We start from the raw sequence: 144,179 nt of genomic DNA, 5'->3' as shown, positions 1-144,179 counted from the left end.
AATAACATTTCCAGTACCGATAGAGGAGCGGAATCACAAAACATTAACACTCAGGTTTAATGTTTATGGCCCGAGTCAGAATATTTCTTCTCAGTAGACAAATATGGGTTTGTTTTTCTATACTGGCAAGGCTCAGATCTCTTAATACCACTGTCACTGTTATTCCCCTTTCCTTGACACATGTAGTGCCAACAGCTGGATGCACACAATTGCAAATTCTTTGTGGTTGTCAAAAATGATTCTGGGAAATGTATGAAATCACTAACTGAATGTGAAACAGTCTGAGAGAGAGAAGAATAAGCATGACGGTTAAAAAAAAAAATCACTTAAATGAAATATTTCTAGAAATGTATTGAAGGAAATAAAAGTGGGACATCTGGGGGGAAACTTCAGGTGGAAATGATATATCTTGACACGGTATACTTTGTATCCGCATCAGAGTCAAATCCAAACTGAGAACAGACAAGAAAAAAAGGACCCGAGTCATACTGATTTCAAGTACAAAGGTGACCTCCAAATCGTTGATTAAAATAAGGAAAGGAAGCAGCGGCTTTTCGGCCTCTCCAGGTCGAAGTTCGCTCCGGGTTTTTGATGTTGTGACTTCCTCGGATCTGCCCTTCGCCTCAGTCCTCCCCTCAATTAGACTTCTGAGAGGATTTCCCCAGCAGATGTGCCCTATATAGATTTCTTGTCACAAAGAGTGCACATATCCAGCTGCGTCTCTTCACATTTATTCAAGCAGAGAAATAAATCCTGTGATCAAAATCAGGGAACAGGCTTGAAAGCCATGACAAATCCTGATATAAATGTAAAACTCAAGAGTGGAAAGTGTCAAAGTGTCAGGTTCAGCTTGACTGTCAGAGATTACAAATCTTTTTTTTTCTTCTTTTTTTTGTTGCATGGAATCCATCTAAACTGTACTGATCAACCTTTGCCAGGTACAAAAGCAATAAAGATGATTTTCGAAGGACTTAAGCAAAGAGTTTCAAAGTTACAAATTCAAACAATAAAGAAAATTAATATTTGATAGGAAAGATATAGTATGTTATTAAAATTTGAGTGCAGTTTGCTTTCTTAATGTTGTGCAAAACACAATGAATTGGTTTTAAAATACTAACTAGCATATATTTCTTCAAGTAGATTAGACTACAGTTACTACAATTATGCATATTCTTGCAAAGAATTAGATGCAAAGGTGCTAAAGCTGGTGCTGGACCCAGCATGTAGTCTCCTTAGCAAATCTGTCTTAGGCTGAAGACTGAAAACATGTGGGAAACAGTCAAGCTACCTTAACAAAGTCTGTTGTTTTTATCTTGTATTTATTCTGTAGAAAAAACTCAATATGCTGGAGGCTTTCTTGGCCAGGACAAGTTAGTTGGTAAGCGGTAAATGGACTGATACTGCTATAGCTCCCACTCTAACTCACACTAAAAGCACTTTCTCACAATCAGTGTTGGGATAGTAACTTTTAAAATGTATTCCACTACAGATTACAGAATGCACCAAAATGTAGTTTGTAAAGTATTCAGTTAAGTTACTCAATGTGAGTAATGTATTCTGAATACTTTGGATTACTTCATGTATTAAGATTTAAAAATCTAGTTGGTATTGCTTTCAGAACTGCACATCATTATTTACAGCTAGCAGGTTGTCAATGCTATCCATCAAGTCTAACAGTCTGCAGTCTATGAACTAACCTCAACTAACGCCAGCTAAAAATGTTAGCTTGGTGGCGAGTAGCCTTCAGTAATAGTAATAAATCACACAGCAATAGTACATCGAAGATACTGAAGTGACACATAACCCAGGTAGCTACCACAACTAAAACAAGGTAGTTGCAGTAGACTAACTTTAGTTTTTAAAAAAGAACTTGCTTCCAGATGTTTCTTTAGGTTGGAGTCCCTTGACCCTGAGAGCAGCTTGGCTGCTGGCAAACACAGTCTGCATTGAATGGTCAGATTTCACCCATACTTTTCTTCTTTAAATGTGAAGTAGTGTTGGAATTTCCAAGTAAGAAATGCATTCCTGCTGGCTCTGTTGTGCTAGCTTCGGGTCCACTGTGTAACTGACGCCACCAACATTAACAGGAGGCTTACATTAGAGCCTCTTATTGTGTGTTTTGTTTGGGTTTCCGGCAATGTGTGGAATTACCAAAATTAGAGAGGGGATAGCCTAACATATGAAACAGGAAAAGACCGCCGTGTAATCCATTTATTTCAACAAAGTAACTGTATTCTAATTATTACTTTTTTAAACGGTAACTGTAACGGAATACAGTTACTCATATTTTGTATTTTAAATACGTAACAGCGGTACATGTATTCCGTTACTCCCCAACACTGCTCACAACAAGCCTCATTCGCATATTCACACACACACATTAATATAAGTATTTTCTTTCTATACCTAAGCACCTTGTCTAACATTTGCATATACACTTTGGTTTTTATGCATTGAGAGTAACTCAGAGTCCAGTATCCTACACAAAGATACTTTGACATGCAGAGAGATCGGACTGCCGACATTCCAACTGGTAGACAACCCACTCCACCTTCACTCATGATGAATGAGCAAGAAGGAACACACTAAAGAAATAAGCCCCCTTAAAATGGCAAGATCTCCTCTTTTTCTTCATTTCTTCAGTTTTTCCTGTGTTTTTTTAAATACAGATAAAAAGGAAAACATATATCAACTGGTGACGTTCACCGCGGCGCTCCCAGCAGCAGAACCAGATTGGATCCGTTATTAAAGTGCAATTGCACACATTTGTAAGAGGTTGCTGAGTATGGTGTAATTAGTATGGAGGCCTCGAATAATTAATATGGATGTAGCTTTGTGGCTTTCAACAGCAACTTTTGAGTCTGTTGGGCAAGAATTCACAGGGGGCTCTTCAACCAATTTATCAAAACTACGTTTTAAATGACCTTACACTACATGGACAGAGTGCTCTGCTAACTGAGTTAACTACTGAATATTACACAAAAAAAACAAAAACAAATGCTGTGTTGCCAGTGGAAGTTATTCAAGTACCTCTCCCTCATAGTTAAGGCTAGCAGACTAGCAGCATTTAGTTGTTCAGCACCATGTTCAATATTTGTAATCTGTTCCACTAATCGCTATCTCGTTTTTGTTTGTTTTTTTTAAACAGAAACATGCACATCACTTACAATACGAGTGAGTCAGCTGGGCCCCCCTTAGAGAGGTCAGGTCTCTCCTGCTGTCATTGGAAACTTTGCACATTACCAGTGCTGTAGTTTAAAGTTTGTCAGCCCTCAGGGGTGCCCTCCACTGGCCTGGGGGCCCAAGCAGTTGCCAGCCTTGCCTGGTGGCAAGCATTGCCTGTGAGCTTTATTGTCCTTCAGTGTTGTTGTATTACATTTTGTAGATAGCTAGGTGAGAAAATAATATTTTCTTTTAAAAAAGTGATATCACCTGGCCTGGTGGAGACTTATTTGATGTGCGAGGCTTTGTCTCAGTGATGCCAATTCCAGACATTTCCTATATTTGGAGCTGCTGGCTGCAAATATGAGATCCATCAGTCATCTCATCTGAGTCTCAACAACAAAGTGGATGAGAGAGATGAGAGACACCTCACATGGTGACTGCTGTAAGGTAAACACATATTTCAAAGAATCATTGTGTTACAACTGTAATTGCGCTTCTTCATAAATAAGAAAAAACTGTCTTCTATCAGGGTGACATCAGGATCCTTGCTGTTAGTAGTTAATTTATATGTCCTTTGAGATTTTAGTTTGATTTAATATGAATATAATTTTGCTCCTAAATCCAACTACTGCAGAGTAATGAGAGGAAAATGTCATTAGTTACCCTTCTTGCTAACCTAAAAGTTCTCATATCAATATGCTTGTATTAACAACACAAAATGCACTGAAACAGCACACCCACACGTCTATTTTATCAAACACACAAACCCGCACACACACACACACACACACACACACACACACACACACACACACACACACACACACACACACACACACACACACACACACACACACACACACACACAGCTTTATTAGCAGTAGACGACAAAGACGTCGGAAGAGAAAGTCATTAGAAGGAGAAGATGCTTCAAAGCAGTTTGTCTTACATTTAGGATGCCAGCCAAGGATCCTCACTTTACACCGCAAACATGCTTTGTCGTCATCTTTATCTTTCAAAGTGGGTCATCGTGATCAACGCAGTGAGCAGAATATAAAGCTTTATTAACGCTGTGTTTTGTATCTTAAAATAAGTATATTTTCAGTCAATCTGAGGTATTAAGAAAACACGTGTTATTTTAGAAGAAGTTAATTGCTCATTTTAGCCACAAGTTGTATTCAGAATTGTCCATAAGAACATAAAAGTTTGTGTATAAGTGGCTGTTAATTATTAAAAACTGTTCAGCCACACAACCAGATGTGATGTGCTGAGTGACTATGATTAATTATGGTAATATTTACACTGGATCTGGTGTTAGAGAGAGGCATGATTAAATAGCTCTCTTGTCAACTGTCAGCCAACTTTTTCCTTTTTTTTCCTTCTTCTTTTTTATTTTTAAAAAAATCCAGCCTGATCTGCCTAAGCGCGGCGTTAGCCGACTGGAAAGTCTTTGGAAAGATTTTCGCTTGTGCTTCGGAGATCAAGCTGCATCTCAGATTACTGTGCTATAAATTCTAAGCTTTGAAAACACAGACTAGACAAAGTATGTTATTGTTTATAAGCCTATTATTATTCAGACCTTTATCAGTGAGATATAGCAAACTTGACCTCACGATTTTGTTTACTGTAAATGAATGCACAGGAGACATGGACACAAACTTCACTGTTAAAAAACCCCCTAAAAAACAAAAAAACCTAAATGGATGCCTACGTTGAAAAGGACAGATCACAGCAAGCTGTTTTTTAATGGGCATAGGAGAAGAAAAAGTGGAGGGGGAGGAGGTGGGGAGGCAGCTGTGTTGTCTCAAGCTGAGACTGGACGAGTAAGCTCCCAGTATCTGTCACTGTTGTCTAAACAAAGACTGCTGAGTTGATCGATAGACTGCAGACCACTGAGCCTCTGGAAAAATGACTGCTTCAGTAAAACATCTGAGTATAAATGAAAGGGCAAAAGAAAACTATAGATTCAAATGAACGCCTCTGTTTTTTTTTGCACTTAAGCTTCAGTGTTAAACTGTGAAGGCAGACGGTCAGAAAGTACAAGACAGATTTGATCTGGTGTGAAATCAATGCTCACTAACTACTTACACTGTGCTGGATAAGCTCAGCAGAATGGGTTTTGCTCTTACTGTACTTCTCACTTTGAGTCTGATTTGTACCCAGAGGAGAGGAATGGATGACTCCTTGGCCAAATGATTAAGGCCGTGTGGAGGCGAGGTTTAGGCAGAAAAAACCCACCAACCAGACACAGTCGTATTCAAGGGCTGACACACCCCAGTGCACTTCAATCAGTCCAGTTGTTGCGGTAGCACACACACGCTGTGCAGTTGCTGAATGTACATTCACTCATTTCTGCTGTTTATAGCACATCTCTGGCACATCCAAGGGGCATCTTATGTTTGTATATCTATATCTATATCTATCTATCTATCTATCTATCTATCTATATATATATATGGTGTTCTCACTACACATAAAAATGCCCTTTTTAGAGAGTTTGCTTTATGAAGCAACACAGATTTCAAACACTCAAAAGATGAGAGTGTACATTTCTTAGTTTGCAGTGGGTGATGCTTTGGAGACTTCGCTACCATGCTGCAATCAACTGTATTTGAGCTTTAACTCAATACTCACATGTGAATAATTACATAATTGGACTATATTTCCATGAGCATCATCACATCATATTATTTATTTTGGGTTTTCTGCACTGGGTTTCCTATGTCACGAAGAGAGAGTCCATAATATCTTTTTCAAAATAAACATTAAAAATACTGACCTTTGATTCATCAAAAGCAGAAAGTGCGTATATATTTATATATAAAGCAAAGCCAATTAAATAGACGAGTTACAGCATTAATAATCATCATCATGACTCTGTTCGCTCGAGTACTGTTTGCTAATTGAGTGGACACCTCACCCTGTGTTTGCAGCAGCAGCAGTCCACTCCAGTTTGGCACAGAGTCATATTTTAATGGGGTCACAGAGGCTGTTTGCTCGTTGGATGCATGCACCTTCAGCTGAAAAACATTCCCATTGATTTGTTCAGCATTAAAACAATACTGCGAGGAGAAAAGCGGGATTCTGAGGCAGACGAGACAAGTATGCAGATGACTGCCAAAGAACAGAGACGACATCTTCATAAGAGCTGCCAGGGTAGATTTTTAGGTCCAAACTCAAATCTCTTTCAGAGCGGAGGCACGCTGCCACCTGCTGGTGGTTACTGAGAGGCTTAATTCACTTAGGATTTAATGTGTTTTGTGCATGAAAAACAGAACATGAAAAAAATTCTAAAATTCATGCATGATAAATAGACATGCATACAATATCAATAGTGCGATCTAGTGGTGCTTAGAATACAAAAATACATATAACTGAAACTCTACAAAGCCTCCAAAAATAAAAAGTCATTGGAGTGTCAAGCATGGCTTTGCTGTTAGATTTGGTTGCATGACATTGTAAAAAGCTCCAGTTCACATATATTACATGCACAATGGCCTATGAGGATATTTTAACGTTTCATCCTACCAATGTTTGCAAGCTGCTGACCTCTAGCTGATACAGAAGGTAACAGCAGATTGTCTTGACAAAATCATCTTCCTGTAATTGACACCAGCAGTTAGCAGGACCCTCCAAATGTGCAAGTAAAATCATCTGTTTACCTTAGTGGCAAGACTTGGTTACACTCATTTTTATTTAGTTCAAACGCACATGTTTGACTCAAAAAGCATACAAAAATTCATTCGCACCCCATGTTTTGTTTTGTTTTTAAATGGTATCATAAAACCATGACCGCATTTGGAAGAAAAAAAAAACAAGGGAAAAAATCGTTAGAGAGAAAAGTCTGACTTTGTGTCTGATCTGTATTCAGGCCTTTGCAATGGTGTCCACTCCACTTGGTGGCACGTTGACAGACTCCATTGATATTCACCAGGGTGAGCGTTTGATTTAAACAGGTGGTGCTCTCCTCAGAACCAAATCTCATTTATGATTCTGTGTTCCCTGTAATATTAAAGTTAAGGGAGGCACTTTAGAAATGACACAACACAAATCTACCATGACAGCTGAGGGTTTGTCATCTCAGACCATGCTCGGAGAAAGAAACATGAAAAGGATTTAACTGAGGTTAGGTCTCTTAACGGCACTTTAAAAAAAAATCACTAAGTGGGCTGAAATTGCCCATCTTTCCAGGCAATCATGTAAAAACCCCACATTTAAGCACATCCTGTAGATAATCAGGCACTTTAAAAAATTACAAACCGGCATAATGCAACCAGCTTTAGAAGACTTAAATAAACTCAGGACTGAAAAACTTGACTTATAGAGGAATACTATCAATTACATCTTTCTTTTGTAGGCTAACATTGTAAAAAAGCAGATTCTTATCTACATGCAAGCGTAAATTTAAGCACAATCAGACATCGTTCTCAAGCAAGATTACGTGAAGTTGAATGAGAATAAGGAATAATGTAAGTTAATACTGCACCACTTCATGCTTCTCAAAGTGCAAATGAAAATAAAGACATCAAACATTCAAGAGAAGCAGCATTATAAAGATTTAAACATTAATGTAGATAATAAATATGCCATCAACACCAGCTGAGCAATTTATTAATGAGGCTACAAATGGGCATGACCTTGCAATCATCCCACTTCCTCTTTAAATGTCTGGTAAAATACGAGTCTTACACGAGGTGCGACCTCTGGAGTTTGTCATTTCCAAACGCGTGTTCATTTCACTTCCCTGACAAAATTAGAGGTGACAATCTTTCCATTAGCTTGGGCCGAGGATGTGTCACCTTCTGGGGATTAATTGCTAACGCATTGCATCTTCATGTATACATGAATAATTCATAATCATTAATTGCACCGTTTGCGTGGCTTCATCCCGCCTTATAAATGAAACCACATTATGTAAACACTTGAAACATTAAGAGGGTCAGAAAATGTTTTACCTTCATAAGAGCTGTCTGAAGCTTAAAACATTTAGCGTGTTAGGAGTTAGTAGTTTTTGGAGACTTAAGCCCTCCTCTGTTGTGCACTTGAAGATCTACTTCTCAGTTAACCACTTGGGTGACATTTTTATGTGACATACTTGGTTTTCTGTGCTGTGGGTGTGTCTGTTCAGTGATACTGGTGATTGCTTCTGAGAATAGCTATGCAGGTTTTTTATTTATTGCAAACAAACTGTTTTTGTGGCATGACACATTTCATTTTAATGGCACTGTATGTACAATTTAGTGGCATCTATCTGATGAGACTGAAAACCTCCTTGCCTCCTTGTCTTCTTGGTGTGTAGGAAAAGACCGGTAGCTACAAAATATACTCGCCAAGATGCTCAAAACACATTCTTATGCCGGTTCTTTGTTTGTATGCAAAGAACCAATTTTAGATTTAGCTCTTTAATACTAACACCCCGTTTCAAAAACTCAACATTTATTTCCATTTCTTTCTTTGAATCTATGAAAAATGCCAAATATAACACAGCTTGACAGGCATAAAATACTTTTTTGGCACCAACAAGGTGATTCCCAAAGAGCTATTAGCTGAAAACTTGGCATATCTCAGCATGATACGCAGTATGTCCTTGAAAGATTTGAGAAAATTGGACAAATGGAGGACAGAAAAAGAAGTGACAGGTTTAGAAATGATCTACAGCAGATGAACAGTATCTGTCATATCATTAAAAATCCATCAAAGACCTCATACAGGATCTGAAAGATGCATCTGATCCTTCACTTTACCCATTTACTCTTTACCAAAGCTTCATCAGAAATGGTTTCAGTGGAATGGAAGCCATTCTTCAGGAAAGGAAAAAGGCCAAATTACCCAAGAATTGGACTGAAAAGCAGTAGCAATAGAGCTTATAGAGTGAAGATCTTATAAATCCAAATGTGAAATGTTTTGGTTTAAATCACCGTCAGTATGTTCAGATGACATCAGGAGAGAGGTACAGCAGTAAGTATTGTACAGCCATCTCTAAAACACGGTGGAGGCTTTGTCATGGTTAGGACTTTATTTCAGTGAGTGGTGCTGGAGATGTTTTAAAATTGATGGAACTACAGAACACAGCTTTTGATCCACTATGCAACAACATCTGGAAAACATCTGATAGGCAGCAGCTTTATCTTTCTATGGGATAAAGATCAGTCATGGATTGGCCTCCCAAGAATCTGGACCCAAGCGTTGTTGAAGCATGTGGGATCATCTTGACGGAGAAGGAATTAAAAGGAAGCCAACATCCAAAGAAGAGCTTCAAATGTTGTTCAAGAAGCCTGGAGAAATATTCCTGGAGACTGCATAGAGAAATTACAAAAGAGCACACCCAAGAAAGTTCAGGCTGTGTTGAAGAATAGCAGAGTTCATGCCAAATATCGACTTCCAAGCCACTAAAACTGTGCAGACTGTTGTTACTGAATCCTTATAGACTGTAAATAAATTTCAAAATAAGAAAAATACAAATAAACAGACAACTCTGTATTTTCTGTTACCACCACATGAATATAAAATGTAATAAATTAATATTTATAGTATTGTGGCAAAAATCTAAAAGTAAATCTAAAAAATCAATCATCTTTATTTCCTTTCAAGAGAAAATGCTGATTATTTGTTGTGAGTGTGTTTGACATGCATATATCTTGAATAAACATCTACTTAATTTGTTAATATCTGTTATATACTTATAAGTATTTATATGTTAAACGGTAGAGACATAGCCATAATCTTCCCAACATCTAAATACAGCTAATATATCAGAAATAGTGAGCCATGACTTCAGGGCTCAGTTAGTTGACATTGTTTATCCTTCGGTGTAGTCAACGCTGCAAGTCTTCACGACTGAAGGGAATGACAGGAAAGGAATCGTGGTTATGTCTGTGTGTGTGCGCATGCGTGTGAACAGACAGGGTTGGTGACCTTTTCAAAGAGCTATCGTTTAATCAACACTGACAGCCTTTTAGAGACCACTTACCATTCATCTGGTCTACAAGATTAGACCCTCCAGTGAAACTACATAGTGATCGAATCATGGCCCCCAGACAGCATAGTGACAGCAAGAAAACACAAAATCAATATTTTAGTGGCAACACTTCATATTTTAGGGGTTCAGACAGCAACAGGCAATAGTCTTCCAACCATTCTTCTTTTTCACCTGATTACTATAAGCGTTGGGAGAGGCAGAAGATAAAGCAGGTCACCAGCCCACAACACACACAACCAACTTTTTTTATGGTTCAATACTACTGGAAAACTGGGACATGTTTCCTAGTTTTCCTTCCTTAAGTGGTTCAACAAACAAACAAACAAAAAATCCTCTGAAAGTAGTCACATACAAGGACTGGACTGCAAATAAGGGAAAATGCAGGGGCGATCGTGGCTCAAGAGTTGGGAGTTCGCCTTGTAATCGGAAGGTTACCGGATCGAGCCCCGGCTCGGACAGTCTCGGTCGTTGTGTCCTTGGGCAAGACACTTCACCCGTTGCCTACTGGTGGTGGTCAGAGGGCCCGGTGGCGCCAGTGTCCGGCAGCCTCGCCTCTGTCAGTGTGCCCCAGGGTGGCTGTGGCTACAACGTAGCTTACCATCACCAGTGTGTGAATGTGTGTGTGAATGGGTGGATGACTGGATATGTAAAGCGCTTTGGGGTCCTTAGGGACCAGAAAGGCGCTATATAAATACAGGCCATTTACCAAATGCAGACAATGTCCAAAGAGAAAACATTTAAGGACCTTCAGAAAGACTCAGCACTACTGCTCAAGACCACAAGATCATGTTACAAAGTTACAAGAAAGTCATTGGAAGCAAAATATAAAGAAATGAGGGGTAGTTTAAGACTTTATCAAAGTACTGTGAGTGATAATCAGGATCATTCAACTCAGGAGACATTCAGAACTTTCTGGAAACTTTTAATGGAGCATCATAATAGGATGTTGTAATGCAGTATCCTAAAAGCCCTAAGGGCAACAATTTTTTATGACCTACAGAAAAGCATATGAGAAGATTTTCTTTGTGCCCCAAATTTCCTGTTTGTGGTTTGCCAGGAGTCCTGAATGAGGCGTCCTTGTGACTAACAGAAACCATAGGAGAAGGTGATGTAATTCTGAGAGCATTGGCAAAAACAAAAGAGAGGTTTTAGGAACATCCCCAATTTTCTGTAATGTTTCTGGAAATTCATCAACTTTGAAGAACATTACCCAAGTTTTTCAGCAGGTCCTCTTCTACTTGTGACGCCAGTGTCAAAGCAAACAGTGTCCTGGGTGCTTGGATTATACAGTCAGTATGTCTATTCCTCTTTAACGTTGACCACTCTTTTCTATCTGTTCTTTCACTCCTCACACAAACGCCCCAACTGACAGGAGGAAGATTGAACTGGGGACATTATGAGTCTAAAATGACACCCAGGCCTCAGCCCTCAGCCCTCAGGACAATGAACTGAGAAAAAAATATTTCAAGGTTTAATATTTCAAAAACCGTCAAGTTCAGTGTACAAAACTAACCCACTAAGAGTAAACACACACATACCACTTGCACACACAACCCTGAAGACTGGTTCGCTGTGAGTGCTTGGCACGTTTCACGCACCACTGCTGCAAACATGAGAAGTGCATACCGGAAACAGGCCGACAAGAATAAAAGCAAGAACACCAGCATGGGGCACGCAACTACTTTTTTTTTTGTCTGCGGCAGCCTCTCACCTACCTAGCTTCATGTTTTTCATATTAAATATGAAGCATTTACACATCCACGCTGCTTCTAAGTCTTGCATTTTAAATAAAAAAGACCCATTCCCCTGTTCTGTGAAAAACTTCAAAAGCTCATGGACGAATCAGGCATCCCTGCTCCACACTTCTCTCCAGGCAGACTTGTGCAGTGCATTGATAGTACACTGAGGAATAAATTGATCGAGTTACATTTGGATGAATAAATTAGTTGGCCAACTTGTACTAGAATACATTTACATCCAGATGAGATTAAAGTCCTGACACTCCAGCTCATTACTGGCCTCTAAAGCTTCTTCCAGACGTCATCACCCAATTGCATCCCAACTCATTCAGTCGGATTGCTGCTGTGACTGTGGGAATAATATGTACAGTAACTGGCTGATTGAAGTGATAAATTGCAGGCAGGGAACACAGAGAAGCTACCAGCCAAGCATAATGAAAGCTAGATTTTACTTACAGAGCTAAAGAGACTCCAAGGTACAGTAAAAATAAATGTTTTAAAAAGTGGGGGTTAAGAACATTCTCAGTTAAAGGCTAAACAGCACAGCTTCTGTCAACAATCTTCGATGATAATCCCTCTGCAGTTTGCAGTGACCCCCCTTTGTTAAAGAAAAAGCCCATTATCTCCAAGAAAAAATTCCAACTGTTTATCCAATTATAAAGAAATATGAAACTGGGTTTCTTTTATGTTTCTTTGTGTAAATAGAGGGCTGAATAATCTAAACATATAGATACATGTATGCACTACTTGTTGTGTACTCAATACAATATACTTATACATTTTTTACTCATGTTATTTCAATTAAATCCATTTTGAAGATTAAGAGTCTACATTGAAATTATAAGATGGCAAGTAAGAATAAATACGCAACAGCGTCTAATGTTAATAAATGTTAATAAAGTTATTAGATCATGTCAGCGAGCTACAACTCTCTGACATATATTTAAATAACAATGTATAAAATATGTATGTGACATTACTAAAGGGGTTATATATAGCAATGCACCTGCAGAAATGTGTAGAGCTTTTGTGTTTCACCTGTTTTATTGATTATTTGTGAGAACAGAAACCTTACTGGTTTGTCTTGGTTTTACATGGAGTCGTTTTAGGGCACAGCAGGCAGCTGTGCTTGGCAAAACAGCTCTGACATCCACTGTACACTAATTGCTCGACAGCAAAAGGCAGGTGAACACAGAAAGCTGGTGAAAATTGTTGTATTTATACAAGTCAAAGAGAAACTGTTGGAGTTATAGTAATAAAATGAACAAGAACATGTTTAACTGCTTAAATCAGTATCCTCCATTTTCTTCCACTTATCCATTTCAGGGTCACAGGGGGGCTTCCACTTATCCTATCCCAGCTGTCTTAGAGCAAAAGGTGGAGTACACTCTGGACAGGCTGCTGGTTTAACAGAGGGCTAACACAGGGACAGTCAAACCATTCACACACATTCACGCTTAGGTCCAATTTAGAATTACCAGTTAACCCACCCCCTGCATGTCTTTGGACTGTGGGAGGAAGTCGGAGTACCCCTTAGAGAACCCACGCACACAGGAGGAGAACATGCAAAGTCCAAATAGAAAGGCCCCAGCCAGCCACTGACCTGGACTCAAACCAACAAACTTCTTCCCGTGAGGCGGCACGATCATGCTGCCAAGTAACACAGTTATACAGTACAATAACTTACAATTAACAACACATTATTACCATGCTTACATCTGGTTTCCACTGGCAAAAAAGTTACCAGCAGTGTGAAAATATTTTGCACAAATACAACAGCTGAAGTAAGTTGGTTAACTTTAATGACCACGTAGCCAAGCTGGTGATCCTTAAATCTAATGGCACAGTATTACAGAAAGAAATGTAAGTGAAAAATATAACAATTTACAACATCATAACTCTACTAAATATATCTCTATAAAGCAACATTAATGAGAAAAAATACAGCATCATGTATACAAAGTCCAGCAGAGTATCTTTATCAGTGTGTAATTATATGTGTGAATGTTTTGTGTTGCACCTCATGAGCAAAGTGCTTAACTAATTAATATTCCTGCTGGATACCTAACTATGCAGAATGACTGTTAATTCAAAGGGCGTGCTTGCAGAATAAAATGATCAAATTAAATTACTAAGTTCAATTCATTCAGTTTTATTTTCCTATACTGTCACAGTTCTACAGGAAAAACAAAACACACACAGCCAGTTTGCTGGTGCACAGGATCAAAATGACAGAGCTAAAATAGCCTGCAGCTTAAAGTGAAAAGACCGGACAGAAATGGAAGAGGAAAACAACACCATGTGTAGAAAGGTAAAGGCTTTCCCACAGGGAAATCTGTTGAAGGGAGGAGGAAGACAGGACACCATGATCAGTGGCTTAAGTGCTCAAACAATCACGCACACTGAGCATGCACACAGACCTCTGAAGCATGCCCGAAGAAGCACTAAGCAAATATATTTACTCAGTTGTTATTTTTCATCTTTCATGATGTAAAGTGCAGTTTATTAAATGATTTTTAATGACTATTATAAACTGAATCATGGTACGTTAGTCTTGATTAAAATAGAAGAGCTACAGCTTCTATACCATTTGAAGGACATTGCCTAAAGAGTGGTCATATCAGCACCTGTCACTTCTTGCCTTCAGATGCCTTGTGACACTCTGCACTATCCATGTATAACACAGCACAAATCCATAACCTTCTTCCCTGTGCGCCATCACATATTCAGGCAGCAATCTGGCTATGAGATGCTGGGAGGAAGAGGAGGAGCAGCTGTGCAGAATGAGAAGTGAAAGGTGAAGCCGAGGACTGCAGTCATTGCAGGGCAGGTTATTGTGGACGCGCTTTGGCAGGTATATGTTATAGCTCTGAGAAATTGCTGCTGTTTATTGTTTACAGCTGGCAATAAGGACAAGGCAGTGGTGTCGATGACCTCACGGGTTGATGGGCTGCATTTTGTATTAGATCACAAAAGAAAACTGACCCATGTGGGATAAACGACACAAACACAACAAATAATTTCTTTCTATTGAAGAAACAACTCAAAGGTATTAGTTTAATAAATATTTTGTAGCTAAATGTTTAATAAGTAACTGAGAAAAGTTTGATTTGCAGTGTAATCTCTATAAGTGTTCACATTAATCTAAATAGTTAAATTCTAAGCTCTGTGTTTTGACATTTATTTGTAGCTTCTAAATAAAGCTTGCCTCTTAGAAAATAACCTTGAACAGGTTACACTGGATTTATTCCTGAACGTGCACAAGGTAATAAAAGAAACTAATACTTAAATGGACTCTAATCAAAAAACAGCAGATGATATTTAATGTGGCAGGTTTGATCAGAGAGCTGAACCACACATTGTCCTTGAATGTAAGTCTAGATCAGTACGACCTTTGACCTGGCTGTGATGAGGAAAAAGGCCTCTACAGGTCACAAGTGTGACCTATAATGCTGTTAATAATAGTGGGACACAATTATTTCTCTCTCTCTCTCTCTCTCTCACACACACACACACACACACACACACACACACACACACACACACACACACACACACACACACACAAGCTCATAATATAAAATTTGATTACTATACTAGTTGAAAGCAGGTTAGTGGCCTGTCAGCAACACTCAACACAACACTGATGTGTACCGACAGCTCGGTTATAGGAAAAATTGCTGAAAAATATATGACAGATCTAGAGCTGCATCAATGTAAACATTTAAGCCACCACTAACTCACTGAATATGAATGTTGACTGGAACTGATCTGTCGATGTAATGCTGTTTTGTAGCTTTTGCTGTATTGAAGAATATTAGGGGCACCTTTTGTTTACACGGATGTCAGAGACTCAATCCGAAATTCCCTAACTGTCCCGATCAGCTTGCTGATTGGGTAAGGAGGGTAGGTGTCCAGGATCTTTTGGAGATTGCATGGTCACACGTCATCTGATTTTCCAGATATGGGGACTAGATGACCACCGGCATGTTGTGTGTGTTTGGGTGCAAGTAGGGAACTGTCTTAGGGCCAGAGTGTTATTGATTTAACCCTTCCAAGTTCAGTATTGTACATACAGTTTTTTTCTTTGTGCACATGTCAAACAAATCTTGTAGTACACAAATTTGCAGCCCTGACTGATTAAACTGCAGTGTCAGAGACATGTTAGCATCATAGATAGTAGATGCTACAGACAGTATAGGTTTATTTATGTTGCCTGAACTGGTGACATAATGAGTTCACGGAGTGTGACATTGTCTATGAGGCCACAAATGAAGTGTGACATCACCTGTAAAGCAGAGCTTACTTTATTTATTAGTGAGACATCATCATGCTCACACACATTAGGTGGTGTGGGCCAGACAAGCTCTGCTTTCTTTATCTATGCGGGAAAAGAAATGTTGTTTTTTTATGATTAGTATTATTTCTTTAAACAGAACCTGACACAACTGTGACAAAAACAATGTTGAAAGGACTACTGACTACGACAGCTGTATATAAGAGATAGTACAAGAATTATAGCGGTAGAAAGAGATGAACAGACAACATTTGGATGGTTTGTCATAAAATGCTTTTGTGCTCTTGGCATTCATCTGCAGAACACTACTTATCCATCTCTCTTGCTTTTATTCGTCTGGCTCCTGCCTTCAGGCTGGCAAACGTTATATACACTTACCTTTTGGAAGAGAGGTCACCATTCAAACATATGGGAATTAGACAAATGAGATGCAGCAGAGCAAAAATCAAATGTTGCTTCAAATATTATTCATGCTAAAATATATTTTTAAAATTTATCATGTAGTTTTATAGATTGCTGCAGGGATGACTTTTTTTTTTTTTTTTTTTTAGTAGGCCAACCTGCAATTTACCATCACCCTTATTGCTCAACAAAACGGCTGTCGAGGTACAGATGGAGTCAGACATGAAAACAAAAGGCAAGTTTTTATTGGACTGATGCAGTCCAAATAATAAGCAAATCCAGCAGAATAACAGCAAAGTCCACACTGAAACATGGAGGAAAACAAATGTACAAACACAAGAAGAAGCACAGCACTATATATACAGATACATAGCACTAAAACAGGACAGGAGGAAACAATTAAAAGAGGTGAAAACAATCAGTAAAGCCACAAAAATAAATATAATTGAATAAATAGGATTAAATCAGGAACCAAATTACAAACAAACTAAGAATAAACATATATATACTGTATATATTAAGGATCCAAAACTCACAAACATAACCACAGCTTGGGACCAGGACAGCAGTGGTGGGATTTTCCAACTGCTTTTTGAATTACTAATGAAAATAATACTTGTGGGTTATACATGTTTAAGATACTTGCATGAATAGCACAATTACCATTACAATTGTAAAGGTAAACCTACCTTATCTGGACATTTCAGAGTAAAGAAGCTAAAACTGTGAGAGACTATGATGATATGCAGTAATGATCCCAGGTCAGATTCACAACAAGGCTTTCCAGTAACATGACATACAACTGGGTCAGCTGAGTCTCCAAGGTGTTTCTATCTTTTTATGTTGAGCGCGCACACAGACATACTACATCCGCGGAGTGAGAAAAATACCACAAAGGTCATCACAGTTTGCCACACATTTGCTGCTAAAAGTCAATCATGTGCATATTTCTACACATTGGCAAGTGGCCCAATGGCAGACTGCCATGCCATTCAGCCATGAGAGACAGACTGAGCAATGTGCGTGCCTGTGGATTGAACCAAACCTGTTGTAAAACCCTGCTTTTTAAGCTTTTCTTCTTTTGGTCCAGTTGACTGTATCACCACAAAGGACAAGACAATCACTGCCAGGAAGTGCACAAAAAGACATTTGAAAGTCAATTTTATTTATAATGGGTGAGTCCAGCCTCAGGCTAAGATGAATGTCCCAGACAGACATCCACAAAATTAATCAGGTGATCATAGAAGTAGATTTTGGAGTATCAGCTCATTTCCATTAATTTAGGATGGGTGAGAGCACATGGTAGATGTGGGGAGAGAGGGTGGCCAAAAAATAAAATAAATGAGTTTTGCTATGTCACATGGTTACCTCAGGGTGAAGATGTCATGAAGCGCACATTAAATGAAAGTAGATATATTTGAGACTGTGTTAAATATTACTTCAGGGGAAAAAGGGCGCACATTTCTAAAATTGTACTAACAAAAATTATGTATGAAGAGAAAACATGATGGCTGGGTGTGACAGTTTGTGCAGTGCCTTTTGTGTGATATGCCCTTGATAATAAATAATGAACATAACCCAAATATTCATGGTAAATTACACTTTATTGATCCCCCGGAGGATTTTATTAAGAATTCATGAGGAGCAGATTCCTTCAGTATAACATGTTGGGAAACAAACCCAATGTTAAATCTGTAGATATGTGATTTGATAAATGTTTCACTCATTAAAAACAAATATAAACAAATAAAAAATATACAATTTGAGTGAAAGGTTGAAAGGTGGATGAATGAAGCTCAAGGATGGGGTGAAACACAGTTGAGTGTTCAGTGGGGGAACAATGGCATTTCTACTGTGGAAGTTTAATAGTGATTAACCCAGGGAACGAATACATTTCTCCTCTTCACTTGTGGTTAATGTAGTGAGAGACAGGAAGCAGAAAAAGGAGTTTGTATGGACAAGGTTTTATATGTGGACTTTAGATTACAGTTAGATCTGGATTTTTAAATTACAACCAAATCATTAAACTCTCGATCCAAAAACCAGTTACACATAAGCACTTGATCAAATAGTACCACACAAAGCATGAAATGTTTGCAGGAGACAAAATGGTTTTTCCTGTAAGTTTATCTCGATAAATTTTCCAAAATCTTACTGTTATTTTAAATACACAAAACAGAACTAAAATTATAAAAACATAGTGTAAATTAACATGTCTAATAATGTTAAAATGATGGAAAATCAGGCTCAAATGTCCCTCAAATACAGCAAGTTGCTGTCTGTCGTATCTCCCTCCAGATTAATTTGCCAAGTGATGACAAATAAGAATATATACTACTGAAACAAATATTAGTTACACTGTTCATAAATATGACAACAGGAAAAAAGAATGGAGAAAAGAAACGGGAAATAAAATGGGCTGATTTTAGAGCGTTTGGGAAATAAATAAATAAGATGAAAAGCTTTTACTCGTAGACTTCCAGACGCATGTACTTGACAATGTTCTTTTATGGAATTTTTTTCTTTGTTCTTATGTCCTTACTTGCCCAAACCCTTTCATATCAAATACCTACTTCAGTAACATAATGTCACATGAAGATGTTGGCTGTATCGTTCTCTTAGCTGTTTGCTTTAAACTGACAGATTTAATAGGAAAAAAATAACACTCTTCTTTAAAGGTGATATTATAAACAATTTTTCCTGTAGATTAAACTGAAAAATGGCTACAAAAATAAGAGTTTGGTATTTTTATTGGGTATTTGTGTATGTGTGTGTGTGTGTGTGTGTGTGTGTGTGTGTGTGTGTGTGTGTGTGTGTGTGTGTGTGTGTCTGCATATGCACACAAATGTGGAGTCCCACTTTAGCTGTCAAAGACCACAGTTATACAAGTGAGATCTTGTTGATGCAGAAAAAAAGGGATGTTACTGGTTGGACTGGTGCAATGACAGCTGAAGGATAAAGGGTCAGGGGTCAAACTCCTGCTTCATCTAAAGTGATTGCTCTCTCTCTCTCTCTCTCTCTCTCGCTCTCACACACACACACACACACACACTGGCAATGACTGAAGATATGAACTTACTAGCCACTTTATTAAGTTAAAATGCAAAAATTTAATTAGGCAATCACAAGGCAGCAACTCACGGCTTACAGGAGCAGACAACTACAGTGGGTGCCACTCCTGTCAGCTAAGAACAGGAAACTGGATACAGTTCATAGTTTCACCAAAACTGAACAATAAAAGACTGTAAAAATGCTGCCTGGTCTGATGAGCCCCAATCTCTGCTACGCCATTCAGATCACAGGGTCTGAATTTGGTGTGAACAATGCAGAGGCATAGATCCATCCTGCTTTGTAGCAACGGCTCAAGCTGCTGCTGGTGTAATGGTGTGGGGGATATTTTCTTGGCATCAGGTCTGAATCCAATAGAGAACCTTCGGGATATGGTTGAATGGGAGGTTAACATCATGGATGTACAACTGACAAATCTACAGCAACTGTGTGATGCTTTATCAGTATGGAGCCAAATCTCTGAGGAATGTTTCATCACCTCATTGAATCTGTGCCATGAAGAATGAAGAAGGAAATTCTGCAGGCAAAACGGATATAGCCTAAGTAGCTGCAACTTAGTACCTAATAAAGTGGTCATTGTTTATACACTGACTTAAGATTAAGAGCTTAAGAGGGGGTAGTAATTGATATTTTATTGAAAAATGAGAATAAAATTGTCATTTTAGAAAGAAATTTGCTGACATTTTGATCAGACATGGGTCACTCTGATCACAAGCTAAAGTTTTTCCGGTGCCTTGTGAAAAGGAGAGGAAAACTAAAGGAGAAACTCATCAGTTTTCATTATATTGAGATTGGCAGCTGGGGCTTTTGATGTGACTGGTAATCTTCCCAGTGCTCGACAAGTTGCCTTGTGGCATTAAAGTACAACAAAGCAGCTGGGGCACACAAAGCACTTAGCTCATTGTGTTACGGAGATTTATTTTCTTTGTGCCCTTTTGACAGGAAGGCATTTGAAAATGTCACAAATTGTTCCTGCATTATTAGGATTCTACATACAATCTGACGATACTTGCACGTACATTTAGCCGGACTAAGTCAAATGCTATAGCATCCTAGCTGTTTGTCTGCTTTTTTGGAAAAAAGTACATTGGCTATTTAACAATAAATGGGGGTAAACTGAGGAAAAAGCTCCAAAGCAACAAATCAAAAAAGCAGCTCGTTCATGCACAAGAATTCAGACTAACAGAAGAAAATACACAGTGAGCAGTGAAAGGTGTGGCTGTGGACTGTGCATTTCTATTCAGAACAATACCTCCTGCTGTGAGTCTGATGCCAATGTGCTTTATCAAATCTGGCTGGACAATAACACCCACTGTCAGAGAAACAAAGCCAGAGAGGTTATTGCAGTTCTGGACTGTGATAGAGTTGAAATGCATTAATTTAGCCAGGACAGATGTAGTGTGCAGATGCACCCTGGCTTATAACAGCAGCTTCTCTCTCTGTAGTGTTGGTTGATAAAAAGCAAACCGAGTGGAAACTTTTTAAAAAAAAGAACTCTAGTGGTACAGCAAGGAAAGTAACCAACTTAGAAGCTATCGGTTTCAAAAGGCTGCCTGAAATGCGACCGAATATCTCAGAAATGAACTTTTATGTGGCTCACATAAAAACTGTGAGAAGCAGGTGCTGTTTGTAAAGCAAAGTCAAGACTACATCCCTGCGGATTTCCCATGGTCAAACACACATGAAGAACTCCAGTATATACAGCTGAGTATTAATAATGAATCAGCTGCCTCGTTGGCTCTGCATCAGTTGTGAAGAGGCAAACCAAGACGTACTGTACTGCTTGAAGGTGAGAAAAAACCTTATCCAGCACATGAAAAATCTGTGCGCCTGCATGTTGCATGGATAATGTGTTTGTGCACACAAGTGTGGGAGGAGGAGCATAAATTTACTCCTTTGATAAATAATAAACCAGCATGTGTGGGAGGACTGTGTGGATGGTTCTCATTACATATCGTTTCTCTGGTGGTTCGGGCTCAGATATTCCCATGTTTGACTTTTGATGCCTTGCTCTTTTTTGGTTGATTATTCATAGATTTTCAGTGGGAGTAATGATATTCATAGGTTCTGACACGCAGCTGTCAAAACCCAAATTATAACAACAACAAGCTCTCTCCCCAAGATTAAGGGTGACTGATCATTCAAGTGTCCACCCATACATGCACACGCTGTGTACATAAATACATGAAGTCACACTAGTGCAAACATGTGCTCTGCGAGAAACGAAGGCCTGGCCGACAGACCACATCAGTCACATCACAGGCTTTAATAAATGTTGAGCAGGCCAGCCAAGTGCTGTAGGTGGCATGACATTATTCCAACCTATAACTATCAACCAGGACTATTGTTACATGACAAGACCCAAACTGATGCTCATTAATAATCTATTTTTACCAAGTTGTGAATCAAGGCCAGTGATGCCCACTAGCATGTCCACATTAACATGAAAGAGAACAGCATAGGACAGAGAAGCACACGTCAAAGTCAACTGATATTATCAAACCTTACAATGTGATCATTTTTAAAGCTGTTAAAAACAATCGATGTATTTTCATGTAAGTGCTGAGACAAATATGCTTCTTTTAATGCTTTGATTGTTATTATTAGAAAAGGAATATTAAGTGTATATATCAAAAATGGGGATGGAAAAAGTTTATTGTGTTCATGGAAAAGGCCAAGATTCTTTCAAAAAATTATGTTCAGGTAATGGTTTCATACATCGCCATAAAACAGTAATTCATTACAGCAGCATGGCATCATTAACCAGTCTTCAGCAGCTAGATCTGCCAGTACGCTTGTGTCTTTAGGAATAAAACACAGCGTCAGTATGGAAATGGATATGTGCTGCTTTTCTAACCGGATCAGTGAGCCACTTGAGGCAGAGTGTTCCACTGTCTGGTTTTAAGAAATATTACAGTCTTCAAAGCCACAATCGTACTAAAGAATTCAACATTTGTTAGTGGAAACCTTGATTTCACATCAAAGCATAAATTCACAGTTTCTTTTCATTATGGGGGTTACTGAAATATTCATTTCCATTTATTTTGAATGCGTATGGTACAGCCATAAGTTTATTTTGAGAAATTCACTCCACTGAAGCTTCTTTGCCAACGTCAAATCGGATAGAAAACAGGGCAACTTTGATGTCACTGGGAAAAACATTTAAAGCAGAATTATTACAGATCTTCAGTGATTTCCTTGTGAAATTATTTAATATGAGTGGGAAACTGTATTTTAACTAATGTATTATTATGACTTCCGGTTTTAGTAGTTCTTTATTTTCCCGGTGAGGCAACAGACATTAAAAAATAAGGCCTGGATTAGTCTGAAAAGTATAAGTGAAGCTGGAAACTGAGGGTGGGGGAGTCAAATCTTCTACACTGGAGGATTTGGATGTTCTGTATGCGTGCTCAGCAAAAACAAACAGGAGGAAGGAGAGTGAACTGCTGATCTAGGAGATCTGCTTCATCCCCTCCATGGCAGAGGTTATGGTAAACTAGAAAAATCACAACATGGGATCAAGCTACTGTAATCGTGCTAGCACAAGCCAAGCGCCATCAATATTTTCCACTAACCTAAGAGACTATCATCAGTCCATTCGTGTCCATTGCTGTATTTCTCTTAGAAAGGGCACGTCTCTGTCCTTGGATGATTAATTATCAATGTCAGAAAAACAACAGATAAAGTCTGGGTTGTCAAAATACTGTTAGATGCACTTGCACTTTAGTGTTAATCAAACACAGAAAGAGTCTTAGTATGCACACTGAAGAGCGGGGTCACCATTAAATTAATCAGTCCCAATACCCAAAGTAGAGCGTGCTAATTGGATCTTTGACGAGCCTCTCCAATGAATAATAGCAGCATCCTTTATTCTGCAGGCCTAGTTAATTCAGCAGCATGTCATTAGTTTTTAGGTTGGAATTTTTCACCACAGCCTTGGAGGGGAGCTCTGGAGAGAGGTGACACAGTCGCACATATTTGCAGCATCTCTACCTGTTCGTCCACAGATTCAGCACCACAGCTACACACCTGTTGTTGCTCCTGACTGACCAGGGCTGCAACATTTATACCATATAGCTTAAGTGTGTAATGCACTTTGCTATCATCACATGCATGTTGTATCTAATTTAAAATCATGGAGTTAAAACTTTCTGCTACAAAAGTTCAGGCTCTTATCAGGAAGGCTTTCTGTTAGTTTAGTTATGTTACTTTTGTTGCTCTTGTTCAAAAACTGCATTTTTCTCCCCATAAGGTCACACACAAAATTGGACAAACAGCCAGTTCAATCTTATAAAAACTTGCCCACATTTAGACGAACTCCGAGTGTTATGCAGTGTTATTAGCAGAAGGCAGGAAGGAAATTATGATGGGCAAAATCCGTGAGCTGCATCTGAATTTCTCAGAGCTGCTCCTGAAGCCACTGATATCACTCTGGGCCCAGAAATGTTGTGGTGATGTGCCAGTATCAGCGGTTTGTCAGTGGCACCAGTCTTGGTTGGTGGAAATTCTCAGAACAGACTCTAGATCGAAGTGTCAAACATAAGGCCAGGGGTCCAGAATCGGCCAAGCAAAGACTCCAGTCTGGCCCACAATCTGGAAATTGTGAAGAACTGCATAGATTTTTAACTTCTAAGAGTATTTTGCCATTTATACAACGCCAAAGTAAAGCAATAGCTAAACAGTTAAATTAAGGACAAATTCCTGTTTTTAACTATCTACTATAGAAATATCTACTTGTCTGTAATTTTACACAGTTATCATGTAGAAAAACCGAGATGCACTGTAGAAATTGCACTTGTTTTCCTCAAATTAAGACTTTTCAGTCAAATATAGAAAAGGCAGTTTCACCGGTTTGGCCCAATTTAGAATGAGTTTCACATCCCTGCTCTAGATTTTGTTTGCAAACACAGAGATGGTAAAGAGGTATTAAAAGGCCCAGCTCTGGGAAAGGTGCTATTGTTATGTTGAAATCCAGATTTCTCTGAATTGAAGAGTGAATATGTTTTATACATGCATTGCATCATTAAAGAACTCTTCAGTTCTTAAAAAAACAGTGCAAATAAACCAAAAGAATAAATAGCTATAGTTTCCTGGTTTTAGATTCAGTGACTGAAAAAACAAGAAAACATTTTCAATTGTTCTCCACAATCAAAGACTGGAACAATCTCCATGAAAAATGATAGCACTGAATGCAATCTTTGTTAGGAAATACAGTCTCATTGTGGGAAACGATTAAAATACTTTCCTCACTTCCATTCATTTTTGGATTTATAAAATAAAACAGAAGAAAATGAGTAAAAAAAAATGATTAAAAGGTAAAATATGAGAAAATGACGTACAACGCAGCTTGAAGAGACAAAGAAACAGCAGGGAGGCACAAAGAGAAAGAAGCATGACACACACACACACGAAGGGAGAGCGACAGAGCGACAGAGACAGAGGATAGCGAGGGAGGACTTGCACCGCCTCCGTTTTATGTGGCAGTCCGGCTCCCCTGCCTCCTCCACGCTCTCCCTCTCACTCGCGCTGTCTCTCTCGCAGCCACATCTCTTCATTACCCCGTCTGCTTCGCCCCCTCCCCTTTTCCTCCTTCCTCGTTATCCCCCTTCATTTCTCCTCCTCATATTCTTTTTCACTCTTCATATTCGACATGCGCTTCACGTGAAGTCCACCTACCAACTTGCGGAGTCCGTGGATGTCGAGTAAACAAAAGCAGGCAAATGCTCTGACGGGGAATTAAAGAAAAGAAAACACGCAGGCTTACATCTTTCGTTGAGTGCCTTGGCTTGAACGGAGCAACAGTATGGATCTCTCATTCATGGCTGCACAGGTGAGACGCTTCGTCTCCAAACTGCTCAAATATATTTAGCTTGTCTGAACTTTTTATAAATTATTATCAATGTATTTTGCCCGTAGATTTCAAGGGCGTGGCCGAGGAAGTTCATATCACGCTTTGACAGTTTCCAATAATTGCAGTGTTTAAACATGGTTCAGTATAGATACCATCGGGTCTTTATGCGCGCATACCCCGTTAACATTGTGTGAGGGCCAGTGGGACGTCTTTGCACTCCAGCATCACTCTAACAGTCTTCAAGTAAATAGTTTAGTTTCCTTCCTTATCCTTTCAAAGTTTATAGCTCGCAGGTTTTCTTTGCTTCATGTGTCACCATTAGGCGTTGAATGTCGTTGAGTTGCTGCACTTCTGTATGCTTTTGCGTCAGAGAATTCAAAATAATGAGAGCTCCAAATGTATATTTTAAGCTTTAACCACATCGTGGATGTGATACTCTTCTTCATTTCGTTTTATGTTTGGCATTTGAATTGCACCAGCTTCACTGGCCCAAATCATTTTTGTAATTCATGCAAATATGGTATTGCACTGCTTTGCATAATACGTGCTGAAGTGATTTTGGCTCCATGGAGGACATGTGCTATTGTGCATCTGTTTAGAACATGGGGTTTGTTTTGATATTCTCCCTGCCCTCCTCCTCCTCCTTGTCGTCTCTCTCTCAGTGTCTGGCAGCTTCTGGTTTATCTGGTGCCATCTACTTTGCCATTCATCGCACAACTACTATTAAAGGGTTCATTGCATTATTTTTTTCTGCCAAGGGCTGTTCTTTGAGGCAAGATGAAGCCAAATGCTCCCAAATCTTTTTAAATCAAGGACCTCTAAATGGAAATGCATTGGAGCATGGACCCATCTGAGAATACGTTGTTGTTCACTATTACCTGATTTAAAGAGAAGCAAAGTAATACATTATGGAGAGCATGGAAACCTCACATGTCACAAAAGTGCAGATGCTGGAATTAGTTTTGTATTGTTTCATGCCAGGAAGAAAAACAGTGTGTCACAAATGAAATTCTTGGGCGAAGGTCCCCAAAATGGGTAATAGATACAAGTAATGTTTAGAGATGGATCAACTGATTAATTTATGAGATGAATACTAGACAACTAGCATTAGACAGCAACCTTTTCAGTACATAATATAGCTGTCTAGAAGGAAAAAAGAGTGAAAAATATGTGAATATTTGAGAAATATACAGTCACAGGACACTTAATTACAAACACCATTCTAGTACCTGGTTGGACCTTCGGTTGTTTTCAGAACTGCTTCAATCCTGCTCGGTATAGATTCAACAAGGTGCTTGAAACATTCCTGAGAGATTTTCATCAATATTGACATGATGGCTTCACACAGTTGCTGCAGATTTGCTGGCTGAACACCCATAGTGTGGATCTGCCGTTCTACCCCATCCCACAGGTGTTTTATTGGATTGAGACCTGATCACTGTGGAAGCCATTTGAGAAAAGTAATCTCTATGTCATGTGCAAGAAACCAGTTCAAGATGATCTCAGCTTTGTGTTTATCCTTCTGGAAACAGCCACGAGAGGATGGGGACACCGTAGTTATAAATGGATGGACATGGTCAGCAAAAATACTCAGCTAGGCTGTGGCATTTAAAAATGTTTTGTTGGAAGGAAGCCAAAATTAACCAGGAAAAGATCCCCCACGCCATCAGAGCACCACCACCAGCCTGAACTCTTCATACAAAGCAGGATGGATTCATGTTGTTTAAGCCAAATTCTGAGACGACAACATGAATCTTCTGTTGTTTAATTTTGATGAGCCCATGTAAACTACAGACTCTGCTGCTGTTCCATCTTCTTTAAGATTCAGTATTTTATGCATTCAGAGATGCTCTTCCTACTTTGGCTGTAATGGGGGGTTATTTGAGTTATTGTTGCCTTCCTATCAGCTTGAAGCAGTCTGGCCATTCTCCTCTGACCTCTGGAATCAACAAGGCACAGAGAACTGCTGCTCACAGGATATTTTCTCTTTTTCAGACCATTTTCTGTAACTCCTAGAGATGACTGAGTGTGAAGTTCCCAGTAGATCAGCATTTCTGAAATACTCATACTACCAGTGTCTGGCACCAACAACCACACCAAGTTAAATCAGCCTCCTTCCCCATCCCGTTCTTGGTTTGAACTTCCACACGTCATTTAACCATGGCTACACACACTGAGCTGCTGCCATATGATTGGCTGATTAGATACTTGCTTTAATGAGCAGTTGAACGGGTTTATCTAAGTAAGTGAGCAGTGAGTGTATATTGTCCTTTGTCCTATTGTCTGTTAGTAATCTGTTATGGACAAAGGAAACATGCTTTTTTAAAGAGTAAAGGACAAAAGTGTGAAATACTTACACTGTAGGCAAAGCAATTAATCCAACAAAAGACTAACAGAACGTTAATATGTTTTATTATATGTATTTATCCTAGCGACCTAAACTCAGTTAGCAAAACAGCTTTTACAGTGCACCAGTAGACAATGCTCCAAAGATGTCTGGTAAGTAGATAAAACTTGTTTTTCAACATTTGCTTGATCGCACATCTGGCACGTGTGTCTGTAACACCTTCAGTTAAATTAAGATGTGAGAACCAGCCTCAAATGGCCGATAAAGGAACTGCAGTTTTCGGCACTTCTGTGTTTATTTCATTTTGAATGAATGAATTGAATGAAATGACATGGTGAGAAATCTTGTGTTTTATAGTTGATGCTTAGTAGTTAAGACAGCTGTGTATTACTAGCCCCACACCAGACTATTCCCCTTTAACTAATTTCAGCCCTAAAACAACCGTAAACAGATGACAAATGCTTTAAAGGGAATTTTGTATTTGGTACTAGAAAGGTGGCTTACCACTCCCTCTTGACTCTTTACCTCACACTTGCCATTTTTGAAGTTCACCTTTTTCAACATTCACGTACCTTCCCCCCAAAGAATGCAGCTCTCTCAGATCGGTAATGGCTAATTTAACTGAAGTGAAATTCATTCCTGTGCCCTGAGTCACTCTGTAATGGTGACTGTGAATGAAGTCAGGCAAATGTCCCTGGAGTTTTGAAGACTGACTTCACAATGGATGATTTTTTGCCCATCCATCTCAGTGTAGCTCTGCTGCCTGCAAATCACTGGACCTTCACCACCACTTTGTCTCTAAAAGATGACGATGCTGCTAAAGCTGTTCTGGCCTAAAGATTGGAAAGTTTTTAAAGAACTTTAACTCAGATGAGCAGGTTTCTGATTTTCTCTATGTAGAAAATGGGTGGGCTTGAGGATGCATTGCTCATTATTGTTGTAGTATTTGAAAAGGGGAAATTGACCATAGAAACTGAGTAGCTTGCTTGTCATTCAGAAGAACCAATAACATGCATGGCGTGTACCATTACACACAAACTGGTAGCATTACTGGCTATTGTTTTTCAGCATTTCTCACTCCTGTTTTTGTTAAAATGGTTTTGTATGTTATCCGAGAAACATTGCTAAATAGCTCTTGACAGAACAATGTGTGCACTCTTGCGTTTGGTGAATGATTTGCATTTGGCAGCAATGCTTCGCTGGTTTGAAATGAAAAAAGGGTATACAGCATTAGCTTTAAAGTGGTGGCATCCTCGAGCATTGTGAAACATGGATTAATAGGCGACAATCACAGCAAAGCTTTTGAATGCTAAGCTGAGTGCGATTCGGCAGTCTGCGTTTTATCTATTCAATTAGACTGAACTGGGAAATGTTTCACACAGCTTCCCTTAGATCCCTGTGGATATCAAGATTAATTTTTGACATCCACATACTTATGAATTTCTTTTTTTCCCCTATCCTGCTACTTTGATGTTAATTATATTGTGTATGTCTTAGCATCTTGTTGAGGCTGTCACTGTTAGGTTATTTAACTGGCAGATGTTAAGGCTTAAGAAAATGAATCATTGTGTTAGTAACTGATGTTGAGGTCAGCCAAGACAAGCTTCGCAGACATCCTGGGCATTCTGCCAGTCTCAAACGTGCTTCAGCTGACAGATCTGCCACACAGGGCAGCAAAACCCTTAAGGCTCTGCCTATCCACTGGAGGGTGTCCCAGTGGCCTTGGCCTTTTATTCATTTTTTGGCTCGTCACACGTGCACTATAACCATCTCTGTCATATAGGGTTATATTTAATCCCCTGTCATGTCTATTTCTTTTGCTTTAAAATATTTTCATTACCTGGCCAAATTCATATTTAAGGATGAGTACTGGTTTGTTTCCACATTCTCTCTGGGGCTGATTTGTCTCTTCATGGCAAGCCATCATGATTTCTCGTTACTCATTCACTTATGCAGTGAAATTATGGCCCCAAGTCATTCTACCTGACAGGCTTTGTACATCTCTTCTCATGTTAAAGAGTACAGATGAGAGTGACAGGATGATGAAGTAAAGCGTTGTTGACAGCAGCAACAAGCAGACCTATGTATATAGACACAAAACCACTTTAGTTTACTTGCTAGATGACATAAAAAGCAAGTGTTTTAAAATGAGCACAGGCTGATAATTTAGAATTAGAAAGACATGCTGGAGATATAGCAAGACATGTTTGCGCACCACCACCCCTGGATATTGAGCCAGATATAGAAATTCAAGTTGACTAATTCACAAACTAGATTATTTTTCACTAAACACAATTTTGGAGATAGACACAAAGTGTAAATCTAGGCCATTTTTTCTCTTTTCTTTTAAAACCCAACTTCATAAAAAAAATCTAGTTACATAATGATATTATCTCACTGTGAATTCTCCACGAACTGACTGCCCCTATTAAAAATCTCCTGCTTTCTATAGTCGTGGCTAATTTGAAGAGTGTAATAATGTCACGGCAGCCTTTTCATCTTGAGGAATTTATTTCCCCTCCGGTCTTCTTTTGTCTGCTTTTTCAGCAATTGCTTTTACATGAAAGCTGTAGTCCTGAGATAGTGAAAACTTGCAGCAGACCCAGATTTTCATGTGTCTTCATATTTAGAGGCACACAGGTTGAATGCAAACAGTCAGCTTAAAGAAATTACATGGAGCTGTTTGCCGGGGGGGGAACAATCAGTGCTTTAAATAGATGAAAAGCAGGTAATGGTGCTTTGATAGGTCTGTTTTCTATTCTGGTAGCTTATCAAGAAAAGCAATTTGAAGGCAGGTCAGTGATTTATTTTCCTTTATTGTCTTTTATGTCTGTACATGCAGTCATTTCTCATGTCTCTGAGTATACAAATTTGATAAATTCAAGGACAAAGAGAGAGTGAGAAGGCAGTAAAAAACATTAAAAAGTTGCTAATGACGAACTCTTAAACAAACTCTTAAGAGATGTTGCCCTGCTTGACACGTCTCCATTAACAGATGGGTTGAAGGAGAGGTCATGCTCTTCAATGCAGGGCCACTTCATAGTTTACTCCCACTTGATGGATGCATGTAATACAGAATAGCGGGGAGAGACGAGCATTCAGTAGTACTGTGGGTTGGTTTTGTTGACTGCTTTTTATGCAGTCTTTCCTAGAATCAGACCATAGATACATTAATTATCTCATATTTAAGACAGAAAATGCTGAAAAGTCAGTAGTTTAAGGAGCTTGGAAAGAAAAGCGTCTGGACTTCTTTGAGTTGCTTGAAGACGTTTCACCTCTCATCCGAGAAGCTTCTTCAGTTCTAAGGGTCAATGGAAAAGTCAGTAATGCTGCAGCAGGTGGTTAAATGACCAGCTTGTGATTTGGGCATAACCCACACTAGCAAAAATGCCACGAGTTTCCCAGCTGGCTGGCACTTTGTTGTATGTTCATTCCCCTGCTCTCTCTCTTTATCTCCACCATCTTTATCAAATATCAAATAAAGCCATAAAAAGTGCCAAAATAATATTAAAAGAAAGCATGTAAATGGGACCATCAAGTTCCTGACTAACAGGAAATTGCAAATCTCTGTTTTTGGCTCTCATTATTCTTGGAATGAAGCATGAAACTGCCTTCTAGCTAGAATTCTTTAAGCTAGGCAACAGTAAAGCACCTCCACCCAGTGGTACGACTAGTACATCTGTAATCATGTATTTGTGCAATAAAAAAAAAAAAAAATCTGCTTATTAGTCACTAAGTCTGTCTTGTATCCTGATTAGTAGGGGCTCACTGCAGGGAAGTTATCCACAGGTGTAGTATTTCTCTCTTGGATGAAAGCTGACCATGGATGTTATGAAACTTTAGACTTTTGTTAGTGACTTTAGCCTTTGGGACTCTAAACCAGGAGTATGTAGCATTTGTTAAGCGAGCAGTGCCTGCAGAAATCTCTCTGGCTACACATGGTTAATTCGAGGATGCTAGCTCCAATCCCCCTGTGAGCCTAAATTGGAAGGAGTGGATGAAAATGGATGAATAGTGCCTTAAATTCTGCTGAGCTCTAAATTTAACAAGAAAGGATGCTAGAACACAGCCTATCTACTGCAGATGCAGTAACTAACATTTCAAGCATTTTAGAACAGCAACATTTCAAAACAAACCAGCATTTTTACTGCTTACTGGAGTCCAGTTCCTCTTGTTTTTCCCTGATCATGAATCTCTGCCCTTTTAGGAAAGAAGCCTTAAGGTAAAATACGGTCAGGAGAAAGAGCAATGGTTCTTCATCCCCTTTTGTGTGCTCAATCTTCACTGGAGCAGGTGTGATTTATTGACCACTGAGGAAAAGTCGGGAAGAGAAGGAGATGGAATAGCAATACCTGCCAGCACATTGTGGTTAGTCCATATGCTCAAAGCTTTTTTTATTGTGTGACACTCAAACGATAATAATAATCTGACATACAACTTAGAGCTGTTTTGGTGTCACAGGTGGGATCAAAAATTATTTAGCTAGTGGATTTAATATTGTAATACATTAAGAGGCAACACGTTCTCACTCCCAAAGCGTAACATTTTAAACTAGGTGACAAATTGTCGGTATGTTACGCCTTTGGCCCCCCAGCAAGTCCCTATATTACGAGTTCGGAAAAATGAGGAAACATGAGAACCGTTTGGAATGAATCTACACCTGTACATTTATTTTACTTAGATTGCTTTGGAAAACACTATCTAACCCGATTAAGGTGGTGGTTAACGTTAGGGATAAGGTTATGGTTAGGGTTTGGGCTGGAATACAGGGCTGGAATGTGTGTTACCACGGGAGCGTCATTCTATTCGATTTCAAGCACAATGCGGCGCATGGCATAGGAAGGCAGACGGTCACCTTTCGCGTTCCCATGGAATGCTTCGGGACGTGACAAATCGTCAGTATATTACGCGTCGGGAGTGAGAACGGGCTGTAAGAGGGAAAGATCATGTTCAACTGATCTTAAATTGAACTTGAGTTGCTGAGGATTAGGGTCGTATCATATCCCATAGTCCCAGAAAGTTGGCTTTGTTCATCTGGACTTTTCAGATGAAGTCAAAATCAAAATAAGAAACAAATGCACATTAGTGTATTTTTTCACATAAAGTTTTCTTTATCTAGACTTGACTTTCTGAATGATCTTAGTGCCAACTCATACATGTTTGACCCTGCAAAAGTTAACTTTAGAAGCCTGAAATCACTTTGAAAACCAGGGTGTGGGTCTTTCTATTTCAAGTAATGCCATTTGTTTTTAAGTTATAAATTTGGCTTAGCTATAGCCAAAAGCATATGAGTCAGCAGTAAAATGCATCCAGTGGTTGAAATTCTCTCGTAAAAGATCTCTTTCAGTAAATGGAAATTACAGTCAAATTAGAGATTTTTAATGGGATCTTCCAAATTCTTGTCACCAGAGGGACAAACATGTATTTGGCTACAGCTTACGGAAGGCTTACCATCTTGAAAATTCCTCAGATTTTGATTAATAAGTCTCTCAATGTTATTACACAAAATTTAGCCAAGTGAGACCAGATAATTGATGGATGTAGCAACAGTAACCAAGGGAGCCAGGGCTAAATGAACTGTCAATAACTGTCGTATTACAACACATAATTTCTCAATTTCACCTTGCCATCTTATTTTACAGCGTGTTTGCACTGCAATAGCAAATGTCTCCCAGCTGTTTTGCACCTAAAATGAGTGGCTGCATATTGAAAGAAGTCCTGGGGTGAATGAAAGGGAGACTTGATGGACTGTGACAGCCAAGTATGAAGTAATAACATCTTTCCCTGATAGACCTATACCAATGTCTGCATGATGTTTCCTATAGTGTGGTGCTTTTGATATTCTGCAAGCATCAATTATACATTTTGGCATAAATAATCTATTCTCCCTAGATAATTGCAAAGTAGCTTCATCAGCCTGTATTGATGTGTTTTTAAATAAAATTGAGCTACAATTTAGGGTAAAACTTTGAAGAGTAATGCCTTGGCCTGCTGTTTGAAAATGAGCTCCAAGCTGATGCTCCAGCCATTAAAGCGCACATAAAGTGCACATCTGAATTCAGCTCATGAGCAGTTTTTTTTTGATGAAAAGGAAACACGATTGGAAATTGTGGAGAGTTAAACAGTGAGTGGTTGTTCTGCTTTGGTGAATGGTGAATGGCAGAAGCTGATTACACACTATTAGTGAGGAAGCAGTGATGAATTATGATTGTAGTTAAACATCGCCACGGCTGCTGTAATATATCAGTATCATTATGCATTTTTGGAATCATTAGTATGCTAAAGGCGGTATAAGCGTATCGTGAGTCTCCAACATGGCGTCTGTAGTTTTCCAGGAGAAGCCAGTAAAATTGTTTACATCTCCACAGTTTAAGTTAATTACCCGCTTGCAGCTTTTCCACAACTGATGTCAGCTGTTACTCTTTCCAAACTTTAAAACCTTACTGGCTTCAAACAATGCCTCCATAATAATACCAACAGCAAAAACCTGCTTCTTGATTTGATCTCTTTCACTGGGCCTTACTCTTTGAGTGTGACCTTGGGTTTGTTCAAAGAAAGCAGCCCTGAGGCGAGTGACAAAGTGTACAAAGAGGCCTTCCCCTCCCTCCATTTCCCTCTCATTCAACTCCTCTTCAATCTGCAAAGGAGTTTAGGTTGTATAGCACACAATATTACTTCGCTGCTCACGAATACTGCTGCCTTAGGAGAAAAGTCTTCCTTTAGATTGGCTTCTAAGGCAACAGCTGACAGTCTCTGTTGTAGCTCTAGCCACAACTCAAGAACAGGCTGCTGACTGTTTTTCATATGAAAATATATGATACCTCTCCCATTACAACCCTGGTTGTATTTTAGTACTAGCAGGGCCTCCACTGTCCTTGTGATGTTTTATATAAAGTAAATCTGGCTGCGACCTTCCCTTTCTGGGCACATGCAACTTTAATGCCCAGGTAATGAATCAGGCACTTACAGTATGTAAGCTGTATTACATATGGAAGTCATTTGGCATCTCTGCTGGTATGCTTGATTTGTGGAGATGTACACTAAGTTTGCATTTTTTTCCCTTTTAATATTGAATTTTTTATGACGCCTTCAAGGAGTTGTGAATCAGTTTGTGGCAAGTGCTTCAACCTTCACTTAGCAGGTGTTTTGATGCATTTGAACTTCATACCTCTGTGTTGGAATCACCAGTTTCAGACCTAAGCTTACACCAAACTAAGAAGTATCACAATATTTTACTCAGGGTGTTTTACTCTAGCCAAAATAGGTAAATGGATAGTGAGGATATTCATACTGGAACATGTAGTGCATACGCCATATCAGGTTAGGCTTACGGCTATGCTTTAAGCATAGCATAGCCCCTGCAGGGTCAAAGCTGTGCAGGCTTAGTCTTTACTGTCACTCATACTTGTCATTAAAAAGCGATGATATTGTTTGTTGCTGCAGTTACTGATTTCACACCTGGGTCCTGTTCACTTGCAGCTTGTACACATTGTGTATCTCACCGCCCACACTCTATTGCTCCCGGTCATTTGTATACATCTCAGAGTGCGAAAGTCAAAAATTATTTATTTATAATGATGACTGATGGGTAGAAGGTCCAGAGACATAAATGCAAGGCTTTCGTGTGCACACGTGGGCTTTCGTGTATATCTTTCGTGCTCATTTTTTCCCTTCTTTTGCCATGCAATAATTAATGTAGGCTTGTCCAGATTTGTTCTGTCAAATTATTCAGAAACTAATGTGTTTTCATGATGCATTGTTCGTGCAAACATTTAAATAAACTCATACTGCGAGAATTTTAATAAGAACAAACGGAGAGGCACCACTGTAATGTAACTAGGCCAACATGGCACACACATGACAAATCTATGACATCCACCCACAGGGAAAATAACCATTCATAAATGCTGATGCCAACCTAGAGCAGTCTATAGGTTATACACTGTACTATACCAGTGTAGGCACAAGTGTTCTCACTGGATTTATCCACTGTGTTGCCGACAACATACACACTGAAGAAACATTGTCCTCGTAGCTTAAAACAGGCTTTGTGTTTTTTCAAATTTGCATGGATAATGAAATAATGCTTGCTTTTTGTTGTTTACTACAATATACAGCAAACTAAAAAGGGAGAGGCGTCAAATAAATATGACTGACCACTTTTTGCTCTACCAACACCAAGCCCCAAGGACAAAATAATGATAATAAAAAATACATTTTCACTTTGTACTTCAGATCCACTTAAGTAAAGGTCAACCAAAACTCATTCACTTTGCAGATCATTATGCGCCATGAGGCCACACTGACATAAACAGGGAAATCTAATTTTGGAGACTTTACAGCAAGTCCTGCAGCACTTTGTGGAGCCTTCTGTGTTTATTCTTGTGTTTGTTCACAGAACCCCTGTGGCCACTCTTTTTTACACCCACATAATCTATTTTGATTAAATATATAAAAATATCAATATCAGCTGGCAGGTTTATGGTTTGTTTTTTTTTGTTTTGTTTCTTTTTAGAAAAAAGCATAATACTGAGACTGTCATTGCAAAGAAAAGCATAAAATGTCTTTTGGCTTCAGTAGCCACCCATGGATACATTTAAATGGACTGGATATTATTAAGATGCTTTTCTTGTTTTTAATGTGTAGGGTTAATGTTGTAAATAGGCATGTTTGAATCCTTTTTACACCTTAAGAAGTATTGATGCCTTAACCTCACCAAAGAGCTCCTGATCACCAAAGCAAACAGCATTTATAAATGACAGTTAACACCACAAAAGCACATCCCTGTTAATACGAGCAGCATAACCAGATTAGTTGTGTTCAGAGCAGCACTTGCATTATGAATGGGCCTCTGTATCCTGTAATTGCATCCCCCGAGGCTGAATTCTATGAATACAATTTGACTATAAGTTACACTAATTCATACAATATTGGTAATGAAAAACGTAAACACCCATGTTGCTAGTTTTAAAGCACGACCCTAGTTGAAAATTGCAAAACAAATGGAAATGTGTTGAGCGCTCACAGTCAGCTATCCTAATGTGCTTCTTTCCTGCTTTGCCTTGAAGACAGGTAGTTTTGCAGTTTTGTAACTACAATTTTCTATCAGTGTGCTACATGTGTATGGTTGTAATTACTGGAAAAGAATTGACAAGTAAATGAATAATTGTAAAATAGGCAAGTGCCCCCTGTCAAAGTTGGTTCCCCGTCCACTTCATATGGTCTGCTGCCAACCCTGATTCAGAGGTTAGGGATATTTTGCTGGAAAGCATCCATTACTTTAGCAATACAATACAAAAATGCCTTCCCAGCAGGAAAAAGGAAACTAAACCATCCATCCATCTTCTTCTTCTACAGCATCATTTCCCTCCACCCGCTACACGGTCACAGGGGGAGGCTGTAGTCTATCCCAGCCATAACAGGGCAAAAGGCAGAGAAGCTGGAGTACCCGGAGAGAACTCTTACAGGCAGAAGAAAAACACACAAACTCTACACAGGAAGGCTCTAGCCTGGCTTTGAACCTAGCGCCTTCTTCCTAGGTGGCAGCAATGCTAACCACTAAAGTCAAATCAATTTGATCAAAAAACAAGTGTTTATTGCTCTTGACTTGTGTACTATGTTTGCAGTTAATTGGTTTGCAGTTGTTGGTTTAGGGTCCGGATGGCTTGAGGATAGAAGCTCTTCTTGAGTCTCTCTGTCCTTGCCCGGATGATGCGGAACCTTCTACCAGATTGTAGAAGTTGGAACAGTTTGTTGCAACTTTTAGTCACATATCCCAGTAGCTTTACCTTACAGTAAGAATAAACAAATCAAGTTGCTGTTGTCATAAATATATATAATTTTACATTTTAAAAAATATATATCATGGTGTAGGATGAAAATAGATCAACTTAGCTGTGAATTACAGAAATTAATAAGACAGGTCATTAAGTAGAGCGGTGCACAGTGCATACAAATTATCCAGAGATGTTTCAAAATGCATCCATTTCTCTTAGGGACATACAGCAATACACGTAGCACACAGACACAAATTGCATGAATACCATATGAGGCTGCAGAATTCAAATGTGACTACTGACAAATAAAGTATAGACAAACATACAAGCCAATAGCCATGCTTCTATTCAGGCACTGGTGAACTCACCAAAACAGAAATAATTTTGTTTGGGGAAGCCAAATTTGTACAACAGTGCCATTTGTCTTTTAGCTTCTTACCGTCACCTCGTGTTTTCTGACTGTGCATTAAAATGTGAAAAGCAGATTACGAAAGAAGACGGGCTTCTTTCAACAAAGTCTTCTCAGTAAGGTGAAGGAGTACCTCCCGCCACATGACTTCCAGAGACTCACACTTTTATTACCTCTTCGTTAGACTATAGTAATTCTTTATGTTGGCTCTGATCAGTTGTTACTTTGTCACCTGCAGGCTGTAGAAAATGCAGCAGCTCACCTTTTGACAGAAAAGGAACTGCGGGATCACATTACACCTACATTCCAGCTCATTTCAGGGTCCAGTTTAAAATTTTATTACTTGTTTTTAAGAGTCTCAGTGGTTTTGGCCCAACCTTATTTAATTGAACTTTAGCAACCTTACACTCTTACAGAGCACTGAGGTCTGCAAGCCAACTGCTTTTGTACATTGCTAGGCTCAAAAGCAATGAAGAGAAAGCCTTTACAGTAGCAGCTCCTCTGGAACAATTCACAGAAGAGATACCCAACCTTTCAACCATTGTAAAGCACTATTAAAAACCTACTTATTCTCACTTGCTTTCAGTTCTAGCTGAGCAAGGTAGCCTGGCTTTTATTATGCACAATCTTATTTACTTTGTTTAATTTGATGATTTTTTGTGTAAATTTGTTGTATATTTAGTTACTCTGATGTTCAATATAGTGTTGTTTTAAATGTGCTATAGAACTAAACACAAATATATTTAAGAAATCTTTTAAAAAATTGGTTAAAACTACAAATTACTGAATGAATTCATGTTTCATTTTTATACCACAAGTTGAAGCTGGCATAATATTTAACCACCAAAACAATTTTTTCTGTTAAGGAATAAATATCTGTAATTTGCCAGCTTAAACAAAAAAAAATAATGAGGTTTGCCGATTTACAAAAAAGCAGGAAAGTCAATGATTATGGAGGGGCTCGCATCCACTGGTGGATTAGCCTCAACAGAAACATTTAAAAAGTGATTTTGGTAATTACCAGCACTGCTAATTTAGTGCAGCTGTGGCTCAAATCTTTCATTGGGTGGTGATCTAATAAATTAAACACTATATGTACATAAAGATTTGTAAATACAGTGAGATGATAGTGTAGAGTGCGAGTCAGTAGAATCCTTGAGCAGATAACTTTTCCGCCTGTATAAGATGAGTGACTCCCATTCCCATGTCACTGAACCCTCTGGGATTCAGGAGGAAGAAGATATGAGACCAGCAATGACAAGGTCAGAGCAGTCAGTGACTGAGGGGGGGAAAAAGATGTCAGGAAGAGCTCTGGCATCCAGACCTCATTGAACCATGACCTGGAGGCGTTGAGTGTGCAGGTGTGCACAGATTCTCAGCTTTTTAGGATTTTGAAGTGAGAAAAGTGACATGAGGTGAAATTGAAGATGAATTATTCATGAATCCTCACAAACTCTTGCTGTAATTCTGGTAATATTGTTGACGCTGTACACTGTCGCAAGTAAAATTTAGTTGTAATGAGAATCTTTTACAAGCTCAAGCAGAGGAAGTGAGATTCTCAAATTAGCCTGCAGGGAAAATGACAATATTGTCATTGTAACCACTGCTGGATAAGTTCACCTCATTGTTTGTGTAACATCAGACATTAGATTAGTCTCCTTAAACAGGAAACCTCTCTTTGGTAAGACTTGCATTTGTAGTACAATGCATGTGTGTGTAGGTAACACAGACAGGATACAGTAGTGTACATGATAGGAAATACAAGATTTTTTTTTGAATACTGCAATTTGCGCATCATTATTGATAATTACAATGATATCTACCTTGATATAATTTACAAATGCAGTAGTCTTAAGATATGTAGGCATGTGGAGGAGAATGTGGTCCCTTGAATCACTGACCCTGAGATGGCCTAAAGGAGAGCTACTCATCATTTCAATAGCTGAAAAGATGATTCTTCATCTTATTGCCAACTGCTTTGTACTTCAGATAATGAAGTAGATGTGGGTCTTTCTGCTTGGCCTGTATATTAAGAGTAAGAGCAAAGAAGAGCCTGCCCTGCAGCACATCACCTCAAGCCTTAGTCTTACATGAGCGGACACTCAATTCAGCACTTTCGTCTCTGTGCTTGGTTTCTCTGTAGTGAATGAGCAGCTACAGTGAATGAGCAGACATGGATGGAGATGTAGCTGTGGCTGACAGCAGCAACATATACAGCAAGTGCATGGTCTTTTCTAATCTCACACAAGTGTTCCTTATATGCACATTCAACCTGTTTGCCCTGATACTAACCAGTGAAGTTTGAGAATGACAATCAGATCACTCTATGTACTGAACTTTATAGATTTTACTGAGAGTGGGAAATAGAATAAACTCTGTCCTTAAAATCTCAAATGCAAATTCAGTTGAACTCTTCTAGTAGTGTATTTCTAGATTAAAAGATTGTTTAATCCTGTAAATGAGCCCAGATGTTTTTTTTTAACACATACACTTTTTTTTAGTCCGCAAAAAGAAGAAACTTCACCATGTAGTTATTTATACAAAATATTGCTGCAGAATTATGAGGGTGCAGGTCTCTACTCTTTGTTTGCTAAAGCGTGTCTCTGAGATGGGCTTATGGTTTGCATCTTTTTTTAGAAGACTGAAAATATGACTGAAATGACTTAAGGCACAAATAAAAACCCTGTAAAAAGTCATGAAAGTAGATTTGCTTTGAGATTTGAGTTATCAGTTCACTTTTATGATGCTACTGCCTTCATTTGCCTCATATGGGTTTGTAGAAAAGGGTAGCAAGTTAATCAGCATTTATTGTGTCCATATATTGTGACAACCTTGCTTGAGGTAGAACAAAGACAAGTGCCTGCCTAATGCAGATGCAACGGCTCCACATGATTCATAATCTGAATTATACAAAGAAATATAATAACGTTCCAGATATTTGTCAGCTTACGCAGCTCATACAAACATAACAAAGCTAACAAATTTTAATGAGTGAGTATTTTATTTGTGTGTTACTAATTAGCAAGTATCTGCCCGCATTCAGTGCACAATGGACATTGTGCACATAGTGGGTGTGTCAGTAATTAGTATACCACATCTGCAGAATTGGATTACTTGTACCTCCAAAACAAAGGCAGTAGTGGCTAAATTTTTTACACAGACACATGGATATTGATTAATTTATTTAAGAAAATAAATCTAAAAAGCAAAACACTTTTGAAAGACTTGTCCGCTTTGTTTGTAAAATGAAGTTAATGATCCAGCTCACAATTCTTTGTGTAAAGGCAGGAACACAGCATCTCAGGCAGTTTTAGACTTTGAGGAATAATGGGATGATTTGAAAAGTCTGAATGCTTGCATCAATAACAATTAAGTGTATCACGAATAGAGCCTAAAGAGGTAGTCAGCACATTAATCATCTAAATAATAGAGCAGAAAAAAAATAGATTTTCTAGACTGCCAGTCTCTGATCTGATCTCTTCAGTTCGTTAAGACTTGTTTTGGAGAGATAGAAGTGAAATCCTGAGTCATCTTTTAACTTTTCAGCTCCGTTTTCCCTTATTCCTGGTGTTTTTTAGGTGCTGCTGACTGATGCCATTTTTAGCTTTAGGATTTCTCCTTTTTTGTACCTGTGTGAACCTTGTGAGTAATGGATGAAGGTATAACAGACCTAGATAGGCACTAAACATACCTCGACTTTAAGACACCCCTTGATATTTGATGTATAATCAGCCAATTCATCTCAGTGTCTCTGAATAATTGTCTGTCTTTCACTATTTCTTGTTGCTATAAAATCCTTTTCTGTCTGCTCTTTGGTGTGATCTAGTTGGAATAAGAAATCAGTCTTTGTTTTGGTGCAATTTAATGTTTTATAAGCTGATGGATTTAGTTTAATCTCACATTATAAGTTTTCACACTACTGCTAATTACAAATGTGCGAGTAAGAGACACTGAGTAATTGCCCCCAGATGTGAACATGCATTATTACAGATATTGTGCTTCAAATAAATGTGGCCTTTTTCTTTAGCCGTCCTACTTTTAATGCATTGTGAATAGCAATAATGGGGGAAAAGAATATTCTATTAGGTATAAAGTCGAGGTCAGAGACAAAACCATGAACGCTGATCATTTATAATATCTAAGAAGTATATTAAACTTTCTTCAGTCCTGCTGAATTTCCACTGACCTGACAGATTGATCGAGGCGTCAAGTGAGGATCACTTGGGCTACACTTGTTCTACTGAGTTATAAGATTTATTAAAAAATGCTGCTGGGCTGCTGAGACAGGGAAAATCAATGAAAGCAGAGGTGTAAATCTGACCAGTAGGAACCAAAGGGGTTTAACACTACCGTGCTGGTGAAGAAACCTTTTAAAAACCCTTAAGATTTATGGTATGACTACCTCAACATGCTATAGTTTACTAAGTAATATGCTAAATCCCAAGTTTTTTCTTGGTGCCTACAGCCCTATAGAGAAGAGTGGTCAAAGTAGTATATTTATTTACTTCCCTGATTAGTAATGTTTTTCAGTTGCACCTGTAGAGGGCTAATGTTACCAAAGCCCAAAGTCAATATAGTTCTGCAAAGCACGCCTCCACAATCTGCAACTTTTTGTTGTCAGATAAGAAAACAAAAAATATGCTGAAATTAAAATGTAACGTAATACTCTTTCAATGTATTCAATGTAATACATTTTAATAGTGCCCAAAGCTTTCTTTCTATGAGATCTGTGCTGGCTCTTTGCAGGCTATTTGTCTGCAATCTGGTGCTTTCACGAACTCACGAATCTCTTGATTGCAGACTTTAACAGTGATACATCTGCCTGCTTTTGAGAGTGTTCTAACCAGGTCAGTGTAGATGTTGCTAAGTTGTTTGTAACATAGAAATAATTCTGTCATCCTACACTCTATATGTCTACTGTGGTCTTTCAGGCGTTTGGAAGTGGCTGAGCTATCAGTGCTTTCCTTCTGCTAAAGAAAGTAAAAGATTGTTCATTTGGTAACTTCAAAAGTTTTCTTCAGATGTTATATCTGCTTCATTTGTCGTGAAACAACATGGAAAAAAGCCTCAACTGGCCACGAAATGACTCATTAGTCAGTTGCCCAATTAAATTTAGGCCTCTGAAAATGGGGTAATATGCATAAAATAGCTTTAATTACTACAGTTAATATTTATTATTTGATTTCAAACCCACAGAGGTGGTGTACAGAGACAAAATGACAAAAATTTGGTCTGTTTCCAACAAAGTATGGACCAACATAAAAAGAACTTCTTCATTTTTAGGAGTTCAGCAGATTTATGCTATAAATCTGAAATACATCAACAAGAATGAGTCCACAGCTGTGTTATGAGCTCTGAGAAAGAGTATTTAGGCACAGCGGTGTTTCAGATAAACGCTAACATCAGCATGCCAATATGCTAACAATTACATTGCTAACAAGCTGATTTTTAGTAGGGCTGTGTCCAGAATCACTGTCTGCTGTGTCTATCCAACAAATGATGTACCTAACTATAGATACATTTTGATGTTGTGCAGATATTGTAGCCTGCCATCATCACTGGTACTGTGGCATTCTGAGTGTAAAATTCGTTCTCTCAGTAGACTCTTTACTGCTGCTCATATTCATTGCTAATGAAACCAGCAGGGTGGTGATTTGAGAAACCCGCCAGCCTTTTAGAGCAAGTCACATCTGTGAGCAGTTACATTTAGTATCTGTTGCTGGATGATCTCATTGTTCCACCTGTTTCACTTCTCTGAGAAGAGCACTGATTAGACAGGATTAGATTTAAGTGTAGTAATACATGTATAGTGGATCAGTTTTAAGTCATCTCACCACAAAGGTGGTTTCACTGTTTCTTCCTGATTAGACATGCTTTCAGCAACTATTTTGGGGTGTGGTTGATTGACATCCTAATGTCTTTGCACATGGGTGAACCAATAATAAATAATTCTGAAGAAATAAATGTCACTTTCAATAAAAATCATAGTTTAGTAACTAAAATAACTGTTTGAAATCACACCAGCTCAATGTCGAGCATCATGCTGACATTCTGATCCATAAATATTTAGTTATGCTCCTTCAAATAAACAGTTTATTAAAAATTTATTACAGGAGCTCTGGGTTTTGGACATCAATTTTGGACATTGTAAAAAATAAATAAATAAAAACACCCTTCAGGAGAAAAAACCCATCTTTCTGCAGGTTTTGTTTGGTGTGTGATATTCTCCATAGACATGTTTAACTAAATCATGATTTCAAAGCAGAAGAGCGTTCTGTCTTCAAGCAACAAAATAACTTAATTGTGAAAATGTTGAAACCAAAGCCAAGACGGCTGTGACGGCTGAGAAAATCAACAACTTTGTGTTTTCATTGATTGTGCTTGCAAAGTCAAGCACAAAGTCAATTCTGAACACAGCAGGGATCCACTTCTGTGCCTGTTTGTTCTCTAAAGTACTTGGTTTTTTGCTTTTTGTTTTTCTTCAAGAGTACAAGTATTGAGTGTGATTTCAGTCTAGCGTCACTACACCGGTCAACAGTTTTTCAGAAAATGTCTGCTTCTGAGATAAAATGTGCTGCTTCTTATGGACTTTTATGTGATGAAAAAGAACTGGATACTTTTTAAAAGATGTATGTAGTTTTTATGTACTTTTATTTTTTTTTATTTTTAACTTATTTACTTTATGGACCCATGTCCACTTTTTTAGACGCATTTTATTCATCATAAACCGTCCCATCTGTCCATATATATGGTAATTTTTCATCTTTTTTCATTAAATAAGAATAAAAATAAAATAAAACAAAGATGATAAATAGAAGACTGAATATAAAACATATTAGAAAGTGTGGCAGGACTCTGTTCACAGCCCTGTACTGAATTTACTTAGAGCCCCAGCCTGGTGGGCCAGGTCAAAATGTTCTGTGTAGGTGTGATTTCATCATTTACTCACAGTATTATGACATTTTTTTGGATGTCTCCAGAACCAAACTTTTTTATTATTTAACAATGTAGGACACCAATACAAGAAATAAAGGATTATATTTCACCTGTGCAAGTTCTATATGCCTTTTCAGCATTACATTGTGAAGAAAATAATATTGTGGCGAGCTCAGACACGGAGGAGACAGAGGTTTGTTGGGACAGAGGTTTCTTGGGAGCACAGCCGTTTATTTCTCTCTGCGCCAGAACACTGCCGCTACCTCACTGCTCAACGCGGCAACCCCAGAACAACAACAAAAAGGGCGCTCTCTCACCGGAAACACACAGTCGCAGAGAGAGCATCACCTGTAACCATGGCAACATGACAACAGAACATAAATGTCAATAACAAATCCCCGAACAGCCCTGGCCCGCTACATAGCCCCCACCTAAGGGGTCAGTCGTCCCCGACAACCCCATTACCCAACACAAAGTCCTGCAAATGTCCATGTGTCTTCCTTCGGCGCGCAGGCCGATCTCGACCAGCAGGGGAAGAGTCACTTGGATGAGAACCTGGGGTGCCACCAGCATCCCCTGCCCCGGCGGCTGCTGGAGCGGGCGGGCGGTACGGTGAGAGCCTGTCCTGGTGCAACACCGCCACGCGCCCTGGGCCCGGCATGCGGATCCGGTACACCACTTCTGTTAGCCGCCCCACGACTTCCGCCGGCCCTCGCCAGTGACCGCACAGCCTGGGGGACACCCCTCTGTTGAGAACCGGGCAGTAGACCCAAACCTTGTCGCCAGGCACGAAAGCTCCCCCTCGGCACCTGGTGTCGCAGGCTCTCTTCTGTCGTACTCCGGCACTGATCTGGGCCTGGCGGGTGTAGTCATGAACCACTCGTGGCCGCTCCCTCAGCCTCCTGTAGCAGTCCCTGGCCACCGACACGCGCCGGTTCCCTGCCTCGGGGACAGGGAAAGGCCCTAGAACGTCTCCTCCCAATCTCTCCATCGGGGCCCCCACCCAATGCTGCTGCAGGGGGGCAGTGGGGCATTGAGTGGGGCCCTTCCGTGCCGTACAGGTGTCACAGCAGTGCACATGAAGTTCCACATCCCGTCGACAACCAGGCCAGTAGAACTCTCCCCTGAGACGGCGGAGAGTTTTAGCATTCCCATAGTGGCTGGCCCCCACCGAGCCGTGGACAAGCTCGAGCACCTGCGACCGCAGCGAACGAGGCACCAACAGCTGCGGGAGATCCTTGCCCTGTTCAGGGGCCCACCATCTCCGGTACAGGAGGCCGTCGTGGGTCTCCAGATTGTTGTACTGGGAGTAGTAGGCCTTCACTTCGGGCCCCTGTCCCGACATCCCTGTCCAGCCTGGGCGTCGTGCTTCCTCCAGCCAGGCCCCCACCTGAACCAACGTCGCATCAGCCTCCTGCTCCTGCTTCAGCTGCTGCATGGTCAACGAGAGCCATCCCCCTCCGCCGGCTGTGGCCCGAGCAGTAGCCACGCCCCGTGCCTCCTGGGCCCGCTCTCCCTGCCGTTTGGCGAGGGGCAGCTGGCGTGGGTGCAGACAGATGGGTTGAGCAGAGCCGGTGTCGATGGTGTGCTGAACCAGCCGCGTCTGCCTGCAGTCTCTGGTTCCCTGCTTTTGACCGCACTGGAGGGCCAGAGTCTCTGTACCAAGAGTGATAGCCAGCTTCGCGGTGTCAACGCAGGCGTCTCAGCGGGTCAACAGATCAAGGCGGATGATGCACTGATCTTGGATGTCAGCAAGCCAGAAGTCGTGCACCAGCTCCAAATCCTTCACTCGGATCCGCAACGGTTTCTTCCCCCGCATGTCAGTTCTCTCCCCCGTCACTGTCATCAGCTGGGTGTCGGTGGGCGACCAACCCATCACAAGCGGCCCGGATGTTCCAGGAAACACACCAGGTCGTATTAGGGAAATGGTGGACCCCGTGTCCACCAGGGCCTGGCAGGGTTGGTCCTCAACACAGCAGCTCAGGTAGAGTCCCTTGAGGTGCCCGACTAGGCCCGCCACCGTGCATCATTCTTGGAGGGGGGCAGGAAGCTGGAGCGGTGGTCCCCTCGCTGTACCGCTCCCCCTCTCACCCCCTGAGGCCACATAGTTCTGGCCTTCGGGGCGGGCGCCAGGCATCGCTCTCCTCGATGGCTTGCTCCAGCCTCTGAGTGTCTCTCTCCATTCCGGCGAGGGTGAGCTATCCCACTTCTGACACCAATGTGGCGAGCTCAGACACGGAGGAGACAGAGGTTTCTTGGGAGCACAGCCGTTTATTTCTCTCTGCGCCAGAACACTGCCGCTACCTCACTGCTCAGCGCGGCAACCCCAGTACAACAACAAAAAGGGCGCTCTCTCACCGGAAACACACAGTCACAGAGAGAGCGTCACCTGTAACCATGGCAACATGACAACAGAACATAAATGTCAATAACAAATCCCCAAACAGCCCTGGCCCGCTACAATATTATTTGTGGGATATTTCAGTCTAACTTTACTTTGCACAGGCTATGTGCACACCTACACGGGGATTTTTGAAATGCGGCTTTTTCTATGCGTTTGGGCCTTTCGTCCACACTTAAACAGCGTTTTCGATCACTGAAAACAAAAATGTTTAAGAACTCCTGCCAGGCTGGAGATTTTCGGACACTCAGTTTTTGCGTTTACATGTGGACGAGGAAAACGGAGATTTAGTCACGCAGTGTCAAAGGTGTGCTCCTTTTTTGACATCACGCTGTGTGCCATGTTATTGTTTACGTGAGATGAATTTCTACAATGGCGGATAGAGTTTTTACACGCTTACATATACACACGCAGTTACTGTTCCTCCATTTTTGAAAGACTTGGTTTATGCTTTCCCTCCCAGGCTTCTAGACTTCTGATTGGCCAGCATTTCTAGATGGTTATATCGCCAGCTGTTGCTTTGGCATGCTCTTGACAGCGTTTGACTTCGTTTTTTGTTTTTAGAAATATTTTTTCAAAACTGCATGTGTGGATCGGATTCTTTTTTTTTTCAAAATGGAAACCCTACAATCTCTGTTTACAAAAATACCCGTGTATGTGTGGATGTAGCCACAGATTTACGGCAAATTGTAAGGTCAAATTCAAGGTCATAGGGGAGGTCAAAAGGTCAAATAGAAAAATTGTGTAACTGGATTTCATAGTCTATGCAATTCCAAATCATAAAAGCCCAATTTCAACAAAATTATATTAATTTGTTAAAACTTTTTACCAACATTTCAGCTATTTAGGCTAAAATTTAGGTATTAAATAATGTTTTAGTCATTTGTGGCTTGACTTGAGAACTTCTGTTCTTAGAACTATATTTTTACTGCAATGTAAAGCATCGTGTTCAATTCAAGTGACTCAAAATTTGGGAAAATAATAAACAACAGTACAGAAGGGGCACTGTTGCTTCATTGCAAGAAGGTCCTGGGTACCCCAGCCTCCCCCACAATTCAAAGACATGTTTCTTAATTAGTGCTTCTGAATTGTCTGTTAGCGTGATTGTTTGCACTAATATTAGATTGGCAAGCTCTCCAGGGTATATACTGCCCCCTGCCTTGTGAGAGCTGGGATAGGCTTCAGCCCCCCACATTCCTGTATTGGATAAGTGGAAGTAAATGGTTGGGTGAATGCTAAAGTTTGACTACATTTATTTCAGAAGTATTTTGGGTGTAGACCAGTGGATTAGTGCCGAAAACCACCTAGTTCTGTCTGATTTTGTTTTAATGGTCATGCGTGAGTGCTTTTGTGGTTAGGTATATGTGTTGGTTTCTCCACTCTTCAAAGACATTTATTTGGGCTTTTCTCGTCTGGAATAAAAACCATTTCAGTTCAACACTTACTGGTGGTATATCTCCCAGGAGGCAATTACAGACCATTCTATTTCACAATTACTGTGATCATCCATGTAGGAGGGCACAGCTCTAGGAACAGCTGGGACGAATAAATCAAAGCTGTGAGAGCTGAGCAGGTGGAATTGTACATTTTCACTGTATCATCTGCTGTAGATTGTAGTTTTGCTGCATGGTGTGTTGCACAGGTGTAGCCATCACTCAAAGCCAAGAAGGTGTGAAATATGCAAGTCGGGCAATTTCTCCGCTGTTATTGGAGTGAAGTTGTGTCCCAACTTTTTACTGTTTTAGTTTGTGTGTGTGTGTGTTGATTTCATTTAATATAAAAAACACAGATTCAGTTGATTAAAGATGAACATTAAGTTGCGTTTTTACAGTTTTCTTTCTCAAATTCATTTTTTATATATGCTTGCTCATAGTTTTTGGTTTGTTATCCGCACTCTTGTACTGATATATGTATATACGTGCAAATATGTGAGTATTTTTTTCCTGAGGTGCCTGCAACAAACCCATTTGAGTGGCGTAAACTAACTCCCTGCCACTCCAAGGATGGAAAGTTACACTTGAAAAATTTAGTGACTGCATGTCTTTTCCAAAACAAGGTCGTGTTGGCTTTGAATAATCCAGACCCCACTCTCAATAGCTTTAATTTTAACCACTTCATTTTCTCTCTTCTTCTATTCCATAGCTTTTGAATCTTTGCCCTTTGTGTTCAAATAGAGGATAAACATCTGCACAACATTACACAAAATACTACACTATCATATGTATTATCTGCACAGCTGGTCCTTTGAATTGAAGGAAAAGAAGCTATTTGCACTTTTCGATAGCTACTGGAAATTGGGAAAGCGTGTAAATGTATCCAGGAGGCACAGATGTCAGGCAAATGTATTTGTTTAGCTGACTCAAGGAAGTGAATCATCGAAAAGTCAAGTTAACTACTCCATGAATTTGATACATGCATGTATGAAAATGTAGCCATATGACATTATATTTTGTGTTTCTCTCATTTTCATACCTCGTATTTGGCATTTTTGAAAACAGACATTATTAGAGGGGGAAACAGAGAGTATGATTCTGGTAGGATAGCCATAAAGTATGCCGTAAGCCATAACCTTAATAGGAATCTGTTTGCTGAGGTCATAAATCAAGTGAGAAGTCAATTTCTAATAGACTTCTGTAAAATCAGGCTTCTTGTTTTGCATCATTTTCGCAAAAAGTAATGCAGTGTCTTACTTGTTTATTCCCAGGAGAAAGTAATTTGTTACACTACTTGTTATATTACTTTTGCATTACTGTACAACATCAGCCTGGGGTGCAATGTCACATAACTACCAATTAAAACCTAAACCTCAGGCTATAGTCTTGCACACCAACATAAATCTCAATCCAAATGAGGACACAGAGTATCTTTATTTTACTGTTCGATAGTGGGAAACCAGGGCAAAGAGTGCTTCATTGATTAGACTTTAAGGTAGAATGAAAATGAAAATAATATTCATAAGTGTGCATGGTAAAAAATACAAGTTAGATTGTATCCAACCATCATACAGATAACTGCCAAACTTTTGAAATGCAAGTAATGATAGATTTAAAAAAAAGTATCTGTAAAGTGATTATTGAATTTAGTAATGTTTTATAGCACTGCATTACAAAAAAATGCTATGTGATATCAGCTGTGGTAGAAAATAATATTACAAATTACAAGTTTAAGGCATTTCCACATCAACTTCATTTCTTAGACTGCTTTTTTTTTAAAGCAACCATAGCAATAGGTTGGAAAATCTTAACAGACAAATCTGATTACTTGCAAATAACAAACAGACAATCTCTCCTAATGATTGCATTTTACTCCAACAATGCTGAGTGAGGCCTTTAGTGGAATAAGTTAGCTTTCCTAGTCCACTGCTTTTGTCAGCTACAAAAAAGCACTGCGCACAAAACAATTGATTTAATAAATATATGACCATTTACGATGGGATGATATCAACCACAATGCTATGAACATACCCATCCTGTGGCTGATTTTATACAGTCATAATTGTATCAAGACAAAGTCTTGTACCACAAGGTCTTCAAGAGTATAGAAAAAATATTACAGTAATTATACAAGTAATAGCTTTTTTGAAAATCATCCTTTGTTTTTACTCTGTTTACTTTGTAGTTGAAACACAAATATCCACAAGTTACAAAACAACCAGAGAAATTAGACTCTTTTCACCTTTCCCAGTGGGATACTCTTGAGTGCTGAGGTCATTTATAAGGTTTCAATTTGGTACCAAGCTGGTCTGAAAGTGGCTGAATGTGGTTATTGAAGCCATTTAGCCACTTGTTCATTGTTATGTTGAGGAGATGAATGTTTACACTTGTCAGGAAACTTTGGTCAGTACTATAGCTTTATCCTAGCAGTAATTCTTAGGGGACGGCCTCCATTTCCTGCCTAAATGTTCAAATGCTGTGGGATGCATGTGACCTTGAAGGTTCTAATTTCTAGTGATCCATTAGTTTTTAACCGCTTGATGCTCTACTCTCATGAATGAGCCACAGAGTAATTGTGGACTTAAAGTAGTTATAGAAGCAGTCCCATTTATCATCTGAATAATGGGGCCAAACCTAGGGGATCAAATATTTATATTAAGACGTATTACTGAACTAGTATTTCACACACTTCCATTATCCACTTCATTTTATTTAGTGTGAATACCCACTGATGCAGACAGCTTGCTACTGTGGACAATGAGTTACCAATAAATAAAACATAAATGTAAAGAATGCAGACAGGGTGGCACGCTTCAGTTATTGTCTGATTGAACGTTAAATTAGGGAAGATGGAGATGGAGCTCTGAATGCAGGATAAGGTTACAATTAAGGTAGTGTCTAGAGGTTAGAGTGAAATAATCAAATCAGTCACTTTTTGAGGAGAAAGGTTGGAGGTGGCTTGTAAAGGTACAAGGTAAACATCAAATAAACCTTTTGGACAGTATTTAAAAGACAAATCACACAGATCACTGTGCATGCAAATGTTACTACTGTCAGTTGTGTTACAATTGTAGGTTCGTTTTAGAGACATGCTTAGATATATAGTATGTCAATTTTAGGTGCAGCCTTGTGTAGTGTGGCTCCCACTCATTCTGATTTGCATTTACATGTTGTTCGTGCAAACTTTTAATATAAAAAGAAACGTTAAAATGGAAAAGGTTGATTTGAGATGCCACAGTGGGACGAGTCAGCACTTACAGTGACAGAATGGGGGGCGGAAAACACAGGTTGCTGGACCTCATGCATGCCTGTCTACCCCCATCATGCTCATGTGAACAGCAGGCGCTTTACAGGATGTGTCATGTCATTATTCACCACCAGGGGCCAATGAATGGAGAGCGGCAGAATGCTTTCTAAACAGTGTTTTCCCTTGTCCGAGGGAAAGACCAGAAGTGTGCGTGTGTGTGCGTGTGTGTGCGTGTGTGTGCGTGTGTGTGTGTGTGTGTGTGTGTGTTAACGTCTTTGTGCATTAGCCCGTGTTCGGGAGAGAGAGAGAGAGGGAATGTAAGAGAGAGTGAAGGTAAGCAAATGAGCAAGAGAGAATGTCTGTGTATGCGAGCACTCAACATGCCTCCGAGGTATTTTTAGAATTGTTTTTTTGCTTTGTTTTTTCCTCTTTTCCCCCCCAACATCCTCTGCAGAGTTAGTTTTCCAGTCAGACAATGTAATGGTCTGTCATGCATTTCTCAATCATGCACGTTGCTATAGCCAGAGCGTCAACATTTATAGGACTCGGACTCCTAAGCAATGAGTCATTTTCAGTTGTCACGTTTGAAATATAATTTTCATATTTATCAAGCATACACACATGCTGTGTTTTAAAAACGTATCCAGTAGTATCTAAAACTGAAAGGACACTCCATGCCTGTTTAGGAAACTTTTAACCAATCACCTTACAATCTGGCATGCTGGGTTTGGAGGCAAAGGGCATATTCGTCTTGGAGGTTTGATGTGCTGCACTCATAGTAAAGTGGGGATTTGTGTTTTGTCTATGTCAGATTATATTCTCTCATCAAAAGACAAAGTCACTTTAAAACATTAATATTCACTTGAATTAGATGAGAGACTACAGGCAATGCTGGGAGCTCGGTAATAAATTAAATAAAATTTTAACTTTCTGAAAAAGGTCTGAAGCGATAATGTCAGTGCAGTTAATATGAACTCTTTGGAAGAGGAGACTCTAACGTGACATTTGTCTAACATCATTTTTCAGACAGATTTTGTGCAACTGCTAAAGGGAGACAGAGATAATTCAGGGTCAGTTCTGATTGGCTAATTTTCTTGACCTTCTAAGACATGTTTTCTTTTAGTCATGTCGAAAGTTGTGAGGTTAGTGTGTTAGTGAATTTTTAATGACAGATTTTCAGGAACATTAGCAATAAAAATAATGATTGTTATGAAATCAAGTAATTTTCACACTGATGCCTGTTGGTGAATTTATACAAATAAATTGTGTTTTACAGTAGAAACACAGGCAAAATATTACAGTACAGACACTTAAAATTACTTTACTATTCAAAGACAGTAATTGCACCTTTACATCAACATTTTTAGTTTTATTCCAGTTTATATTTACATTTTGACAAAAGATTTTGTCCATACCTTGATATACAAAAAGCAACAGTTTATTCCTAAAAGCAAAAAAAGATGATTGTTTATGTTGTCAGATAAACAACCAAAGTCCCTCTGAAAAACTTCTTTTTAAATGATTTATGAATTTGTGACCTTTTTTATTCAGTGTCTATATGGGAGTTTAGATTTAGATAGTAATTACCTATTTACCTACTTCATTTCTGCATGAAATGTAAGAATATACCTACAATTTTGTCATGTGAAAATAATTTTCTCTGCATCTTCCTTGAGAGCAAAACTTATTTTGTACTTCCTCCTCACTTTCCCCTCTCCCTTCCTAGATCCCTGTAATGACAGGAGCCTTCATGGACTCCTCGCCCAATGACGACTACAGCGGCGAGCACTCGCTCTTTAACTCCTCGGCCAGCGTCCATGCCGCTGCCTCGGCCGCCTCGGTACACGGCCAGCAGGATGAGCCGCAGTCCATGTCCAGCGATGCCATCTGGCTCTGGATTGCCATCATCGCCACTATTGGAAACATTGTGGTGGTGGGCGTTGTCTATGCCTGCACTTTCTGATGAACACATGCTGACAAAGACAACCCGCACACTCACACATCCTGCTTTTTCTCAGTCTCTGGACCCCCGAAGGAGGCTTTGTAGACAATCTCTTGCTCTCTTTGTGTCTCTCGCTGTCTTTCTTTTTATCCCTCTCACTTTTTGGCAGGGAAGGGGAGGGACGGACCTGAGGGTGTAAAAGTAGTGATACTTGACAGTGACATATACACTGCTATACTTCTTCGTTGAGGGGAAAGACTGAAATTTGGCAGCATTTATCAGCAACAAGCACTTTTGAATGCTACAGTTTGAGAACTTGAGAATAAGGTTATGTGCACAGCAACTCTTTAGTTAAAAACAGAAAGAAATCTTTGCTCTCAACCATTAATCAAAAGGATTTTTTTTTAGCTTAAGTTTGTTTTCGTGTTTCTGCTCATACGACACTCACTTATTATGTAGGAGGGAGGAGGGAGATTAAATGGGGCTTAAGATTCAGGTTGAACTGGGCCATCTGACAACAACCACCAGATAGTTGCTAAGCAATTTAGGACAAAGCAGCTTAATTATGCCACTGAACAGAGATGGTGCTTGTTAAAATATTTAGAAAGTGTTAAAATATCTGCAAGATAAGCAGCACTGAGATTCTCCTATATGCTGATGAAACGGAACATATGGTTATAATGATCATTAGTGTATTTAGTGTCTTTCTAAGGTGAAAGAGAACAGGAAACTGCATTCATTAAAGATACTTAAATTGACTGTTACAGCAGTGGCATGTCCATTACACAAAAGTCATTTTTCTAGACATTACCCCATGGAAGTGCATGTGCAAATGTCCAGCAGAGTCAGATCAAAACCAGCCAGCTCCCCAGTACATATAGCACCACTGAGAATAGAGGAGCTAACTGACCTGTGAATTCACAGCGAGTGAGTGGGCATGATTTGTCTGCTTTTTGCATGCTCTATCCTGATTACTCTCCTTACCCAAAACAAACTGGGTATTTCCAGTTGTGAGAATGCATCTGAACTTGACCATCTCATATTATGCTTTATGTGTGAGAAAGGCATCTGGTTAGCTGACCAGATTCTCATAATAGTGAGTTAGGAGTAATGACTTGTTGTCGTCATGCCCTTAATGTCAAATTCCTTCAGTAAGAGTGGCTATTACAAAATCTAATCATATTGTCATAGTCTGCTTAGATAGGACTAGATAGATGTGAACAAAATGTAATTAGAAGCACAAATCAAATTAAACAGACACAGCTTTTTTTTCCCTGCTCAACTTTTTCCATAGTTGTTTTTTCACCTATAACTGATGTATTTCATCACCCAGCAGCAGAAGGTGGAAGTTTCTGATATTACAGTTATACTGGCAGACATGGTGAAAACAGTAAATGTATGTATCCCAAAATGATGTAACACTAAGCAGAACTGTGGTAAACCTTGTTATAAATATGTTCAACTATGTATGAAATCTCATATATAGTTGTCTTTAAAAATTTTCACTACTGGAGGTCATTTGTTCTGTGTTAGTGTGGATGGTAGTGCCAGCTTTTCAGTGGCAAGTAGTTCTTGTCCTAAAGGGGTTACAGTAACTTTACCTTAAGACCCAAAGATATGAATTGGTTTTCACACGAAACATACCATACGATGCACTGCACTTACACTGAAAATGTAGCTAGTAGGCTTTGATCTGCTAATTGATGTTTGTGCTTTGGTTAAATGTCCCTTATAAGCTGCAATGGAAAATTATACAAATATGGGCCAACTAAAGTCGGCAAGTTGTTCTATCTGTCAACTGTTCTATTTTTTTAGTGTGATAAACTGACTGTTTTCCATAAGCCTTGATTATACTCCTTTGTGGATATGTACACAGACAGCTGGAGACAGTACAGCTGAATAGTCATTCTTGTTATACTTATCTGAAGATTGCCGCCTGGGGCGCGTGCAAAGTTGGTGTATTGTAATGTAAAGTCTCCAAATTAGTCTGTGCGGGTCGCAAAACCTGGCAGGCATGTGGATAGCCACATGAATCCTCAAGCTCACTGTCTGCTGACAAATTTGACATCATTTGGACTCAAGTGGACCCACGTCAAAAGTATAATCAAGGCCTTAGAAGGTTGATAGCTCTTTGCTCAGACAAGTAAATCAGGTTTTCCTGGGAATTAGACATTACCAGTATATAATCCAGTCTTGTAAACACCATAACTGTTCAAATGTTCATACACTAGAAAGAAAAAAACTGGCTTACTGTATGTATTGTACTATGTAAAGTAAAATTTAGACACTCAATTACTATAAGAGGACTTTTCAAGCCTGTTATTTTTAATAAAGTGTTGATGTAGAAATATTTAGAAATGTTGTAAACCACATACACAATGCTCCTTTTGTAAAGACATATGCTACTATTAAAATTTATGTACTAATGCAAAATTGGTTTTCTGTGTTGACTCAAGAAGCACAGACTTACATTTACTGAAATGTCACAAAGATGGATTAAAATGCAAAATTTGTGGCTTTGTATGCCGACTGCAGAAACAAGAATTTGTTTCAGTTTCATCTTCAGCTGAATCACCTGGTTTTGTTCTCAGTGAAGCCAGTTCTCTGGCAGACATCAGTGCTGTTTGCTGCTTAGCCATCAGGTGAGATTGATTCTAAGCTCAAATCATGCCATCTGTCATTTTGAGACAAGCACCACTTGTTTAAAAATTACCTGGATTTTGTTCTCTGCAGCACTTAGCTACTCTGACTCTCTGATCTCATACTTGTTTTGCTGAACAAACAGGAAGACTGCAAAAAGCAAGCCCTTTAAAAAACATGAATGGGTGTACATAGAAAGTGCATCTGTATACTGCAAAATAAGTAACAGGGAAATTGGTGTATTTTCAGCAAATCAATGCAACAACAGATAGATGAGAAACCTTTGACCTAGATGTATTTTGAGATGTATAGACATGGTCGCTATCATGAATAGACATCAAACACATAGACAAAACTAAAACAATGTGAAATGTTTTTGGATATTTATAGACATGAGTCACTTTAGCTGGATTAATAGTTAAGTGACTTAATGTAACTAATGTACAGTCATGTGGAAAAAGTACCTTTTTAGTCTAAAGGTTTTATGTATCAGGAATAAAATAAAAATAAAATAATCTGGTCATATCACCCTTCTGAAATTAGTAAAAATTTAACCTCAGATGACGAAAAATTAACAAACTAAGCCTAAACGCAGCAGCAGTGTGAGGGGAAAAGTAAGCACATCCCATGACCCAGCTTGTAGAATCACCTTTAGCAGCAATAACTTGAAGTAATTGTTTTCTGATTTTATCAGTGTCTCTATTTGATGTGGAGGAATTGTCTTTGTAACGTTGCTTTAGTTCAGTCAGGTTAACGGCTGGACATTGACTGGGCCATTGCAACACTTTGATTGTTTTCTTTCTCAGCCATTCTGTTGCAGATCTGCTCTTTTGCTTTTTACCATTGTCCTGTAGTATGATGGCTGATGGATATAGCTGATACGTATCCTCATCTCATAAGGAAGCAGTAAGGTTGTACTTTTTTCTGCTCATTGGTTCAGTTTTAGTTAAATATTTGATAACATTGTGTAATAAGTTGTTTATCTGAGGTGCATTTTCCTAATTTTAAAGTAGAAATAAGAACTTCTACAATTATGTTTGATATACAAAACTTTAGAACTGAAAGGTGTTTTTTTAGAACATTTAATCCCAGAATAATTTAGAATAATTGAGATTAAAGCAAACAAACAGCCATCCTGATGTCAAAAGCAATGAGGGATCACATTCATAATTCCATGTAAATGCAGTGATCAAACTTTACCTCACCCTAAAAACTTAGTAAGTCCTTTCCCAATTGAAATGCCAGCCAGACTTGGTAATATGTGGATCAGCTCCTTTCAGATTTGCCTTGAGCATTTCTGATCCCCCACCAGCAGATGAGATACAGATGGAAGCAAAACTGAATGCACATGATCTTCGAACAACCTTCACATTGCTTCCGCAGCGTTGCGCCTTCTATCCTCCAAATCCGATCAAACGACTCAGTTGGGAGAAAAAAAATCCCTAGGGTCTCACAACAGCCGCTGACTCTTAGAGGGAAGTAAGGCCAGTTTTATTTATAAAGCCCCAAATCACAAATCACAAACATGCCTCAGAAGGCTTTTCACAGCAGCCGGCGTCCTCTATTCTTAACTCCATCAAAGAAAATAAATAACTATTGACCTTGCCTGGGATCATTTATGCTAATGTGGGGTAATCATTACACTTTTAGGTGATGGCTTTGTGAAATGCACATTAGTTGAGGCTTCAGCTCTCATACGGAGAAAGTGAAATGACACTGACTTTGCCTGTGAATAATAAATGTTTGTTTCAACCTAGCTGGAAAAAAAAAATGTTGTGAAGTAGTATGTGGGGAGAGGTTGTCTCACTCCTCCACTGTTGGCCCAGAATCTCACAGGATGTAACGCTTCAGCTTGAATCGCATCCAGTTGAGAGTGAAAGGTTGGTGACGAGTTGCTGGATATGCTAATGTATGCCAAGCTAATTAGACACATCTTATCAAACTGTCACTTTAGAGACACATGGGGACACACAGTACACTGTAATAAGAAATAAATAATTAAATACCAAATATAAACAAAGACAATGTCTGCAGCTTTCTGCCACCATATAACTTTTTTTCTTCTTAAAGAAAAGTTAATTGGCATTTCCATAAATCATATTTAATGCATAGTTAGAGATATGTAAAAATATCTGCAAATTTGGAAATTTCCTTCATTTTAAAATGATACATTGTATCACAACATTTTACCTGTCTCAACAAAGAGGAAACATTATCATCTATGGTCTTATAAAAACCTCATAACAGCAAATTGTTATGTGTGAGAAAGCATTGCAACTCCAAGAGCAGAGGCAAGGCAAGATACCTGCCAGAGCTTGCTAGTGTTTGTATATATGTGGGCGTTTGAAGGAGATCAGGTTTGTTACAGGCAATCAAATACATCTGTGTTTTGCATAACAGTAATAAGGATACTATGTAACCAGATTAAGGTTTGACCATAATTATATTCATCTAGGTGAGATTGATCCAGAACCACCAAATAATTATTGTCTATTTATATACTGTGTAAAAAATACAAAAAAACGCTATAATTATATGTATTGATCGACTGGTTTGATTTATTCCAGGTCTGCACTGGTATATGCTGCCACTCGCTCTACTTCGTTGTAAAAATGTTGGCAGTGCTACTGACTGACTGAATCTTGTTTTTCCTTCAGGGCTTATGTAGTTAAGTGCGCTCACTGCTGAGTCCTGCGAGCAACATTTAGCACTACAAACCTGAATACTCCACTCACTGCCCCCAGTGTTCTCATACATGCATAACTGTAGCTCATACACCGAAGAATCCTGAAAAACTCTGGAGCCCCAAGGCTCGAAACATTTATTCATATACATTCTCAAATATTAAGTAGATCATGCTTGTTAGTTGGTTAGCATCATGCATCCTAATACTTTCCACTGTTGCTCATGTTTGGCAAGAAAACTGTGTGTGCATTACGTATTTTGTTTTGATTAGATTTGATTTATTTTCAGGGTATTATTTTTTGCTACTGCTATGATATAGTATACAGTAGAAATTTCTGTTCCACTCCATCACCTGTCCACAGGCTTGATCATTTGGAAACATAAAGATGTTTTACTCCCCAGATTGAAAAAAAAGTGTCTGTTGGTTACAGTGATGTTGTCAGCACCATGTCTTGAGTCATGGGCTTGGCTGTGCAGCAGGGAGTTCAAATGAATGAATTTGTTGCGGCACACCACAATAGAAGGAGCCTAATGGAGATGCATTGGTTTGCTGCAGGTTCATTTTAATGGGTTTTCTGACTTGAGATTAGGTTGTTACCGGAATCGATACTGGGATTTTGCTCACAGGTTTCAACTTGCAGTCACTTTCAAAACACGAAAAAAATTGCTTCTTTCTATCAGATCACCATCCTGCTTTCGCTCCATATCACACTGTATTTGTTTGGCTCTGATGAAAAGAGACACTAATATGGTGCAAGTATCAGAGCATGACATGAGTTATGTTGTTTTTGCATCATCTGTAATTGACTCTAGCATGAGAATGATTTATGTCTTGAGTAGGACATTTAAGATAATATTTTATGCCCTATCCAATGACTATGCAAGTAAATGAATGAGAGCCGTCATCATTTTGAGATATTACAGAGATCTAATTTACTGGCATTGTGTGATTCCATATTTCATATATTTCATAGCTTCCAAATAACAAGCTCAGTTCCATACGTGATCTACTCTGTGGAAGTATTGTTCAACTTATGCAACACCAACACTAAACTACTGTATATGCTACACACGAAGCTCTGAGAATTATAAATGGAATGGATTACTATAAATCAACAAAGTGAATATTCAATAAACTACACATCTTAAAATGTTACAATTTAGTTGAGCGTCTTTGTTTTGGTGACATCTAGTCAGAAAAATCTTTGCTTTTTAAAATATGCAGTGTCATAAGCTTCAGCCTACAGTTTTTCAGTCAATAATTTATGTTCTTCCCATTGAATTTAATTCTTTATTTATTTAACTTCCTTTTTGTTATTTTGAGAAAGAAAATGCAAATATTGCCCAAAGTAAATATCATTTCAAATTTGATTGGTAACACGCAGACTGAATGGGCTATGGGCTTGTGCAGACAGATACTTCCTTATTGGTCCTTAACAAGTTTCAGACAGAAAAGTCAAGTGTAAGGCACGGCAACAAACAAGCCCAGAGAAGTAACAAACAAACAAATAAGGTAATCTAAAACAACCCATGTGGCAGCATCAAACTGGCTGAACAAACTGGAAAACAGAACTATTGTCATGGTCCTGAGTTTTGACCAAATGTTTTGAGTAGGAATAATGACTGACTTTGGGTTTATGAAGTTATTATGTTTCAGTTTTTTAGGGTTTCATCCTTGTATTCACTCTGCTGTTTGTATCCCCAGGTCTTAGTTTGATATCTAGCCTTCAGGGTTCTGTTATCATTCCTTCCTCTGTGTTCCCCATCCTCTTGTGTCTAGTTTCCTGTGTTAGTTATTTGTGTCCCCCTGTGAAGTCAGTCTTGTCTCCATGTTTGTTTTCCCCCATTGTGCCTATGTGGTCTCTCTGTGCCCCTCGCCCTCTCTGTCTGTATTTAGTCAGAGTTACAGTGTGTTTCACGTACTTTCTGTTTTATTTGGATAGTCACTTCTTCTGTGTGCATCATGTTCAGTTTTGGTTCCCTTCTCTAGTCAGTTAGATTATGTCCAGCTGTGTTCCCAAGGTGTTTCCTCTCTGCCCTGATTCCCTCTTGTGTATGTATTGTCTGAGTCTCTTTCTGTCAGTAGAGGACAGTAGCGATCTCCCTCATCCCTTGTGTGCCTGCTTCATATTTCCCCAATTTAGATTCCTAGTGCCTTACTAGTTTAGTTATGTTAAATTAAAGTTATGTTTAAATTCTGCAATAAAGCTGTCTTTGGGTTTAGTCCTGCTTGAGAGCCCTGCATTTTGGGCCCTAAACCTTTCTGCATCACACAGCCACATGACAACTATGGAAACACTAATTACAGAACAGGACACAGGTGAGGGCAGAGCACAGCAGGAAACAATTAAGAGCAAATAAAAACAATCAGAGGAAAACCAATAAAGTAAACGCACAAGAGGCACACTAAGATAGGTATTTACCAAGATAAAGCAGGGAGATGAAAGCAAAAACATTTAGACAAAAAACAAGACAAATGAAACGCAAAAGAAAAAACTGGGACAACAAAAATATTAAAATCAAAATGGGAACCAAAACTAAAAACCAACCAATCTTTGAGACCGTCAAATCGCCAAGTAATAGAACTACTTCTGTTGTAAAATTTGGTCTTAAACATGGAAACTGTGGGATTTGCCTTTGGAGCCATCATTAAGTGGCTTTTTGAGGAACTGCAGTTTTTAGGACTTGGCTTTATTTTTTCAGTTCTGAAGGTTGCCACTTGTTTCTCACACACAAACACCCCACAAACATGCACTCTAATGATGCTGTTCATTACAGATGGTTATCAATCCAGCTAATATCCTCTGATGAGGAGCGCACAGTGCAGCTTGATTAAACAAGATGATAAGCCCTGTAAGCAGAATCGCTCTTAATGGAATAGTGTTAACAACCCCGCAAAAATTGACACATTGTAGATAACTGATGATGTGCACCGTCAATAAAATTCCTTTTGGTAATTTAACATCAAGTCATAGTCATAATTGAAAGCTTTCTCACTGAGTCATTTAGTGTTCCTGCTGTTTGTTAGGACACAGAAGTAGAAAAAAATAATAATCCACTTCTGCATTAAGCTTTCCTTTTCCACCTCCAGTCACTTGGGATGGTAAATAGTGTTCCAAGTGTGACAGGGAACAGAGAGTCTTAATGCAATCCTGGGGGCTCCACCACCCCCTGACGCTGCCACAGCCTCAGTGAAAATGCTTCATTACTGCTACTCCATGATGGGAGCTCGGCATCACCAGTCACCCAAAAGGCAGAAGCCCTTTTCTTTTGATTTAACATTGCTGTTGAGTGGATAGCTGGGTCTCTGCCTCTCTCACCCACTGTTCTATGACACAGGAGGACAGATAGAAAGAGAAATATCTGTCTCTGCCTGACATTGGTCTCACAGAAAACATCATTTGAAAGAGAAGAGGATTTATGAGGGAGTTGCCCTTTGAACAGGATTAATGCGGGCCTGCCCACCTGTGCCCTGAGTCAAATCTCTTTGACATATTAAGCTTATTACTGTTATTATGTTTTAGCACCACTTTCATTTTTATGAGGAAAGTTGACAGAGAACAGACACATGCAGTCTTAACTTCCAGTTTTCAAGCCCTCTGGTAGCAATAAGACTATCCCTGTCATCACATACACTGAGAAAAATAAAGTCGTCAGGGCTGCGATTGAAACGATCAGCCTCAACCCTGTAAAGCTTGGGGCCTGACGGGCTGATCCACTGGGAAATATACGTCAGCTCCGAGAAGCCCACATGGTCCAAGTCCGCACACACTACAGTGCGAAAGACGAGACCAAGACACAGGATAAAATACAGGCTTTGTTTGGGGTGATTTTATGATGACATGGAGCTTAAAGGTTGCTCAGTGTTCTGTGTGATGTTACAGAGTTAAAGGTGGAGGTGACGACTGCTGCTTCCACTTCCTGTCCTCAGAAACATGTAGAAGCAGAAACAGCAGCAGAGCTCAGGTAAGTCAGTGAGTCGTTCTCAGCAGCTGATGTTCCTGAAGACATGACTCAGTTGATCCATCCATCCAGTTACGAATCACAGTGCGGCTGGACTCTATTCCAGCTGTCACCTCTGAGAGTGAGGCTGAGGTTTCCAGTCTGCAGAGCATCGGCTCTCATTGATGTTCAGTTAGCGTAATAAATGTTCTGATCTTCAAATCTGTCACTGCTCCGTAGATGCGCGGGTACTGTTTGGATGCTGAGGTTATTGTGGTCCCACATTGCTGCTGTGGTTTCACAGGGAATACTGAGCACCTCACAGGGCAGCAGGACAGACTCTGCCCCCACATACATCTCCATCCCTGAGGCATGCTGGGAACCTGAGGACATTTTGTGATTTTTGTACCAGGTGCTGAGACAAAATGAGAAAGAGACCAGGTGAAAGTTTAGAGTCGACCTGCTGATGCATCTTTTTACACCTGCAGTTTATTTACTCTGGACTGAATCAGCTAATGAGTTCATAAACTTGGAGCTTTTTCAATGTTTTGGTTTGTTTCGACACAGAGACACATTCAGTCCTATTATTGGTCACATGTGTTTGTGGCAGCAGCAACATTAGTACAGTGCCATATTCAGGATCAGTGGATAACATGGAGGATTTACTGGTACATTCAATGGTTGTGACTACAAAACAAACTGCTCTGGAGTTCATTTGGAGCTTGACAAAAACCACCTTCTCCAAAGAGTCTCACTGCAGTTACTGCAGGTCTGTAAATGAACTGTCGAAAATGAATTGGAGTTTGATTTAAACAGATTAAACAGCACAGGTGTGAAAAACACCCTGAACACATAAACCCAAGAGGAGGCGACTAAGACAAAGACCAGGAACTGAGGAAAAACGTCTGTTATGGGACTGTTTTTAGTAAATGTTAAATACAGAAAATATTTATCTGCCCATGGCAGAGGAATAAGACATTTTAAAGTCACACGCTCACCTGCATTCACACTAATAACAGAACATGTTCTAATGTTCTTCCATTTGTGAAAAGCACGGGAAGTGTGTGTGCCTCCCTCTCACACCTGAGCCCTGTCTGATAATTCACAGTATAACAAATCAAATAAAAATACTTTGATTGCAGAGGAGTGTTTTTGTGTCGTGATGAGCAATAATAAACTGACAGTACTGCCTTAAAACTCAGTTTAGAGGCGCAGGAGGATTTGGACCGCAGTCTGCAAACATCAGCTTAACAGGTTAGCAGCTCATGACATCACCACCAATACAGATGTGACCACCCACATAGCAAGCAGGTCTGGCCCCGATCTGGTATCAAGCCGGCACTGCTGCCTGAGTTCTGGCATGATAAGACGTATGCCATCCAGACATGGACCAGGCCTGGCATAGATGGCACTGTTTATGTGATGGCGTACCATATCTAGCTCGATTGTGGTTTGGTTTATGTGGCCCAGGCTCATAGAAAACAGGTCTGGCCTGGATCCGGCATCAAGCTGGCACTTCTGACTGACTGGTGTCATGGCAGAGTGTATGTCAACCAGATGTGGGCCAGGTCTGGTAATGATGGCACTGTTTATGTTCCTATTTTCCTATTTTAGTTAGAAGACCCAAATGCCATGTTGCAATACTATACTGCTATAGAGGGTTTTCACCTACGTCATGTTCTGGGCAGTAACCTGGATGAGCGGCCATATTGGAGGCACTCGAAGGTAAACACTGCAATGGATCAATGTCTGAAACCACAGAAAAGCTCCTCAAAATGCGTTATAGATGCAAAGACATACAGGGAAGGACTTGGTCCACAGGAAAGGCCACGATATTTGGAAAAGTTAAGGTTTATTGGTGGTGCAGATCCATACGAGTTGGCTCCTTCGTCTTGGATCAATGACAACCCGGAGAGTCTTGTGTCTATTGCACATCCTGATATCGTCAACTACCTGGTTTTCTCGCCAAGCCCATACACAGCGGAGGACCTTAAATCTTTTAAAAGTTTGGAGGCCTATAACCAGATGGTGTGTGGATGGGTGAGAGAGATGCAGTATCAAGTCATCAGCGACAGATGTGTTGTGAATGCCAAAGTAAGTAATGCAATAACATCTTTAATCAACCAAACCTTAACTGTATGATATCATCCCTTACCAAAAAGTAGCATACTTCAAGTATATTTTATTAAGTACGCTTAATTATAGAAAAGTATATTTCCCCAAGTATACTTCTATTCTCCAAGTACACTGATAGAAATATACTAGCAGTTTACTAGTATACTACTTTGCCACGTGGTGTCCTTTTAGGGGCGCCACGTGCCAGAATACTCCACTATGGCAAACCAATAGTCGCACGGGCCCTTCCAATAAGTGTGATAGGGGTAGCCAAGCGTCTGATTATTACCCTCTATATCTATCATTGGATTGTAACCTACCCAGACATCATATCCCCGCCATGAACTGTTTAAGCCCTTACATTTAATGACAGCACGAAAATCAAATGTATACGAGACTGTAGACCCTTTAACGTGGTCCAACTCTATACCGCCATAATAATCAAAACACTCATCTGATTTACCTGTTTCACTACGTTTGGTTAAACCGCCGTGGCCTGTGATGGTGGAGTCGCGGAGTGGATTCGGGTCTGTCTATGGGCAACTCACTTAGAAGAAAAATCACAGTTACAATAGCAACAGTTATCACACCTAACACTACCGTTTCTCTCCAATTCCCCCTCAACCAGCCTAGAGAAGTTGACCTGATGTAAATGTAGATGAAAGGCTTGTCTGTTTACATCTTCTCCCACCCAGAAAGCTTCTCTGCAGTGCATCAAATCATTTGTGCTGTTCACAGAATCACAATTCCATCGCTGGACTTCCTCTGCGCTGTCACTTTTGGAGCTTGGCACGCTCTCTCCATCCCTCGATTCTCACGTTCCAACGCTGCTGAAGATTTTAAGGCAGAGGACGTCGTACACCTTAGTTGTCTTCCTCAACGTCAACGTCGACACTCTTTTATTTTATTTAAGATTTTGCTGTGCAGAGTCTCCTCATGACGATCTCCTGCGCGATGTCCGCTCCTGAAGACTCTCTCCTGGCCTCAGCTCCCATCTTGTGGACGATCCTCTCAGTCACTGCTTCTCGTCATGGCACCTCACGACATCTACAGATTAAAAAATAACAGTCCTCTTGTGCCACATGGCTTTCACCATGTGTCAACTCCCCAATGAGACATGTACAAGAATGTTGCACCGTCCCTCTAAAACAATCTCCAGGGTTTCCCAGTTGGAGCAGCCATACTCCAGCCTGTAACCCTGTGTAAAAACATTAGTCGGCAGTTACATGTTTAGCTTATTTAACTCCCAGCTCCACCTGGAGCCTGTATCCTGGAAGACAACGTCTGTTAAATCAAACTTCACATTTTCAACCAACTATAGATCATAAGAGTAATAAAGTATTCAGCATAAGAGACAAGCATCATGTGCAGGTTTTCTCAAATCATCAAATCACTATTATTACCATAATTTGTAATAATAGTGAATAACACACCCCTGATAGATTCATAAACACAGAAAGTGGCATTTCAAAGGTTAAATCGTCACGCAACCTATGCTGCTGTCATCTCCCTGCTCCTGTAAAAAGAAACACACATAAATTCATCCACCCTTTTGTCCTGTCTAGGTGGAGGTTAACCTTGAGTAGTGGTCAAGTCTTGTCAGCTTTTGTCAGCTTTTACCAGTCAGTCAGTTTTTTCTCTTTCACTCATTCATTCATTCATCCATTCTTTCTTTGCTGGTAGTGGAAACTATCGTCGCATTTTCATTTCCACCCACAGCAAAATGACGTCATTTCAAAAAAAAGAAAAGAAGAACTTTAGATCGGATTATCTCGCTGAATCCTTTTTGGGTAGGGACTCTCATTTTCTAATTGTCCCAAATAAGCAGCTTTCTCCTGAGCCCATTGTAATTTTTGGAGAAACTCACTTGCAACGGTTTTCTCGACATGTTGTATAGTGCTTTTAATTCCCCTCGTGCAGATCTGCTTAAAGAAAAGAAATTCACAAACACAAGTCAGTACACTTGTTCAAAAACAAAAAATAAAATAAAATAAAAATAACAGATAAAACTGAAAAACAAAAGTAAAAACAAAAGTAAATAAAAATACAGAAGCCCGGTCCTAGGACTTGTCCCAGAATATTCTTTTTCTAATAGGTGAAAACACATTGTGTGTGTGTGTGTGTGTGTGTGTGTGTGTGTGTGTGTGTTAGTCGGGTTAATACATTTACTATTTCTGTGCGTTCTTTTATGTACCTTCCCCCTTTTTTCTGAAACAAAACTCCGTTCACTCCAAGTTTTGTTTCAGAAACATCTAAATGAAAATCTCTGTCATAGTCAGACACAGCTAAACCCCAAGTGCTTGCAGGTTACCATTGGCAACCACGCTGTGTGTTATTAACCCCTTCTACAAATATCCTCTTTTGATCTGTAACACTTTATGTATGATTTTGTATTCTCTGTAGTGCATATCATGTGCATGTGTGGTGTTGTCTTTCTATTTTCTCTAACAGTACTCTTGCATACCTCAGTGCTTGTCTTCCTTCCCCTTTTGTGGTGGTCTGGACACTTTGTCAATCCTCCACTTCAAGGCAGTCGTTTGTCTCCTCAGATTCCTTAACCCAATTTGATTCCCCACACTAAAACAGCAGCATTCCTCTTCTTTCACTTTGGTCTCTTCTTCCACTTTGCAGTCCAATGGCAGTCAGTTCCCATCAGCTTTGTCCGGTGTATGCTCCCACTGTCTCTTTCATTGCCATCTTGCTCCAAACACGGCAAGTGTCAAACTCCAACAATCCTCTCAAAAGTCCTTCACACACAGTGAACTCGCAGCTTGCTGGAAACGCATCTCCATTCATCCAATCAAGATGATGGATCTTCTCTTTCTGATGCCGTTTGCCCATAGTGCTGCTGGACCTCACTGCTCAGGTCTCTGGTATTGTCTCTTGGACTGCTGTCCACTGTTGATGTTCATGCTTGTGCTTCTGGAACTGCACTCTGTGTCTTCAGGGAGAGATAAGCTTCCTTGGAGCTTGCTTTTTCAGGATGAGGACGGGAAGCTGCAAAACAATTCAGCCAAAAATTCTGGCTGGGTGTTTCTATTTTTTGTTTCTAATGATCTTAACCTATAATTTTCTTCCGACTGCTGCCCGTAGAGAATTGATCCAGGTCCGTTCCCCACCTGTAATCGACAGACTGAGAGACTTTCATTATTCACTGTGACTGCATATGTTTTCATCACTCCTAAAGCAACACATCTCCACTTATTTTGTTTTAAACTCTGACTTTAAACCCGAAAATAAAATTTTTTATTTGTTCTTAACCGCAAACACAAAAAATCTTCTTGATGTTGTTGTTAATTATTTTCACCCACAATACTGCAAATTATGTTTTCTTTTGTGTCCAGCAGGGGAAGAAGATGACCTGTAGTGTCACTGCTTTCCCCAGTTGGAGACAATTTCCCACTCACACTTCCACACTTTTTATTTTCTTTGTTTTCATTATTTTCTTTCTCTCTCTCTTTTTTTTTTAACACCCACACATAAACCTGTTAACTCACTCCTCCAAGCTCATTTTCCTTTCACCCCAACAGCTCTCATACAGTCAGCAAACAAATTCTCCATTCATCCTTGAGTACTTGGTCACCTTTAAATGTCACTATTAATTTTATCAATTTATTTATCCTTAACTTAACTTAATCCACTGTTTAGTTTTTCTTTAGTTACTTTAGTTCATTTTCTCCTATTTGATCACTTTGATTTCTTAACTATCATTATTTCACAGGAAATAAACTAATGTACTTTTTCTCCCTTTTTGTCATCAAGGAATTCACACACACTCACAGGCTGGTCACTCGCCCCCACCTTTCTTTCTCTCTCACTCACACACACACACACATTTTACTCCTCCTTTGTTCCACCTGTGAACCCGCCCCCTGAGGCTGGCTCACACACACCTCATGCTTCTCACAGTCCTATTCAAACTTTCTGCGAGACACCTTCTCTGCTGATTCAGGACAACGCCCTGATCAGCACAAAGAGCGCGTGCCGTCCGCTCTTATACACCTCAACCTAACTAGGACAATTAGGCTCACGATCTTCAGATCGCGCCACATTTGCCTCACGAATTATTCAAACTGCGACACGGACTGGATACTGCAGTTTCTCTTCCCCATAAAAAATACAACCAAATTAAACCCCCCAATTGACTTCACAGTTTGCAACAATTCGTGACATGGCCTCCTTCCGCGATTTCTGCACACCACAAACACACACTTTTAGACCCAAATTCTTTTTGTTACTTTAGTTGACTCCCGTACTTCAGACGAGACACAGAACTGCGCTTTCAAACACACTACACAGCCCTCCTTCTGCATCAGGCACTGGTTCAACTCAGCTCGGAATCTAACCAGCAAAAGCAACCGATCCTGGTTTTATGCATACTTCAGACTGTGACAGGGACCTCTCCCCGACTTAGTTATTTGAGGAGCCACGAATCCCCAGGTCACCACCCTGGATCTCCTGCCCTCACAGGTCCTAGCCCCGCGTCCGAGACTAGGTGGGGTAACCAAACCCGTGACACACACGGCCCTCACCGGTGACGAGGCCTTTCAGCCCCGCTTTCTAACTAATAGTAACACACGTTTCCTGCTTTAACGCACGGGGACGGATCACAACACCGCCACTTTTTTCCTAATAACTAAGACGGATCACACACCGCCACGGATGAAACACCGATTCTATTAATTACTAACTAAGACGGATCAAACACCGTTTCTTTAACATACTGAGTGAATTTACACTGAGACACGCTGAACTTAGCGAACAGATAATTTAGGCTTTAAACAATATGCACGGTTTGAAAATAAACAGGTCGTGCTTACCTTTTAATCATGAGCTAGCTCTCTGCTCTCGTTTCACAATCTCAGCTCTGCCAATTCATCCTCTCTGGGCCTCGAGCAAATCCCAGGGTTTCGGCACCAAAACTGTTGCGAAATCAGTTTTGCCCCGGTTCTTTTATTCGTCGAGGGATCCAGAGACGGCACCGGAACTCAGTAGTTATTTTTACAAAATCTTTATTCATCTTCATTTAAGCATGCACTTCTAGAAGGGAAGACGAGGCCGGTGTCCCTCTGAAACAATCTTCACCCCTTTGTTAGTCACAGCCGGCTTTATAGAAGCGGCCGCATCATAAAACCCCCATGGTGTGCTCCAAACTCTGTCTCTGTGTGTATGCACGAGCACGTGAGTGCCTGTGTGTGCGCGTATCCGCGTGTCTATGTGAGTGCACGTGAGTGAGTGTGCATGTGGAAATTCTATTTTTGTGATAATATTTTGAACATGCATTTCTGTTGTCCTGTCAACTTAGTGGGTTAATAGCTGATATGCAAAGTAGTTGATCGTTCTTAGATTAATGAAAGGTGACTGAATTCTAGCATGAGTGAATGGGATGTGTTGGAGTTTGTTAGAGTGGAGACTCTAAAACACTGAGTTTCCTGTTGTGATGTGTGAGTGAATCCTGCACCCAGATACACACCTCTGAATACATAAGAACAAACGTTTTTTGTGAAATACCTGATGACATGTCACATGTTTTATGATGAAGGGGAAAAAGGAAAACTAAATAAAATCTGTGGCCTAAATGAGTAAAAATTACAGATTAAATTCATAGCTAATAAGACATGAGGCTTATGTTGTATGTTGTGTGGCTGATGGTTGGTTTGGAGTTTATCTAGCTGATGATTTTTCTTTTGTTGTGAAGTTGAGCCTGCCAATTAGTATGATGGTTTGATAAATCATGCTAATGGTATGATTTACCCTCCTGAGATGAGGAGCGTGTGTCATGACTTAACGAGGCCTTTTTATTTTTGATACACTCAAAAAAATGAAATTGGGTGGTTGTTATATGCACAAGATCCAAACTTGTAATATGAACTAAATAATTCCATGTTTCTATGGTGAACGTAATTGAATCATGTAGCATCTACATGAAATTCAGCAACGTAATTTGTTCTTGTTGAGATGACATCATACAATCTAGTAAGAGTGGTTAGTTGCCTGGATCCAGTCAGCTCACGAAATCCACAAGATCACATTAGCTTTCCTACTTTTGTTAAGTCTGTATTGACAGATTAATGCCATGGTGGTTCGTGCTGTTGCCTCAGAGCAAGAAGATCCTGGGTTCAAATCCACAATGAGGCGAAGTTTGCAGTGGGTTCTCTCTGCGTACTCTGGTTTCCTCCACAGTTCAAAGTCATGCAGTTGTAAGGGTAGCTGGATATTCTAAATTACCCAAAGGTGTTGAAGTGCAAATGGTTGTTTGTCTCTGTATGATAGCGACCTGTCCAGTCTGTACCCTGCCCCTGTTACCCTATCACTTCTGCAGCCCAGATAAAGATAAGAAGATTGGTGGATTGGATGTTGCTGTAAATCCGTTGAATCTTATTTTTGTTGAACATTATGTAATATGAATACAACATGTACTACAGACATAAGTTACATTTCATCCATTCAACAAGATTATCATTGGTGTAACAAACAAATATTTTACTAGTTCATGTAACAAGACTGACTTTTGATGTGCCAAAGTGTTTAAACAATATAAGATGAATTTAAATAAATCTAATTAGACTAACGTGGTACAAACATGTTGGTTGAACAAAAGTCAAATTAATTGAATGTTACTGTTAATATTATGTTAAACCTACACACATATATCGTGTTGACACAACACAACCAAGATGGATTAATATAACATGATTTGTTTAGATGGAATATAAGTGGCAAGATAAAATTACGTTCATCCAATGACTTATTTTTTTGAGTGTACTTTCACAGTGCACTGAAAGTTTTGTTTGATAATCTCTGTTTGAGCAGATCTGCACGATTAGAACAGAAGCGCTATACGACATGTCGAGAAAATTGTTGCAAGTGAGCTTCTCCATTAAAATGGGCTCAGGAGAAAGTCACTTATCTGGGACAATTAAAAAGAGAGTCCCTGCCCAAAAAGGATTCAGCGAGGTAATCCAATCTAAAATTCTTCTTTTTCTTTTTGAATGACGTCATTTTGCTGAGAGTGGAAACTAAATGCAACAATAGGTTCCACTATCAGCAAAGAAAGAATGAATGAATGCATGAATGAATGAGTGGAAGAGAGAAAAGAAAAAAAAAAAACTGACTGACTGGTAAAAGCTGATAAAAGCTGACAAGACTTGACCACTACTCAAGGTTAACCTCCACCTAGACAGGACAAAAGGGTGGATGAATTTATGTGTGTTTCTTTTAACAGGAGCAGAAAGATGACAGCAACATTCAAGGTTGTGTGAGCTTTGGCCATACCGATTTAACCTTTTAAATGCCACTTTCTGTGTCTGTGCATCTACCAGGGGTGTTATTCACTACCTTGTGTACTCACAGAGATCACTGTGAGAAAGTGTGTATACATCTGCCCAGCGCTAACATTTGTATTTTCTTTTCTACAGCATTATAGTTCTCCATGTGATTTGATCATGTGATTTATACCAGGATAGCTGGTTGATGTTTTCTACGACAGGATTTCTGGGTTCATGTGCACTGAAAAAAAGGGATTGGCCAACTCTTTGATTTACGTAAGCATCTTGCGTGTATTTAACATAAGTGCATCATGCTTTAAAGTTAAGTGTAACTATATAGTGTAGAAACTACATGATATGCAGAGAGGCTAGATTAAATTGTTCATTTCATGTTCGAGTGAAGTAAGTCAATAACTTTCAGTCTCGTGCGCTTTGGATCGTGGTTTCAGGAAGGCATCCATCTCAGTCAAATCGAGCAGCCGCTTCTACTTTTTTTTTGGTATACCGAAAAAAGTAAATTGGGTGGTTGTTACATTAAAAAAGTCTAACTTGTAATTTAAACACAATAATTTCATGTTTCTATGAACATAATTAAATCATGAAGGATCTGTACAAAATTCAACAACTTAATTTGTCCTTGATGAGATGACATGATACAATCTAGTAAGAGTGGTTAGTTGCTGAACTCATGAAATTCACAAGATGTCAAACTGCAGGAAAACACTGGAGTTATAAGAGGCAGACAACTACACACACACCACGTGTATGCTATTGCTATTTATTGTGGTTTAACCTGTCAAGGACAAAAACGTACAAAAAACTTCTGCATCAAGCCTTGAAATCATAGCTTTCCTACTTCTGTTAAGTCTGGATTGTTGGCATGGTGGTTAGTGTTGTTGCTTCACAGTAAGAAGATTCTGGGTTCAAATCCACAGTCTGGCTAGTTTCCACTGGTTTCTCTCTGGGTATTCTGGTTTCTTCCCACAGTTAAAAGCCATGCAGTTGTTGGAGTTAGGTTAATTGGTGATTCTAAATTACCTGTCAATGTAAGTGCAAATGGTTGTTTGTGATTGACTGGTGGGCTGTCCAGGGTGTACCCTGCCTTGAAACCTATCACTTCAGCGTTATTTCCCAGCCCCCCTGCAACCAGGATAAAGATAGGAGGATGGTATCCATTGAATTCTTATGGTAACCAGGATCTAGACTTTGTTGAATATTATGTAATATGAAGACAACATGTAGTATTTAAGTGACCAAGTAGTATTGGGGTAAAAGTTATTGAATAGTGTTGAAATAAAATGACAAAATTGTGAAGGATTAAAATATTCCAAGAGCTCAACTTACTTCATCTAAACATGTTTCAATCGCGTTTTATGAACACAAAATGCACATGTTTATTGAATATGAACAAGTTGTGTTGATTGAACTCAATTGTTTAAGTTTCTGCCAAAGCAAAACATTTGTGTGCAACCAATGTCCACTACTGAATCAAGTAAATCCAACATGGCCTTTTTTTCAGTGTGTAAAGAAAACTGTGTTTACAGGTTATGAGTTGGTGATGCTGTTACACTGTGTTTTTGGGAAAATGTGAAGGTTACTTTGATGATGTGAATAACATGTGAAACATTCCTGTGTTGAAACTAGTGTCACTTCTTTCCACAGCTATGGATGGCTAACTTTATGGTCTTTTTATAGCATCTCTGGAACCTGTCGATCTGCGCCTGACCACCAGGATTATCCATGTGTGTTGCTAATGTTTGTTTTTCTAAGACTGCATGTAGAGGATTCAGCAGAGACGGACAAGTAACATGAGAAAGCAAATAAGAGATGCAGTGTTTGTGGAATAGCTTAATATGGGTCTCATTAGCTGGCCACTACTGAGCTCCTAGTGTTAAATACATGGAGTGACTTTGCTTAAGGGAAGTCACCCATTACATTAATGTTAACTGAGTACATGGGATGATCCATGTCTGAGGCAAATTATAGCAATAATTGTAGTTTACTGATTTGAGAAACCTGCACATGATACTTGTCCTGTTCATGCTGAATGCTTTATTACTCTTATGATACAATTGTTTATAAGCGTGAAGTTTGATTTTACTTCTAGATCTTGTTTTCCAGGCCATGATGGTGTGTATGCAGGCTCCTGGCGGAGCCAGGTTTTAAGCAAACTTAATATGCAAAACACACTAACATCTTTTATTGCAGGTGTGGCAGGATGAATGTTATTCTTTGGCTTAACCCACTTTCAGCCTGGCGCATTAGGGGGCGCTAGTATAAATAGTGGCCATTTGAGCGTCCCTGGATCGCTTACCTGTGATCTCCCCTTTGGCCACCTGACTTCCCTTTGGTGTTGCTGAGATCATTTGCGGGTTACACTTCTGAAGCCTCCATCGCGGCTGGTAGGTGTTTACTCATTGTGGTGTGTACATTACCTTACTTGGTGGTAAACGGCTATTGTTTGTAGGTCGTAGCCGTGGAAGCCTCCGTTGAGCCATTCTGCTCATGTTTTATGACGCGGCTTACTCGGTACGTAATCCACGTTTGTTACGATCTCTGCCTTTTATTGTTCTTTTATAGTAATTACTTATTATGCTTTGCAGGAAGTGTGGGCCTTAGTTTTACGGCATGCTACGCGAACTGAAGTGCTGCTGCTTTGCTTTTATCCTGTACAAAATAATTTTAAAAAAACAATTTACGTTACACCAGATAATAAAAAAAATATAAAAAGAACACACGTCTCTGTTTTTAAAGAGTATATTCTGTCGACAACGCCAAGTTTGTGGCAGCACGAGGTGGGAACAAAGTAAATACTCTTCACAGTTTAACACAGTTTTTATTATCTGGTGTAACGTAAATTGTTTTTTTTTTAATTTATTTTGTACAGGATAAAAGCAAAGCAGCAGCACTTCAGTTCACTTCAGCACTCCACTCTGCAGAGAGACATGTGATTTACATGTCTTTCAGAGGAGCACCACCAAGCTGGAGTGTTTTGAAAATGTTAATTTCTCTTTTGACCATTAACAATTCATTTGTTTGCTTGTAGGATGCAGTTTACCATTGAATGAGATTAATGAAAAATTGGATAACTGCTCATACATTCATCAAACTGTATACGTTTACATATGCTGAGTATAAAAATGGTTGCATTAACACTGTCAGATATAAGGTATTCATAACTAGGGACTTTTCTAGTATAACTGCCGAAAGGGGAGAATGTTAGATTTGTATTATTGATTGTCATTTATGTTTACAAATATCTACTCATATATGCTTAGGGTTTTATAATTAGTTGTAGATAGATAGAAGTTTGATCCTTAGTAGTCTGTGGAGACTCTGGCATTCACACACACACATACTTACATACCAGACAATGTACACTCATCAAACATGACTGACGCCCTGAATGCTTTGAGAGAGATCCAGCAGGTTCATAATCAGGACTATGTAAGTGATACAAGTAACTGGTTTTCTTGGCTTTACACTGGCTCTTGGTTACAGGTGCTGAAAAAAGACTACTTATTGGAGTTGGAATATTTTTACTTTTACTTTGTGTCTTTGTAACATGCATCCTGCCATGTCTAAAACTCATAATTAACCGCATAATATTTTCCACTGTTGCTGCATACGTAGCCGTGACGAATGATGATAATGACTCAGACCTGTTGGAACACGAAGACTTTGTGTGGTTAATGACAATGTAACAGGAAATGTATAACAAGATGTTACATACTGATATCTCACTTAAAAGTTATACTGACAACAGGAGGGAACGTCAATAGAAAATTGTACTTAGTAGTCAGTATAAGCTTTTAATGATATAAGTTTCCATATATGCTTAGAGGTGTATAATCGATTGTGTAGTGATAGGATGTGTGATCTTTAGTAGGCTTTGTGTGCATTCCAGAGTGCCCTGGTTTTCACACCCACACTCTGGGAGCATGGGAGAGGTTGTACCTTGTCTTATTGTTTTATGATAGGATAAACGTATCTATGTCTGTTTTAGGCTAAGTGCATTTTGTTTAGATGAACTGTTGGATTTTCCAGACCAGCAGGTTTAGGGAAGTTGTTTATGGGGTCTCACACACACACACACACACACACACACACACACACACACACACACACACACACACTAAACATCCACATTCCAATATAAGGAACAAACACCCACTGATGTATAAATAAAGACCAGGGCAGTCTCAGAGCGCGAGTCTCAGAGCCCTCACTTCTGTGCGAGTACTCTGTGGCTGCCCTTGCTGCAAGTTAAAAACTGTGTGTTTCTCCTCTCTGATTCTCAACTGAAGAAGTGCTTTAGAATACATCTCTTGACACAGTTATTTAATTGTACTATAGTATATACCATAATTTATAGTACTGTATAGTTTATAAGCTAAGTGTTCTGATAACTGTGCGGGTTTCCTTTAATAAATCTGTTCTGATGAAGCGAAGGCTGGAATTTTTACATGAGCCATTCTACAACCTAAAGTGGCCTGAATATTAAAGCAACAATCAGCAGGAACAAGATCACCAGGAACTATGTTGTCCAAAAAGCCACATTTTTCGGTTATGTATTTGTAAATGAATTTGCAAATGAATGTTTTCAGTTCTAAGACTTTGAAGTTCACTTAGTCTCAATGAAATCACCTGTCATATCAATTTGAGTCCCTATATTGCACAAATTACTGCTGATGTAATCACTTGTCAAAGGGTTATCATCAGTCCCAGCAGCAGGAGCAGCAGCAGCAGCTTCATCCTTCAGTCTCTGTTGGGTTCTATTCAAACGACGTTTGTAGCGTGATGTCTGTGTTTCTTTGCTGACCTGTCATTCCAACAGATGGCAACCAATCTGGGTCATCATTTTGGTAAAGTTCAGACCTTTTACCTGTAATACAAGTCAAAAGCTTGATATGAATTATATTATCATTACACTACCTGATAAGAAATAAGCCAAACAAATTTGGATGTTGTCCAGTTTTTTGCCTTGTAGATCCTGCTTCAGTTTCGCTAACCACAACAACAACCACACACTCCTTTCCTCTGATAACTTTCGGCATTGTTCTCCCTGATTTGTAATAACTTGTGACAGTCTATAAAGCTGCAAATGTTTTTCACGGTCTGACCGATTGGTACAGCCGAAAACACGGCAATAATTCACCATTTCCTTTCGTTCGACATTTGAAATCTATTTAAGTGCGTGTGCTTTGTTTACGTCCAGTATCTCCAATATGGCGACTTCTGGTTTGATGACACGGCAATAACGCACTGTGAAAATCCACTATAGTAGCCAATGTTTCAATTGCAGGTTTGACAGGTTTGTGAGTGTGCACTTTATCAAGTGTACAGGCTCACTTGAGCTAGTGACGGTTTACATATCCTTGCCAGTGAGTGGCTGTAGCTCAGGCCGTAGAGCAGATCACCTACTGATTGGAAGGTTAGCGGTTCGATCCCTGGCTGCTCCAGTCTGCATGTAAAGAATGTGGTTAGAAAGCACCCAGTTTAGAGAAAATGTGAGTGTAGCATGTTATACAGAGCACTTTGAGTAATCTGGGAGAGTAGAAACGTGTAATATCAGAACCCGCCCATTTACTGTATGAACACAATTTCAGTGTTCATAGAAACCACAGTTCAATGTCTGCTCTTTGATATGTGAGCAGGGCACACCACTAGTTGTTAACAAGAACAGCATGTTCTTACCACAGCCAAATGTTGGCAAGGAAGAACTCCGAATGTTCCAAGCAAACATGCCTATGGCTGTTCTGCAGATAGGCAGAACCAGCCACTCCAGATTTTTTCACAGGTGTGGTTGAAGTATTCGGTGTGCATCAGTTGGTAGCTTTCATTTACTTCCATATTAGTTTGGTATCAAAAAATATCAAAGCAAGATTGTCACCTGCAAGTTTATACATCTGTGAGTCAGTCCCATTGGAAAAACATCACCAATATCAATACTTTTGTCAAACTTTTGGTTTTTTGTAAATCCCATGTGAGTGATACACAAACAGTGTACTTGTATGTATTCATAAAAATGAAGCTCCATGAGAACTACAGCCTTTCTCAGCACTGCCCTCATCATCCTTCAATAGATTATGTTACTCAGTCAGTAGTTTCACTCAGGCTGCTTCTCTTACCACTGTTTAGGTTTTCTGCAGGTTTCTTTTCTAGGTATTTACCTTGCTGTGCAAACTCCATTTCTGAGAGCGTTAATGAGAGTGAGGTTATCGACAAACCATTCGGAGGAAATTTAGTTTGGATTTTTTCACTAATTGAAGTTTGATGGGACACGTCGTTTTCAAAATTTTCAGAAGGAATTTCAGGAGAAACATCTGTTTTGTTTTTTTTGTTTTTTAATTTGTTCATTTCAGGCACAACAAAATACATATATTGAACATAAAGTGCACAAAACAAAAAACAAAAATTACCTGAAAAGGAGTGGGACAAAAAAAACTTATTAAATCTCACCCCTATACTCACTCATCAATAAAAAAAACAATAAGCTTCCCGCAGCTACGCCCATCGTTGCAAACCAAACAAACCCATCAACAGCCCCGGGCACATGCAAGCATCTCAACCGCAGCTCGCAAACAACAAATAGAACCTTCATAACAGAATAAAGAATATATTAATTACAAATTGCATTAGGTAACAGGCAATAATAATTACATAGTAACAAACACACATACATATACATACATACATACATATATATCTACACACACATGTACATACATGTACATACATACGCACACACTTTTTTTTTTTTTTTTTTGGAATCCATACCAGCAATGGTAAGAGAACAGACATTACAGAGCACACTAAAACCATCATTGATTATACTGTGACCAGACCAACTGTTTGTAGAGGAATTTAAATCTATGAATATTTTGCATTGTTTCAGTTGTAAACTCAGACTGTTCCAGATTTTCACACCACATACAGACACACAAAACCTTTACGGGTTGTTCGAGTTCTGGGTAATTTGAATTCCCAAAGCCTCTCACATTATAAACCCTTTCTCGAATTTCAAATATAGTTTGTAAATTTGCAGGTAGAAGTTTATTAAAGGCTTTGTATAAAATTATGGATGTATTGTAATTAACCAGATCCTGGAATTTAAGTAACTTTGCCCGAAGAAAGAGTTTGTGAGTATGATCTAGATAACCAGCCTTGTGAATAATATGCAGTGCTCGTTTCTGTACTGTGACTAATGGATTAGTTGTATTTTTATATGTTTCCCCACACTTCCACACAATATGTAAAATATGGAAGAACCAGGGTACAGTACAGAGTACGAAGTGCATCTTTATCAAGGTATGGTTTCACTTTGTTCAAAACTGCGAGGCTTCTGGAAATTTTGGTTTTTATGTGTCTGACGTGGGGTTTCCATGAAATTTTGTTATCAATTACGACTCCCAAAAATTTGTTTTCACTCACATTATCAATTGGTACACCTTCAATGATAATTGGTAATTCTATATTATATTTTAAATTACCAAAAACATTGCTTTAGTTTTATTTATATTTAATGATAATTTATTTATATCCATCCATTTTTTTAATTAATTTTAGCTCCCTGTTTACGGTCATTACAAGATCAGTATAATCATCGCTACTGAAAAATATGTTGGTGTCATCTGCGAACAGTATGAATTTAAGTACTTGAGAAACATCAAAAATATCATTTATGTATACATTGAAAAGTTTTGGTCCCAACACTGACCCTTGGGGAACACCACATGTAATACCAAGTTTCTCTGAATGGTAATGCCCTATGCTAACATATTGTTCCCGACCCGTTAGGTAACTTTTTAACCAGTTACCAGCTTTCCCTCGAACACCATATCTTTCCAATTTATCCAATAAAATTGAGTGATTGATTGTGTCGAAGGCCTTTTTGAGATCAACAAAAATACCTACTGCATATTTATTTTTATCCAGTGCTTTAGTAATTTCTTCTACTGCCTCAATTATCGCCATTGGAGTGGTTCTTTGCGTTCTGAAACCATACTGACCAACATTTATTATTTGATGTTTTTCAAGGAATTTTTCTAATCTTGAATTAAAAGTTTTTCTAAAATTTTTTGAGAGAATTGAGGCAGTAGAGAAATAGGCCTATAATTGGTAAAGCTGTGTTTGTCATTACTTTTGTATAGTGGTATTACTTTCGCAATTTTCATTTTTTTTGGAAAACAACCGGACTGAAATGATAAATTACAGACATATGTTAAGGGACTAGCAATATTCAGAATAACCTGTTTAACTACAGACACATTTATGTCATGATAATCCATTGAAGACTTACTTTTACATTTTAATGTGATATTTATTACTTCTTGCTCATTTGTAGCTGAGAGGAACAGTGAAAAGGGATTTGATTTTATATTACTGATATTTTCATTTTTTTGACACGGGATGTCCGCTGCTAGTTCAGGGCCAACATTTATAAATAATTTATTGAACCCATCAACAATGTTACTCATGTTGTGATTTTCACCATTTGCATCAATGAAATATTCAGGATATGATGTTCCAGAAGATCCTTGTTTGATTAAGTTATTTAACACATCCCAAGTTCCTTTAATATTGTTTTTATTTTCATATAATCTTCTTCTATAATAAAGTTGTTTACTCGTTCTTATAATATCAGTCAATTTATTTCTATATGCTTTATATCTTTGTTCCACTTCTTTTGTTTTTACTTTGATGAACTGTTTATACAGATTGTTTTTCTTTTTGCAAGCATTGATAATTCCTTTTGTGAGCCAAGGACTTTTTATCTTTTTTTTCTTTATCTTGTGTTCGTTTACAGGACAATGTTTATTGTACAACATAGTGAAAATATCTAGGAAATTGTCATAAGCCTTGTCCACATCTGACTCTTCATACACGAACTCAATCTTGTTGTGCTAAATCGAAATTGAAGGCATGAATTGCTTCTTCATTTATTGTTCGCTTTGCTATCGTAATCTTGGTATCTATTTTTTTTAAATCACAGTCACACAAAGTAAAAACTGGTAAGTGGTCAGTTATGTCACAGACAAGCAGGCCACTATTAATTACGAAATCCATGACATTAGTAAAAATCTTGTCAATAATAGCGGCGCTATGTGATGTTATTCTGCTTGGCTTTGTTATTGTTGTTTAAAATGATTTAATTTGCTTTGGTAGTTGAAATTACATATAGTGCTGGACCTTTGCGTGATACAATAGTCTGCCTCACAGAAAGGATAACCCTGACACAGGCAGTACAGCTTTATATCCTGAGACAATAACAAAGATTATCTTCTCCCAGCATGGACGTGGTAGTCCTGCTGTCTTATGAATCCTCTCCCCATTCACATCCGCTCACTTCCTTGACCTCCTATCTGCTCCTTTTCCTGGAATCAGAGAGACGTGGACACAAAACATGCCCTATGTAGCCTTGATTACCGAATTTTATTATTCATTGTTCTTCTACTGATTCTAAGGTCTGGTTCAGGATATCTTGTTCAGACTCTCTGATCCAGAGACTTCTAGAAAACCATTATCATGTGTATGAGCACAACTGCATTGTGTATAAATAAAATAATTATTAATGAAACAGATTTATTTAATAATTTAATTCAAAAATCTAAGCAGCCTTAATTTAAGAGAATAATATTTTGTAGCAGTAAAAGTTTTGTTTCTTCTAAAGTGAACATACAGAATGTGACACATAAAAGTAAATGTTGCCAAAGACAACCTCGTCAGTGGCGGTAACAACTTGTGCGTTTTATTATTCCAGTACTTTAAACCAAATTCCACAACTGCTTAACAGACTGTAATTAAACCTATTCAAAGACCAACAAGTCTGACTGGAAAAAATCAGCCCTGATTATTTATAGAAATGTGGGCAGCTGAACATAATGTTTAAATATTTAGAGTTTAAAACCCTTAAGAGCCCAGACCCATTTTTTACCGTCATAAAAACTATGGGAGAGTCAATTTTGAAACATTAACAGAAACTGTCCTCAATGTTAAAGGGGCGGTGACACCTGTGTCACTGTTGGTGCTTAAGGGCTAAGACGTCACAAAACAGGTGCAGTTTACGATGACTCTCCAACAGTTTGTGCGCTGTTTCATTGTGGTGATCATTTTCTTATGCAAAGGTGAGAAAAAGGTTCTTTCTTCTTTAGATATTTTTTTATTACTGAGATTTTATCAGGGTTGGAAGAAGTACGAGATTAATTAGAGGTACAAATGTTGACTGTGACATAAAGATGAACAAACAGGTTAATATTTAAATGTTTCAAGAACAGTCAGCAATAAAATCTTGCTTTTAGAATGTGATCATTTCTTCATCTTACATATATTTGCACTCAACCGGTTTAACTCTGTGTAGTTTCTTAGTTATCCAGGTCATGGTAGTCTAAGGAGCTTTAAGTTTGTTAAAGACATTTCACCTCTCTCAGATGAGAGGAGGTGAAACATTCACCTTTTTTCAAGCTTCTTAAAAAGTTTTATTTCTGGATGCTTACCATGCTGGTCTGAATGATCACCTGAAAATGAGAAAACAGACATTTGTACAAGTTCTTTTACAAGTTTTAAGCTTGGTTTGAACCTTTCTGTCCTTCTGTCAGCTGCACAGTAATGAGAACATATACACAGTAATATCCACATTTGTTGCAGTGACAGAGCGTGCTGACTTTTGGTTTTTCTTTAAACTCTGAATTTATTTTGTGCTGTAAAATCTTCCAGTATCCTGACATAGAGGAGGAACTATCTGTGCATCACATCTCCCAGCAGAGCGTTGCACTAATCAGTGTTATCTGTCATCTGAGTGGTTTTAATGTGTTTAACTGTGCTCTTTTATTTTGCCAGCATGTAGCAGCAGGGCTGTGAACAGCAGCAGCATCACAGAAGGTCATGATGCAGCATCAGGAAGCTGGCCCTCATATGCTGCTGTAGTTATAGTTGGATTTCAATTTGGTGCGTCCTTAATCAACGAGCAGTGGGTGCTGACAGCTGCATCTTTCATTCCACTGTGAGTCAATGCTGCAAGTTTACATTTTTGTTGATGAAAAAACTCAAAGAAATTGAAGACATAAAAGTAAAAAGAAAAAGGAAACTCATGACATTGCATTGTCCTGTGATAGAGAGAAAAGGTGCCATTTAAAAATAACGTTTTGTGTCCATGTGTGTGTGAAGTGACACATTGACACGGTGGGATCCAACAGTCTATCTGGGAGGCTACAGCCTGTCAGGTTCAAACCCAAATGAAGTGAATCGGACTCTGGAGAAGATTATCTGCCATCCTGAATTCGACTTTGCAACTCTCAAGAACGACATTTGTCTTCTGAAGCTGTCGGCTCCTGTGAATTTCACAGACCACATTCAGCCGACCTGCTTAGCCTCAGAAAACAGCACTTACAACAATGAGACCAGCAGCTGGGTCATTGGTTTGGGTTATAATAGTAAGTTGTAAAACATTTATTTTCGGTTACAGCATTGTGTTGGTGTTTCTGGGGCCTAATATTTAAATTCTCTCCAATTAGGTGATGGTACATTCACCAAAACCCTGCAGGAGGCCAAAGTACCAATCGTGGGAAACAATGAGTGCAAAGGCATCTTTCAAGGGAGCTATCCCAAGATCACAGAGAACATGATCTGTGCTGGAGACAAGGATTCATGCTTGGTGACTACAACCTTTATTTTTTATTAAAAAATATGTGGAGCTGTCTGTTGTGACAACCTCTTGTGTTAATAAGGGCGCAGCTAAAGCAGGCTTTATGTGTAAAAGTATGCATAGACTGTATTTCAATAAGGACAGATCATTAGACAGAATAAACATGATTTATTGGTGAAAAGACAGTGAAAGGGCTGAGAGATGGCAGAGGCCAGGAGAGAAGCAGAGCTTGGGTTAAGGCTCAGGGCCCATGATGACTGACAGAGAACAAAGAGCAGTGAAGGCTGAGAATGAAAGAAGAGCCATGATTGCACCGGGCTGCTGATAGATGACAGAACTTGTTTTTGTTTTATGTAAAGGCTCATTATACTGGGCTGAATTACTTTTGTATAAATGGCCCTATGAGAAACATGGTGTTCCACATTAAACAATGACATAAAAGCGGCTGAAGCTGTGGTAAACCGATACCTAACTGAAAAGGTCATTGTGGAATTCAGTTGAACTATGCAGTTAAACGTGACATGTTTCACTAATTCATAACTTGCTAGCAAAAAACTTGAAAGCCCTTAGTCGATGGTTACTGCAGTTCAGTGGCTTTGGGAAATACTCTGCTCAGTCAGTTTAAAGCATGACCCTGCTGATTTCTAAACAAATGAGTTTTAAGCGATTGCTGAGTCCACAGTTAACACTTTTGTAAAGAAGACCACTCTGCAGATGAGAGACTGTGTCTAGAGGTCGTTATGAGTGAACATCTGTAAGGTTTGAATAGCAGAGCTTTGAGGCGAGTTTCACCAGTTTTTCTGGTTACTCAAACAGAACATAACTTACTGCCAAACCTGAAAGAGGAAGATCACTTTCTGCTTAGAGGGGCGATGCAAATCACGGGAATGAACTTTAATTTACTCATGTTGGATGTGTTGCTCCAGCGCTGCGAGCTTAGGAGGAAAATGCAGATGGTTAATTGATCATTGTTACTAGAATGACTTTTGCACAATATGAGTTTAAAGAAATCAAAAGAGTCTAAAGAAATCTAAAATCTAAAGAAAATACTGAGTTTTAGCCTTACAGAAAAAATGAAGGACATAATCATAATTCAAACAGAGGTCTGAAAAAATAACAACCCAGCACACAATAGGCTAAATGAAAAATTAAGTTCTACGAGTCTCAGAAATGACCTCCACATCTGGTTTGGGATCAACAGTTGAACCTTTACGCATTTTGAAACCTTAAAACCACAAACTTAAATGTTTTTTTATTTAGATTTTCTGTCATAGACCAACACAAAGTAGCACATAATTGTGAGGTGGTATGAAAATGATACAGGGTTTTCATAATATTAAACAAATGGAAATCTGAAAAGTGTGACATGCCTTTGTATTCAGGACCCTTTTATTCTGATACCTCTAAATAAAATGAAGTGCAGTCAATTGCTTTCAGAAGTCACCTAATTAGATAATAGAGTTCACTTGTGTGTAAATTAGTCACCTACACCTGCTCTGTGGAGGCCTCAGTGGTTTGTTAGAGAACAGAATACAGCCCTGTGCAGCTCTTCTTGTGTAACTGCTCATTTCATGTTATCTCCAACAACTCTTTGGACTGTGCCGGAGACACAGCAAACCTTGTGACAGATGTGTCATCCTGGAGGAGTTGGTTTTCCTTAGAAAGCAGGTTACGTCTCATGTAGCCAGCCGTGACAAGGATGTTAACAAAAAGTTAAACTAGATCAGTGGTTCCCAAACTATTTTTGCCAGGCCCCCCTTTTTTACAAGAAAAATGTTCGCGCCCCCCCCACAAACACATCCTCCAAACACACACCCCCATATTTTGCTCCATTGTGGTTTATTTCACACCTCAAACATTTAGTAAATGATTAAGTAAATACAAGTAAACGGCAATAAATTATAGGTAGTAATAAAATATACTACTAACTCTTTTACGCTAAGTCCACACCTACACGGGTATTTTTGAAAACTCAGCTGTTTATGCGTTTGGGCTTTTCGTCAACACATAAACGGCGTTGCGATTCACCGAAAACAGATTTAAAACCTTTTTTGCGTTTACGTGTGGACGAGGAATACAGAGTTCGTCACGCAACGTCAAAGGCATGTGCCTCTTTTCACGTCACGCTGTGCGCCACGTTATTGTTTACATGAGATGAATTGCAGAATGGCAGATAGTCAGATTAACAGTATTTTGTCTCTATCTTCAGGTTTTACACGCTTACATACACACGCAGTTACTGTCCCTCCATTTAGAAAGGCAGAGGCGTCACGGTGTAATTATTTTACGTGTAGTTGTTTTTTTCCCTGTGTAATAATATTCAACATTGCTGTCAATACATTTTTCAAAAAAATGCCTCTGTGCAAAATGGGTTTAAACACAAACAGCTGTGGGATACTGTTTGTCCGTGATTTGAACCGGGGGAACAAATTACGGCAGGATCAGCCTGATATTATTTGTATCCCACTGTAACTTTACTGCATAAAGAGCTAACATGTCAGGAGTAGTTAGTTACTACAAGTAGTGTTTGTGAACTAAAAATCAAGAATGTTGGATACTGTTTGTCCGTGATTTGGAGAGCCCAGCGCTCCTCCCGAAGCAGGGAAACTAATTTTGCAGGGGAGACCTACCTTGGCACTTGTGCAGGTGAAGCCAAAGGGAAGATATGCTTCACCATATTTTCTAGTCTTTGGCTTGGAAGGAAGTTGGTTTGGAAACATATTTGGCGATGCTTCATCTCCTGCTTTGCATTTGTGTGGGAGCCCCGTCAAAAACCTGTCCACAGTGTCCAAGCGCTCTTCCCCCTTTCATACCACGCCCCACACTTTGGGAACCTCTGAACTAGATGAAAATCAGTCAGGAGGGATAAGGAGAGAGAGAGAAGGCCTGTGTGAAAACATTCCCTCTGGGCTCCAAAGCAGCTGAAATGGATTCACAGTGTGTTTTGAGGAAGGAAGGTTCAGGGTTTAAGTAGTCATCATCATGGGCTCATCCGATTAGAATGAGAATAAGCAGTCAATTTACAGGTTGTCGTTTTATTGAATAATAAAAACTTCATTTATAAAGCGCTTTCAAACAAAGTGCTGTACAACTATTTAAAACTAAAAAGATAAGTAAAATAAAAGCGATACATAGCAATACAGGTAAAAGACAATACAAGTTAAAAACAGTAAAAATTGAAAAACTAAAAGCAATAGAATTAAGACATGTAAGAGGGTGAACAAATGTGTCTTCAGCTAAACCTCCACAGAGCATGCCTGCTGAATATCTTGAGGGAGGTTGTTCCACAGAAACGGGGCACGAAAAGAAAAAGCACGCTCTCCAATTGTCTTTTTTCTGGCTCTAGGAACCTTTAGAAGGCCAGAGTCCTGAGATCGGAGAGTACGGGATGGAACATAAAGATGTAAAAGGTCGGAGAGGTATGTAGGTGCCAATCCGTTTAAAGCCTTGTAGGTGAGCAGCAGGACCTTAAAATCTGCTCGAACCTGACAAGGTAGCCAATGCAGAGAGTTCAGTACAGGGCTAATGTGCTTAAATTTCCCAGTCCTTGTTAAAATGCGAGCAGCTGCATTTTGTACCATCTGGAAACCTCGAAAAGTTCTTTGGTAGCCCAGAAAGAAGAGCGTTACAATAATCAATACGTGAAGACACAAATGCATGGATAAGAACCTCTGCAGTGTCGCTTGACAAAACTTGTCTGATTCTGGCTATGTTCCTCAAATGATAAAAGGCAGTCTTTGTTATCTCTTTTAAATGATACTCGAAAGAGCACCATGTCGAACCACACGCCCAAGTTTTTTTACTTTGTCCCTGCAATTTATGACACTGTCATCAATTCTCAAGATGAAATTTTGGGACAAGTGCTAAATCTGTGTGGCCTAATGACCATCAACTCTGTTTTATCAGTATTTAGGAGCGAGAAATTATCCGATAACCAGCCCTTAATTGCAGATAGACAAGATTCTAGTTTAGAGACTTCAGCACAATTTCCAATGGTTAAAGGAACATAAAGCTGCAGGTCATCAGCGTAACAATGAAAGGTTACATTAAAAGAACGTAAAAGAACACCAAGAGGCAGCAGATACATAGAAAACAGCAATGGTCCAAGTACAGAGCCCTGAGGGACCCCGTGCCTCACTGCACAGGTCTCGGAGAGATCATTTTTAAAACTAACAGTCTGAGACCTCCCAGACAGGTAAGATCTCAGCCACAATAAAACATTTCCTGTAATTCCAATAAAATGTTCAAGCCTACCCAAAAAAAATGCAGTGATCCACAGTGTCAAACGCAGCACTTAAATCCAGCAGTAATAAAACTGAAGTACGATCGTTGTCTGCATTTACCAGCAGATCATTTACAACATCTTCCAGGTAAAGAAAGGAAAGACACATGGACTGCCATCTCTGAAAGGAAATAAAGTATGATTTAAGTAACTCAAAATAATACATGAACTCAGGAGACTCAAAGAGAAACTCACCTCAGCTGCCGCCCCATGTGGGAGTGAAGAAAGAGTGAGGGGTAAGTGAGTGCAGTCCTTATATAACGAGTGACAGGTGAGTGCAATTAAGGCCAAGCACCACCCCCAATCAAAGGTGAGGAAAAGAAACAAGGTGCATCTGGTGAAGTGAATGTGCTGAAAGGTGAGCCTTTACAACACAGTGGTTCATGTTTCCTAACTGGACAAAGTGATATTAACTGACTGTGTGTGGTACTGTGACGAGCAAGCGTTACCCAACATAAATCATTGTTTAGTTGGTGGATGTTATTGATGGTCAACCTCTAAGAGTCTGTCCTAATAACTTTCATCAATGTCTTTCCACAGTTTACTTATGGAGCACCACTCATGACCAAAAGTGGATCAGTCTGGCTCCAGAGTGGAGTTCTGAGTGTCAGTGCGTGTGATGCATTTCCTTCAGTGTTCACTCGTGTGTCCCAGTACCAGAAATGGATCAGCGACACAGTTAGAGGGACACAACCAGGCTTTGTTACCTTCACCTCCCCAGACAGTTCATCACCAACCACTACTGCCCCCGATGTGTGACAGTGTGTTGCAGTGGTGAAAACCTGACCCACCGCACTCTGTGTTCTCGTTGTGTTGCTCCATGTGTTTGCTGGAACTGTTGGAAAGTAGATCAACACATTTACTCAAGTTCAAGTACAAACATGAAGTACTTTACCTGACATATTGCTTTACAACTTTAAGAACCTTTTATTCCACTGTATTTACGGACATCAGGAGGGTTTTTTTTTTTACTAGCAATTTGATTATTTTTAATTCGATTTTTTTTTAGTTTGTCTGTATTTGCTATACTTTCTTTAAATTACTTTAATGACCCAATGAATTGTCATTAAGAAATCAAAGCATTCTTAAATTAGTTAAGTGAAATGTTAAGGGTGTCACGTTTTCACACTTGCGTTGTTTGCTCAAAATCATATGCAAATTAATTAAAATCTTTTCAAATAGTCTTGTGATCTTTTTTTTAAATTTTTAATACTTAAATAGTTAAAAAATATATATTTCTTGAGTTATATTTGATTTTTCACACTTTAAATTAAAGTAGAACGAACAGGAAACACTTCACACATTGTTAACAGATGAAGGATAAATGTGTTCTTTCTACTCGCCAGCAGCCGGTGGTTCATATTATACAGGAGACAATAGGAAGATGACACTGCTGATAATTTGCTCCGTGACCTGACGAGTTTATGGTTTATATTTTTCAGCGTCTTGTTTAATGTAACATGATGTTATCTATTAAAACATGATCCCCTCAGTTTATCAGTCACATCAGTCCCTCATGTGTCACATGTGCTATCAAAAGCTGCATCAAGACAAAAAACAGTCAATGACAATTGGTGCACCTGCTTGTGATGCAAAGCAGCCTACAATACCCCTTGCAGTTCTTGGTGGTAGAAAATATAGTGAGGCTGTACTGAAACAGTGTGTTGGCTAGTGTCATAAAGTAAAGTTGCTTGCTTACAGTAAACCTCCTACCAGACATATCTGGAACTATCATAGTGTCTATATTAAAGCCACACAAGCTGAGCAATGGCTGAAGCCTCTAGTTTTTGGTCACTGGCTCTTGAGAAATTAAATTGTTAACAATTGTTGTCCAAGATCATAAAAAAGGGCATCAAGAAAAATGTGCAGAAACAATATATACGAGAATCAGTTTCTGAGAAGAACAGGATGTAGCCTAAAGTACAACTGAGTACTAACCTCATGGTGGTGGTTGAAGAAAAATCATGATGTATTTGGTTCATTGTTGAACCACACCGGTCCCAAGTTCATATTTTGCATTTACGTGTGGCAGAAAGGTGTTAAAGCTCCCACTTCATTATACCTTCCCAACCGTGGAAAATAATGGAAACACAGATGCAGACTATTTTCTTTTGTGTCTCACAAAAACTCAAGATGTCTGCCACTTAAATGCTCCGAGCTCGATTGTGGTTTGGTTTATGTGGCCCAGGCTCATAGAAAACAGGTCTGGCCTGGATCCGGCATCAAGCTGGCACTTCTGACTGACTGGTGTCATGACAGAGTGTATGTCAACCAGATGTGGGCCAGGTCTGGCAATGATGGCACTGTTTATGTTCCTATTTTCCTATTTTAGTTAGAAGACCCAAATGCCATGTTGCAATACTATACTGCTATAGAGGGTTTTCACCTACGTCATGTTCTGGGCAGTAACCTGGATGAGCGGCCATATTGGAGGCACTCGAAGGTAAACACTGCAATGGATCAATGTCTGAAACCACAGAAAAGCTCCTCAAAATGCGTTATAGATGCAAAGACATACAGGGAAGGACTTGGTCCACAGGAAAGGCCACGATATTTGGAAAAGTTAAGGTTTATTGGTGGTGCAGATCCATACGAGTTGGCTCCTTCGTCTTGGATCAATGACAACCCGGAGAGTCTTGTGTCTATTGCACATCCTGATATCGTCAACTACCTGGTTTTCTCGCCAAGCCCATACACAGCGGAGGACCTTAAATCTTTTAAAAGTTTGGAGGCCTATAACCAGATGGTGTGTGGATGGGTGAGGGAGATGCAGTATCAAGTCATCAGCGACAGATGTGTTGTGAATGCCAAAGTAAGTAATGCAATAACATCTTTAATCAACCAAACCTTAACTGTATGATATCATCCCTTACCAAAAAGTAGCATACTTCAAGTATATTTTATTAAGTATGCTTAACTATAGAAAAATACATTTCCCCAAGTATACTTCTATTCTCCAAGTACACTGATAGAAATATACTGGCAGTTTACTAGTATACTACTTTGTACTAAATTGGTCCCCTTTAAGTTTATAAAAGCACACTTTGAAGTACACTTAAAGTTCATTACAAGTAAACTAAAAGAGTACCTGAAAGATTACTTTAAGTCTACTTTTAGTTAATGAAAGTACACTTTAATGTGTACTGAAAGTCATCTTTTAGGTATACTATTAGTTTACTACCAGTAAACTTCAAGTGCCCATTTTACTTTACAAAAAATACACTGTGAAGTAACTTTTTAGGTTTGCTATTACTACTACCAATAAACTTCTAGTTATACTTCTTCTCCATGTTTAATGCTAAGTAAAAAATGTGACAAACATAGATTCAGGTATTTTATTTGGCTCCAAAGTATTTCCATCGAAAGGAGCCAGTTGAGGTGGTTCGGGCATCTAACAAGGATGCCCCCTGGGCGCCTCCTGGGTGAGGTTTTCCGGGCACGTCCCACCGGGACGAGGCCCGGGACAGACCCAGGACACACTGGAGAGATTATATCTCTCGGCTGGCCTGAGAACGCCTGGTGTTCCCCCGGATAAGCTGGAGGAGGTGGCCGGGGAGAGGGAGGTCTGGGCTTCTCTGCTTGGGCTGCTGCCCCCGCGTCTCGGCCCCGGATAAACGGAAGAAAATGGATGGATGGATTGATGGATTGTATTTCCAGTAAAATGTAACCTCAGTCTCTAACCTTGTCACTGCAGTGTAAAGAACAGTCCACTGAGTGTAAAAAGGTATTATTAAAACACTACCACTTAAGTATATCAGTGAAAAGTTGAAATATAAGTATGAGTTAAGAATACTTAGACTTTTAGTATATTTTTTTTTAGCAAAAGCAAAGTATAAGTAATATTAACTTTGCAAATTATATCTTCAAATAACTACATTAAGAGCAAACTGAAGTATACTCTTATTTTTAGTTTAAAATTAGTATACTTGAAGCACACGTGCATATCTACTTTTTGGTAAGGAATGAATACCATGGGTGTAATGTTAGCCATGAGTTTTTCATTTCAAGGACCTCCAGTTTGATATGCATTAGTATTTGATATGCACTGTCTACATTTCTATATACACTGTACACTAAAAACTACAGAGCACTTATCACTATCAGAGTTTAAAACCCCTGGGGGGCCTGGACCTTACATTATGAACAAGTGATGCAGATAAGATAAATCTTTATTAATCACCAGAGGGGAAATTCAATTGTTGCAGTAGTACAAGTATTCAGTAGTAATGCAGAAATAGAAATAGATATGTAAGAAAAACAGTGCAAAAAATGCAGTGTATGAGTGTATAATAATATATAAGACTACCTGTTATTTTTTTTAAGTGAAATGGTGAGAAACCATTCTGTTCTTACAGTATTATTTTTTTGCTTTGTCTTATATTCAGATACTCCATTCTCAATCAATCCGAGCAACACCCCTGGATCCCTGGATAATCGCTGAGAAGTCTGGCCGGATACTTGGAGCCCGCTGTACATGCATGGCGGGCCTCGGAGAGACGTGCACACATGTTGCTGCATTGTTGTTTCTCATTGAAGAAACAGTGAAGTTGAGAGACTCAAAGACAGTGACTCAAGAAACGGCATATTGGCTGTTACCTACTGCATCGTCAAAGGTGGAATTCTGGGAATGCCGGAAGATTGACTTCACTGTAACAAAGAGACCTCAAGTAAGAGTTGGCAAGATGAAATGTGCTGCTCATGGACAGTCATCTGAGGAACAAAGCTATGCACTTCAGGGACTTTTAATGTTAGTGAGATATTGTAATGCAATAAAAAACAGACATTACATACAAAATTGTGTTTACAGTTATTTAATTGTACTATAGTATATACTATATGCTATAATTTATAGTACTGTATAGTTTATAAGCTAAGTGTTCTGATAACTGTGCGGGTTTCCTTTAATAAATCTGTTCAGATGAAAGTGTTATGCTGTGTGTTCTCTTCCACATTACAATAACAATGACTGAACAAAGACTGTATATGTCTTTATTTAGTTTGTATGTACTTAATAGTCAATTATGAATAATTTTAGGCTATAATATAGTCCAGACTGGTTGATATTTTTGACAGTGAATAAAAAAAAAGTACTTCAGTCAAAATCAACAATTGATGGGCAAAGGTTCACCAGAGCACAACAGACAAGTCCAATCTTATCAGTGGTACAATAACCATCATTATCTTTGCACATCAAGAAATCAATTGGCAGCATTCCCTCCAAAATAGTATATTTCTGGCACGCGCTACCAATCACACGCTCAACATGAATCCTGACGTGGGCAATTTTCCTTTTGTTTTCCAAGTCAACAGGAGCTAACTGGGACCTTCCATTAGTGAAGGCTGGAATTTTTACATGAGCCATTCTACAACCTAAAGTGGCCTGAATATTAAAGCAACAATCAGCAGGAACAAGATCACCAGGAACTATGTTGGACAAAAAGCCACATTTTTCGGTTATGTATTTGTAAATGAATTTGCAAATGAATGTTTTCAGTTCTAAGACTTTGAAGTTCACTTAGCCTCAATGAAATCACCAGTCATATCAATTTGAGTCCCTATATTGCACAAATTACTGCTGATGTAATCACTTGTCAAAGGGTTATCGTCAGTCCCAGCAGCAGGAGCAGCAGCAGCAGCTTCATCCTTCAGTCTCTGTTGGGTTCTATTCAAACGACGTTTGTAGCGTGATGTCTGTGTTTCTTTGCTGACCTGTCATTCCAACAGATGGCAACCAATCTGGGTCATCATTTTGGTAAAGTTCAGACCTTTTACCTGTAATACAAGTCAAAAGCTTGATATGAATTATATTATCATTACACTACCTGATAAGAAATAAGCCAAACAAATTTGGATGTTGTCCAGATTTTTGCCTTGTAGATCCTGCTTCAGTTTCGCTAACCACAACAACAACCACACACTCCTTTCCTCTGATAACTTTCGGCATTGTTCTCCCTGATTTGTAATAACTTGTGACAGTCTATAAAGCTGCAAATGTTTTTCACGGTCTGACCGATTGGTACAGCCGCTCACGGCAATAATTCACCATTTCCTTTCGTTCGACATTTGAAATCTATTTAAGTGCGTGTGCTTTGTTTACGTCCAGTATCTCCAATATGGCGACTTCTGGTTTGATGACACGGCAATAACGCACTGTGAAAATCCACTATAGTAGCCAATGTTTCAATTGCAGGTTTGACAGGTTTGTGAGTGTGCACTTTATCAAGTGTACAGGCTCACTTGAGCTAGTGACGGTTTACATATCCTTGCCAGTGAGTGGCTGTAGCTCAGGCCGTAGAGCAGATCACCTACTGATTGGAAGGTTAGCGGTTCGATCCCTGGCTGCTCCAGTCTGCATGTAAAGAATGTAGTTAGAAAGCACCCAGTTTAGAGAAAATGTGTGAGTGTAGCATGTTATACAGAGCACTTTGAGTAATCTGGGAGAGTAGAAACGTGTAATATCAGAACCCGCCCATTTACTGTATTAACACAGTTTCAGTGTTCATAGAAACCACAGTTCAATGTCTGCTCTTTGATATGTGAGCAGGGTACACCACTAGTTGTTAACAAGAACAGCATGTTCTTACCACAGCCAAATGTTGGCAAGGAAGAACTCCGAATGTTCCAAGCAAACATGCCTATGGCTGTTCTGCAGATAGGCAGAACCAGCCACTCCAGATTTTTTCACAGGTGTGGTTGAAGTATTCGGTGTGCATCAGTTGGTAGCTTTCATTTACTTCCATATTAGTTTGGTATCAAAAAATATCAAAGCAAGATTGTCACCTGCAAGTTTATACATCTGTGAGTCAGTCCCATTGGAAAAACATCACCAATATCAATACTTTTGTCAAACTTTTGGTTTTTTGTAAATCCCATGTGAGTGATACACAAACAGTGTACTTGTATGTATTCATAAAAATGAAGCTCCATGAGAACTACAGCCTTTCTCAGCACTGCCCTCATCATCCTTCAATAGATTATGTTACTCAGTCAGTAGTTTCACTCAGGCTGCTTCTCTTACCACTGTTTAGGTTTTCTGCAGGTTTCTTTTCTAGGTATTTACCTTGCTGTGCAAACTCCATTTCTGAGAGCGTTATTGAGAGTGAGGTTATCGACAAACCATTCGGAGGAAATTTAGTTTGGATTTTTTCACTAATTGAAGTTTGATGGGACACGTCGTTTTCAAAATTTTCAGAAGGAATTTCAGGAGAAACATCTGTTTTGTTTTTTTGTTTTTAATTTGTTCATTTCAGGCACAACAAAATACATATATTGAACATAAAGTGCACAAAACAAAAAACAAAAATTACCTGAAAAGGAGTGGGACAAAAAAAACTTATTAAATCTCACCCCTATACTCACTCATCAATAAAAAAACAATAAGCTTCCATAGCTAGCGCCCATCGTTGCAAACCAAACAAACCCATCAACAGCCCGGGCACATGCAAGCATCTCAACCGCAGCTCGCAAACAACAAATAGAACCTTCATAACAGAATAAAGAATATATTAATTACAAATTGCATTAGGTAACAGGCAATAATAATTACATAGTAACAAACACACATACATATACATACATACATACATATATATCTACACACACATGTACATACATACGCACACACTTTTTTTTTTTTTTTTTTTGAATCCATACCAGCAATGGTAAGAGAACAGACATTACAGAGCACACTAAAACCATCATTGATTATACTGTGACCAGACCAACTGTTTGTAGAGGAATTTAAATCTATGAATATTTTTGCATTGTTTCAGTTGTAAACTCAGACTGTTCCAGATTTTCACACCACATACAGACACACAAAAACCTTTACGGGTTGTTCGAGTTCTGGGTAATTTGAATTCCCCGAAGCCTCTCACATTATAAACCCTTTCTCAAATTTCAAATATAGTTTGTAAATTTGCAGGTAGAAGTTTATTAAAGGCTTTGTATAAAATTATGGATGTATTGTAATTAACCAGATCCTGGAATTTAAGTAACTTTGCCTGAAGAAAGAGTTTGTGAGTATGATCTAGATAACCAGCCTTGTGAATAATATGCAGTGCTCGTTTCTGTACTGTGACTAATGGATTAGTTGTATTTTATATGTTTCCCACACTTCCACACAATATGTAAAATATGGAAGAACCAGGGTACAGTACAGAGTACGAAGTGCATCTTTATCAAGGTATGGTTTCACTTTGTTCAAAACTGCGAGGCTTCTGGAAATTTTGGTTTTTATGTGTCTGACGTGGGGTTTCCATGAAATTTTGTTATCAATTACGACTCCCAAAAATTTGTTTTCACTCACATTATCAATTGGTACACCTTCAATGATAATTGGTAATTCTATATTATATTTTAAATTACCAAACAACATTGCTTTAGTTTTACTTATATTTAATGATAATTTATTTATATCCATCCATTTTTTTTAATTAATTTTAGCTCCCTGTTTACGGTCATTACAAGATCAGTATAATCATCGCTACTGAAAAATATGTTGGTGTCATCTGCGAACAGTATGAATTTAAGTACTTGAGAAACATCAAAAATATCATTTATGTATACATTGAAAAGTTTTGGTCCCAACACTGACCCTTGGGGAACACCACATGTAATACCAAGTTTCTCTGAATGGTAATGCCCTATGCTAACATATTGTTCCCGACCCGTTAGGTAACTTTTTAACCAGTTACCAGCTTTCCCTCGAACACCATATCTTTCCAATTTATCCAATAAAATTGAGTGATTGATTGTGTCGAAGGCCTTTTTGAGATCAACAAAAATACCAACTGCATATTTATTTTTATCCAGTGCTTTAGTAATTTCTTCTACTGCCTCAATTATCGCCACTGAAGTGGTTCTTTGCGTTCTGAAACCATACTGACCAACATTTATTATTTGATGTTTTTCAAGGAATTTTTCTAATCTTGAATTAAAAAGTTTTTCTAAAATTTTTGAGAATTGAGGCAGTAGAAAATAGGCCTATAATTGGTAAAGCTGTGTTTGTCATTACTTTTGTATAGTGGTATTACTTTCATAATTTTCATTTTTTTTGAAAACAACCGGACTGAAATGATAAATTACAGACATATGTTAAGGGACTAGCAATATTCAGAATAACCTGTTTAACTACAGACATATTTATGTCATGATAATCCATTGAAGACTTACTTTTACATTTTAATGTGATATTTATTACTTCTTGCTCATTTGTAGCTGAGAGGAACAGTGAAAAGGATTTGATTTTATATTACTGATATTTTCATTTTTTTGACACGGGATGTCCGCTGCTAGTTCAGGGCCAACATTTATAAAAATTTATTGAACCCATCAACAATGTTACTCATGTTGTGATTTTCACCATTTGCATCAATGAAATATTCAGGATATGATGTTCCAGAAGATCCTTGTTTGATTAAGTTATTTAACACATCCCAAGTTCCTTTTATATTGTTTTTATTTTCATGTAATCTTCTTCTATAATAAAGTTGTTTACTCGTTCTTATAATATCAGTCAATTTATTTCTATATGCTTTATATCTTTGTTCCACTTCTTTTGTTTTTACTTTGATGAACTGTTTATACAGATTGTTTTTCTTTTTGCAAGCATTGATAATTCCTTTTGTGAGCCAAGGACTTTTTATCTTTTTTTTTTATCTTGTGTTCGTTTACAGGACAATGTTTATTGTACAACATAGTGAAAATATCTAGGAAATTGTCATAAGCCTTGTCCACATCTGACTCTTCATACACCGAACTCCAATCTTGTTGTGCTAAATCGAAATTGAAGGCATGAATTGCTTCTTTATTTATTGTTCGCTTTGCTATCGTAATCTTGGTATCTATTTTTTTTAAATCACAGTCACACAAAGTAAAAACTGGTAAGTGGTCAGTTATGTCACAGACAAGCAGGCCACTATTAATTAGGAAATCCATGACATTAGTAAAAATGTTGTCAATAATAGTGGCGCTATGTGATGTTATTCTGCTTGGCTTTGTTATTGTTGTTTAAAATGATTTAATTTGCTTTGGTAGTTGAAATTACATATAGTGCTGGACCTTTGCGTGATACAATAGTCTGCCTCACAGAAAGGATAACCCTGACACAGGCAGTACAGCTTTATATCCTGAGACAATAACAAAGATTATCTTCTCCCAACATGGACGTGGTAGTCCTGCTGTCTTACGAATCCTCTCCCCATTCACATCCGCTCACTTCCTTGACCTCCTATCTGCTCCTTTTCCTGGAATCAGAGAGACGTGGACACAAAACATGCCCTATGTAGCCTTGATTACCGACTTTTATTATTCATTGTTCTTCTACTGATTCTAAGGTCTGGTTCAGGATATCTTGTTCAGACTCTCTGATCCAGAGACTTTTAGAAAACCATTATCATGTGTATGAGCACAACTGCATTGTGTATAAATAAAATAATTATTAATGAAACAGATTTAATAATTTAAATCAAAAATCTAAGCAGCCTTAATTTAAGAGAATAATATTTTGTAGCAGTAAAAGTTTTGTTTCTTCTAAAGTGAACATACAGAATGTGACACATAAAAGTAAATGTTGCCAAAGACAACCTTGTTAGTGGCGGTAACAAATTGTGCGTTTTATTATTCCAGTACGTTAAACCAAATTCCCCAACTGCTTAACAGACTAATTAAACCTATTCAAAGACCAACAAGTCTGACTGGAAATAATCAGCCCTGATTATTTATAGAAATGTGGGCAGCTGAACATAATGTTTAAATATTTAGAGTTTAAAACCCTTAAGAGCCCAGACCCATTTTTTACCGTCATAAAAACTATGGGAGAGTCAGTTTTGAAACATTAACAGAAACTGTCCTCAATGTTAAAGGGGCGGTGACACCTGTGTCACTGTTGGTGCTTAAGGGCTAAGACGTCACAAAACAGGTGCAGTTAACGATGACTCTCCAACAGTTTGTGCGCTGTTTCATTGTGGTGATCATTTTCTTATGCAAAGGTGAGAAAAAGGTTTTTTCTTCTTTAGATATTTTTTTATTACTGAGATTTTATCAGGGTTGGAAGAAGTACGAGATTAATTAGAGGTACAAATGTTGACTGTGACATAAAGATGAACAAACAGGTTAATATTTAAATGTTTCAACAACAGTCAGCAATAAAATCTTGCTTTTAGAATGTGATCATTTCTTCATCTTACATATATTTGCACTCAACCGGTTTAACTCTGTGTAGTTTCTTAGTCATCCAGGTCATGGTAGTCTAAGGAGCTTTAAGTTTGTTAAAGACATTTCACCTCTCTCAGATGAGAGGAGGTGAAACATTGACCTTTTTTCAATCTTCTTAAAAAGTTTTATTTCTGGATGCTTACCATGCTGGTCTGAATGATCACCTGAAAATGAGAAAACAGACATTTGTACAAGTTCTTTTACAAGTTTTAAGCTTGGTTTGAACCTTTCTGTCCTTCTGTCAGCTGTACAGTAATGAGAACATATACACAGTAATATCCACATTTGTTGCAGTGACGGAGTGTGCTGACTTTTGGTTTTTCTTTAAACTCTGAATTTATTTTGTGCTGTAAAATCTTCCAGTATCCTGACATAGAGGAGGAACTATCTGTGCATCACATCTCCCAGCAGAGCGTTGCACTAATCAGTGTTATCTGTCATCTGAGTGGTTTTAATGTGTTTAACTGTGCTCTTTTATTTTGCCAGCATGTAGCAGCAGGGCTGTGAACAGCAGCAGCATCACAGAAGGTCATGATGCAGCATCAGGAAGCTGGCCCTCATATGCTGCTGTAGTTATAGTTGGATTTCAATTTGGTGCGTCCTTAATCAACGAGCAGTGGGTGCTGACAGCTGCATCTTTCATTCCACTGTGAGTCAGTGCTGCAAGTTTACATTTTTGTTGATGGAAAAACTCAAAGAAATTGAAGACATAAAAGTAAAAAGAAAAAGGAAACTCATGACATTGCATTGTCCTGTGATAGAGAGAAAAGGTGCCATTTAAAAATAACGTTTTGTGTCCATGTGTGTGTGAAGTGACACATTGACACGGTGGGATCCAACAGTCTATCTGGGAGGCTACAGCCTGTCAGGTTCAAACCCAAATGAAGTGAATCGGACTCTGGAGAAGATTATCTGCCATCCTGAATTCGACTTTGCAACTCTCAAGAACGACATTTGTCTTCTGAAGCTGTCGGCTCCTGTGAATTTCACAGACCACATTCAGCCGACCTGCTTAGCCTCAGAAAACAGCACTTACAACAATGAGAGCAGTAGCTGGGTCATTGGTTTGGGTTATAATAGTAAGTTGTAAAACATTTATTTTCGGTTACAGCATTGTGTTGGTGTTTCTGGGGCCTAATATTTAAATTCTCTCCAATTAGGTGATGGTACATTCACCAAAACCCTGCAGGAGGCCAAAGTACCAATCGTGGGAAACAATGAGTGCAAAGGCATCTTTCAAGGGAGCTATCCCAAGATCACAGAGAACATGATCTGTGCTGGAGACAAGGATTCATGCTTGGTGACTACAACCTTTATTTTTTATTAAAAAAAATATGTGGAGCTGTCTGTTGTGACAACCTCTTGTGTTAATAAGGGAGCAGCTAAAGCAGGCTTTATGTGTAAAAGTATGCATAGACTGCATTTCAATAAGGACAGATCATTAGACAGGATAAACATGATTTATTGGTGAAAAGACAGTGAAAGGGCTGAGAGATGGCAGAGGCCAGGAGAGAAGCAGAGCTTGGGTTAAGGCTCAGGGCCCATGATGACTGACAGAGAACAAAGAGCAGTGAAGGCTGAGAATGAAAGAGGTAAGAGCCATGATGGCACCGGGCTGCTGATAGACGACAGAACTTGTTTGTTTTTTTTATGTAAAGTCTCATTATACTGGGCTGAATTACTTTTGTATAAATGGCCCTATGAGAAACATGGTGTTCCACATTAAACAATGACATAAAAGCAGCTGAAGCTGTGGTAAACTGATACCTAACTGAAAAGGTCATTGTGGAATTCAGTTGAACTATGCAGTTAAACGTGACATGTTTCACTAATTCATAACTTGCTAGCAAAAAACTTGAAAGCTCTTAGTCGATGGTTACTGCAGTTCAGTGCCTTTGGGAAATACTCTGCTCAGTCAGTTTAAAGCATGACCCTGCTGATTTCTAAACAAATGAGTTTTAAGCGATTGCTGAGTCCACAGTTAACAATTTTGTAAAGAAGACCACTCTGCAGACGAGAGACTCTGCAGATGAGAGACTGTGTCTAGAGTTCGTTATGAGTGAACATCTGTAAGGTTTGAATAGCAGAGACTTGAGGAGAGTTTCACCAGTTTTTCCTAGTTACTCAAACAGAACATAACTTACTGCCAAACCTGAAAGAGGAAGATCACCTTCTGCTTAGAGGGGTGATGCAAATCACGAGAATGAACTTTAATTTACTCATGTTGGATGTGTTGCTCCAGCGCTGCGAGCTTAGGAGGAAAATGCAGATTGTTAATTGATCATTGTTACTAGAATGACTTTTGCACAATGAGTTTAAAGAAATCAAAAGATTCTAAAGAAATTAAAATCTAAAGAAAATACTGAGTTTTAGCCTTACAGAAAAAATGAAGGACATAATCATAATTCAAACAGAGGTCTGAAGAAATAACAACCCAGCAAACAATAGGCTAAATGAAAAATTAAGTTCTACGAGTCTCAGAAATGACCTCCACATCTGGTTTGGGATCAAAAGTTGAACTTTTACGCATTTTGAAACCTTAAAACCACAAACTTAAATGTTTTTTCTGTCATAGACCAACACAAAGTAGCACATAATTGTGAGGTGGTATGAAAATGATACAGGGTTTTCATAATATTAAACAAATGGAAATCTGAAAAGTGTGACATGCCTTTGTATTCAGGACCCTATTCTGATACCTCTAAATAAAATGAAGTGCAGTCAATTGCTTTCAGAAGTCACCTAATTAGATAGAGTTCACTTGTGCGTAAATTAGTCACCTACACCTGCTCTGTGGAGGCCTCAGTGGTTTGTTAGAGAACAGAATACAGCCCTGTGCAGCTCTTCTTGTGTAACTGCCCATTTCATGTTATCTCCAACAACTCTGGACTGTGCTGGAGACACAGCAAACCTTGTGACGGATGTGTCATCCTGGAGGAGTTGGTTTTCCTTAGAAAGCAGGTTACGTCTCATGTAGCCAGCCGTGACAAGGATGTTAACAAAAAGTTAAACTAGATCAGTGGTTCCCAAACTATTTTTGGCAGGCCCCCCTTTTTTTTTTTTTTTTTTTTACAAGAAAAATGTTCGCGCCCCCCCACAAACATCCTCCAAACACACACCCATATTTCGCTCCATTGTGGTTTATTTCACACCTCAAACATTTAGTAAATGATTAAGCAAATACAAGTAAACGGCAATAAATTACAGGTAGTAATAAAATATACTACTAACTCTTTTACGCTAAGTCCACACCTACACGGGTATTTTTGAAAACTCAGCTGTTTATGCGTTTGGGCTTTTCGTCAACACGTAAACGGCGTCGCGATTCACCGAAAACGGAGATTATTTAAAACCTCCTTGTTTGCGTTTATGTGTGGACGAGGAATACAGAGTTCGTCACGCAACGTCAAAGGTATGTGCCTCTTTTCACGTCATGCTGTACGCCACGTTATTGTTTACATGAGATGAATTGCAGAATGGCAGATAGAGACAAAATACTGTTAATCTGACTATCTTCAGGTTTTACACGCTTACATATACACGCAGTTACTGTCCCTCCATTTAGAAAGGCAGAGGCGTCACGGTGTAATTATTTTACGTGTAGTTGTTTTTTTTTCCTGTGTAATAATATTCAACATTGCTGTCAATACATTTTTCAAAAAAATGTCTGTGCAAAATGGGTTTAAACACAAACAGCTGTGGGATACTGTTTGTCCGTGATTTGAACCGGGGGAACAAATTACGGCACGATCAGCCTGATATTATTTGTATCCCACTGTAACTTTACTGCATAAAGAGCTAACATGTCCAAGATGTCAGGAGTAGTTAGTTATTACAAGTAGTGTTTGTGAACTAAAAATCAAGAATGTTGGATACGGTTTGTCCGTGATTTGGAGAGCCCAGCGCTCCTCCCGAAGCAGGGAAACTAATTTTGCAGGGGAGACCTACCTTGGCACTTGTGCAGGTGAAGCCAAAGGGAAGATATGCTTCACCATATTTTCTAGTCTTTGGCTTGGAAGGAAGTTGGTTTGGAAACATATTTGGCGATGCTTCATCTCCTGCTTTGCGTTTGTGTGGGAGCCCCGTCAAAAACTTGTCCACAGTGTCCAAGCGCTCTTTTTTTTCCCTTTCATACCACGCCCCACACTTTGGGAACCTCTGAACTAGATGAAAATCAGTCAGGAGGGAGAAGGAGAGAGAGAAGGCCTGTGTGAAAACATTCCCTTTGGGCTCCAAAGCAGCTGAAATGGATTTACAGTGTGTTTTGGAGGAAGGTTGGTTCACGGTTTAAGTAGTCATCATCATGGGCTCATCCGATTACAATGAGAATTAAAGCTGCAAGCAGCGATATGAGGGCCCTCGCACCCCCGGCGCGTCGAGCCAAGCCCAACACCTAAAACCAGCGCTTCTGATCTGATGTCACATTGATGGAATTCATGCATTTAACCACCAGCTAAAATTTCATCTCATTCAACCATTATTATAGTCGTCCCACTAGGTGGCGCTCTAACCATTACTGACAAATGGCATAACAAACATTTCCGAGCTCGAGTCTTATCACGCCTGCGACCTTTGGGAGAGATTGGACATTGTGTTTTTGAGCGACAGCAGGTTACTGCTTTTGGCAAGTGATTGAAACTCCACGTGCCGCCATGACCACCCGTTTCCCTGAACGTAAAAAGCTTCGCAATTTAACATCACAAAGGTCTTTAGATTCCACACACAGGAGATCGCGTAAATCTAATGAAATCCCTTGGAGGAGTTCGTCAAAGTATGAGGCCTGAAAAGAGGGAAAATGTCGCCAAATTTACACCTTAATTTTAAAATGGCTGACTTCCTGTTGGATTTGGGATATTGCTCCAAGAGACTTTTTGTACATCTTGATATCTCCAATAAGCTTGCCAGGTTTCAAACTCATACATAAAACACAGAGCAGGGGCTGTTGTTTTGAAATTTTGTAGGGGCGCTGTGGAGCCATTTTGCGCTATTCAAGGAAAATGAACATATAAAAGAAATCCTCATCACATTAGAGGTGTGCGCCAAATTTCAAGACTTTTTAAACTTTTCAAGCCCCTCAAAAGCCACTTCATCTTTCATGGTGAACTGCGTTGCCACCAGGGTGCGCCGTTCAGTTTATAGTCACAATTTTCTCACTGAAGCATCAAGAGGGACTGATGGTGATATTCACCGCTTTTGAGGTGGCCACGATGAACCTGTGAAAATCAGTACAACAAAATGAAAGACATGACATTTCCTGGTGCCACTAGGTGGCGCTCTACGTATTCCTGACAATGGGCATATCAATCTGTTCAGGGCGGGTCTGACATCATCCCTGTAAAATCTGGTACTGATCACATTGGATTTCATTGAGTTACACTAATTTGTTTCTTCATGGCGAGACCTCAATGTTCGCCATGCTGCTGCACTGTAAAATGTAATTCTAGATGTTTGTTATTTCAACATATTATTCTATATCAGTTTGACGATAGATGACTGAAGTTGTTGTTATAACATAGAATTACAAGTTAAAAACGTCCCAATTACACCAAAAAAGCTAACTTGAAAACTCATGTCCAGCTAAATCAGCAACTTATGTGAACTTGACAATGTGGGTAAGTTGAGCACAGCAGGATTCAAAACTGCCTCACGTGACTGCTACCGAGGTGCATCATGGAGAATTGGCGGTTAACGACATGCTCACTTTACTTGGACGTTTTCTAATCGTCTTCTTTGGAATATGCTTTCAAGGTGAGTAACATTGGTTATAACTATAAGGAAAGAGAGCTACAAAAGTTGGAACATGTTTTGAATCTATGGCATGATGTGTGTTTTCTCTTTTACCGAAATGTTTGCTTTAGCTAATGTAGCTTTAGCGGACAAGGTCCAGCTTGTATGTCATGACCAAACTTGAGCTAATAAACTGACATATGGCCTTTTTTATGGGTTTAATGTGGCACTGACCAAATCACAAGTATTGTGCCGCTAGCTTTAAGGTTGTGCACTCAACCACTGTTGCGATATTAGCAAGCTAACTCAGCTAATTAATAAAGCTTATTTCATATTGTCTCTGTACTTGTAAATTTCTTTCAAGTTCACAGGCTGTTGTATTTTGGTGGAAGTTCATTTTGGCAATATTTCCAATAACTGACTGGGTTCAAAAGAACTTTTGGCAGGACTCGGATGCTTGTTGTCATCTGTTTACCCCTATGTAATCACTTAAGTTGTTATTAACTGCTGCATGCTAAGCTGCAAGAGTGCACTGAGGACTGAGACAAAATATGGTCTACAAACCAGCATTATATTAGTTTTTATCAGATAGTCCTCCAGTGTGTTTAGTTTTTGCTTTAATTCTATTGTGCAGTTATTTGTTACCCTGAAATGCTTTATGCTTAACAACAGCTCACTATTTTGACTTATTTTTGAACTCTTGTGATCAGTATGACTAGTTTGTGTGAGTTTCCATACTAAAAGAGCTGTAGTGATAAAATAATTGGCATCAGAGACACTGATTTTTGGCATGGTATACTGCAGAAGTTTTTTTTTTTTTTTGCATAATTTACCTTTTAATTAAACTGCATTCTCTGTATTGTAACAAAACTAACATTGTTTATATGTCAGAAAATTAGCAAACATGAATAAATGGCGAAAACAATATAATTATAACATATATTTTTATTTTACTTATTTTAGGTCTGTGAAGCCAAACTTGATGCTGGGGATTTATTTTTGTCAGTGGAGTCAAATGGTAAGTTACAATTTGTGCATTTTGTCATACTGGAAACACCACAGATTATATTGTAATTTAATAGCTCTGTAGAACAAATGATATAAAGATTGTAGTGTCAGGGTACTTCTTAGAAGTAATATGGCACTATTGATGATCACATGCAGGTGGCATAAACTAAATATTCAGACGTGTTACCAACAAATGATTCATTAACAAAAGCAATGGAGCAGACTGTTTAGGTTCTTGTGGTTGTAATAACATCCATAACTGCAAGTTTGTCATTAATTTATTTTCACAGGTCTAGATGATCACATCTGACTTTGTCATTTAAATGAGGTGGACTTGCAAACTTTGCACTCTTTTGGGTAAATTGCTGTCCACTACATATACACAGAATGTGCACAGTATTTCAGATCTAAAAGGGAGTATGTAATGGACTTGCTGGCTTTAATGTAAAAAGCCTGTTGTGTAACTTTAATGAGGCAGTTGGACTAAAACAGTATTGCTCATCAAGATAAACATCTGAGGAATAAGGAAATTGTTACTTGTCCTTTTACTCAGTGTTCTTTTAATCGCACGTTTACTAAAGTTTTACATCACATAAGTCATTTTCACAGTCATTCTACTTTAAAAGATTTCAAGACAGAGCTTATTGTTCTCTGAACTTCCTTGTTTGCTGAACGGCAGGTAAAGTGCATCTTTTGTTTGTTTGCTTTTGTGTGTTTGTGTTTTCTCTAATGGGCCTCAGATGACTGTTTGCTTAAATTTGGGTCTCAAAGAATCTTTTTTTATTCTGCCTGTACTCTCCACCCCTCTTCTTCTATTGCTCAGGTTGAAGCAGAATTTGCCCGTCTTACATCTGTTGACCTGAAAGGGTTCCTTTTGCTGTGCTTGACCATTATGGAGAGGTTCGTGGAGCTGTACAAAATCAAGAGCGGCATAGGAGGGCTAACTAGGCTCATAAGATGCTTCGGTGATGATGTAAGTGTTCAACTGCGAAATCTAATCCTTTGTTTAAGTTTTAGGTTATCCAGTTCAACTGATGAACTCATTGAAAGAAAGCTGATAAGTAAAGTCTGTCATCATATTTCACAACTGGACATTTAGTGTGGTAACTTTTACAGAATCTGTGTATATTGGTGGTAGGTTGGATATCATATTCTACTTGAATGTCCTGATAAGCCTGATTCAAAATCTCCAATGATAATCATATATTGATGGAATTATGTATCAAAAAGCTGTGAATTTGGAGCTGTCTACATGCTTCATAAACACTGTTTAAAAAGTGTTTTTGTTTTCTTTTTGACTTCTTTGACCAGAGCCCTACACAAAGGAAGAGGACAGAGGACCTCATTTTCTAAAGGAAGAGCCCTCACACACTTTCAAGACTGTGAAGGTTAGCATTGTTTCTTTTAGTAAATTTAATAATGACAGCACCACAGTGGATTTTAAATGAAACATGTGGCATCTATGAAACAACAGATGCCACATGATAACATGTGTACTTTTTCCTCACCAAATGTATTATTACAAGATCTTTGACACTGGATTTGGTCTGGGTTTCAGAGAAACTAACTGGCAAGCTAGCATTGATATTATTAGTGTCTTGTGTTTATTCATGTCTTCACCAGGGTCTTTGACATTTCGCTGCTGTACTGTTCACTTCAGCTTTACGTTTGATTTCTCACATTGTATATTGTAATGGCAGAGATATTAGGATATTTAAGGGGCTGCAGTGGCTGCTACAGCTGTGGGGGGCAATACTTTGGTGAAATGTCCTGGACCCTGGAAAAGAGACTGTGTAGACTGGGTAAGCAATTAAAGGTTACTGGCCGAGAGTCACTGGGCAGCTGGGTAAAGGTGGATGTTGATATTCAGTGCCAATTATGCAACCTGTTCAGCCACGTCTATATGCTCTTTTTCATGCTGTTAATATAGGGGAAAAAATAAACTTTAATCAATAAACTGATTAAAGAAGCATTGTCTATGGAGCCACAATCTGATCCTGTAGTGTAGCTGCAGTTTGCACATTTCATGTATTCTCAGCCAGATTTGGTTTAGAGCACAGCTAATATTTAGCATAACTAGATTTAAATTCACACACTGGTGATGGCAAGCTACATTGTAGCCACAGCCGCCCTGGGCGCACTGACAGAGGCGAGGCTGCCAGACATTGGCACCACCGGGCCCTCTGGCCACCACCAGTAGGCAACAGGTGAAGTGTCTTGCCCAAGGACACAACGACTGAAACTGTCGGAGCCGGGGCTCGAACCGCAACCTTCCAATTATAAGACGAACTGTCAACTCTTGAGTCACGATTCAGTCATCCACCCATGTGTGTGAATGACTGAATGTAAAGCGCTTTGAGTCCTTAGGGGACTAGTAAAGCGCTATACAAATACTGAGCCATTTACCATTTAAATTGAAAATTTTGTTTGAATTCTGCAATTGAAGACATGCTCAGTTATTTATGAACATGGTCTTTGTTTAAAGCAAGAAATGGATTTGTAACATGGGGTGCATATCTCATTCTGAAAAACTTTAACAACTAATAAGTGTTACCCAAAGCCAATCACCATCATCCAAAAGCATCAGTATGGCTCTTCTTTGGAAAGACATGAATTCTTAAGCACAAGGGATATTGTGTAATTGTAATTGTGTAATTTTTTTTTTTTTTTTTTTGTCTTTGAACCCTTTTATAGCCGACAGGTATTGAAGACACGTTTTCTAAGAGGATGAAAGTTGGCATTGCGATGGTGAAAGAAGAAGACATCATCGATGTGTTGGTTGTCCTTGAGGCGGCAGTAATCCTGTCTAATCTGAGGGATGTCTCAAGTGCCATTTCCATGCTGATGGGCCTTCTTTTGCCCTCAACAGAGACTATCCAAAGGAACTTAAGGACATCTTTGAAGTCATTCAGAACATCCTAATGAACATTGGTGGAAGGCAGTGCATCTCACTAGTGCATGGTCTAAGAAACAGACTCTTGCAGAAAGCCATGCAGAACTGTAATTGTATGTTCCTTAGTGTTAAGGACAGTTTTTATTTTACTGTTTGTTTTTTTATTCTTGCAAGTTCTCATTCTCACTTTTGTATGTCACTAAATGACTACACTTTATATTCCAGATTAGACAATTACTCATTTGTTCATGGTTTAAGAAACTTATGTGAACAACAATATAATGGTGGACTTTGCAGATGCTTATCTCATGCAAGTCAGTAGTTTTTCCTTTGTTTTGCAATTGAGCAGACTCAAACTGATGTTTCTGAAATATCCATATTATCAAATGTTTCAGAAGCATGCACTCATTTTCAGAGATATTGGTTCTGTGGAATTTGTTGCAATTGTAAACGAAGACAAATACAAGAGTTTGATGTCTTACTTGTTATAAACTGATCTTTACTGTCACTTATCAAAGGTTTTGTACTATTTTAATATTTCAAGTTTTATGCTAACAGGTGTGACTGAGCACAATGAAGTTTAAAAATTTTGTAAATGTAAAGAATAACTTTTCTAAAATAGCAAGTGTCCCGTTGATACATTACATTAATGCAGACTTTATGTTGTTACTTCACAAGAATCACTACTGCTCCTAGAGTATTGGTCAGAATTTAATCTTCACCCAAACTGGGCTCAAGACCAAGTTCAAATTTATTGTTTCACAGGAGCAGCCTTTGAGTTTTGATGGATTGTGAGCCTGATGAGCTACGTCACTGATTTTTCTGTTTCTCAGATGACTAAGATGGCACAATAAATGGTGAATGTTGGGTGCTCATGAGTAATTGTCTTGTCATGTTCTTAAAACAAACTTTCTGTATGAAATGATCAGATAGACTTTAATGGAATCTGTGGGGTTTTATTTTTTTTTCTGTAAACAACAGAAAATTAATTTAAAGGAATGTAGGTATTTAAACCTGAGCTCTAAGATGAACCTAACAGGTAGTTTTGCTGAAATGGATGTTAGAAAGCTAAAAAACAAAACAAAACTTAAGATGTTTAATACACATTTTTCTTTACATCCAGTCAATCAACTCTGATAATTAAAATGAAACTGATTTACAAGTTCACTCAGCTACCTTAAGGAGCTCAGGTAATTAATAAACTTAAATCAACTTAGCCAACAGATTATGTTAGTTAAGCTAAAATAGATTCCTAAGTTAAAAGAACTACTAAAGTATTTGAATTAACTAAAAAACCCAAGTCAACTGAACTAGGACAAGAGTTTAAACAATAGATTATTTTAATTTAGCTGAAAGGGTTTTCCCAAGTAAAAATGACAATTAAAGGAGTTGAACTGACTAACAAATCTCAGTCAACTAAACTAAGATGAAAGTTTAGACAACATGTGATTTTTCATTAAGATAACAATTGGTTGTGTTATAAGAACAAACTCTATTTCTTGACTTAACTTAAAATTTTAAGGCAGCCCTTTACCTCATATTTTTAAGTTGAAACAACAAGTTATATTTTACAGTGTGGGGTCACACCCTTCAGCGAAAACTCACAGTTTTCTCTGTAACCCAAGACCAACTCCTTAAGGCTTTCCTGGAGAAATTTGAGGCTGCAGATGTCACCCATTACAATACTGTACCCCAAAGTGTAAAACATGACATTTCCTGTTCCCACTAGGTGGCGCTGTCCCTGATGTCAAATATGGCAGTTGAAATATGTTCAGGGGTGGAGCCTTATCATATGTGTCCACTTTGGTCAAGGTCGGACAATGTATGACAGAACGAGAGGCAATAAGATTTTCATGGCGAGTCATCGAAATTCGCCGTGGCGCCACGGCCTCACCGTATCCCGAAAACTCAAAAGCTCCGCAATTTAACATGGCCCAGGTGTGTAGTTGACACTGACCAAATATGAAGCTTGTACAATGAAATTCCAATGAGGAGTTCGAAAAAGTTCGAGGCATGGAAATGGCAAAATTAGAGCCAAAATGTCACCTTCACTTCCAAATGGCGGACTTCCTGTTGGGTTTAGGACATGGCCATAATAGACTTTTTGTGCGTCTCCGAACGTTAGATATGTGTTCCGAGTTTTATACATGTAGGTCATACCCATCTCGGGGCTCGCGCGTTCTCATTTTTCTAGGTGGCGCTACTGAGCCAATTTTCCCTGGACATGTCTCACGGACATTAAAATACGTAAATTTTCACCAGACCTGACGCGTGTGCAAAATTTCATGAGTTTTTGAGCATGTTTAGGCCCTCAAAAGGCCGATTCATTTGCCGAAATAATAATAATAATAATAATAATAATAATAATAATAATAATAATAATAAGAAACAGAGCAGATACAATAGGGCCTTCGCACTTTTGTGCTCGGGCCCTAATAAGCAGTCAATTTACAGGTTGTCGTTTTATTGAATAATAAAAATAACTTCATTTATAAAGCGCTTTCAAACAAAGTGCTGTACAACTATTTAAAACTAAAAAGATAAGTAAAATAAAAGCGATACATAGCAATACAGGTAAAAGACACAATACAAGTTAAAAACAGTAAAAATTGAAAAACTAAAAGCAATAGAATTAAGACATGTAAGAGGGTGAACAAACGTGTCTTCAGCTTAGTTTTGAAAACCTCCACAGAGCATGCCTGCTGAATATCTTGAGGGATGTTGTTCCACAGAAACGGGGCACGAAAAGAAAAAGCACGCTCTCCAATTGTCTTTTTTCTGGCTCTAGGAACCTTTAGAAGGCCAGAGTCCTGAGATCGGAGAGTACAGGATGGAACATAAAGATGTAAAAGGTCAGAGAGGTATGTAGGTGCCAATCCGTTTAAAGCCTTGTAGGTGAGCAGCAGGACCTTAAAATCTGCTCGAACCTGACAAGGTAGCCAATGCAGAGAGTTCAGTACAGGGGTAATGTGCTTAAATTTCCCAGTCCTTGTTAAAATGCGAGCAGCTGCATTTTGCACCATCTGTAAACCTCTAAAACTTTTCTTTGGTAGCCCAGAAAGAAGAGCGTTACAATAATCAATACGTGAAGACAAATGCATGGATAAGAACCTCTGCAGTGTCGCTTGACAAGACTTGTCTGATTCTGGTTCCTCAAATGATAAAAGGCAGTCTTTGTTATCTCTTTTAAATGATACTCGAAAGAGAACACCATGTCGAACCAGACACCCAAGTTTTTTACCTTGTCCCTGCAATTTATGACACTGTCATCAATTCTCAAGATGAAATTTTGAGACACGTGCTGAAATCTGTGTGGCCCAATGACCATCAACTCTGTTTTATCAGTATTTAGGAGCGAGAAATTATCCGATAACCAGCCCTTAATTGCAGATAGACAAGATTCTAGTTTAGAGACTTCAGCACAATTTCCAATGGTTAAAGGAACAAAGCTGCAGGTCATCAGCGTAACAATGAAAGGTTACATTAAAAGAACGTAAAAAAAACACCAAGAGGCAGCAGGTACATAGAAAACAGCAATGGTCCAAGTACAGAGCCCTGAGGGACCCCGTGCCTCACTGCACAGGTCTCGGAGAGATCATTTTTAAAACTAACAGTCTGAGACCTCCCAGACAGGTAAGATCTCAGCCACGATAAAACATTTCCTGTAATTCCAATAAAATGTTCAAGCCTATCCAATAAAATGCAGTGATCCACAGTGTCAAACGCAGCACTTAGATCCAGCAGTAATAAAACTGAAGTACGATCGTTGTCTGCATTTACCAGCAGATCATTTACAACATCTTCCAGGTAAAGAAAGGAAAGACACATGGACTGCTATCTCTGAAAGGAAATAAAGTATGATTTAAGTAACTCAAAATAATACATGAACTCAGGTAGTGATGGGTCCTGCAACACTGAGGCACCGACGCATGTATCAAGCTCACCTAGCGATGCCTGTATCGGTGCGTGCGTCGCTTTAAGAAAAAGTCACGTGATCGATACAGCTGCTGTATCGCTCATTGCCAACGCACCAAACTGTGTTTAAAAGGTACCGCATCCGCATCTGCCAACGGAATGAGTCGCCACCAAAAAAACCCCACAAAATTACTCTCGCAAAGATTAAAAAAAAAAAAAAAAAAAAAAAATACACATCTCTCTATAATAAAATGGAGCCTGAAAGAAAAAGAAATGTTTCTGCTGTGTGGGATCATTTTGATCCTTTAACTGCAAATAAGGTAATAGTTTGTCTTTGTTTCAGTGTAATCTATCAGAATAGGAAAAACAGCAATGTGACTTGAAGTGTAAATTTTTATTTCATTTTATGCAGGTCAAATGTCGCATCTGTTCTGCTTTCTTACACAAACAAAAGCACCTCCTCCGTGTTTAGGCATTACAGAGCCAAACATGAAAATGAGGAGACAAACTCACCGAGAATGAACACTGGTAGGCCTATATAGACACTGAACAGCTTTATCATCATTTTTTTTATTAATATGTGTTTTATTATTTTCAAATCAAGCATCTAGGAAGACTGCTCTGGACCAGGCAGTCCTGAATTTTATTATAAAGGACTGCCAACCCCTTAGTATTGTGGAGAGTGTCGGAGAGAAACATTCCAAGATCAGAGGATCCTTTAACGTACTGGGGGAATAGGAAGACATCTTATCAGAACCTTTTCCACCTGGCTTTACAGCTTTTGTGTACCCCAGCTTCATCTGTGCCTGTGAGTTTTCCAAAGCTGGGGAAATGGTGTCAAAAAAAAAACGCAATAGACTGAATGCAAAAACATTGGATAAACCTATTTTTCTGAATAGAAATTTATAATAAACTGAGTCAAATGGGTAATATTACATTCACAATACTTTCATTTTAATTTTCACTTAATGTCATTCACAATATATTTTAAAGATGTCTACAATATTTGCAATGTAAAAGATATAAAATGATTCCATGGAAAGTACAATACCTTACAGTGTACAAGTATGACTAGGTCATTGAATCAGTGTCTGTTGTGAGTCTCAAGTAAGTTGCCTGCAATGATATTTAAGGTCCAGCAGGTGTCAGTATGGAGCAAAACTGTGTCGACACAGTGTCGATACAGTTTGGGGAATGTGCTGAAACGCTTCACGAGGTCTCATCTACCCATCACTAAACTCAGGAGACTCAAAGAGAAACTCACCTCAGCTGCCGCCCCATGTGGGAGTGAAGAAAGAGTGAGGGGTAGGTGAGTGCAGTCCTTATATAACGAGTGACAGGTGAGTGCAATTAAGGCCAAGCACCACCCCAAAAAAAGGTGAGGAAAAGAAACAAGGTGCATCTGGTGAAGTGAATGTGCTGAAAGGTGAGCCTTTACAACACAGTGGTTCATGTTTCCTAACTGGACAAAGTGATATTAACTGACTGTGTGTGGTACTGTGACGAGCAAGCATTACCCAACATAAATCATTGTTTAGTTGGTGGATGTTGTTGATGGTCAACCTCTAAGAGTCTGTCCTAATAACTTTCATCAATGTCTTTCCACAGTTTACTTATGGAGCACCACTCATGACCAAAAGTGGATCAGTCTGGCTCCAGAGTGGAGTTCTGAGTGTCAGTGCGTGTGATGCATTTCCTTCAGTGTTCACTCGTGTGTCCCAGTACCAGAAATGGATCAGCGACACAGTTAGAGGACACAACCAGGCTTTGTTACCTTCACCTCCCCAGACAGTTCATCACCAACCACTACTGCCCCCGATGTGTGACAGTGTGTTGCAGTGGTGAAAACCTGACCCACCGCACTCTGTGTTCTCGTTGTGTTGCTCCATGTGTTTGCTGGAACTGTTGGAAAGTAGATCAACACATTTACTCAAGTTCAAGTACAAACATGAAGTACTTTACCTGACATATTGCTTTACAACTTTAAGAACCTTTTTTCCACTGTATTTACGGACATCAGGAGGGTTTTTTTTTTTTACTAGCAATTTGATTATTTTTAATTCGATTTTTTTTAGTCTGTCTGTATTTGCTATACTTTCTTTAAACTACTTTAATGACCCAATGAATTGTCATTAAGAAATCAAAGCATTCTTAAATTAGTTAAGTGAAATGTTAAGGGTGTCACGTTTTCACACTTGCATTGTTTGCTCAAAATCATATGCAAATTAATTAAAATCTTTTCAAATAGTCTTGTGATCTTTTTTTTTTTTTTTTTAATACTTAAATAGTTAAAAAAATATATTTCTTGAGTTATATTTGATTTTTCACACTTTAAATTAAAGTAGAACGAACAGGAAACACTTCACACATTGTTAACAGATGAAGGATAAATGTGTTCTTTCTACTCGCCAGCAGCCGGTGGTACATATTATACAGGAGACAATAGGAAGATGACACTGCTGATAATTTGCTCCGTGACCTGACGAGTTTATGGTTTATATTTTTCAGCGTCTTGTTTAATGTAACATGATGTTATCTATTAAAACATGATCCCCTCAGTTTATCAGTCACATCAGTCCCTCATGTGTCACATGTGCTATCAAAAGCTGCATCAAGACAAAAAACAGTCAATGACATTTGGTGCACCTGCTTGTGATGCAAATTGGGGATCGAGAGATAATTTTCTCAAAATTGAAGTGACTGCCAAAGAGAGCACCGATACATTAGAAGATTACCAAAGCAAAAATGTCCACTAATGACCAACCATCAGCAAAAGCAATGCAGGACAAACACACTGCTCCCTGTGTAGATTAAAGCAGCCTACAATACCCCTTGCAGTTCTTGGTGGTAGAAAATATAGTGAGGCTGTACTGAAACACAGTGTGTTGGCTAGTGTCATAAAGTAAAGTTGCTTGCTTACAGTAAACCTCCTACCAGACATATCTGGAACTATCATAGTGTCTATATTAAAGCCACACAAGCTGAGCAATGGCTGAAGCCTCTAGTTTTTGGTCACTGGCTCTTGAGAAATTAAATTGTTATCAATTGTTGTTCAAGATCATAAAAAATGGCATCAAGAAAAATGTGCAGAAACAATATATACGAGAATCAGTTTCTGAGAAGAACAGGATGTAGCCTAAAGTACAACTGAGTACTAACCTCATGGTGGTGGTTGAAGAAAAATCATGATGTATTTGGTTCATTGTTGAACCACACCGGTCCCAAGTTCATATTTTGCATTTACGTGTGGCAGAAAGGTGCTAAAGCTCCCACTTCATTATACCTTCCCAACCGTGGTAAATAATGGAAACACAGATGCAGACTATTTCCTTTTGTGTCTCACAAAAACTCAAGATGTCTGCCACTTAAATGCTCCGAGCTCTAATCTGAGGTACCATCGATTGCCAATGTCTGAGGCCAGGAACTCTAATGAACTTATCCATAACTCTAATGAAACTATCCTCTACAGCAGAGCTAATCCTTGGTCTTCTTTTTCTCCTCCCCATGAGGGCCACTATAATCACAGTCGTTGATAGTTTTAGCAGGTGCACTTGAAGACGCTTTGAATTTATTGACATTTTCAAAACCAGCTGACCTTTCATGTCTTAAAGTGATGATCGGCATGCATTTCAAGGCAAGCTTAAAGTGCTTTTTACACATTATAGATTAGCACATTTGTAAGTCTGTTTTCTGTGTATCAAAATTACCTTAGTACGTTGCAACTGATTGTCTCACTTTTCAATACATTTTAAATCATTCTAGGTGAGTAAAACGTCCAAGGTACATAAAAATAGTCCCAATGCATGCCAGTGAAACCAAAAAACTGGTTCCCCTTAGTGCAGTGGTTCCCAAACTTTTTTTGCCAGGCCCCCCTTTTTTACAAGAAAAATGTTCGGTTGGTTTGGAAACATATTTGGCGATGCTTCATCTCCTGCTTTGCGTTTGTGTGGGAGCCCCGTCAAAAGCCTGTCCACAGTGTCCAAGCGCTCTTTCTTTTTTTTTTTTTTCTTTTCATACCGCGCCCCCCCTGCAATGGCCCTGCGCCCCCCCTAGGGGGCGGGCCCCACACTTTGGGAACCTCTGCCTTAGTGTATGAATGTATGAATTCAGGCTTCATGTGTCAACCACAATAGTATATGCAATGAGACTTGCATTCACTCACATCTTTTACACACAGTCATGTTTATAGAAAGGTTGGATCCCCTTTTTGCTTTGTTGGTCCATATTGGCATTATAGCATCGCAAAGTTGCTGCAAATGTGTTGTCCCATTACACCATCTCCCAAAGGTCCTCTATTGGACTGGGATCTTGTGACTGTGTACGCCATTTGAGTACAGTGAAATATCTGATATGTTCAAGAAATATTTTTTACACGAATCATCGTTGTGCTGGAAGCAGCCATCATAAAATGGGTGCACTGGGGTCATAAAGAGATGGACATGCTCAGCAACATTACTCAAGTAGATATGTCTGTGTAGGTTCTCAGTCATTCAGGTCATGGTACTCCGAGGAGCTTGGAATAGAAAGCAACTTTCTTTGAGTTTCACGAAAAACTTCATAAAACTTAAAGTCCAGCTTTCTTTCCAAGCTGGTCAGTCTGGTTTGCTCAGCTGATAAGAGAATCAAAGTCTGCCAAGAAAATATCCCCCACACCATTACAACATCACCTCTACCAGCCTTTACTGTTGATACAAGGCAGGATCGATGATGCGTTCGTGTTGCTCTAGCTAAATTATGACTCTATCATCTAAATGTTGTAGCAGAAACTGAGACTCATGGGACCAGGCAATGTTTTTCGCAATTTTCTATTGTCAGAGGTGCAAACTGTATCCTTAGTTTAACTGTATCCTTGGTGTAGTCTCCAGCTGTTGCTTCAAAATTTGATGTGTTGTGCATTTAGAGATACTCTTCTGCATACCTTGGTTGCAAGAAGTGGTTACTCGAGAAGCTGTTGCTTTCCTTTCAGCTCAAACGAATATGGCCATTCCTTCTGACCTCTGACCTCATCAACAAACCATTTTCACCCAGAGAGCTGCCGCTTGCTCGATACTTTTTCTTTTTAAACCCCGGAGATGACTGTGCATGAAAATTCCAGTAGATCAGCAGTTTCTGAAATACTCAGACCAGTCTGTCTGGCATCAAGACCACGCCACATTCATAGTTACTTAGATCAACTTTCTTCCCCAGTCTGATGCTCAGTTTGAACCTCAGCAGCTGTTGTCCATATCTACATGTCTAAATGCATTAGATATTTGTCATAACAGGCATTTGAACAGGCATACATATAACAAAATAACTGATGAGAGAGAGAGAGTGTGTGTGTGTGTGTGTGTGTGTGTGTGTGTGTGTGTGTGTGTGTGTGTGTGTGTGTGTGTGTGTGCGCGCGCACACCATGGACTGATTGCAAAACAAGACACTGGTACAAGGTGGTGGAGACAGTCAAACACAGGTGAGATTTATGATACGCCTAAATTAATGGAAGGAAAGAGACACAGACATGAATCCTGAAAACTAACAGTAAACAAAACAAGCCCAAGTGGAAGCAGAAAGCAAATAGATAAACTGGAAGCAAAGTGACACAATAAAACCAACAAAATACAGAATATAACTTAATTGAGATTTAATGTAAGTGTCAGATTTCTGTGCTCTGTTACTACACCAAACGTGAGCGGATATCAGCATGCAGAACATAAGGCCTGTCACCATGGAGACTGACATGTTTTACTCCCGTCGCCTGATGCATCCATTGGCAGACACAGTTGAGTCTCACTGACATGGTTGCTGGCCAAAATAAAAGTGGAAACCACTCCAGGGGCTAATGCAGGATCCATTAAAAGGAGAGTGAGACACACAGAGAGACAGATGGGCAGGCTGACCGAAAATGACAAGATGACTGAGATGAGGAAAAAAGGCCAAAGTAAAGGAAGGAAAAGGATTAACATTGGATGTCCATTTCTCTGCGTTGTGATGAATTTCTGACATGTGTTTGGAAATTCATCGATGCTGATATCTGTCATCTCAAGCTCACTCTGAAACTGACAAGTGACCCCGGGACACTGTTTTCTCTGTGTAGCAATTCCTACATGTGTCATCACTGTTATGATTCATGACACCTGTAAGGTCGTTTCAGTGACAGTGGTTTAATGACAAGTTTTCTTAGAGTAAACTTCCAATCAGTGAAAAGTGCCATTACAAATAAAGCTCGTGTATTTGCAATAAATACTCAGTAATGCAATCATTAATTATTTGTAATTGTTATCTAATATACAGTATTATGAAATAGCTTAGATATCATAGTGACCACTTTTATCTTTAACACTAAGTGTAAAAAAATCTAGTGTTTTTTTTGCGTAAAATGTTTCATTCACAGCCTTTACTTACACAGTACTTTTATTTTCTTTTAATTTTATTTTTCTTTTACATAATTATATTTTTAAAAAGTACCTCTTCTTTCTGTAACTGGTCAAGGAAGAGTTAATGTCACATCTGACAACAAGCACGTCGAGATTATGTGAATTATTTTCATGCATGTGCACCAAATTTGTTTAGTTTTAGGATTTCATTCATTCATTTTGCCAAGGCACTGAACACTACATACTTTGCCCAGTAGATGGCTCCCTATTGATTTTTTTCAAACGTTGGTATCCAGGAAAATGAAGATTTGAAGTAGGCATATTACATCCTGTATACAAAAGAGTCAGAGTAACAAGTGTTTCCAATAAATTCCCTTTGGTTTTCTGCAGTTCAAATATAAATATGACAAAGTGTAACAAGCACAAGAATGATGTTTAAACTTTCAAAGAGGGTAAGTAGAATAGTATTATAATTTTATTATTATTATTGTTATTATACCCATATACTGAGACTTAAGTTTGACACTAAATTAAACATTTGTACATGAAAAAAGTCTAAAGTGAGATTCCCCCCTCTTCATTTCTCAAGATCCAGGCTTCTCCTCAAAGTGCAGTCTGTAGTTAATGTTTGTGATTCTGAAATCTTTTTTTTAGATGAATTATACATTAAGATAACGGTGTAAGTACAGTATAGCTATATAAAGTATATCTTATTTTCATCCCTGTTGCCTAAAGTGAGATTCCCCCTCTTCATTTCTCAAGATCCAGGCTTCTCCTCAGAGTGCAGTGTGTACTTTATGTTGTGAGGCCCAACCCTGCAGAAGCCAGGGTCACGCCCTTCAAATAGAAGCAGCTTGGGGAGCAGCCAAGGAAGGATCATGTCACAAAGTCTTCTGATACTTGAAGAATCTTGTCCTTTGGAATTATAATCACAAACAGACTGCCTTTTTCTCAAAACATAATTCCACACTTTCACAATGTAGCTTTCCTAGTTTTATCACAGGGCTTGCTTTCCAGTACTAACCTCTTTACAAACAAAGTAAACATGAAAAGGTGCTTTTGCATTTTTTTAAAGGCTGTCTGAAAGCTTTTTTTTTTTTTTTTTTTTTTTTTTAAATAGAGGAACATTTTGACTGGTAAGAACACACAGTAGCAATACCTGGTTGTGATTTCTTTTCTAAGTATCACCATTATTTGGTTTTTCTAAAGCTAATATTGACCTTGTCTTTTCAGACTGTTTGCAAATAAGAAACACTCCCATATCCTGTGTTATGAGCACCTTATGATGATTCATGTTTCGCCCGACGTGCCAAAAAAAACATGTTTATGTTTAAGTGACAGAGTCCTCTTGCAGATGTGCAAAGGAGAACACCAGGTGACATTCAAGAGCCACAAAGCAAGTAAGTGTGGAGAGCCTGTAGGGAGCAGAATTCTAAAAAGTGACAGTGTTTGTTTTTATTTCAAAACAAGGACAGATGATAGGCATGTCTGTTTTGATGCTTGAAGTATCAAAATAAGACGAGCATGTTTGAGTTATTGCATTTTAGTCTTCAGACATTCTTTTACAGGAAATTGAAAAACATGAAAAAAATGAGACAGTGTGTTTGTATGCTGCAGAAACCTGAGTGTCAGAATAGAAAACTAGCTTTTTCTCATAATTTGCACTGTGGTCTGTTCAAAGAAAGCTGTTAAAAATAACTGTTCAAAAATCAAACGTAAGTCTAAATAACTGGCTAAGGTGGTCTGGCAGCAACATAGCTAGTGTCGAAAATAGCACAGATGGGAACTCCAAAAGTCTGTTTGCTCAGAGTCTCTGTTGATAAAAGACTGACCTTTTCAAATTATTTATGTCAATTAAATCTTAACCATGAGTTATTACTACAATTACGTACTTTGCAAGTCAACGGAAGATTAAATATTTTTCCCTAATAAAGTGATTTTCTACCACAGTTTACTTCTCAGTCTCTTTTTCTGTAAACTATGAACATACACAGCCCGGCATGCAAACTTTCACCGTAGTCAGTTGACGCAAACACATTTGAAGTACCATAAATGGTAGATTTCCTGGATTTTAAATGTTTAAATCTTTATTAAAGGTTTTTATTTTTCAAACAATCAAACCATGAGCTGAAAACAGAAGTAAATTTCGGACGGCAGACATTCAGACTGTGGCTGCCCACTTACTGCTGACTCAAGGTCTTGCAAAATTATTGTGATGGTTGGTTTATGATTGTCTTTTTTATTGATTTCAACATTTTGCAATGCCTTTATTAAATTAAAATATTAAACGTAACGGGGGCATCTCTGACCAACCTATTTCATAAGTTGTGGATTTCCAGCAGTATAAACAGCATTGTTCTGTGGTCAGTATATTATCTGCCAGGAACATTTGAGCAGCACTAGTTGAATTTTTGATGTTTGAAGAAATGGCTTTGTGTTCCAAGGTTTAGTGCTCATCAAAGTTGCATTAGTGGTTTCAGACAGGCCTGTGGCCACTCCTTCCACTTTTTATAAGCGCTTACTCACTCTCCTTGCAAAAGCCCAGAGTGTACGAGGCAGCTGTGAAAACGATACATACCCGGGGCTGCTCCCTGTTGTCTCGAATCTGTGTGGAGTTATGGAAGAGGAGATGGGGGTGGGACACTGAGTAATGGAGCTCACGGCCTGGAAAAAATCTTTTGAGACCGGCAGAAGGAGACAGGAAATGAGCTGAGTATTTTCGAGGAGTAGCGTGAGCGTCGCCGCCCTCTCATCCAGACATTCATTATGTACTTCACTGAACACATTGAGACATAACTAACAACAGCAGACAGATATGTAGCCTGTTACTCAAGGACCTTTAAGTTTGCAAGTCTATAAAACTTCAGTTAATAAACTGGGGGAGACAATTCATTGAGTTTATTTCTGTACAGGTTTTTTTTCTTAAAGGCTGTTAAAGTTAATAGACTTTATTTTATGTTGTGCTATTTAAAAGCATGGGATTTCTTAGGTCCTTAGGAGATTTAGCGTTACTGGGAATAGTGGGTGCGTTAGTGGAAGATGCTTTGCATGAGGTACAAGGCCCCCGCTGTCTTGCTCAGTAGAGAAGGCTGATTCACCACAGCACTCCAAGGTCTATATGTGCAGTAAATGTACCATTTATAAGCTATATTCTGAGGTTTTGTCACTTCCTGAGTACTTTTGCACTTGCTGTAGTCGGCGCAGGTGTGTTGTAGCAAAGCTAAACAGAAGTGTCTCTTCCAGGCTCGATGAGTTACCATTGCTGATTAACTGATAACTCGGGGCTGGATGTTTCCACAGAAGTGCACCACAAAATTTAGCATTAATGAAGGACTGGCTGATTTATTGTTTAATTTTACTTGTGCAAAAGTTTTTCAGGAATCATAAACCTGTAGCTGCCTGATCAGTGTTGCCTAGAATATCTGAACTTAATAAGCACATATCATATGCATGTATATAAGACAAAGCTCCTTTTTAATACTTGTTATATTTATACTATGTGTGACTCTTATTGCTTTATTTTATTTTTCTAATTACATTCAAGTACTGATCATTATCCACTAGTCTTTTACCTCTTCTGTACTTAATTATGTGGTTTGCTTTGTTGTCTTGTTTATGTTCTAGTGCTTTTTTTTTTTTAATCCCTGGTCCTTCTGTCTTCTTCAGGGCTTCCTGGTTGCAGCCAGTGTGCCCACTTGGGAGTATAGTATATGATGGCACCTTTCTATGTAATAGAATTTTATGTATTTGTATAGAGCTGGACAAGTGGATGTTTTTATTTTTATTAATTCATTTGCATTGCCCTCATATTTATATAATTATTAAAATTGCTTGTAACAACACTTGTACAGGATGTTTTTGACTGCATTGCTTCCCTCTTGAGGGCCACACTACGTCATGCTGTGTGAAATGCACCTTAAAGTAATTATCCTTTAAAAAAAAAGAAAAGTTTTATGTAATCAAAGGGGGAGGATTACGGTTACACCTCATCATCATTCATCACCAGATCCTTCATCATAATAATTCGTAATCAAAAGAATTTGATTTGCTAAAAATAGCCACTGTTGAGCTGATGCTGTTATCATTGGAAAACTATACTTGAAAATAGACCTTACAACAGCTACTGTGAATCGTGCATTGCTTAGTCACTATGTTAGTTTGGGTTTTTTTTGTTTTTTTTAACCAGTGGTAGAGAAATGTTTTAGAATCTCAAGAATCTTAAAGACATCAGAGCCAAACTTCACAGTGTTCCTTTAAGTTTATCCTTCCACTATCCCATAATATACTGTGGAAAGAAACCACAACAACATTCTCTACTTCAGATGGCGAGCATCAAAAGTCCTTACATCAGTGTTTTCCTTGGCAGCACTTTACTATTGTTACAGAGTCATTGGGATAACCATTGAAAGCATGGAACAAGCTATTTCTGGATGAAAATGGAAGCGGTGCAATTCATCTTCTAAAATACAACTCTATAAACAAAGTCTGTTTTGGAGATTTTTCAGGAAGCAAGACACAACTGTGTTATGCGTGCAATTACTTTTACCCCCACTAACAATAATGGGAAGTCTTTGTAACTTTAAATCTCACAAACAAAGTTGTGGCAATATTTCCCTCTCTTAATTTTTGTTCTACTGTTAATGTTAAAGCAGTCTGATACAGCAGGAAACCTCACTTGCTTTTTTTTTCTTTTCTTTTTTTTAACTGCTCCTTTTATATTAAGCCCATACTTTAGAGGCAACAGAGCATTTTCATTGCAGGGCTGTGAGTTTAAGACTTAAAAAAACACTTTTGTTCAAACATGGAAACCCTGTTCATAAGGGCCCAGATTCTATTCTTAAGTAAATATTATAACCCAAATTCAGCTAATTGGGGTATGCATTATTTGCAACAAATGTGTGAACTAAGCCCTTTTGTTCTTTTGTGACAGTGGAGCCTACACCCTCTTTAGTAGACACAGAAATGTATCATGCAAGTGCATAAACAGATATCTGAATTTTAATAATATTTTTAGAAATGAAGAAATGGGGATTGAGGAAAGAAGGAAGCAACCTATTTACTGCAACACTGACACATCTTGGAGGAAAACCAAAGACAGCAGCTGGGAATCTGACTACAAATGAATGTTAACTGTGTTACTCTGCCTGCAGGGATCCCACCTGCCAGGGATCAAGCTGAGGTCACTCTTCACCAATCTAATTACATATTTATATAGCAATAACAGTTCTCTCAAAACAAAACAGAATAGTCCAACAGTTTGCCTGTATCAGCCCTATGACTAACATGATCTGGGGAAGTGAAATTCACTATTGTGACATTATTTTTCATAAGATTCATGTGTTATTATAGAATACCAGACTATTCACTAACTTCCGTGTGATCATGCATCCGTTGCACATTAAGAGCATGACCAAGACACACGAGCTTTGTTTCCACACAGCTTTTAAGCCCTTTGTCTCTTCGAATCAATGATAACTTGAAGATGGCCTTCGGTCTATTATTCTGTGTTTAGCCGAAATCGTATTACATATCTCTAATTGCCATGCTGTGCACCCATATGTTATCTGCAGGTCATATGAAAATCTCAGTCCACAGATAAGTGCTTGCTTAATGGGAGAGCTGTTTAGTCCATTTTGGCGCTTTTTAGTAATATGTCACATAGACACGAGCCTTTTTCGTTTACAGAAAATCTTATTATTATGAAAGATAAGAGAGACTGTTTAGAGATTAGAAGATTAGTATGGACATCACCCTGAGGAAAAGCATATGGTATCTGGTAGTAACACATCATGATGACTGTGTTGTTTAATTTGGTTATTTGGATTGTACAACAATTTATGGTTTTACTGACATTTGTTTTAAACACAACGAAGAGAAGATCAAAGAACCCTGCATAGTGCTTTTCGGTTGACAAAGAGAACAATGTAGTGGTTTTGTGTTGGTAAATTTTAGGAATACGCTGAAACAGTGGACATTTAACATGCAGAAGGCTCTTCAGTTGGTAGTACAGGACTGAATATACAGTCCAGGGGCGTAATTTCCAGGGGGGTTATGACCCCCCCCCCACCACTAATCAGACCCTGTCAATATAACCCCCCCTCGCCTTGGATCTTAACAAGGTTCCAAGTAGAGCTTCAACATGCAACAAGAAGAAATGGGAGTGAGACAAAACTTTTTTTTGAGCATGCAATTTATTGAAAACAACGCTTAAACTGAAACAGTATAAGCGTTCATGCCTTTAAAAGGCCAAATCTGTGTAAAAATGTGGGTTTATTGTCATTTTGTGTCAGGTAGTCACACTCTCATGACGTTCTGATGGCAAAGGCAAAAAAAACTTTCCCTTTTTGGTCGGGTTGTTGAACTGCATAAGCCGGGCCTCTGGCAGCACACCACCACTGCTGAGGTGGGATGCACTGAGACAGTCATTTGGAATTTCTTTAATGATCCCGAGGATTATGGAACAAAAAGGTCAAGTGGAAGACCCCCAAAATTTCACCAGCACTGAGTCGGAGGATCCAGTTGGCTGTCCATCAAGACACTGGACGATCCTCGACGATCCTTAATTTGGACGATCCTTGACCCAAATTAAGACCCTTACTGATGCTGACTGCAGCTCCATAGCCATCATCTGAGACTGAAGAGCTTGAAATGGCAACTTGAAATGGCAGAAAAAATAGATCCTGGTTAAAATGTTGCTGAAGAAACTAACACCAGGCAGACCAGCCAGCATCAGTAACAACAGTAAGAACATCAACAGAGATTTAAGGCTTATTTCGTAGCAAAATACTGTGAGTTGGGATAGAACAAACTTGCATTTTACAATACTCACCTACTTGTTGGATTTTACCTGTTTACCTGACTATTAAGTAACACGACACTTAATCTGACATCTAATCTGTGTAAAATTGCTTTTATCTACCAAATGGAAAAATACTACACAAATATAACTATATGTTCAGGCGATGTTGATTACCCTAATGATATATTGCCACAATGCCCTGTGAAAATGCAATTCTAAAGAAACTGGCAGCATTATTCACTGCAATAATTATCTTACGGGAAATATTACAAAGTGCTGTAAATGGATTCTTTTGTCTCTGCACTTCAGTGGTGTAAGGAACTCTCTTCCCAACAATACTAATGGGACGTGTTTCCATATTATATTCCTCAGAGATATTGCTCCATATTGACATGATAGCATCACACAGTTGTTGCAGATTTGTTGGCTGTAGTGCATCCATGATGCAAATCTCCTGTTCCACCACATCACAAAGTTCCTTTATTGCAGGGGTGTCCAACTCCAGTCCTCGACAGCTACTGTCCTGCAGCTTTTAGATGCATCCATACTCCAACACAGCTGAATCATATGTTTGGATTACCTCTTCTGCATGCCATCAGGTTTGGCAAAGGCCTGGTAACAAGCCATTCATTTGATTCAGGTGTGTCGGAACAAGGATGCATCTAAAAGCTGCAGGACAGTAGCTCTCAAGAACTGGAGCTGGACACCCCTGCTCTATTAGATTGATATCTGGAGACTATAGAGCACATTTTAGCACACTGAACTCATTTTCATGTTCAAGAAACTAATTTGAGATGATTTTAATTTATGACATGGCAAGTTATCGTACTGGAAGCAGCAATCTTAAGCTGGGAAAATTGCAGTCATAAAGAGATGGACATGGTCAGCAATTAAATTTTGGTAGGCTGTGATCGTCAACGACCAGTAGCAGCTTGAAATGTATAAGGAAGGACGGATCCATGCTTTCATGTTGTTTATGACAAATTCTATCTAGTATCTGAATGTTGCAGCAGAAATAGAGGCTCATCAGACTTTGTGTTTTTCCTTTTCAGTCACTCACTATGTGTTAATAGACCTCTCTGCATTGAATCATACTTGTTATCAATCTGTCTCTCTTCCACAGCATGTCTTCTATCCTGTCTTCCTTCTCTCACCCCAACCGGTCACAGTGGATGGCCACCCCACCCTGAGCCTGGTTCTGCCGGAGCTTTCTTCCTGTTAAAAGGGAGTTTTTCCTTCCCACTGTCGCCAAAGTGTTTGCTCATAGGGGGTTGTTTGATTGTTGGGTTTTTCTCTGTATGTATTATTGTAGGGTCTAGCTTACAATATAAAGTGCCTTGAGGTGACTGTTGTTGTGATTTGGTGCTATATAAATAAAATTCAATTGAATTGAGTTGAACCGTGTAACTTTTTTCCAATCTTCTGTGGTATAGTTTACAAAATGTAACTTCAGTTTGCCTGTTCGGAGAAGTCGCAGTCGGTGTGGTCTTCTGCTACTGTAGCCCATCTGCTTCAAGTTTTGACGTGTTGTGCCTTCAAAGATGCTCTTCTGCATACGGTATTTTGTATAAGAAGTGTTGACTTGAGTTAACTTTGCTTTTCTAACAGCTCAAAGCAGTCTATACGTTCTTATCCTTTCACATCTGGCATCAAAAGAGCATTTTTGCCTGGAAAACTGCAGCTCACTGGGTATTTTTTCTTTTTCAGAGCATTCTCTGTAAACCCTAAGCATGGTTGGGTGGGAAAATCCCAGCAGATCAGCAGTTTCTGAAATATATCAGAACAGCGCATCTGGCATCAACAACCATGTCACATTTAAAGTTACTTGAAAGACCCTTTTTCTTCATTCTGATGCTTACTTTGAACTGATCAACTTGACCATTAAATTGCCGAGACGTCACTGGCTGCGTTAAGAACCAGAATTAGCTAGCTAGTGAGTGTATACATCAGGTCAGAAAATATTTAACATGAACTATGTCAAGCCACAACCGTTTAGTTGTGTAAGAACTTACTAAGAGGCGTACATGGGACAAAAAAGTGTCTGCTTTCATTCAAATCCATATCACGGAAAACTGCCTAACAGACACACCTGTCCACCATGTCCATTTCACGCTTTGCCTCTCGAAAGCGTGAAATCGACACAAATGCAGAAGTTACAGTACCAGCATGAGGAGATAACATATTTAAAGCCTTTTGCACCCTTTTTGTCTGTTTGCTTCATCCTAGACTTTTGTCCCCTGCAGCCCCTTTTTTCTCTCTTTCTTTCTGTCCATTTTCTTTTTCTGTTTCTCCTGTTTTTCGCCATAAACAGGCCTTCAATACTGTGTCTGCTCTGGTATAATACACACTCTGACAATAATGTGAATAATGTAATAAACAAAAGAAACAAGATTAACAAGATGAGCCTACAGAGAGTCTACAGTGCTCCTCTCTTTGTTTTTGTCTAATTTTGATATTAGTATGGCTTGTTGCGTGTTATTAGTGCATCTTTGAATAAGGTACAACCCAGACCCGACAGACAGGGAGCATTCAGACTGAATGTGAAATGAGAGAAGTGAGGTTTTTTTGCCTTGCCTTTGCCATGCCTTCTTTTTTTGGTGACATCACTTTAATTACAGTTTCCTTTAGGAGCGTGAGGCAGAGACAGGCAGACTAGAGTTGGGGAGTTAACTGTTAACAGTGCAGCAGGACATCTGAACATACTTGGAAAATGACTCTTAGACCTACAAGGTATGTATGAATCAAATATACTCTCTATATTTTTAAAATCTTTCATGTGAGATATAACCAAAAAAATCCCCTAAGAATGAAGAACAATTTTCCAATTGTTTTATTTTTTAGAATCATTTTGTCAGTAACCATGTGCTCAAGCAGGTTAAATATACTCTGATGTGTGTAAAGCAGGTAATACTACTACTGATAGCTGACAGCTGCTGTTAAAATTAACTTCTTGCCTTTGTTGTTACAGTGAGTGAGACTAAAAGAAAAATCATGTGTTTTTGGGTGTAATGTAGAATATAGAAGTATAGAGTTACATATCGATGATGACCAGAAGAAGCATGTTTTTCTCTTTATTTTGTTATTCATTTAGTCTTTTTTTGTTGTACATTAAAACATCAGTTGTAGTACATGATATGAGAGCTCAGGTTTTGCCTAAGCATGTTCTTCTAAAGACGAGTTTAATCCATGTCAAACATTTGGTGATTTTAACCAACAGAAGCTTCTGCCCTCCATTGTGCCTTCTGCCACATTGCTGCCAACTGCTCCTTATACCAACAGAAACAAACTTTGGAGCAACTGTCAGTGATCTTAATTTCTCTTAAACATTCAAACACATGGATGTAAGCATAGGGTACATACAATATGATTTGAAAGAACAGATTTCCAGTTAGGTAACATGATAGGGGAATTAAGCAGAAGCATAAATGACATTATGCTATGCCTGATGCTCATTAGTGGAACAAGGTGGTTCAGTTTCAGACAAGCTTATATCATTTTTGAGTGAAACCGACAGCCGCAATGGCGACATTACTCATCTCATTCACATGCATTTAGAGATGGAAAAAGTCTGTTTTTATCTTTTTTTATTGGGGTTTTCATTAGCACCTTAAAACTCTACTGCTGATCAGCTTGCTGCAGATGTGCAAACACCCTTATTGTTCAACAACGTCTTTATGTTTTAAGCTTATCTTTTGGTTCAATACAAAGGTCATAGCTGCAAAGTACCTTGCTCCACAACCAGAAATGTATTCATCACATTTATTACAGGCTTTCATGTTCAGCTCTGCTCTTGTTGAAACAAGAGGCTAAATCAGTGGGTGGACATTTCTTCAGCAATCAGCTAGTTGGAAAACTGAACCTGGTCGACAGAGAAAGGATGACAAACAGCACACAATGGATGTACAGTTAGGACATCTGTTCATTAATATGCTTATTTACTTCTTTTCTTAAAATAAGATAAGAAGAATGGCATCAGTCTCATATCTGTATGGTAAATATTGTATGTAGCAGGGCAACTGTTGGGTTTGCAGAGACGATAGCCAGCTAAGTGCTGGCTAAAGCTACATATTTATCGCATGGTATTTTACATAAACTCAAGGTAAGAACCTAATGTACTGTTGATGTTTAACCGCCTATTTATTTCGTCTCATTTTGTCTTTACAGCATCCCAGACTACAGCACCACTATATCATATGGAAACAATAACAACACCAATGAGACTCATTGTCCAGATCACGAACTATGGGAGTGGCTCACTGCACACCAACCAGTGTATATTCTGCTCATCACCGTGCTGGGAATTATGCTTAACATGTTCGTTCTGATTGTCTTCTGCTTCCACAAGAAGGCATGCACCATAGCTGAAATCTATTTGAGCAACCTGGCTGCTGCTGACCTAGTCCTGGTGTCCTGTTTGCCTTTCTGGGCCGTCAACATGCTCAATGATTTTAATTGGCCTTTTGGTCATTTCATGTGCAAAGTTATCAATGTGGGAATTAAGATGAATGCCTACTGTAGCATATACTTTCTTGTTCTGGTTAGCATTGATCGCTATGTGGCGCTGGTACATGCGATGTCACATGGAAGAATGCGTAGTCCAAAATATGCCAAACTAGGGTGTTTGCTGACATGGGGTCTTGGTTTGCTTCTGAGTATACCCGTGTTCATCTTCAGGGAACTGGGATATTTCCCTGAATATGGTACTGTGTGCTATCTGAACTATCCAAACCACAACGTACACGTTATCTGTGATGGGATATTGATCATTTTTAGCTTCATTATTCCCATTTCAATTATCTCCTTTTGCACTTTTAATATTATTCAGGCTTTGAAATTGCAAGCAATTGAGAGGTTTAATGCTGAAAACACAGAACGAAGGGCCACCATTTTGGTCCTGGCAGTCCTTGTAGCCTTCTTAATTTGCTGGGTGCCATTCCATGTAATCACCATAGTGGATGTGCTTTTACGAGGTGGGATACTGGAAGGCTGTCACTTTGAAAATGCTGTGGACATCAGCCTCCAGATCTTCACCTACTTAGCCTTCTTGAACAGCATTCTTAACCCTATCCTATACGTTATTGTAGGAAAGAACTTCCGGAAAAAAGTCCGAGAACTCTTCCAGCAGTGGGGCCACCGGAAGAAAACATCATCTGACTCCACACGTTCAAACCTGTCCTCTACTTTGAAAACTTCTGTATAAAATGCTGTCTGCAAATTGCTTTTTGCACATAAAAGCACAGAAGGATAGTGGGCAGTCATTTAATAATATTGTCTTAAACTAAATGGTTCAAATGAAATCTAAAATCAAATGAAGTTCATGAAATCGCAATGGATGTAGCTTTGTAATAATCAGACTTGATTCATACATTGTTAAGAAACTTTTTAACAAACTCTTTCTTTAGTATGTTAGCTGATGCACAACGTCTCACTGTTACGTTTAGAAAAGGTGGTTGTATTACAGATTACTACCAAATGCAAAACACTGTCGTTTAGCTTGAACTGGAAAAAAATGAAGATATATTTTATATATTGCAACAACTCACCAGTGTGTAATATTGTTGGATTCATATATTACAAACTTTAGTAGTCATCAGTATCTTGGCTGTATTGGTTGTGTGATGTAAATATGTGTACTGTAGAATAATTTATGTAAATACAACTTTTTTGTTATATAGTTTATTGTTGAAAATGCAAATGATGCCACTATTTGTTTTACTCAGAGCATAAAGATGTATAAATCAACATGCAGTCTTTCACTTTATGAATCTTTATGATGCATTTGAATGTTAAGTTGAACATCCAAAGGTTCATGTTGAAACAGCATCTTGCTAAGTGTTTCTGGTGTTTCTGACTCAGAGTTTCCAGACTTAAAAATGTGACTCTTTCAATGAGTTTCCAGTTGTGACGCATAAACATGCTTCTTTTTGTTGGCTGTATAGACATAACTTTTTCTTTCTTTTTTTTTTATTTTTTATTGTATATCTGTCCCCAAAACCACCTTTTAATTGCCAAGTGTTTACTCAAAATGGGTTGTGGGCAAGGGTACACCCATAGGTGTCCTCAAAATGAAGGCAAATCTTGCCAAGCAGGATATCAGGCTTCACCACAATTGCTAGTGCTGAAAATTGTTGTGGAACAAAAGGCATGCAGAAAAAGTTACCTCAAATTGTAGAATGTCTGCCAGAAAATACACAGTTCAACCTCATTCCATGTGTTTTTGTCTGCTTTTTAAAAAGGTTTTTAGTCTTGTCCTTCAAATCTGAAATGTATGTTACTCCCACATTCATGTTCAATGTTCATTTTATTCTGGTTTATGTTGTGCTACTAAATGGGAATATTAATTAAAATTTTGACTATTCTGTAATCACCACAGTGGGGGATGACAGTCATTGAAGAGGTTTTAGTGCAGATGCCTCATTCATGTTTTCATAAGAGTTCACAGACTGTTTATTAAACATGGACACAGTCAGTATGACTTCACCCTGTTAGTGAAGTTCTGTTATGACACCTGAAAGTGAACACTTTCGACACCGTTTTCTTGGTGGTTTGAAACCATGCGTCATAAACACTGGCTAAAGACTTGTGTCAGTGAGCAACTCTACTGACTCTACTGAGGACTCCCTTTTTTTAATTCACTTTGACAGAAAACTGAGGGGAAAACATTTATTGAGGTCACACAGCAATGGCAATAACTGGAAGTTATAATGCAACAAAGGGAGTTGCCCCCTGCTCTCCAATAAAAAGAATGCAATCATATTTGGCTCAACTTTCAAATCACGAAGCTCATTTTGACTTTTAAGTGACAGTGTGTAAAATCTCATCAGTAGATGCCAGTAGATTGCAGATTGTAGTCAAATGAATTCAATTTCTTTAACCCTCCCAAGTAAAAAGCATAATCCTAGAAGTGGTGGTCATTGTAGGACAAACATGTTTTAGCTAGCTGCTGTTCATCTGTGCTAAGTGTAGTAAGATACAAACGTGACTCCAGTTTCTGCCCCAGAGTCTGTAACTATTTTGGTAGGCTGTCAGTCTACTGTTTAACTCAGCAATCGATATGTAGCTTTAACATCTATTTACTCTAGAAATGTAAAACTTTGAGTCTGATATGAGTCAACGAGTCAGAGAAAGTCACCTCTGTCTGATGAGCGAATATTGAGGTGGGTTGTTTAGGACATTACTGTTGGCTGCTATTTGCTGCTGTTAGCCTCTGTTAGCCATGGCTAACTGCTTTTAGATGGCATAAGTGAAACTTTCGTTAAAATGGATATAACATTGTTGGACTTTGATACTTAGTTAATAAACTCTCATATGATGTAAACTATAGTCAGGCTATTTAGCAGAAATAAAGTATGATTTTTAGGACGCTCAAGCCTAACACTAACTGGCATAATGTTAGCTTATAACCAGTGACTGCGCTGGTCAGCACGTTGTCACCTATCCGGAGACAATCTGCTGACAATAATTAACTGTGAAAATATTGGGAATAAATAAGTATTACTATGTATGTTTTCAAGTGTTGTAGCTCTAACTTCAGTTCAGGAGATAAGGCTCAAGGTGAAGTGGATGACATTTCATTAAGATGCAAGTGGCTTTGGCTTTTATTTTTAATTGATGAATACTTAGTACAAGAGAATGTTTCAGTTTGGTGGGAGATGTAATTACACACTAATCAATGTATATTTATACAATATTCTTTTCTATTTTACTAAATAATCCCACAAAAATGACTGACTGTACTTGTAACATGCAACATATTTTTGTGGCCTTCCTTTTGCAACACTAGAAATGCTCATTACTGAATTGGTTGCTAAGACGGTCTACTTTGAAGATGGCATGTGTGTAGTGTGTGTTTTGGCTGATAAACCATCCATTAGCCACACTCCATTAAATCAATTATCCCCTCTCCCTAAGAACTGAAATCATGGGACAAAGGTAATGACAAATGCATCAAACCTCCGCTGATACACTAAAAGGTTAGACTAGAGTATATATTTGTTGTGAACATGCATTTTTTTTCTTTTCTACTTTTTGAGTCACTGTCACCATCCAACAGCTTTACCAGTTGGCTCAGACCCTCCAGCGGAGTTACTTATGGAGAACAACACAACAGCTGAGTTTGTCTGCAACCACACGGATGCATGGGACTGGGTTTACACTATGCAGCCTGCCTATATGTCGATCATCTGTCTTCTGGGAGTAATCGGCAACTCCTTCGTGCTTTGCGTCCTCTGTCTTCAGAAGCGGAGAAGTTCTGTTGCTGACATTTACCTGAGCAATCTGGCAGCGGCTGATCTCCTCATGGTTTCCTGTCTGCCGTTCTGGGTATCAACTATAATCAACAAGTTCCACTGGAGATTTGGGGAGTTCATGTGCCAGCTTATCAATATTGTCATTGGGATGAATTATTATTGTAGTGTGTTGTTCCTTACGGTTGTGAGTATGGACAGATATCTGGCTCTCACTAAACCATTGTCCCAAGGAAGGCAGAGGCAGGCTTTCTGGGCACATGGAATTTGTGTAACCATTTGGATTGTTGGTATCTTCCTCAGTTTTCCTGCTTTTCTTTTCCGCTCTGTGCAGTTCTTCCCCCATTTGGGCATTGATGCATGCTACCTAGACTACCCCCATGAAGGGTGGCGATTGCGGTACAACATAACTGTGAACATAGTCTGCTTTCTCATTCCTGTCCCAATTGCATCGTTCTGTAGTTACCACATCACTAAAGTCATTTTAAAGAGACAGAAGATGAGAAGAAGCAACAGCGGGAGCGCGGAGAGGAAGGCAGCGTACCTTGTGCTTATTGTTTTGGCTGTGTTCGTCCTCTGCTGGCTGCCTTACCAGATTCTGATCTTCTTTGACACCTTGGATCACTATGAGGTCATCTCTGGATGCACGTGGGCATATGTGCTGGACATTGGCAACCAGTTAGCTACGTACCTTGGCTACAGCAACAGTGCATTGAATCCTTTCTTGTATGTGATTGTTGGGAAGAACTTTAGGGAGCGGGCAAGGGAAGTGTTTAAACCCCTTCTATGCAGGAAAAAAGACCAGTGTGAGGCATCTGGTCATGGTAATGCCAATCTCATCTCAAGTAAACAAACAGAGAGCACGAAAATCTAAATTAATTTACACATAAAGAGTAAACTCTGTTTAAAATATATTTGTGAATGAATTGAATTTCATGTATTAATATTTTTTATGTTGTTGGATTAGGGTCTAATAAGAGGGCCTGCCCTGGCCTTTGAAGCATAGCTTTACTTTTTAATTTTTGTTTTCAAATTAGTGTTTCATTTTCCAGTCAATTAAAGCTTCTCTTCATCCACACAAATGACGGTAAACTCAAAGGTTAAAAATTACTTGTCTTACAGTAATTCTTTGCATGCTAAAAGCAAACAATAAATCTCTATGACACTATCTGTAAAACAAATTCAAACATGTAGAAAACTGATCTTTTCACATTCTTGGCATGTTTGTCCACAACCACGTTGCACTTGTTTCCAGACAGTATCAATTTCTCTTAGCAACAAGCTAAAACAAGTCCTTCTGGCATGTACCGTTACTACAAGCTTAGTTTGGTTCTTTTCTTGGGAGGACCGATGTGTAACCTGTAATTTAGGAACCTATTTTGAACTGTAACCAGCTTAGTAAAACTTTAATAAAGTTGTCCTTGAACTGCACTGAATCAGTCATCTTTACGTTTTTATTGGTCAAACCCTTGATTAAAGTAGATGACAGCTTTAGAGGTTAAAAAGAGAGCTGACACCTTGTAAGAGAATGTGATATGGGGGCAACTGGTTGAACTTTTTCTCTCAGGAACTAAACAAACCAAAAGTTACCCCAGTGAGAAGCATGAATTACAGGAAAGGCTATGACATGGTAATGGCTACATCTACATTATTTCCAAAGTATACACCCATCCTGTGACAACACCAAACTACAATATTTTACCTCTATATGTGTTTAACATTCTAAACTGAACAAACAAGTAACTTTAACAACTTTAACAGAGGATGTTAGAGACGATGAGAAGTTTAATAATTGTTTTGCAGAGGCAGACTAAATCTTTCCCACTATTTCTAAATAGTGGGAAACCAAATAGCATTAATTTCTAAAATGTTGAAACTGAGGAAAACGGTTGACTAATGTTTGCCATAATTCTGTATTGTTTAAAGAGAGGCAGGGTGGCTAGATTTAAAAAAAAAAAGCCTAATTCTGGAAGCAAACTGGTGTTTATCTATTTTGTCTATAAAAACACTGGGCTTTGCTTTTTTGAACGGTCCCATGTGTTAAATCTGGCATTTACAAGTACTCAAAGTCACAAATGTAGGACAGATATATAAAACTGACTAAGCAAGGAATGTTTGGCAATGAGCTGATCTTCATCTTCATTTTGGTATGCTGTTGTCATTTTTACCATAAAAGGGATTATACAACCTCGGACATACTGATTATTAGATAACTCTTCATCTAAATCTTTCAAGTAAAAGAAGAAAAATACTGATTATAGTTTACATTAACTCCAGTGTGATTTTAAGTTGGTTTAACATTTGTTATTGTTGCCATTACCGTGACTTTAAATTTAAAACATATCAGAACTTAATGATTTACAAGCTGAGGATAAATTGGGATAAAACTGATAAATCTGTTTTTATAGCATTTGGAAATCATTACCTGTCTAAATATTTCACTGTTTATACAGTTAATGCAATCACAAATGAAAAAAGATGAAAAAAACTAAAGGTTTTATTAATGATATCTCAACATCATAGCAAACAGAGAGGTCGCAGACAGTATAAACAGGGAGTAAGGCTGTAATTTCCTGAATCAGTCATATCTTTGCAGGACTGTTCGCAAGCTTTGAGCTACTCCCTCATTTATTATATTTTGCTTCCAAGGAGCAAGACTTTCTTGGAATTTTTTTTAAATCTCTGACCTCCCCTGTATCATTTATGAAGAGATATGACACCTCAGTATTTATCAATAAATATGTGGATTGGCACCTGTTTAGCTATATGCCGTATGGCCGGCCCTTGGCTGCATCTCTTGCCCTCTTTCTTTCCTGTTTCCTATTTCTTGTTGAATAGGGTTTTTTTTTTCCAGCAGTAGCCTTGGGAAGCCATATACACAGATAACCCTCACTGACTTCTGATGTACACCCAGTCATTTTGCTTTGAAATATGACAGGAACTGCATAGTGCAGGAAATAGAGTAGACTAGGGTTACCCCTAGTAGGCATCCATGGGGAAAATCTTAAGCAACTTCTCTGGAATTTCGGAAGGTCGTTCAAAGATTTTCAGTCCAGTCCTTGTACCAGACCATTTTCAGGGGAATATTTTTTGTTTTGTTTTGTTGTTTTTTTTGTTGGTTAAGCCACTTAACACTAAGTCATTAATCATTTACAAATGCACAAAGGCCCCTCACTTGTGGAATGAACCAGTATTGTCTATTGCGCCTCTAAGCATGGTGTGCAATGTGTCCTTAAAACATCTGAGGAAACTGGATAAGTGGCAGATAAAGGAAGTAGTGAAGGACCTAAAAAATCTTTCCTGTCATTAGGAAATGAAAAAAAAAACATCCGGCAAAGTCCTAAGACAGGATCTGGCAAATGCATCTAGTCTTTTAGTTGATCTAGCTATCATTTACGGAAGCCTCATCATAAATGGTTTCAGTGGAAGGATGGTTTTCAAGAAGCAGTTCTTCATGAACGGAAACTGGGGGGGGGCTGAGGTACAGCTGATTACACAAGAACTGAACTGAAGCAGTGTGGGATGATGCTGACAAACAACAAAAAATTAACATCCCAAGAAGAGCGCGGGTGTCTTTCAAGAAGACTAGAGAGCTATTCCTGCAGACTAGTTAAAGAAATTACAAGAAAGGTCGTCTGAAAGCCGAAATTTCAGGCTGTGTTAAAGATTATAAGTGGTCATACCAAATACGAGACATTCAAGTTCATTACAATTGTGCAACAAAGCTTTTTATTTAAATACTGTTGTTTAATAAATGCTTGCACATGTTTCAGTGAATCAGTGCACTTCCAATTTTCCTAGAAAATGGAAAGTTACAAGGAGTGGCTCGATCCTTTTGCACAAGTACATTTTTCCATAGACCATGACGTAAGATGTTAGGTAAACGTTGTGTATCTGTCTAGTGTTTTGTGCTTTTTTGGGTTGTTCTGTTATTGTTTATTACCTTCAGCCTTTTTTTTATTCCGTTATAGTTTAGATTTTCACCTTTGTATCTTTCCTGCTTAGTTTGTTCTTAGTTCTGGCCATTTTGAGCTTTATATGCTAGCTTATTTCTCTTCATGATTTTATTCTCAGTCTGTCTCCTTTTGTCATTTGCAACCACAGCTATTTCCCTGAGTTTGTTTTTGCTGCCCTCCTGTGTTCTCTGTGTCAAATCTGCATTCCTGTTTCCTGTTTATAGCATAACTAAAGTTCGTTTGGTTGACTAAACTATTAAGTGCAAAAGTTGGTTGTGTTGTTACTGGTGAGAGCTGCTCTACATGATTTTAAAAGTGTCTCATTTTCCTTGATATCAGATGCAAAATGTGTCTATATGTCTACTGTTGTCTTCCTCCCCAGCGTTGATATTTTGTAGTGTTTTCATGAAAAATAGAGAGCATGGGAGCTAGCTAAACCCCACCCACCATATTTCCAGGTGGCAGATCAAGTGTGTGCAGATTACTTCTGATTGGATCACTCACCAACTTCTCCCACCTTTCTCCACTACTTAATTAGTTCTGATTGGATTTCGTTTCTCCAGAACATATTTATGACAGTTTTAATCCCTGTGCATTATTTTTATTTAGTTATTGTCTTGTTTTCATCAGAAAAAAATGTTCTTTGGTAAAAACTGTGATGAAAATTATTGGTAAATAACATCAAGACTGGTCCTGCACTGTGTTTCTCAAGGTTTTGGTCCTCCTTTGTTTTGTATTATAGTGTGAGTGCAGGATTAAAGCAGTTTTTTCTTATTTATTCCTGTGTTCAGCATTTTGGTCCAAATCCAACAGTACAATGACATAAATAATTGTTAAAGTTTCAATAAAATCATGCTTTCTTTGGTATATGTCATTAGTTTTTAAATATCTGTGATAATAGTAGTAGTATTTTCACACACTATAAACTGGAATGCCCAGAGGCTGCATTTTCTCTCCAAGACATGCTCCATTACTCCACCGTACTCCACTGACGTTTCAGCTGCTGCTCATAAATGAGCACCGTCCAAATTTTGACTCTTTGATAAACAACTTGATATATTCAACTGCTGGACTAGTGGTGTGGAAGAATGCAACTATATACAAAACAGCCTTGTTGTGTACTTTACCAAGAGCTCGTGAGCACAGTTAAGCCCTGTCTCAGATGTGTTATCTGTTATTACAACTTTGACCATCGGAGGAACATTTTGGTGAAACATACGGTAAGAACTTCTCTATTCCTTTTCAGTATTTGATGCTTAAAAGAAAAACAAAATAAAATGTGTCAATCAGTCTTTTCAAAGTAGTCATCCACTGATTAAATTAGAAGAAAAGATGCAATACACAACACAGAAGAGCTAACTGATTTTTCCAGGCTCTTGAGTGTTTTTTTTAACACAGAAAAATAATCATCTTGCTTATCTGGGGCTGTCTGCTTCATCCCCAGAGCTGAACTTTCTTAACTGGATAAAAGAAAGTCATAAAATTAGCCACTTGTTGATTATTTATATAACCTGTTTTATGTTCAGTACTATGCTTAGTTTCAAATTTGAATTCCTACTTGACATATTTCTTTCATGATGGATTTTAAATGGTTAGCTTTGACCTGTAATGATAACATTGTACTGAAGGTTTATGAATATTTATTTTTTCCTACTCAGTGGAGCCAATGGAACTCACAACTGTGCCAACAGTGTTGACTGAAAATAGCAGCTTGTCTCCAGTCACTGCAGAATGGGAGCTTATCCACACCATCGTCCCCCCGTACATCTTCACCATATCCCTGGCAGGTCTACTCTTTAACAGCTTTGTACTGGTGGTGTTTTTTGCCCACAAAGATCGACTGACTGTAGCAGAGATCTATCTGAGCAACATGGCGCTGGCTGACTTTATCCTACTGTGTAGCCTTCCTTTCTGGGCAATGAATATCCTCAACGAGTTCAACTGGCCATATGGAGAGGCCTTGTGCAAAATCGTCAACGCCCTAATTATCATCAATTTCTACACCAGCATCTTCACTCTGGTCATGATTAGCATTGATCGCTATATAGCACTTGTGAAGCCCATGAAGGCCAGCTGGCTGAGACGGACGCTCTACGCCAAGGTAATCTGCTTCATCCTGTGGATATTAGGGGTCTTACTGAGCACACCGACAATAGCTCACAGAAAGGTGAAGTTCTTTGAGTACTATGAGACCACATCCTGCGTTCTGGATTACACCCATGACAGCTATTGGAAGCTGGCCCATCAGATTGTGATAAATGTGGTGGGCTTTGTTCTTCCTGTTTTGGTCATTGTTTTCAGCAGTGGAAATATAATCAAGGTTTTATCTGAGAGGCGGGAAAGTGTTGGTTTTCATCACACCAGTGATAAAAAGGCCACTGTGCTGGTGTATGTTGTTACACTGGTATTTTTACTATGCTGGGGCCCCTTCCAGGTAATTACCTTTCTTGACATTCTCTGTGATATCAATGTGCTGGATGAGAAGCTGTGGTATGACACTCTGGATATAGGAGGGCAATTCTCAGTATATCTAGCCTTTCTCAACAGTGCCTTAAACCCTTTGCTGTATGTCTTCTCAGGGCAGTACTTTAGAAAGAAGGTTAGCGCCATCTACAGAAAGACTAGATATCAACGCAGAGGATCAGACATGACCACATATCAACGCTCTGCTGTGTCCACTTACATCAACAGAACAGAGCAAATTAAACCTGTGGTCATTTTTAATGCCAAAGAATAAAATGTGTCTCCTACTGATGGCATCTACTTTCCTTTTGCTGCTTATGTATAAAATGACACAATAAAAAGGATATGTCTCTAAAACTATTATGTCATTAAACTTAACACAATAATAATGCTGTTATATGGCTAATCGGCACTATCAGATGATGTTTAATGCTGTGCTTGAGGAAATAATGTAAATAATGGACAGACGCTGCAGGAGAAATAGACTGAAATGCATTTACAGTCTGCATAATAACATTTTTTCTTGCATTGTGGACAAACAGCATTTGTTTCTTTGACATTTTCTATGGATTTATAGCAACAGACTTCTCAGTTTGACTTTGTTTGTCTTTTACGTCTTTAAATTTAAATAATTTGACATGTTAGTCAGTATTTATTCATTAGTTACAAACCATATATTTATAACTTATGGCTTTTGCCTTTCGGTTATCAACATATGGTCACTAAATCAAAAAACAATCCAAGTAATGTCAGACCCTTTTTATTTAGACCAATGTACTGCTTTAGTCATCCCATTTCCTTTGCCTGCTACGCCTTCCTGGAGGATTCTTGGAAAAGACTGAAGACATTACTGTTAGGAGGAAACCTTTTTTCCTCACTCGTGTTGTTGAAGAAACTGTGGACAATGCTCAATTAGTTTGTGTGTTTCCGTATGTTGTCAACACATTATAAGTAATTGACTTTAGCAGACTCCCAAACAGCCTACCTCACCATTTTCATTTCAGAGGTGTATGATGCTGCTTGCTTCTGGATGTTAATTAAACTTTTAAGCTAAGAGGAAATACTGTGGGTGGGGCTAAATGTTGCTGTAGCTTTCTTGCCTTCACCTAATATTAGACCTTCCCAAAATGAAAACAATTAACATCCACTACAGTGCACAACCGCCCCATGGCTATTTTTCCAGTGCAGTTAAATGTTCTAATGAAATACTCAAGTGGCCTTATTTTTGATTTTTTAAATGCTGCTATCTCGTAAAAAATGTATGGTATTATATTTGTTATGTAATGTAATGTGCAGTGTGACAGTTTATCTGAAAGTGACCTAGTCCATCTCTCTGTCCAGCTGAAGACAGGACTGTCATAGACATTGCATTATGCATTTTGGGTGTTCAGTGATTTTCACTCTCAGAGCTGATATTAGATAAGTATTTAAAATCAGCTAATTATGTTTACTCAGTCAAACTATTTATTGGTGTTATTTGGTTATTTAGGCAACTGTATTCATTTAGATATAATGGTTTATCTCATTATGTAATGCCTATCAGTTTATCTCAATAATTATCAGAATATGCACATAGCTATTCATATTTTTGTTGCTTTTTACATACTGTATATGACTGAAAATACATATAATAGAACTATAAGTCACCAAAACCAGTACACTACTTTTTCTTAGGTATTTCTGTTTTGTTTTGGTCTAAAATTTTAGTCTCTCTGCTTTGAAGACAGTTGCACAATGCAGTGACAATTATTTAGCATTGCAAGTGTTCCCCCTTTCAGTACAGACATGTCAGAGCAGGAAAAGATCTGGCAAAGCAGAGCATTGTTCTTCTCAGGTATTTCAGTAGAGAAATCATTTCTGTGGAAAAACAGAAGAGGTGTGCTCATTTTTTTTATACCTACTACCACAAGGGCCACGTGTTCCAGCGGACAACATAACGGCCTCCACCTGACTCCAACTTTACTGTGAAAAGCATGTTAGTAAAGCATGTCAGCATGAAAAAAAACAGAACCCAGAAGCATCTAAATGGACTTCGGCCAGTTTTTTGTTTTGTCTCTGTACTTGTGTGTTTTTCTCTTGTGATGTCAATGTGACGTGTGTGAATAAATCCTGGTTTTCCTGGTTGTCCGGCCAAAGCATTCTTTAAGCATATGGTCATAGAGACAGTTATCAGTCAGAGCTGCAATACAAAGTGTCACAAATTTTTGGGACATTTGTCAGATCTTCACATTTTATATTAGTCAGAATTAATTTAGCAAAGCCTATGCTGGTATTTTCACAATCCAAATTATGCTAGGATATCCTGTAATTGAGTTTTAGGATATTTTAGAAGTTAGAAGTTTGGCTGCTAAATGCTCCAATATTCACTCTATCTCCACTTTTCTGCAGTTTGGTTTCAGGCTTGTGTAGCATGCACTGAGTCTATAGTGCTATGAAAATGTTGCTTTGCGAGAACCACTGTGGGACAGCCTTAAAACAACTGTGAAATGCAATTAAAAGATCCTTAAGATCCATCCTTTAAAAAAAATAGAAAAAAAACAAAACAATACCTGGTGCTTCTCAATCATCATGTGCTCCTTCTTCTTCTGTTACTATCAGCAGTCACTATCGTATCTATCAAGCTATGTTCTTCTGGTCGTTGTCAGGACCTGTTCTGAGTCCCGCGCTCTTATTAAACTCATCCACTTATAGAAAGAGAGCGAGAGAGAGCATGCATTTGAGAGAGAGAGACAGAGAGAGAGAGAGTTAACAAACATTAACATATTTCTAGTCCCAGGCGATGCTTGTAAATGCACGAGACAACATTTAGTAAGTTGTCAGAAGCACATGACGTAATGCTATGATGTCTACAGACATACAACTGAATTTAAAAAGTACACACACACACATAGTTAAGTAAATTTAGTGCAATGATACAAACAATGCTACCGAACGAGGAAAAGTAGAGGATTGGCTGAGCGAAGAGAGGAGGGGGTGGCAAAACATTGAGTCATCTCATACCCTCAAAGATATCTGACATCACTTTGATGTCAG

General features: G+C 38.8%; 5 protein-coding genes and 2 long non-coding RNA genes across 7 annotated transcripts; all 7 read left to right on the top strand.

Moving 5' to 3' along the window:
• Positions 1 to 25,105: 25,105 nt before the first annotated feature.
• LOC116327055 (uncharacterized protein C14orf132) lies at positions 25,106 to 56,406 on the top strand. The gene is made up of 2 exons (XM_031748524.2): positions 25,106 to 25,481; positions 53,778 to 56,406. The coding sequence occupies exons 1-2, from the start codon at positions 25,455 to 25,457 to the stop codon at positions 54,012 to 54,014; spliced, it is 264 nt and encodes an 87-aa protein (XP_031604384.1). The 5' UTR covers positions 25,106 to 25,454; the 3' UTR covers positions 54,015 to 56,406.
• Positions 56,407 to 82,648: 26,242 nt separating this feature from the next.
• On the top strand, positions 82,649 to 89,744 carry LOC120434923 (serine protease 48-like). Its single transcript, XM_039603598.1, has 5 exons — positions 82,649 to 82,770; positions 83,483 to 83,645; positions 83,810 to 84,075; positions 84,157 to 84,296; positions 89,110 to 89,744. Exons 1-5 carry the CDS (start codon positions 82,713 to 82,715, stop codon positions 89,326 to 89,328), a joined length of 846 nt encoding a protein of 281 aa, XP_039459532.1. The 5' UTR covers positions 82,649 to 82,712; the 3' UTR covers positions 89,329 to 89,744.
• Positions 89,745 to 99,511: 9,767 nt separating this feature from the next.
• On the top strand, positions 99,512 to 100,810 carry LOC120434704. The gene is made up of 3 exons (XR_005609287.1): positions 99,512 to 99,560; positions 100,273 to 100,435; positions 100,600 to 100,810. It is a non-coding gene; the product is annotated as an uncharacterized LOC120434704 (long non-coding RNA).
• A 27-nt stretch (positions 100,811 to 100,837) lies between these two features.
• On the top strand, positions 100,838 to 115,071 carry LOC116328231. The gene is made up of 3 exons (XR_004200071.2): positions 100,838 to 100,865; positions 100,947 to 101,086; positions 114,938 to 115,071. It is a non-coding gene; the product is annotated as an uncharacterized LOC116328231 (long non-coding RNA).
• A 14,061-nt stretch (positions 115,072 to 129,132) lies between these two features.
• LOC116328227 (B2 bradykinin receptor-like) lies at positions 129,133 to 132,900 on the top strand. The gene is made up of 2 exons (XM_031749955.2): positions 129,133 to 129,211; positions 130,646 to 132,900. Exons 1-2 carry the CDS (start codon positions 129,192 to 129,194, stop codon positions 131,679 to 131,681), a joined length of 1,056 nt encoding a protein of 351 aa, XP_031605815.1. The 5' UTR covers positions 129,133 to 129,191; the 3' UTR covers positions 131,682 to 132,900.
• Positions 132,901 to 133,492: 592 nt separating this feature from the next.
• On the top strand, positions 133,493 to 136,151 carry LOC120434702 (B2 bradykinin receptor-like). Its single transcript, XM_039603012.1, has 2 exons — positions 133,493 to 133,638; positions 134,535 to 136,151. The coding sequence occupies exon 2, from the start codon at positions 134,573 to 134,575 to the stop codon at positions 135,599 to 135,601; it is 1,029 nt and encodes a 342-aa protein (XP_039458946.1). The 5' UTR covers positions 133,493 to 133,638; positions 134,535 to 134,572; the 3' UTR covers positions 135,602 to 136,151.
• A 3,616-nt stretch (positions 136,152 to 139,767) lies between these two features.
• bdkrb1 (bradykinin receptor B1) lies at positions 139,768 to 142,539 on the top strand. Its single transcript, XM_039603011.1, has 2 exons — positions 139,768 to 139,903; positions 140,342 to 142,539. Exon 2 carries the CDS (start codon positions 140,350 to 140,352, stop codon positions 141,418 to 141,420), a length of 1,071 nt encoding a protein of 356 aa, XP_039458945.1. The 5' UTR covers positions 139,768 to 139,903; positions 140,342 to 140,349; the 3' UTR covers positions 141,421 to 142,539.
• The last annotated feature ends 1,640 nt before the right edge of the window (positions 142,540 to 144,179 follow it).

Source organism: Oreochromis aureus, linkage group 19 (genome assembly GCF_013358895.1).
Source record: "Oreochromis aureus strain Israel breed Guangdong linkage group 19, ZZ_aureus, whole genome shotgun sequence".
NCBI classification, from domain to species: domain Eukaryota; kingdom Metazoa; phylum Chordata; class Actinopteri; order Cichliformes; family Cichlidae; genus Oreochromis; species Oreochromis aureus.
The sequence above is the reverse complement of the archived record's forward strand: the minus strand, read 5'-3'. Positions and strand labels throughout refer to the sequence as shown.

What these genes read in the sequence shown, in the direction of transcription:
- LOC116327055 (XM_031748524.2), top strand. Translation starts at nt 25,455, where the DNA reads ATGGATCTCTCATTCATGGCTGCACAG. An exon ending in TCTCATTCATGGCTGCACAG is followed by an intron (nt 25,482 to 53,777) that starts GTGAGACGCTTC and finishes CTCCCTTCCTAG; the next exon opens with ATCCCTGTAATGACAGGAGC.
- LOC120434923 (XM_039603598.1), top strand. Translation starts at nt 82,713, where the DNA reads ATGACTCTCCAACAGTTTGTGCGCTGTTTCATTGTGGTGATCATTTTC. An exon ending in GATCATTTTCTTATGCAAAG is followed by an intron (nt 82,771 to 83,482) that starts GTGAGAAAAAGG and finishes TTATTTTGCCAG; the next exon opens with CATGTAGCAGCAGGGCTGTG. An exon ending in GAGACAAGGATTCATGCTTG is followed by an intron (nt 84,297 to 89,109) that starts GTGACTACAACC and finishes GTCTTTCCACAG; the next exon opens with TTTACTTATGGAGCACCACT.
- LOC116328227 (XM_031749955.2), top strand. Translation starts at nt 129,192, where the DNA reads ATGACTCTTAGACCTACAAG. An exon ending in ATGACTCTTAGACCTACAAG is followed by an intron (nt 129,212 to 130,645) that starts GTATGTATGAAT and finishes TTGTCTTTACAG; the next exon opens with CATCCCAGACTACAGCACCA.
- LOC120434702 (XM_039603012.1), top strand. Translation starts at nt 134,573, where the DNA reads ATGGAGAACAACACAACAGCTGAGTTTGTCTGCAACCACACGGATGCA.
- bdkrb1 (XM_039603011.1), top strand. Translation starts at nt 140,350, where the DNA reads ATGGAACTCACAACTGTGCCAACAGTGTTGACTGAAAATAGCAGCTTG.